This window comes from Pinus tabuliformis, chromosome 8 (assembly GCF_031772625.1).
Source record: "Pinus tabuliformis cultivar Carrire ecotype Pingquan chromosome 8, CPIR1, whole genome shotgun sequence".
Classification (NCBI taxonomy): Eukaryota; Viridiplantae; Streptophyta; class Pinopsida; order Pinales; family Pinaceae; genus Pinus; species Pinus tabuliformis.
In genome coordinates this window covers 891,454,459-891,598,637 of record NC_142294.1, presented here as the reverse complement: position 1 = coordinate 891,598,637, position 144,179 = coordinate 891,454,459, and the positions used below count along the sequence as shown (strand labels likewise).

The 144,179-nt window shown below is 38.9% G+C and overlaps 1 protein-coding gene across 3 annotated transcripts; it reads right to left on the bottom strand.

Moving 5' to 3' along the window:
• Positions 1-71,987: 71,987 nt before the first annotated feature.
• LOC149238415 (U-box domain-containing protein 44-like) lies at positions 71,988-142,695 on the bottom strand. 3 transcript variants are annotated; one of them, XM_089373030.1, is made up of 5 exons: positions 142,181-142,695; positions 99,831-100,323; positions 99,094-99,653; positions 98,642-98,951; positions 71,988-74,011 (listed from the first exon to the last, which is right to left on the bottom strand). In XM_089373030.1, exons 1-5 carry the CDS (start codon positions 142,304-142,306, stop codon positions 72,441-72,443), a joined length of 3,060 nt encoding a protein of 1,019 aa, XP_089229156.1. In that variant the 5' UTR covers positions 142,307-142,695; the 3' UTR covers positions 71,988-72,440. The 3 variants fall into 3 exon arrangements, with proteins under 3 accessions (XP_089229156.1, XP_089229157.1, XP_089229158.1); XM_089373031.1 differs by having other exon boundaries at positions 142,294-142,694; XM_089373032.1 differs by having other exon boundaries at positions 142,144-142,282.
• Positions 142,696-144,179: the final 1,484 nt, after the last annotated feature.

Sequence of the window (144,179 nt, the reverse complement as noted above, 5' to 3'; positions counted from 1 at the left end):
GCAAGCAAAGAGTGATCATTTATCTGTTTTTTGGATTGGTCGTTTCCTAACTTGCATAAAGAAAGGATGTGGGGCAAAACTCTAAAAATTTCCATTTTATATGAGACATTCTTATCACACGACTGGATTGATCGAGCAGTGTTACCGCAAGGTTCAAGCTCGTTAAAAAATAAACCCGCATTGAGCAGTTTTAGCACATAGTTCAAGCTCGTTAAAAAATAAACATAAGACATGAGCAAATGTTTCCACCCGCGTTTAAGCTCGTTAAAAAATGAACTATTCCCCGGTAAATAACCACCGTGAATGTAGTACTTTAGCCATTAAAGCCTTGGTCGTGTTTGCACCGTCACCTCCACTTTTTCATTGGCCGATCATTGACCTCCATTTGATTGTTTACCCATTTTGAGGAACAGCTGCAAAGAGTGATTTCACTAGCCATCCTTGTGACACTGCCGTGATTGGAAAATTCCAAACCTTACCTGGAATCAGCTGCTACCCGTTTTATCACTCGTTCCTCAAAAGACGAGTCTCCTTTAAGCTCTTTTCAGCTGACTCGTAAAATATGAAAAGATTGCCGAGTCCTTGGCCTTCCAACTCGTTAAAGGGACAGGAAGTGCTATCCCTCATCTAGATTTTAATCTTTTTGGACCTGAGGGATTATTGCACAAAAAGATCGAGCGCTTGTTTTGTTCGGCTCGTTAAAACTATCGAAAATTCATCCCTTCTGTATTGTTTTATACTTTTTCGGACTTAAAGGATTAGATGACGAAAAAGGAATTTTGGAGTTACCTTTACGTTCCTTTTCAGACTCTCTAAAATTGAAAAGGACCGAGTTATCTTTGTCGTTAAACTCGTTAAAAAGATTAGTAGCGACAAACTTGTTTTTAGACGAGAACGAGTTTCACTATCGCTAGGCTCGTTAAAACATAGCGATGGGTTTGCCCGAAGGGAAAATTATAGAACAAGCATATGTTATCCTCCTCAAGCTTGACAAAAATAAAGAGGTACTGGTCAGCAATGACTGGGGAAAATTGGGAAGAAAACTCAAAGAATCTTTATTGGTAGCAAGTCGCTCTTGAACATGACACTTCCACTCCGTGTCCGAGTCGGGTTGGGTTGTTTCATTCACCGGTCACATCGCCATGGTCATGCCATACCATCCACATTTGGGGTTAATGCTACCAATCCATCACATCAGTGTCGCCGATATGTTCAAGAGAAGTCATCCAGAGAAGTCACCTGTGTCCCACCCACTACCATACATTATACTCCATTCTTTCATGACCGCCACCCTGAACATTATATCATCAGATCGTTTTCACCTCCATCAAAATCATTTGCTCTGTTCCGTGTCATTGATGTGGGATTCATTAAGGCCCTCCTGTGACGGATCACTTCTTGTCGACATCAGCTCATTATCCAAGAAGTTGATCTAGGAACACCCCATTCAGTACTTTGAAGCTTGCATGCCTCAATGGCAAGTTTCTCACTTCCGGCGACAGGTTTACATCAATGACCTTCGACCGAAAGAATTTGCGTGGTGTTCGATGCCAAGTCCTTTATTCACACCACGTGGATTGTACTGCAGTACCTTGAGGATCATTATCATTATCGGTGATTCCTCTCGCGCTTGTTAACAGTTTACATCATTGACTGGTAATCAAGCGATGTCTTTCCATGTTCGACTTCAAAACATTTCTCACATGGATCGACTTGTACTTCGAGTAAAGATCGGACGAGATTGAAGAGCCCGGATCTAGTTTCATCCATCCGAGTTGCGATATATATTCAGGGAAATAAAGACATCAAATGTACAGCATTGCGGCACAGTTAATCATCCTACCAAAAGGATGATGGCTCTATCAGAATCATCAGTCTACCTTCAGACGATTGTCTGTCCTATGTACATGAAAATGAATTTATAAAGCTGAGCATGGGAATGCCCGCCTCAGCTAGATCATGAAAACAGTATGAAGATAATGTATTGTATTGTATCTTATTACAGGTCTCCTCCCAGCATTGAAAGAACTTCGGATCCTCATAATAAAGCATTTCACCCGACACCAAAAGGTTAACGGCCTCATACTTTAGGGGGAAACTGTTATAGACATTTTTGTGCCCTACAACTCCAAGCATGAAATGTCCATAAACCAAGGGCTCCTAAGTCCCTAAAAGTGTTGTTCTAACCCCTAAAGAAACAAGGTCAACATATTACAGCTTCTCCCAGGAGTTCTCCACCAGAAACTGCTCAGAATAAGTCAAAACAGGATCATTTCAGCTGCTCCACTGGCTAGGTGCGTTGCATTGCACCTAAATACACTGTGAGGGTGCATTGCATTTCAAAAGTCCCTTCTGTGGGGTGCGATGGGCGAGAAATGACAAGTGGCAGTGTCATTCCGCGAGGTGGAGAGACAATGGAAGCTTCCAGAATCTTCTCCTGTGACACTTGCCTCACTGAATTTGACCAAGGATGAGTAAGAGGCCTTCAGTCTCCAAGTGGAAGCAAGAACTGACAGAGAGAAGACACTAATCAAATCACAAGCTGACTCATCCTCCTTACACATATCTATATATGGATCCCTCATCTCAGAGATCCGCAGGCTGGAATTTTGCATATTGTAAGGAATTGTTGTTGGTTTTTGAGACAAACATCAGAGTATTGGGTGATCTATGCTTTGTTTGAGGTGAAGAGGGGCTTCTTTGCTGGGAGGTTGATGCTGGGTCAGGAACCACCTGTTGTAACTCCTCCTGGATCTTTTCTTGTTTATCAATAAAAACTATTTGAGTTTTTCCTCCATGCTTTTGTATCATTGATGCTTGTTACATTTGTATGGTTAACTTAAATCTGATCCTAAGTTGTTTATGAATATAGATCCATGTCTTTGTATAGTGTTCTTCTTCTGTGATCTTACAGGTACTTTGTGAAGCTGGGCAAGTAAGGGAGCAGGTAGCTGGAGACTGTCAAAGAAGAGAGGGATTGGATCAAAGGATTAGCGCAAGACACAGGTTGGTTCTTTCTATTCCTCTCTATCTATAGTTCATAAAGGAAATACAAAAGTAGTTTTTCTCTGTTTGTTTCTAAGGCAGCTGTCACACCTTAGTGGGATAGAGCAGTTCTAAATAGACACTTTTCCCTGTAACAGGTGTCTTATGATCACTCATGCTTAGTATTAGGCTGTAAAAATCAACAGTAAAGTAAAATATGCAAATTTAATCTAAATGCATCTAATCTATCGTGAGAAGTGTCATACGATGTTAGTTCTAATGAGAAAATCAACATGAAATGCATCCTACCATAACATTCATATACTAAAATGTTAATACTAAGTGAAATCATAAATCCAGTGCAACCAACATATCATCATATCAATATACATATGTCTGCCAATATAATTACTCATGTAGCAAATCCCAAAGCAAATGTTGACACAATCACAGAGAGGATGAAATGGGTGGGAGGTGGGAAAATATGATCTCCATTCGAGGTAATGGGAAGCCCTAGGAAAATAAGTCGATCTCGAAGTGTGAGGCTTTCCCTCTATGTGCACAATAGTGGAATGAATGATCACTCTCAAGAAATACCTATCACAAGCATTACTCATGATGGTATGCTTTGTGGATGCCACAAGGTTATGATGGGAGGGGAACATATGGTGAGGGAAGGAAGGAGTGCAACAAATAGGTTGCTCAACGTGATGGTCACATTAGAGAGGGGAGGTCATGGAGTGATCATAATCCTAAGGGTGTGTCCAAGGAGATAAAGTATATTCAATGAGGGGCTCTTCCTTGACTCTATACTAAGAAAGGGGTAAGGGTTCATGGTCACTTGAGATCATATGACAAGGGGTGAGGGAATAACTTATGTATGAATCAAAATTATGAACAATAAGGAAAGGTGATGGGGAAATTGAGTTATCAGTGGGGCTCCTTTCCTGAAAATAATATTCTAAAGGCTCAAGTTATTTGGATATACTCCCAAAATAAAAAGGAAGGCATGCAGGAGCAAGGGCCTCCTCATTACTATCAAAGGAAGGGTTTTCCCAAGAAGGAGAATCATTTCTTAACTACCCTCTTTCATGCAAGGGAAAATAATGATCCTCCTTCCCAAGGGCATCGAAGAATATGCCATCATAAATAAAGGGAAGACAAATCCCAACCTCATCCTCCCTGTCAGTATCATAAATGGGAGAAAAATCAAATTGAGGACCAACAATTTCCCATTTCTCCTTTTCAATATGAAAGTAATCTCCAATACCAACTTCCAAGGGTATAATGGTGTTACCTTCCCAAAGGTTCTCAAAAGAAGAGTCATCAAGATTAATGTCCTTGAGACGGGTAAGGTTAGCCTCTACTTGACTTTCCATAGACTCATCATCCCCAACACATGTGTTCTCAAAATCATCCTTTTCATCATGTGAACCCAAGGAGGACTTGTCTTCCTACTCATCACTTAGATTCTCAAGGTTTTTATGATGCTTAATGAAGGCTTCCTCTTGAATGCTTAGTGTGGGGCATACTTGAAAATTTCTAAGAAAGCCATCAAGAACTCCTCAATAGATGAGATGCTCCTAGGTTTGTGATTATGAAACCATGAGTTATGACCATGGAGAAAGCTCATGAACAATAGAATAAGGATATCCTGGTGGACCACTTACTCCATTTATGCATACGCAATAAATATTTACACCTGATCAATTGCGAAGAGTGGATCACCATCAAATATGGGCACCCCACATACCATCCTTCCTATGACATGATTAGGGTTCCCAGGGATTCTAGTGATGTACAAAGTAGGAAAATCATAAAATAAAGACATCCTATTGAGATATACATGTAAATTATGTAGGAATCACTAGGGTGAATTTAAATATGCCTAGAAAAATGCTTGTTTCACCCTACAAGAATCGACCTTAATGTACAATGAAGAACTAAGGCTTCATTCTTCCGATGGAGTCGCCAAAAATTATATATCAATAATGTCATAAAGGAAACAAGACACATGTATGGCATCTCGGACAATGACACCAAAAATCTTACCACTCACACTAACAAGGGTCCTAGGAAGGGATCCTAAAGAACAACTATTAGGTCAAGGGAAACAATGGAGTGATAGCCCACTTTCACCTCAGCTCAAGCTCCCTTTTCTTTACAAACTTTCACTGATGGGGGGAGACCCAATTTAAAGGGGAATCACTAGATGAATGGAACAATAAGAGGGCAAGGAGTGATTCCTAAGGCCTAATCACAAGAGAGACTCAATTATATGGATTTCTTGCTTGAGAAGAAAGATGATATGCTCTCTAGGCAAGTCTAATAGGATTCTCGAGGCTAGGGTTTGGGAATATATATTTCAAAGATGATTCCTAGGCCTAGAAATCCTTATCGAGAATTAATCTTTGTGTGATCTTTGTGGAATTGGTGTCAATAGGTTGTGGGACCACATGGGACCAACCGGACCCAAAATTAGGTCAAGGGTATGGAGTTGATCACCTAATGAGGGGCTTGACCTAATTAGGGAAGAGAAGAGGATCAAAGGATAAATTTTATTTAAGATTTGAATTCAACGATCCTAATGATGACACTAGCCAACGGAAAACTATAGAAATAAATGGTCCTTGAACTAGGGCTTGCCATATCTTGAGATCCCATCGTAAGATTTGCTTAAAATTTTTAGGGCCTCTAGAGAAAACCTTAGTTCATTTGTGGACCAAAAATTGAAGGTTTGGATGGCTAGACTGTGAGATAATTAACGCACTAGTTGACTTGTGTAGGCTAGGCCTAAAAAAGAGGGAGGTTAAAAATATTAAGCATTGAAAATGATCACTAATGAAGTATTAGTGCCTTGTCCTTTGGGAGAGATGGAGTTAAGGACAATTTATGGTTTAGGAAGAATTCACCCAATAAAGGAGGCCTTCAACAACTTTGCATGGCATTTAGATCATAAGAACAGTTGTTGCAAGGAATTTATATTTTGGTTTGCAATAAATGATGACTTATCGAGATGTATTTAACATAAATTATCTCTAGGAAAATTCACCCATTCATACATGGACCATAACATGATGCAATGCTATAAAGTACAAAAATTCCCACAATTTCATATAGAGCAGTAATAAATTTCAGACTTGTATAGTGAAAATCACCGCAACATTCATGTGACAAAAGTAAATTAAAAGAATAAGCATTAAAAGAGTACTTACATGTATAAAATATTATATCCAATCATCAAATTATACCAATAATGAAGCTCCAAGACAAGAGAGAGATATACAAACATCAAAATTCATCCTTCACATCCAAACTCGCCCTCCAAAAGGGATAGCGAAAATTTCACAAGAGAAAATAACCAAATCCAAGTGATGATGATCAAAATGAATTATCTCACTTCTATTTATACACTCTATAATGAATTCGATTTAGCTAAATTGGCCTAATTGAGCCGCTAAAATAAAATAATGTGCATAATAACAATATTTTTTGTGAGAAGCCCACCAATTAGCTCTATAACAAGAATAATTATCCTCTTAAGAGGGCAGAATGATTAATATAGTGAGTCTTTGGGCCTTTGAGAATCCCTAATGAAGTCCAAGGGTTTCCATGATGTGAAAATGGACTCCAAAAATAGTGGACAAGGGGTTGGCCCCTTTTTTTCCAAGCAAAAATCTGTAGTGCTCCCAAGTAGGTGTGGGGGAATAAAGGACATCCTCATGGGTCTCCAAATGGATTGAAGATACCTGTAAACCATTTGCAAGGGCTATAATGATGACATAAGCCCTCCCTCTATAGTGGGAGAGATTCTCTGGGTCCTGGAACATCAGCCAAGTGTATGGTGCAAGTGTGGATTCAACTGGGAATGGTGAACCAAGTGCATCATCCTCATCCAAAATGTGGAATACGAGCAATCCATGAGCGCTATTAGGGATCCATGAATTAATCTCTGCTATCTTGGAGGCCTAGGGCTCTCAACACTCACCCTACAATTTCCAATGTGGCCCTCTGGAGGACTAGGACCTCGTATAGGGAAACCAAGCTCCAAATGGAGATCCACCTACAATCCTACATAAGATCCAATGCAGCCCCTTTGCCCTCCAATACAAAACTTCATTAGAATAATCAAGTAATAAGTCTTACAAGTCATGGGATCAATGAGGCACTTCATGGTGGCATGAACTTCTATAGTGGGATTTGGCATGTATAAGTGTCTCCAAGTTCAATATGGGGTTTAACCAAGGACCCTATTATGTGGTTTCAACCTCTAAAGGGGTGACATGTCCATGGTACATCCCTCAAATGGTAGGTGGTAATGATATAATAATGGAGCGGAGTGGGGATCAGGAGAAATCATATGGACCACATGTCATGGTTCATGGATAGCTACAAGAAGGGGAAGCCCACGAATGGGTATATAAGTGTAGGAGGGATAAAATCATGATACTTGAGTTATCCCGACCTTTTTTTTTTCCACCCTTATTTATATGCCTTTTTCCTTTGATTGATTTGTATTCATAGCTGCTTGGGACTCCAGGGGATAGCGAACATGATGTGTAATATGTAGCAGTGGATACCCGCTTGAGGTGTTGCAGTTCATCGCCCATCAGGGGTTGGTATAAGCACGGGTTCCTTAATGATGGAGAGGGATCATATATGGCCCATAGGAACCAGGGTGATGACCATGGATAAGGGGTAGCGATCATGTTTGGATTTTTCCCACATGCTAAATTTGTGTGTCCTAACCATATTTTTCATTTTGTGGTACAGTTCATATTGAGAGTGGCAAGATTATACTTTTTATTTTCTTTTAGCTGCATCAACCTCTGAGGCATCGTTCCATACCTGACCCAAGCTATGGACAAGGGGAGGGGGAGGCTAACCCTATGTGGACCCAATGGACACATGTGGACCTGGATGGGAAAATATATGAGTGGGGCTAAAATTAATGGAAGGAGAGTGATGTAGGTGGTATCGAGAAGCAGGACCATGCAAGAAAAATCGGGATTTCTCATGTAGTATCAACCCTAAAGCTAATGGCCAGTAAAGGGGATCCCACAAGAATAGATACAAGGGTAACCACATAATCAGGTAGTGGAGATAGGAATACAAACCTAACCCACTCTTTCCCTTGAATCCCCCCACAAATCCATGCCCAAAAGTGTCCATGACAAGCAAGGAAAATCACTCAATTATACCAATGAAAAGCCATATCTTTGGGGTCAGGAGACCCACCTTCAAACATACATTCATGACAAGTGGTCGAGGGACCACATGGTTGACTCAAGTGGCAGAGACGATGGTACATTGAGCTATATGGTGGATGCAAGGGGTTGTTGGCCACTGGATGACAACCATCTAGGAGAAAAAAATTCTCCTATATAAACTACCCATAGGTGGTGGGTAACAAATCTATTTCTTAGTTCCTAATTTTTATTTCCCGCAACATATTTTTTGTGAAGATTGCAATTGTAAATAATTGGATAATCATCGTAAACAATTAAACTATTAACAATTAGGAGAATAATATCCTATAATTGCAATCAAGGAATTTTCACACAGTATCAAAGAATTGAAGATGATATTGGAGATTTAGAAGCAAGAGAAGCAGAATTATGCAGTTTCAAAGGGATATTTGAGCACAATTTCTCCAAATTTTTGTAGGTTGTCCAAGTAGTTCAAATTGTTGGGAAAAAACGATTTCCAGTGGAAAAGTGGAGGAAAAGTTAGATTTTCCTAGAGAAGAATTCCAACAGGTAGTGGATTTCCATATAAAGGGTTTCAATGAGTGGACCAATGATTCATTAAGAAGATCTGGGTGCAAAAGTTTTGCAGCAATGGTTTCAGCTACAGATTTGTGCAAGGATAGGAAGAGAATCACACTAAAGAAAATTTTTAGTTTTCTTAGAGGGTTTCCAGTTTCCTATTTTTAGGAGGAGATCCATAATTTCCAGTTGCAGTAGGTCATAGTAGTTTTGTCAGTCAACCAGTGGGAGCTTTAAGAGTAACAGTACGTGTGCTAGTTTCCAAAGGACTTCTGAAAAATAGAGTGAGTTGCCCAGTTGAGGTAATAGAAAATGTGAGTACCAAATAAGGACATCTGGAGGAAAGCAGTAGCATATTTTCGAATTTCCTGAAGAAGTACGAGTAGCAGAAGTAGGACCATAAGAAAGAGAGGAGATTCTAGTTTATTTCCCAGTTTTTGAGTTTTAATGGAGATGGTCGTGATAGGTCTCAGAGATTAGGATAAACTTGACGGAGCCTCAAATGCTTGCATCTGGAAGGGTAGGATGCAATTTCTATTAGATGAGCATGGCTTGAAGGATTTTGTGACAAGTGTAATGGCAAAACCAGCAAATCCACAATAGTTTTCTACCTTCAAGAAAGAGATGGCCAAGACGAAGAGGATGGTCTTGGATAGATTTTGAGATCATATCGTCCCACATATTGTAGAAAAGGCAATAGTAAAGGACTTATGTGATGTTTTTGTGAAGCTATATCAAGATCCATTAGAAAATCGTAAAATGATTCTCAAGGAAAAGTTGAGGACCACAGATGTAGAAGGGTGAAGGCGTGACTCTGTATTTCACAAGAATTTAGAATGTCTGTGATGAGCTAGCAACTGTGGATGAGTATCCCGATGACAAAGAACTTGTACGGGTCATTATAAATGGATTTTCCAAAGAATGTAGGACCCTTGTTCAAGGGATCACTAGACGATATCAACTACCAGATTGGGAACATCTATAGAGTTACGTCACGCAAGGGGAGTTAAGGCTCAGTCTAGTCGAAGTTAAGGTACAATAAACAACAACAACAAAGGACTGAAGGCTGAGAAAGAGGAAGAGGAGAATGTAGCCATTGTGAGTAATGGGAAGGTGAAGAAAGGTCCCAGCGAGGGAAAAATCTCAAAGGGAGGTAAGAAGGAAAAGGAGGATCTGTCGAACGCTAAATGCTTCTGATGTGGTGAAGTTGGTCACTACGACACCTAGTGTGCCAAGAGAAAGAAGAGCAAGGAGGGGCAGCAACAGACAATAGCTTCAGTAGAGATAGATGAGTTGACGTCCATGTTGGAGGAGTTTATGTTTGATAGCAGTTATACCACCAGATGGAGGAGGAGCATGATGCTTCATAGTTGCAGGATCATGCAGGGTCCAAGGAGGCACAACATCATCAGGTGTTTCCTCATGGATCATTACCTTTACTACAGGGGCCCATAGTATTTAGTAGAAGGAGGATTAAAATGTCATCAAGGCGCAGTCAGATATTAAGAGATAGTGTAGAGCTAGTTGCAGTTAGATACTAGAGGGGCATAGATAGATACTCAGTAGACAGAGTAGAGCTATTTGCAATCAGAGACTCAAGGGACAATTACAAAAGCCAATTGCAGGGACAATAGATCAATTATCAGCTGCAGTAGTTGCAACATCAACAACAACATGAGATCAGATGCAGCATAGGTAGTGTTGGCAACAGTGGAGGGTGGCACAGTGCAATGTCAATAGTAGTGAAAATGCAGAGTGGTTCAGCTACAGGGTTGAAAAATGAATTAGAGTATGTGTAGTAGCTTGGTGGACAGTGACAGGTTGTTGCAGATGTCAGACACTAGCATTGTGGTCCATCTACAGAGGAACGATGTTTATGAGAGAATGTGTTCCTCGCTAAGAGGGAGTTTAGATTTTGGTAGCATAAAACATGTGTTCTAGTCTCGATTTGTGTCTAAGTGGCTAAGGAACACGAGATCTCAAAAACCCAGAAAAAGTTTCACAGGATAAGTTGGAAAAACGCCTTAATTAAATTAATTGATCAATAATTAAAAAATGCCTAGGTATAACTTAGGAAAATTGATTAATTAATGGGAATTAATTAAGGATGATCGAGAATTCCCTGGAGACTCACACATATTGAGTCTAAGATGATCTTGGTTTTTTATGAGGATTTAATCATGGTCGTTTGTGCTCCAATGAGAGGTTATAAGAACAAGTTGATGGGATGGAGATAGACATAGTTGCAAGAGAAAGAGGAACATGTATCGAGCTACCCAGTGCTTAGAAATTTAGCGAGGGAAGAGTTTGAGCCAGAGGGAGAGAATTAATGATTAAGGGAGAAGTAAAGGAGAATTTTGAAGGAATTTCCCAGCATTTTTATAATGTCGAAGGGGCGGGAAAGAGGGAGGCCAAATTATTCTACAGAAAAATCATCTAGCAGTGCGAGTGAGCCAAAAACCCAGTGTGAGTATCAGGAAGAGATTGATTCAGTTGATGAAAGTTGTGAGACCACCCGAAAGGCATAGTGAGTCATTTCTAGAGGTAGAGGGAGGCTAGAGGGCCTAGTTTGATGATGATTTAGGGGTCGTACGACTTGCCTAGGCCAGCAGTGTCAGCGATTAGTAGGAAGTGCGAGCAGGCCAAAGGGAGACCAGTCTATTTGCCAAGGGAGAAAACTCTCTCCCAAATATTTTGGCAAGATTATTTGCCATAGGATTTCCAGTTGGGCATCCATATATTGTACTCTCCATTTTTGCTGCATAATAAAATAAACCCTCATATGTTCCACTGGTTTTCCCATCATGGTTTTTCCGGGGACTATTAGTCCAAAAATCATTGTATCGATTTTTATGTATATGAATCTATTTCTGAATTCCTGATTTTTATTTTCTGCAACATATTTTTGGTGAAGATTTGATCATTTTCGTAAACAATAAATTGCTAACCATTAAGAGAATTTTATCCAATAATTATAATCAATGAATTTGCACAGAAGAATCAACTAAACTATTTGGATAGTTGTTTAGTGTGGAATTTGTCTAAATTGAAAATCGATAAATTAAAATAAATATAAAAACTTGGACACATGACGTAAATCAAGTAACACGATAAGTGAACCACAAGCCTCCATGGGATTACACTAGCTAGCATAGCTTTCGATTGTTCTAAAGCCATGTCTATATAATTTAGTCTTTTCAAAATATTAGTAAGTAATGTTCGAGTAGAGTAAAATCAATGTGGAAAGAATCTAATTGCCTTTTGTCGTTACGAAATTTTTCTTTCCGGATAGAATGATTCCTTTATGCATAGGCACCAAATTACTTTTATGTTATTAAGTACATGATTATGAAATAAATGTGTATATCATAAATTTGTAAGCTTTTTGTAAATAAGCCCGTCTTATAATTACACATTGTTATATTGCCTTAGAATTTAAATAGAGTAAAAACATTATTGATATCATCCAAAACTTGATGACAAAAATAAATAAATAGTACAGGGAAAACATTAAGACAATTTCTAAGTGTGAGAAGCGAGTTTATGTTTAGATTTCAAGGTTCAAGTTGTGGATTGTGGAAGATGATGGCATTGTGATGAATTAAGTTCTTTAGAATCCAAAATATGAAAATATGATAATGGTGGATTCAATTGCATTGGAGACTGAACAAGCAAAATGAGATGAAGCATCCAGGACATGATGCAAAACAAGTGATAAGTATGTATTAATGTGCTCTATGAGGTTTTGCTTGACATAGTTTTTAGGTTATAAGGTTTTATATTTGAAATCCTTTTGAGATCTACAATGAATTAAAGTCAAGTGAAATAATGCTAGTCAACCTGAAATAAGGAGATTTTGGAATCAAGCCTTTATAATGTGCCAAGTATCAAAGAGACTATATGGAATTATTTTATAAATATCAATTTCTTGAATTTAAATATTTACATTTATGAATATAGGTAGTGAATTATTAGTTTTTTAAATTAAACATATGTTCATTAAATGATTGTAATAAAATTTGTAACCTCTAAGTGTGTTTCCACACAATCTAGCAATCCTTGGAGAGGGTTAGCCTACAAGGCTATTACTAGACCAAGGGACAGCGATGGGGTGGTGGCCCACTGTCACCACAACCAAAACCCCTTGCTCTTTATGGAATTTTACCAATGGGAGGAGTCTCGGTGTGTGTATGGTCAACTAATAGGTATTCTAGGTTTGAGGTATGAGATGACACAAAGAGGTCTCCAAGGGAAAGACTCAATTTTAGGTTCAAGGCTCCCTTTATTAAGAGGATGCAATTCACTTTCCTTGTAAAGACATAGAATGGGGCACAAGACCTAGGGATTGATTAGTATTTTGAGTGTTGGGATGGCCAAAGGTCAAGGTAAGGAGAAAGGGTTTCCAACAATGAATGAAAGTCAAGTGCAATAATTTGAGTCAGCCTGAAAATAAGGATATTTTGGAACAAGCCTCTATAATGTGTCGAGCATCAAAGACACTATATGGAGTTATTCTATAATTTAGAGAAAGCATGCATGCCAAACAATGAAATGATATTCTAGTGTTCATGAATATCAATTCCTTGAATTGAAATACTTACATTTATGAATATAGGTGGTGAATTACTATTGATTTAAAATCAAACGTATGTTCAATAAAGGATTGTAAATAAAATCGTTAGGGGAATTTTGAGGTCTAAAATTGGCCTCCTAAGGAAATTATAAAATAATAGTGGAAATAATAAAATAATATTAGATTACATCATCAAATTTTAGAGGGAAAAATAAATAAATAAAATATTTTTTCAGCTCATATTTTCAACTTATCTCCCTATGGGCTTACTCAAATTTTGAGGCACAACCTGTTAGTGAATAATATATCTCTCTCTCACTGAGAAGCTCTGACCCAAACTTAGTCAATTTCTGCCTCTGCATGAGCCCCTATTTCCTTGCGCAATTCCTGAGGAAATTAGGCCCCTATTATTTAGGAATTTCCTCCAAAATGATTACGCAATTCCCAGCGTTGATCGTCTGAATGCATGCAACACTTATACACTCAATATTAATCTAAAACTGATGTTACACTACCTTGGAATCTCCACCACGACTAGGGAACTCTAATTCTCTGCATGCACTAGATATTTTGGGTTCATTGATTAATTAATTGGATGATTACTAGGTTATATTGAAGTATCACTGCACCATTGACCTTCCACTAGTTCCTCCAATAGTTAGAGCTAGTTTAACTAAAACAAATTGAAATGACTGAGCTTGATTCCTACAAATTAGAAATCACACACGCTTAACTGAAATTCAACACCTGTAACTCGAATTTACTCAGCTAACTAAGTGACAAGAGCCATGTCACACAAGTTAACTACATCCAAGTTGTCTGCTAATGTGGAAATTTGAATTTCCTCAATTTGACCAAGGAAAAATCAAATTGATACTTTCTTGTTGTGTTTTTAAACACTCCCTCTCAACAAGAAAGGGATTATCAACCACTCTTCACCTATGGAACTTGAACTTCCCTCTTGAAAAATCCTTTTTCAAAATGTCAGCATCTTGTACCTCTGTCGGAATGTGTTGTAGCAAGATTATCCACGTCTGCACACAGTCCCGTAAATGGTGATACCGGATACCTATATGCTTGGATAAATCGTGAAATACAAGATTCTCAGAGATCTTGATGTAGCTTTGATTACCCCAATAGATCACAGTTGGATCCATCATCTGAAAAAATAGTCCCACCAGTATCTTTCTCATCCAAATCGCCTCACATTTTGCTTGACTTGTAGCCATGTATTATGCTTCTGCTGAGCTGAGTGCCATAAATCTTTGCTTCATGTTGTACCAAGAAACAGTTGTGGACCCAACAGTAAAAATTCCACTTGACATACCCTTTCAGTGTGTTGGACTCCCTGCCCAATCTGCATATGTGAAGCCACACATCTTCACTCCCTCTTTCTGTCTGTACCATAGTCCAAACTAATTAATACCTCTGACATACCGTAAAACATACTTAGTTGTCTTCCAATACAATTTGGTTGGCCTAAACATAGCTTGACTCAATTTTTTGACTGCATAGCACATATTTGGTCATGTGTTCACAAGATAGATCAATGAACCCACTAACTGCCGATAAATGGTAGCATCCACTTCCTCACCTAAAGTGACATCTTCCTTCCTCCAGTTGGTCACTAGAGGTGTCTCCATGGGTTTACAACTCTCCATGTAGAATCTTTGTAGTATATCGTTTGCATACTTTCCTTAAGATGCAAACAGTTCCCCATCACCTTGCCACACTTCCAACCAGAGGAAGTAGTGCATGAGACCCATGTCCTTCTTTTCAAATTCCCTTGCAAGGTCCTCCTTGAAAGATATGATCAATTGCTCATAACCACTTAAAATGAAATCATTAACGTATAAGAAAATAAGAAACAATTTACCTTCTACCAATATGTGATAGAGGTCTGCATCTGCTTCAATTTTGGTGAATCCCAAACCAGTGAGATAACTTTGGATCTTGGTGTACCAAGCACAGGGTGCTTATTTCAAACCTACAACACTCGCTTGAGTCTACACACATGAGACTCCTGATCAAATGTCTCAAAACATTTTGGTTTCTCAATGTACACCTCCTCCTCAATAGCACCACCGAGAAATGTTGTTTTTACATCCATCTGGTGGATCTTCCACCCCATCTACGCATCCAAAGCAAGAATTTCTTTAATGGATGAATACCTTTGCTACAGGAGCAACAGTCTCTTCATAGTCAATTCCCTCAACTTGAGAGAATCCTTTTGCCACAAATCTGGCCTTATATCTCTCTATGCTTTGTTTTTTGCATGTTTGACCTTGAAGATCCATCTCGAACCCACAACTGATTTATGTGTTGGTCTTGGGACCACGTACCAAACATTATTATTTACAATGGATTTGTACTCTTCCACCATTGCATCAACCCATATAGGTTTCTCTACTACTTCCTCGAAAGAGGATGGTCCAGTCTCTGCCAGCTCAGTTATTAGAGCCATTTAGCGAGTGTAGCTCTCAGTGACCTCCTTTGCCTGCGCAAATTTGAAGGAGCTGCCACATTCTCTCTCGCATCCCGCACAATTCTATCAACTTCGATGGTTCTTTTTCTTCCTTCTATGGATGGTTCTACTTTAGTGGATGCCTCCACTCTCTACTCCTCAATTTTTGGTTTCTCCACAACTTCTTGAGGCTCCTCCTTTGGAGCTAAAATATCCTCTTCTAGTGGAATCTGAAGCTCCCTCTCAAGAGAGCACCACATCACTTTCTCCTCATCAAACTTTACATCCCTTTGCACAACTATCATTCTGTGGGAAGGTAAGTACACACAGTAGTTGTGAGGATTTTTTGTGTAATCCACAAATAACCCCAATTTTTTTGTCAACTCAAGCTTCTTCCTTGATTCTTTGGATACATGGCAGTAAATAGAGGCTCCAAAAATCCTAAAGTGCTACAAATTTGGCTTCCTCCCCGAGAAACCCTCCTCTAGTGTAATCATACCTGGAAAGAATATGATGAGGAATCCAATTTTGCAAATAGATTGTTGTGTTGCATGCCTCAGCCCACAAATGTAGAGGTAGGCCTTGGTCATGTAACATAGCTCTTACTACTCCAATAATGCTCCAGTTCTTTCTCTCAACTACCCCATTCTATTGTGGGTTGTGGGGTGTTGTCGTCTCTTTTCTAATACCTTCTTTCACACATAAATTTTTGAATTCATTCGAAACATTCATTTGTGACAATGTGATCTTGCACTCCCTCCAATATTATTCTCCTCGCCTTGGCTACATCTTTGTTCCATTGGGCTAGGTTCTTGGAATCAGACTTTGTTGGCTTTGCAATATGTCTCTTGATGTATTCTAGCAATTCGTTTTCATCCAACATCGCCCCCATGTGATCCTTCCATGCAATGAAATTAGAGTTGCCTTCCAAGGCATACTATAGTCTCCACCCGTTGAAGGTCATCTTCTCAACTTTGAAGAGATGTTTCTACACTGAACTACAAATTTCATCCTCTTGAGCAACAAATTCGAAATTATTGTTCTAATGTGAATCTTGCTCTGATAGCATGTAGAAATTAGGGCGTAGAATTGCAACTGCTCATGAAATTTTAATCTAAATCACAAGACACAATCCTACTTTGCGGAATTCAATTCACAATTTAGAATATCAATCACAAACATGCAATGAGAAATAACACACATGCACACAATATTTTTTCCAGGGGAAAGCAATAGCTAAAAAACCCTTTGTCTACTTGCATTAATTTGGTGAATAGAGATGTATTACAATTGCTAACTCAACATGAGCTCAACCTGCAAGTGAATAACCTATTTCTCTACTCACTGAGAAGCTTTGACCCATACTTAGTAAAAATATTCCTCCACATGAGCCCCTATTTCCTTGCACAATTCCTGAGGAAATTAGGCCCCTATTATTTAGGAATTTCCTCCAAAATAATCACGCAATTCCCAAGGTTTATCATTTGATTGCATGAAAGACCTATATGCTCAAGACTAGTCTGCAACTAACATTACACTGCCTTGGAATATCCACCACAGTTGGGGAACTCGAATTCTTTACATGCACTATCTATTTTGGGCTCATTGCTCAATTAAATGGATGATCACTAATTTAGACTAAAGTATCACTACACAACTGACCTTCCACGAGTTCCTTCAAAATTTAGAACTAGTTTAAATGAAAACAACTTGAAGTAACTGACCTTGATTGCTACAAATTAACAATCACACATGCTTAACTGAACTCCAATTCCTCTAACTTGAATTTACTGAGCTAACTGAGTGACAAGAGCCATATCACACAATTTAATTACATCCAAGTTGTCTGTTGATGTACAAATTTGAATTTTCTCAATTTGACCGAGGAAAAATCAAATTGAGACTTTCTTGTTGCATTTTTCAACAAACTAATAGATATTCTAGGTTTGAGGTATGAAGTGACACCAAGAGATCTCCAAGGGAAAGACTCAATTTTAGGTTCAAGGCTCTCTTTATTAAGAGGATGCAATTCACTTTCCTTGTAGAGACCTAGAATGGGGAACAAGACCTAGGGCTTGCTTAGTAGTTTGAGTGTTGGGATGGACAAAGGTCAAGGCAAGGTGAAAGGGTTTCCAACAATGATTTTCAACATGACAAAGGCACATGAGACCCTAAAATAATCCCCCAAGTTAAAGCTAGAAACAAACTAGGGTTACCTTACAGCTAGTAACTATGGAAAATAAATTTATGTGCGAACTGAAGTGAATTCCAACCAAAAGAAGGGATTTCGTGGCAGCCACTATCCTCTTGGAATTTAGACTCTTCAACTCCAAAAACTCTTCCCTAGGAATTTGCACCAAGCGCTAGATTGGTCTCTTGGCCTTAAAGGGGCTAAATTAGGTAAGAGAGAAAGAAAAGAAAAATGTATGGATGAATAATGATTTGATCACCACCAAAGGATGTCTAGCGCCCTTGTTCCTTTGGAAGATGGAATCTATGAGTTGATTGAATAGATAAAAGTTGCTGAGGAAGGATGATTGATGCCCTAGAATCAAAAACCATAGAAATTAACTATGTAATGGATCAAGAAGCTTCATGGGAGAGATAATAAAATTTCACCACTAGGATTATCATTCACATGTTATTCATGAGTAATGAATCCAATAATGATATCTAGAATATACCAAATAGATTTTCAACAAGCTAGGCTACAATAGAAAACAATAGATTCAATATATTCCATACATTAGACATAAAGGAAATATTTATCCAACAAAATTCTCACTCACAAGATAACATGCATCAAATTCCATCCATTGATCCAAGACAATAGCTCCAAAGACAAATGACTAGATCCAAATATCAAAATGCATTCATAGATCCAATTTACTCCACATGAGAAGAAGGCTAAAATCTCAAGAGGTCAAAATTAAATGTGTGTGATGATTTAAAAGTGAATTATCTCTCCTCTATTTATATGAGGAGAACTCAAGTTCATTTTAGCCCAAGCCCCCTAAAATAATAAAATAATGTCACAAGAAGTTAGGTCACAAGCCGACATATTAGCCAAGACAAAACATATAAAATTCCCCACACGTGAGTTGTAGGGCAGAATATGATGATGTCATGGCCCTCTCTAGGGCATGAATTCAGATCTCTTGGTTCCAATCTAAGTGTAGAAGCCTCTAAAAATAACCTCCTCAGGGTTGGCCCTTTGGTTTCTATCAATATCCCTCTATGGACACCAAATTTGATCTTGGGACACAAAAGTGGTATCAGGGGTCTTTGAATGGCGAAAGTGTTTGTCTAATCTCCAATATTGAGGGATTCCAAGGTAGTGTTAGCCCTACGATGTATCAAGAGGTACGACCATTCTCATATGGGCCCTGAATTAGTTGCCATATCTCACAAAGTTCTAAGGCCAATTGGGGGCATGTTGGGTCCAGGTACATCATCCCAAAAAGTCATCAAATGTAGGAAAAAGTGCTAAAACATTGTGGCTGTTGGAGGTGCCCAAGGATGCGTATGATACTTTGTTATTTCTTAGAGTCCCATGGCTCTCAATGCCTCACCTGTGGGTGTCAATATGATTTTTTTCAATCCTTGTACCAATTAAGGTGGTCAGGTACATGTTTTCAAACCACCTAAATATCACATCACAAAGTCTAGTGAAAGAAACAAATCATCAGGTACAATAATTATTTTTACATATGAGTGGACCAAGCTTGAAATTAATGGGCTATTTGACACTTCAAACAAGGTTTTCCTTCCAAATTTTGGGCATTGAACTCGCAATGGTGTTACCTCCCCAGGGAGGAGTGGCTAAAGGATGGCCCTGTTAGGTGTTTCCAACCCCCAAAAGAGAAGTGACATTTTCCTCAAACCACCCTTCAATCAATAGGTGTCATGTGAGTAATGATGTTAATGGCAAGAGAAGACATCATAGCCAAGTGGCATTGTTAAAGGGGGCATCATAATGGGGATCCACATCCCAAGTGCATAAATGTGAGGACGGAGTGATCATGGATGCATGCGTTACCAACCCAACCTTTGTTTTTCCACCCCTCTTGTGCGACTTTTTTACTTTTTCTTGTTTCTTTCTTTGTATTATTTCTTGTAGCTCAAAGGGTTAGAGCTTTCTTTGTATGATATGTAGCACTTATTACCCCCTTAATGATGGGGCAGCTCATTTATTATCAAGAGTTGGGACATGCAAGGGTTCCTTTTTCATGATGTGAAGGTGAAACATGTGCTCAGGAACTAGGTGATGGCCATGAGGGGTGAAGTACAACTCATGCTAGGATTTTGCCGATGTGCTAATGTGTATGTCCCAACCATATATTCTTTTTTTTATTTTTCTTGTGGCCAATATATGTTTTTTTTGTTTTTCCTTTAGTTGCATCAACCTCCCAAGGTCAAGTTCCAAGCCCTCCCCGGGTATGAGGATGTATGGGTACCAAATCCTAGAAAACCAATGGTTAGGTGAACCCAAACAATGGAGGTGGAACATAGGGTTTGTAATGTAAGATGGAAAGCAGTAAGTATGGAATAGGGATATATGGAACATGTTATCTCAATCAGGGTTTCCAAAGTAGTTCCCCTCCATTACCCATTGGGCCATTAGGGGAGGTCCCATTGGTCTAGTATTGAACATTAACCACCCATTTAAGGTGAGGGAAACGTTGAGAAATTAGTCTTAGTAGAAATTAGGGTTTTGATTCCTCTTTTCTTACTTGTGATTTTTTGTTGACCTTTAATTATTTATTATTTATTATTTCATCAAGGAATTACCAAATCATAAAAGTATGAAGATCACAAGAACAAAAGACACAAGATGTAGGCTCTCGGCTAGGGAAAAACCCATCTCCTAGGGGAAAACCCAGTCAAACTCTTCTTCTTCTTATAGAACCAAGTCAAATGAGACATCCAAGACCTCTAGACCAAGAATAGAATTGTCTCCAATCACCAAGCTGGCCCTCCAAAAGATCCTCCTTCAAATGATTCATAGTCTCCCAAAGTCAAAAAAAGCCAACTCTATCAAAATATGATCCAGACAACATTTTGGCCCTCTTGAACAAGTCTACAATTCTTGGCTCTACAAATTGCACAGTAACCCTAGAAAATTCGCACGTGTGAGAGAGAGGAGGCTCAAAAACTTAGATTTCTTCTTCTCCTATACTTTTTCTCTTTTCTTCACCTACGCTCTTGTCTTTCTCTTCTTCTTGTTGTAGATCAAACTTTTGATGGATGGATGGATGCCAAATAGGTTAAAGTCATCATCACTATATAGTATTTTCATCGAGTCAAATAGCCCTCCACAGGGACAACTTCACGCATGCAAGGTTGACTTAGTGATGGAGTTATTTTTTACTTTCTTGACTGAAAATCATTTCTTCTTTTTGATACAAATGCCCAAGAAGGGTCTTATACATATGATAAGGACTATTTTGACTCAAGTAAACCCTTGAAGCATGAAGAACATGCCTGACCTAGTTGATAAATAAAAAGAGAATGAAACCCATTCTTCAAAATTAATTTTATTTTTCTTCTTTTTCAATTTTATAATAAATATATAATGATATAAGTACAATAAAAATTATGAAGACCGAGCATACTTACAATTTCAACACTCCCTATTAAGTAGGGAGGTATTCATAATTGTACAAATGGTACAAGGATGACCTCAAGTTGAAATGTTCTAAGAAGAGTATCATAGTCAGTATATACAATGCTAGGGACCTAGGTACCATGTAGGCTAATTGTCAAGGTATCAACCCATCAAGGGATCTAGGCACCATCTAGGCTACTACCAAGGTATCAACCCAAGAAGGATCTAGATACCATCTAGGCTACCTACCAAGGTACCAACCCTAACATGGATCTAGGCATCATCTAGGCTACTACCAAGGAAAAATCCAATAGGCATCTAAGTACCATCTAGGCTACCTGCCAAGATACCAACCCCAACATGGATCTAGGTACCATCTAGGCTGCCTGCCAAGATACCAATCCTAACAAAGATCTACGTATCATCTAGGCTACCTACCAAGATACCACCCCTAAATACCATCATACGAGTTATTTAGTCTAAGGTACAACAAATCATCATCTCTCACTCTTAATTAAATAGGATATACCAACTAATCCAAAATTGCTTCTCAAATACTCGAGCTCCTAACTAGGAAGAGATTTAGTCAAAATATCAACTACTTGTTCATCTATCAAGATATATTGTAGCTTTACGGCCCCATCTTGTACCAAAATTCTAATATAATGGTGCCTAATATTAATATGCTTTGTTCTAACATGAAACACAATGTCCTCATTCAAACTTATGTTACTCTGGTTGTGACAAAATATCATGTTGGGATCCATTGGTCCTCCAAATAGGTCTATAAGAAGCTTCCTGAGCCAAACAGCTTATTTTCCAACCTCACAAGCTACAACATATTCAGATTCAACACTACTCAAAGAAACAGCCTTTTTTTTACTCATCCATGAGATCATAGTTAGATACCAAACCAAAGAAACCAATGGTAGTGTTTCTGCCATTTCTCTGGCAATAGTATCTAATTGCCATCATATTTTAGGCGGTGATAAATCATCCCACATAGATATCTCAATATATGTTTAGCAGCTACATAATGTTCATGACATAGCTCCAACTGAAACTGACTAAGGACATTTACTACATAACATATGTTAGGTATAGTATTCACCAAGTACATTAGGGAGTCAACCAACTAATGGTAGCTTGTGGGATCAACTCAAGTAAGAAGTTGGCAGTTGAGTTTGAAATGAACGACCTTGGGATTATGCATTATTATTTGGGCTTGGAAGTTTGGTAGAAACCAGCTGAAATATATATTTTTCAAGGAAAATATGTGATCCCACAAGCCTTGTTGATCCCACTCACATAATAACCCCATAAAATTCACACGTGTGAGAAAGAGGAGGCTCAGAACTTGGATTTATTCTTCTTGTTGACTTTTTTGCTCTTTTCTTCACCTTCGCACTTGTCTTTCTCTTATTCTTGTTGGATATTGAACTTGTGATGGATGGATGGATGCTAAAGAGGTCAAATTCATCATTAATATATAGCCTTTTCATGGGGTCGAATATCCCTCCACGGGGCTGACTTCACATAGGCAAGGTTGACTTGGTGATGGAGGTCTTCTTGAATTTATTGACTCAATATAAATTTTTATTTCATGATACAAATGCCCAACAAGGGTCTTATACATATGATAAGGAATTTTTTGACTCAAGTAAACCCTAGAAGTGTGACGAGCCTAGTTGGCAAATAAAAAGAGCATGAAACCCATGCTTCACAAATAATTTTGTTTTTCTTCTTTTTCACTTTTACAATAAATATATAATGATATAAGTACAATAAAAATTATGAATACCAAGCGTAGTTACATTTTAAAAAAGAACAAGATCACGACCAAGACCTATCCTTCCAAATTACCCCATAATCCATGCCAAAATCCCAAATACAAACAAGAATAAGCACCCAATTTCAAATGAATAAAGTACCTTTATATTGGAATCCCACCTCCATTCATGTGCTCCAATGAGATGGGTGAGAAATCATATGATTTATGCAATTGGCATAGATATGCATGACACATTGTGGCTGGTATGAAGAGATTATGGGAGAAATTTTTTCTTCTATAGGGTCACCCACTTTTGGTGGGTAACATTTGACTCCAATTGGGACATGAGCTCACCATCAAGCGCATGATCCATGTACTTGAATGGAGAGTTCATGAGAACTGCAGTAATCCATAGGATGATAGACCTCTATCATACAAATTGCAACAAACTTGTTTGGGAGCATGTGTATTGGGCATGGGGCATCGCCCATGTTTTATACAAGAGATATAAATTCATATAGAAAATAAAATTTACGCTAAATTCAATCTAATATACATGAAACATGATATGAATGTTATTAGCATGCTCACACAATATGCGATGCACCTATACTACCATACACAATATGTGAATGAACTAAGTGTAGTCATATCGCTAGTGTAGCCAACATATGATTAGATCAATAGAACCTCTGATTCCTATGAGTCATTATGAGGGGACAAGAAAATGTCACATTCTCCTTTGCAAGTTTGGGGTGAAGAATCACAAGGATTGGACATGGGCAAACAAGATTACCATGTATCACGAAAAAGGGTCATATATGATGAAGGTGAAAGGGAATCCAACTTGCGCCACTGGATTCTCTCTCCCTACCTAAGTATAGAATATTGAATGATCAAGCTCACAAAATTTCATTCAAGGGCTATCTCAGGCATGTCATTCTTATTAATGTCCTTAGGGACATGATGGGAGTGATATGACACGGAAGATGGAGGTAAGACAAGATTTTCATCAGTATCATATATCATATCAATCTCAAAATGATGGCCAATATCCCACTTCAATTCTTTTATATGTAAGAACTCATGCAAACACGAAGGAGCCATTTCCTTAAGTTTTGCATAGCAACCAAATGATGAGTCACTAGGGTGAATTCAAAATGCCTTGAGAGATACTTACCTCACTCTACAATTGTTGAATGTGGAAGTTCAATGAAGAACAAGGGATTTGTTCTTCCAATGGAGTTGTCAGAAAAAGATATATTTTTTCATTTTAGGGATGAAGCTAAATATTCCAATTTAGGGAGGAAAACTTGCTTCATCTTCAGTAATGATGCCATAAATGTTTTCACAAAATATAGCATACCTTGGAGAGGGGTACCCTACAAGGTTATTACTAGACAAAGATACAAAAATGGGGTAGTGGCATGTTACCACAAAATCTAGCAAGCCTTGGAGAGGGAAACCCTATAAGACAAAGAGATAGATTAAGTGATAACAATGGGACAATGACCCACTATCACCACAGTAAAGGTCCCCTACTCTTAACGAAATTTCACTGATGAGAGGATTCCCATTAGGAATCATATCACTTAAAATACATATGCTAGGTATATGGCATGAAGTGATTAAGCTAGAGCTCATTCGAAAGAGAGGCTCAATAAAGGTACAAGGCTTCAAAGAAGAAAATCGCATCCTAAGAAAATCCCTAGAAAAGAAGGCACAAGACCTAGGGTTTTGAGGTTTTTCAATAGTAATAGGTATTCACAAGTTCAAGGGCCAAGAGAAAAGGCTTATTGAGATATACCTCAAGGGCACATTGAGACTTCATATGGGGCTTTGCTTCCATATTTGGGGCTTTAATCTCATAATAGTGTTACCTCCCTAGGTAGGAGTGGTTAATAAACAACCCTATCAGGGGTTATCAACCTATAAGGAGAAAGATAGTTCCCAGGTACATCCTTCAATTAATAGGTGGCATGTGAATGATGATGAAATGGATGGTGAAATAAGGGTCTGAGTGCCACATGCCATGGGTACAAGGGCAGAAATTATGAGATATTTCCACATATTGGGTATATAGGTGTAGGAGGGAGAAATCGTGGACACATGAGTTACCCCAACGTTTGTTTTTCCACCCCTCTATATTTGTCTTTTGCCTTTTCTAGATTTTTCTTTTGTATTATTACTTAGGGCTCCAAGAAATGAGAGCATGTTGTGAATGTTGTAAAGAAGTTTATTACCCTTTAAGGTGGGGTCTTTCATCACCCACCAGGGATTGGGACGTGCATGGGTTCCTTAATGATGTGAGGGGACTCATGGAACCTAGGAATCAAGGTGATGGCTATGATAAGGGGTAGAGAACACGTTTGGATTTTCCCACGTACTATTTAATGTCCCGATGATATTTTGCATTTTATAATATTCCTTTTCTTTTATTTATTTCTTATGGCCATGATATACTTTTAACTTTCCTTTTGTTGCATCAACCTCTGGGGAAACATTTCCAAGCCAGGCTCAGATACGAGGACAAGGGGATGGGGTGTGTTAATTCCTTTTGGACACAGAGAAGGAATATGATGAGATAGGGCTTGTAATGTGCAAAGGGGAATAAAAAATGTGGATCGAGAAAATGGGGCCATGCTACTAAAATCAGGGTTTCCCAAGTAGTGCCCTTCGTAAAGCCACAGGCCAATATGGGAGATCTCGCAGGAATAGGATTGAAGATTAACCCCCCATTTAAGGTGAGGGAACAAAAAACTGGTCAAAGCCTTCCTTATTCCAAGTTACCCAATTATCCACGCCAAAATTGCCCAATGAAAAACCAGCATAAACCCCTTATTACACAATGAAGAACACGCATTTTCGGTTAGATTTACCACCTTTTAACATATTCTCTTGACATATGGATGAGGAAACATATAATTGATGTAGGGAGTGGAGATAAAGTGGCACATCACATCGTCTATGGGCATTTCTCAAGGGTTGTTGGCTACCGACTGAAGAAGATGACTAGGAAAGAAGTTCTCCTAAGGGTCCAAACTTTTTGGTGGGTAACATGGCCCACTATCAACACAACCAAAACCCCCTTCTCTTTACGAAATTTCACTGACAAGAGGAATCCCAGTGTTTGTATGGTCGCCTAATAGGTATTCTAAGCTTGAGGTATGAGGTGACACAAAGAGGTCTCCAAGGGAAAGACTCAATTTCAGGTTCAAGGCTCCCTTTATTAGAAGGGTGTAATTCGCTTTCCTTGTAAAGGCCTAGAATGGGGCACAATACCTAGGGATTGATTAGTAGGTTGAGTGTTGGGATAGAAAAAGGTCAAGGACATGACAAATGGTTTCCAAAAATGATTTTCAACAAGGCAAAGGCACATGAGACCCTCAAATAATCTCCCAATTTGAAGCTAGAAACAAACTAGGGTTAGTTTAGGGCAGTGTTATCAGAACAAGACCATAACCTAGCGGTCTGGCCATTTTTGGCCCAAAATTGGTCTGAAATGGACCTTTGAACTAGAATATGTTGATTTGGTATCAAACTAGCCAGTTTTGTAATGGAACTAGTTGGTTTGGTACCGAACTGGCAAATTCAGGAACAGTTTCGTGCAGTTTGTACCTATGCGGGCCAGCATATAAAAAAAAAATGTCTTTTTTTTTTTTTAGTTGGTTGGCCCACTTATAATTCTCCCCTAGCTTCTCTCTTAATATTCAAGTCTATGGCCCTCATCCTAATAATCAAGGCTATGGCCCTAGGATTGCTACACAATTCGTGGTAATGTAAAATTCTTAAAGTAAAAGTGACATTCTCCTTTATTGAAGATTGGAAACAAGAATTTTTTAGTGGGGCAGCCTCATATTGAAGCTTATAGCCCTAGTATTGATATGCAATTCATGGAATTGATATGCAAGTAAAAGTGACATTCTCCTTTATCTTTCATTTTCATCCTTTTTCTTAAATTTTTAACATTAGCATGAAATGACTCAAGATGTTTGACAGTGGTTCCAACCTCATTGGAGTTCATATGGAGAAAGTAGAATTTTAGATTTCACTCAAAATCCAGCAGACTTAACAATTTTTCAATATTTTAAGATTGGGGGGATTGCAACGTTTCCATTGGATTTTTTCATGTACAAGGGTACAGATCTAGTATTTAATAAAGAGCACCAAGTTGTCTATTTAATTTTATTTCAGTGGCATTGGTTGTCTAACTCCTCTATCATGAATCTACTAAAATGTACCCATCACTTAAACAAAATCTTGACATGACATGCTACATTTTTTCTATCTTATTTTTATGTCTAAATGGTTATATTGATGACAAAGGCTCCAATATAGGCAATTATTTTGATGATATGTAAGCATTTGTTGTAGCATGATTTTTGTTTTATGCGAAAGGCCATCTAGATCCTATTTGTTGATGTATTTTCAGTTCAAATATGGATTGCACTCGATGTTATTTTGGTTATGTGCATCCTTACATGCTATGTAAATGATAACTTTTGCATATTTGTGTAAAAATGATTTGGATTCATATGGATGCACATGAATATGTATGTTTTTATTTAAAATATGAATATTTTATGTGTTTTTGGCAAACCGTTTTTTTCTGGTTTTTTACCGATTCCAATCTAGTTTCGACTAGTTCCCGCTCCACAAGGTTTTTCAGTTCGATCACCAATTCGGTTCTGATAACAATGGTTTAGGCTAGTAACTAGGGAAAATAAATTTGTGTATGAAATTGAAGTGAATTCCAACCAGAATAAGGGATCTTGTGGCAACCACTATCCTCTTGGCATTTAGACTCTCCAATTCCATAAATTCATCTTCCCAACTAGGAATTTGCACCAAGCCCTAGCTTGGTCACTTGGCCTTAAAGGGGTTGAATTATATAAGAGAGAAATAAGAGGAAAATTTATGGATGAAGAATGATTTAATCACCACCAAAGTATGGCCAGTGCCTTCTTCCTTGGGATTGTGGGGTCTACGAGTTGATTGAATAGCTAAAAGTTGCTAAGGAGGAAGGATGCTTAATTCCCTAACATAAAAACCCTAGCGATTACCTATGTAATGGACCAATAAGTTCCATGGGAGAGATAATTAAATTTCACCACTAGGATTATCATTCACATGTAATTCATGAGTAATAAATGCAATAATGATATCTAGAATCTGCCAAATATATTTTCAACAAGTTAGGGCACAAAATAAAACCCTAGATCCAAAATATTCCATACATTATACAAAAAGGAAAGATTTATCCAACAAAATGCTCACTTACAAGATAACATGCGTGAAATTCCATCCATTGATCCAAGACAATAGCTCAAAAGACAAACGGATAGCTCCAAATATAAAAATACATTCATAGATCCATTTACTCCACAAGAGAAGAAGGTTGAAATCTCAAGAGGAAAAAATTCCAAGTGTGTGTGATGATTTACAAATGAATGATCTCTCCTCTATTTATATGAGGAGTACTAAAGTTCACTGTAGCCTAAGGCGCCTTAAAAAAATAAAATAATGACACAAGAAGTTAGGTAAAAGGTCGACCTACTAGCCAACAAAAAAATACAAAATTTCCCACACATGTGAGCCATAGGGCAGAATATGATGATGTCATCCATGTGTGACCCTCTCTAGGGAATGCATTGAGGCTTCTTGGTGCCAATTTGAGTGTAGATACCTCTAACAATCACCTCTTAAAGGTTGGACCTTAGGTTTCTGTCAATCTCCCTCTATGGACCTGAAATTTCATCTCGAGGCACAAAAGTGGTTTCATGGATCTCCGAATGGCCAAAGTGCTTGTCTTTGCTCCAAATTTGATGGATTCCAAGGTAGTGCTAGCCCTCCCATGTCTCAAGGGGTAAGACCATCCTCATTTGGGCCCTGGATCAACTGCCATCCCTCACAAATTTCTATGGCCTGATGGGAGTGTTGGTTTTTGTATCTTGAACAAGTGCTCTAGTCTCATTTGGTGTCTTTGAGACTAGAAACACATGTGGATTAATTATCTCCAATAACCAAGCAAAGTTTCTAAGTGGAAATATCTTAATTAGATTTAATTAGCTAGTTTTAATTATTTTCCTAATTCTAACTTAAGCAAATGGGTTAATTAATCATAATTAATTAATACAAATCAATTTACTCTAGAGACTTCTAGAAAATCTATTTTTAGAAGTCAAGAAGATCTTAGCCATTGGTGGGCTCTAGTATTGCAGCAATAATGTTGCAACTCCTGGGAATCCCTTCTTTACTTTTATCAACCCAGTAGTTCGTAACAAACTTGGAAGCGACAGTGCTGTATGCACAAGTACTAGCTCTTGCCGCAGCTGTCACTTGGTCAGCTGGCACAAGTCCGCTATGAGCTTAAGCCAACTTCTATGAGCTCTGAGAAGAAGCTTTTTAACTGATGGACGAAAGCTAACTCAAATAAGGTTGATCTACTTGCAGAAAGAAACTGGAAAGCTGAAAGGGAACGTAAACCCTAGCAAACCCTAATTTTACCAGCTAGCCCTACTGATGCAAGAAAGAGGATGCAAGCTACTGAAAGAGATGCCATTGAATTCTAGGAAGGTAAAATACATGTATTTAAGCTACTTCTACAGTAACATCTGAAAAAAACCTCTTTTTGTATTTTTGAATAAGTTGCCAGAATTATCATGCATGCGATTTGATTGTTTTTTACTGTGCAGAGGTGGATTGGCGAGAGGAATGCTTGGAGGAGGTCGGGAAGGTTCAGAGAGAACCTAAGCGGTCCCTAACACCCTTCCAGAGAGTTTCACAGAGTTTGGCTATTAGGAAACCTCATTCGTGAGCCTCTACAGGAAGTCTGCAGGGGTTCTTCAGGATGTTCTGGAATTTCTACAGGATTTCTGTAATTTCCTACAGGTTGTTCAGAAATGGGATTTTGGAGGATGGATGGAGAGAGAAAGGTGTAGGAGTGAGTAAGGAGGTAGGACAGGGGTGTGAGGAGGTCCAGGACTTGGTGGATGGAGTTGAGGAAAGATGAATATGGCTGGATTTGTTCAAGGAGGAATGAAGCCATGTTGCACAAAAATTAGGGTTGTGTGAGAAAGTGTGGCAAACGTGAGGCAAGAATCCGAGTTAGGGGATGGAGCAGATGGGATTGATGGAGTATGGGCAGATAGAGAAGTGGTACAGGTGCTTTGCAAGTTGTTTTTCCAACTGAACCAACGAAGACTTGTAAAATCTGAGACCTAGTTACGTTGACCTAATCTGATCTAGCTGACAGTAAAGAGAATGAACAGAAGTTTTAATCGCAAGGAAACCATGTATATTAACTATGCAACGAAGCAATCAAGAATCTGAACATGTAACCAACTTCTGCAAATAAAAATCAAACACTAATGATTGCATGGCAAAGCAAAGTCAGTGTTTTTGTTGGCAGCAAGGTCACCTTGATCCCAGCTCCTGATCCCACTGAGGGAGAGGTGAAATCAGAGGTGCTTGATGGCCCTTTTCTGAAGCTTTTCCCTGTTAATAACCTATCAACTCAATCTGAACATCAAAAGTCTTTCTAATCATCAACAGTGACTTAGTTAATCAGCAAGATTTTAATCTACTTAACAGAACTGATTTTGCAAAGACATAAAGAACAAATAACAATACATAAAGGAGGCCTTGGCACTTGGGTTGGGCCCAACCCCAAGAGCTGCAGGCTCCTCTAAAGAAATCAGATCTGATGCCAAGTAAAGCTGCTTTTCATTACTACAAAATAATCATCACCAGAAAGTTATACAGCAAGAAAACGAGCTGAGAAAATGACAGCACTATAGTGAAAATACCAACAGTTCCAAAAGTAAACTACGAAGGCTAAGGCCTTCCTATTTATACACTACGAGGGCCCTAGCAGCCCTCCTTAATTCAAGGGACTCGGCTGTTCAAACTGCCAGTAAACAGTCACTCTTCCAAAAGCTGCTCGGCTGCCTTTAGGATTCGTTTTGGTGGCCTGTTGAGCTCGGAGTTGAGGGTGGAGATTTCGAGGAAGGTGTTGGCATTATGGCATTATGGACATGTGTTGAACTTGATGGCAACTCTCTCACAGATGGACATCTCTCTTATATACATCTTGATGGGGACAAGAAGAGCCAAGAGGAGCTAAGAGGAGAGGGCCATTTACATATGTTTATATCACAAAGAAGCAGTTTTCGGAACCATTGAGCCATTGGGAGCTTATCGGAGCAATAGAAGAATAAATGTTCATTATCGGGAGGTATCGGGCTTATTAAATCCCATATATGCATGCATTAATATTATCAGGAGCGGTTTGGGTGTGTAAAACCCATATACATATGCTTTATTCAATAAGCAATAGGATGTATGCATTTTCCCCTTTCGGTGGATATATCCCAGTTACATGAGTTTTAATACATGTGTTTTGGCATATTGGCATCGGGGCTTGTCGATCCGATTGCATTGGACCCGATGGCATTTCAAATATTGTTTATAATAATATCGCATCCGTTGTATATCACAAGGTATATAGGGTTGTCCACCCCAATCCTCCGATTGCGATAAGAGGTAGCGGACCCGATGGGAACTTTAAAGGGACTTTATAATATATCGCATCCATCACCGATAGCAATGAAAAGAGCAGACCCAATATATATAAAAAGGAGGGTTAATGGGCATGTCGCATCCGATCCATCGGATCGGAAGTCGGGAATAAGCCATGACACGGGCATGCGTTGTTAGCGATGAGGAGCGGACCCGATATATATATATAGGCTGGTTAATGGGGCATGTCGCATCCGATCTATCGGATCGGCCATCGGCAAATAGACAATGTTATACAGCGATAAGGAGCGGACCTGATATATTTATAAAGCATGGTTAATGGCCATATCGCATCCGATCCATCGGATCGGCCATCGGCAAATAGACGATGTTATATAGCGATAAGGAGCGGACCCGATATATTATTGTTATGGGTGCATAATGTTTAAAGTCCGCCTTTTGTTGTTTGGACTTGTTTTTTCGTTTTCCCGCTATCATCGGTCAAAGCAAGCGAGCCTCAGGATTTCGGATCCTCTGGTTTCGACTCATGGTTTTATCAAAAGCATGACTATATAAGAAGAAAAGAGATCCTTTGGCAAGGCATCAATTATGAATTGAAGATCTTAAGGGAGAATTGATTGGCATTCTTATGATCAGTTAAGGAGCAATTACTGAACCTAAATCAAGGAGAATGCGCGCAGAACAAAGCAAAGGATCGCAGGCTTGAAGTTCAGACATTTCTTCGAGAGAAATTGCATTGCTTCGAGTGTATTGCAGTTCAGTAAGTAGCATAAGAGCAGCCAACCGCAGGGTTTCTTTTAAGCAGCAGTCATTCTTTAACTCTGATATAGCCTCCTCTGTTGTTTACTAAAGGGTTCTGGGTGCGAATATTGGGTTTGTCTTGTGTCTAGCCTCCGGGTGCACTGTTATATGTATATCCTCTGCATTGTGTTCTGATTTCGGCATAAACAACCTCTGTTTTATTGGGTGGCCAGATCGAATATTTATTTATATTTGATCTAGTGCTTGGGTTGGTGCTTGGGTGTTTTTGAAAGATCTGCTGTATAAAGAAAATATATATTGATCTGATGCTTGGGTAATTCTGAAGAATTGTTTATACTTGATGACCATTTGATCTTCTTGGATCCAGTCTGAAAATTAATGAAACGTGGTCCTTGAACGAAGTAGGGGGTTGTAGCTCCCTTCCAGGAGAGACTGGAAAACGAGAGAGGGTTGTAGCTCTCTGCAGGTTGCAGCCTGCGTACTGGTAAAGGACTGCACCAGTACAAATTCATTGTAAAAGAAATTCTATTTGAAAGAAGATAGAGACATATTGCAGCAGGTGGTTTTCACCCACATTGGGTTTCCACCTTATATCTGGTGTTCTGTTGTGTGACAATCTGTTTTTAACTGTTCTTGTTCATCATTTTATGGTTCTGACATACAAGATAATTATCAATTTCGGAAGAATAATTTAAAAGCATAAATCTGGATGGTTTATTGAAAATAAATTAATAATACTGATTCACTCCCCCCCCTCAGTATTATTTCCAACAATTGGTATCAGAGCAAGTCCTTCTGAGAAGCTTGATCGCTTGAAGGAGATCGTTCATCATGAGCAACTACGAGAGGGAAGCATCAATCAGGCCACCAATTTTTGATGGGACAAACTTCGTATATTGGAAGGTAAGAGTTACTGCCTATCTTCAATCTCTGGGTACAGAAGTCTGGGACATCATAGAAACAGGGTATACTTTTCCATCAGCTACTCCTACAGATCCAGCTGAGAAGAAGAAATATGAAACAAATGCAAAGGCAGTCAATACTCTTCTAGGATGTCTATCTCAATCAGAATTCGTGAAATTTATGCAGTTAAAATCAGCAAAAGAAATATGGGACAAGATTTTCCTAAGCTATGAAGGAGATGATCAAGTAAAACGAGCAAAACTTCAAACCCTCAGGATTCAGTATGAAAATCTCAAGATGTATAATGATGAAAGTGTGGCTAACTATTTTCTTCGTGTAGATGAGATTGTCAATTGTATGAAAAACTTGGGAGAAGAAATAAAAGAGGTTGTTGTGGTTGAAAAAGTTCTAAGATCTTTGTCACCTAGGTTTGAATCTAAAGTTTCTGCAATAGAAGAAAAGGAGAATCTACAAAGTCTTAAAATGTCACAGCTGCACGGAATTCTTACTGCTTATGAAATGAGGAAAGGAGGTCCATCAGACAGGAGAGAAGCTACCTTCAAGGCTTCAGGCAAAGGAGAATACTATGAATCAGGACATGTGTCAGAAGAAGAAGAAGAATCAAATTTTGTCAAAAATCTCCAACGGGGTGCTGGACGATTCCGAGGTAAGTTACCTTTCAAATGCTTTGCATGTGGAAGAGTGGGTCACTATGCTGCCAAATGTCCTCATAAAGAAAAGAATGACAAGGGAAAGGAACCTGTTAGATGGAACAAGAAACAGAATGCTAACAGGAAAAGCTATTACACTCATGAAGATAGTGATGGACTCTCAAATAGTGACGAAGATGAACGAGGTAATGACTATAAAATCTTAATGTCTTTTGAGGATGATTACTACATGGATGCTATAGATGAAGAAGTTTTTTATGAAGAAATCTCTAATCTCAAAACTTGCTTAGAAGAGAAAAATGTGATTATTGAATCTCTGTAATGTCAACTAGCTGAAAGAGAAAAACATCTTGAAAAATTGGAATGTGAAATTGTTGGTCTTAGAAAAGAGATTGAGAAGACAAAAGCTCTTAATCTTAAATTTGTTAAAGGATCTGAAACTCTGGATGATATCATCAATGTGCAGCGTTCTCCATTAATCAAGACAGGTCTGGGATATAATGGAGAAGCATCTCAAGCATCCAACTCCAAAAGTTATCTTGATGCAGCAAGAAGGAGCGAGCAAAGGCCTAATAGAAATTATCAAGAAAATCGGAGGCAAGCTACAAATAGAAGCTACAACCAGCCACAGGTAAAATCTTCCCAATTTGCCTCAAGAATGGATGTTGGTAGAAACTACAATCGGTTGGATGACAAATTTGATAATCGCAGAAGTTTCTTCAATGGGCAATGTTTCTCTTGCCATAACTTTGGTCACAAAGCAGGTCAATGTGTTGCCTATAAGACAATCATGACTAGAGAAGCTCAAAAACAAAGAAGTATGTCTGGAATCAAGAAAAGGACCTATAAAAAAATTTCCGCCCTTGAAAGTGAAATTGAATGTTCTATTTGTAATAACTTCGGTCACGAAGAATCTGAATGCAGGAGCAGGTTTTGGAAGACAACTTAGAAGGAACAAAGCCCGAATACCAGAACATGGAGAATGAAGGAACCACAACCAGAAAGATGTGGAATAGATTTTTATGCAGAAGGACAGGGAAATTTATGGTTTATCGACAGCGGATGTTCGAAGCATATGATAGGTGATAAAGAAAAACTTGAATCATATACTACTCTAGAGAAGGGAAAGAAGGTGTCTTTTGGAAATGATACTCCTGCGGCCATAAAAGGAAAAGGCACTGCTCAGTTGAAAGAAAAGGTCAAGGCTGGAAATGTTTTGTATGTTGATGGCTTCAAGCATAATCTACTAAGTGTTAGTCAGATGTGTGATCAAGGAACGAAGGTAATATTTCGATCAAATGGATGTAGTGTTTGTGATCTCAATAGAGGAAAAACAGTGATCAAAGGCAGAAGAACTCCAAATAATTTATACATATTTGAAGAAGGACAACAACAATGCTATTTGAGCAAGGACGATGAACATTGATTATGGCACCGGAGGTTGGGGCACCTAAGCTTTTCACAGATAAGGAAAGCATGCAAATACCAGGCAGTCCGTGGTCTTCTAGACATCAAAATTCCAGACAACACAATATGCAAATCATGTCAGTTTGGTAAGTAAACCAGAACTAACTTTCCTGAAAAGGAAGGATTAGCTAGCAGGCCTCTTGAGCTGGTACATAAAGATGTATGTGGTCCATTTAGGACAAGGTCACCTCGAGGAGAAGAATATTTTATATTATTCATTGATGACTTCTCTAGGATGGTTTGGTTAGGACTTATGAAGCACAAAGACGAAGCATTCGAAAAGTTCAAGTCTTTCAAAGCCTTGGTTGAAAATGAATCAGATTACAAAATTAAGTGCCTCAGGTCTGACAGAGGTGGGGAATTTACCTCAAATGAATTTTTCGATTTCTGTGAAGAACATGGAATAAGAAGGGAATTCTCTACAGCTAGGACTCCTCAGCAGAATGGAGTTGTGGAAAGGATGAACAGAATAATCCAACAAATGGCTTGTGCTATGCTTGATGAGTCTGGAACTCCCGCAACCTTCTGGGGAGAAGCTTCATTTGCTGCGGTTGTTATTCTCAACAAAAGAAATGTCCGAGTGAATAGCACTCAAACTCCGCATGAGCTCTGGTATGGTGAGACTCCTTTCGTAAAGCACTTCAAAATTTTTGGGAGCAAATGCTATATTAAGAATACTGATGAACAGCTTGGAAAACTTGAGCCTAGAGCAGACGAAGGCATTCTCCTTGGTTATTCTCCTCACAGAAAAGAATATAAGTGTTACAATAAGAGACATGGAAGAATTGTTGACAGCATTGATGTAGTGGTTGATGAAAAGGGATAAATTCCTAGGCAAGTAAGATATGAAAATATCGAAGAAGATGAAGACTGCCCTCCAAATCAGACCAATGATGAAGAAAAAGAACCTCAAGAGGCACCCGAAGAACAGATAATGATAGAAGAGAAGACTCCATCCAGGTATGTACAGAAGAATCATCCAGAATCTCAAATTTTGGGACAAAAAGAGGCAGGCGTACAAACAAGAAGATCAACTGCAGAAGCTTCAAGCTATTTGGCATTACTCTCCTCCACTGAACCACAAAATGTAAGAGAGGCATGCAAGGATGAATGTTGGGTCAAGGCAATGGATGAAGAACTTGAACAGATCGAAAAGAACAACACTTGGGAGTTGGTTCCTAGACCAAAGGATAAGAATGTCATAGGAACAAAATGGATTTTCAAAAATAAGTTGAACGAAAATGGGGAGGTAATTAGAAACAAGGCAAGACTGGTGTGTAAAGGGTATGCCCAACAAGAAGGAATAGATTTTGAAGAAACTTTTGCTCCTGTTGCAAGACTTGAGGCCATCTGAATGTTCCTTGCTCTCTCAAGCTTTCAAAAGTTCAAAGTATTTCAAATGGATGTGAAATCAGCTTTTTTGAATGGAGACTTAGAAGAAGAAGTATACATTGAGCAGCCAGATGGTTTCATTCTTGGGAATGATCCAAATCTTGTATGCAGATTGAAAAAGGCTCTCTATGGTCTTAAACAGGCTCCAAGGGCTTGGTACTACCGTTTGGACAAATATCTTCATCAACAAGGTTTTTCAAAAGGATCAGCAGATAGCAATCTTTATATAAAAATTGAAAATGACAAGTTGCTAATACTTGTTGTGTATGTAGATTATATTATCTTTGGCAGCAATGAAGAAGCTATGAGTCAAAACTTTGCCTTGGTAATGCAGAAAGAATTTGAAATGTCCCTGCTAGGAGAACTGACATACTTTCTTGGATTGCAAATCCAACAAAATGAAGGCGGTATCTTCTTGTCTCAAACCAAGTACCTCAAGCAGATTTTGAAGAAGTATGACATGGAAGATTCAAAACTAGTATGTACCCACATGGTTACAGGATGCAGTCTTAGTGTGAATGATGAATCAGCAGCAGTTCATCAACCAACCTATAGATCTATGATTGGAAGTCTACTTTATTTGACAGGTACCCGACCAGACATCATGCATGCAGTGGGAATAGTTGGAAGATTTCAGGCCAATCCTAAGGAAACTCATCTTCAGGCAGTTAAGAGAATCTTCAAATATCTTCAAGGTACTCAAAACTATGGCTTATGGTATCCTAGAAACACAGATCTCACACTCCATGCTTACACAGATGCAGATTGGGCCGGAAGTGTGGATGACAGGAAAAGCACAAGTGGTGGTGCTTTCTTTATGGGTTCCAGATTAGTATCATGGTTCAGCAAGAAACAGAGTTCAATTGCCTTATCTACAGCTGAAGCAGAATATGTGGCTGCTGCATCTTGTTGCACTCAACTTCTTTGGATGATGCAGACCTTGCAGGATTTTCAAATCACTTGTACTCCACCTATCTCCATCTTATGTGATAATACAAGTGCAATCAGCATTTCAAAGAACCCAGTCATGCATTCAAAAACCAAGCACATACCGATCAAGTATCATTTTCTTAGGGAACAAGTGCTTGAACAAAAGGTCAAGTTGGAATATGTTTCTTCTAAGGAACAAGTGGCTGATATATTTACCAAACCATTGCCCAGGGAGACTTTCGAATACCTCAGGAAAAATCCAGGGGTTGTCGACGCATCATCCTGTTGTTAATTCTCAGATTGGTGCTTGTACGCGAGGTTCTTATGGGGTATACGCGTACAAGGTTCAGGGGGAGCATAATTCATTGTTGGCATTATAGTATTACAGAAGGAGTAATATGTTGGTAGATGAACTGTAAATAAGGCATGCACCATATTTGATTTCAGTAGGAGCGAACAGGGCGGCCAGCGGGCCTCGGTAAGTTCTTGGTTGTCTCAATATCCATGGCAATAAAGGTGCCGAGTTCAATTAACGGCACCAGCTGAAGGGAAAAACAGGGCGGTCTCTGTATTATACGTAGCCAGAATAGCTCGACTTTCTGTCATAAAGAACATGGTGTCGCCAACTGCTGTGGAATGAAATGGTTACCAGAAAACTCTGAAGATTGATGTCACTTTCAGAATCCGGTTCATAATCAGGTAGAACAGGTTCTCAGGGGGAGAAATCAGGAGGAGCAAGCTCTCAGGGGGAGAAATAGTCAGGAGAAGAAGATATCCGCCCTTTGCCCTTGATGTCAAAGGGGGAGAGTGCTTTTTGGTCGGTGTTGATGCCATCAAGTCCAAAGGGGGAGATTGTTGGCATTATGGCATTATGGACATGTGTTGAACTTGATGGCAACTCTCTCACAGACAGACATCTCTCTTATATACATCTTGATGGGGACAAGAAGAGCCAAGAGGAGCTAAGAGGAGAGGGCCATTTACATATGTTTATATCACAAAGAAGCAGTTTTCGGAACCATTGAGCCATTGGGAGCTTATCGGAGCAATAGAGGAATAGAGGCTCATTATCGGGAGGTATCGGGCTTATTAAATCCCATATATGCATGCATTAATATTATCGGGAGTGGTTTGGGTGCGTAAAACCCATATGCATATGCTTTATTCAATAAGCAATAGGATGTATGCATTTTCCCCTTTAGGCGGATATATCCCAGTTACATGAGTTTTAATACATGTGTTTCGGCATATCGGCATCGGGGCTTATCGATTCGATTGCATTGGACCCGATGGCATTTCAAATATGGTTTATAATAATATCACATCCGCTGTATATCGCAAGGTATATAGGGTCGTCCACCCCAATCCTCTGATTGCGATAAGAGGTAGCGGACCCGATGGGAACTTTAAAGGGCCTTTATAATATATCGCATCCATTGTCGATAGCAATGAAAAGAGCGGACCCGATATATATAAAAAGGAGGGTTAATGGGCATGTCGCATCCGATCCATCGGATCGGAAGTCGGGAATAAGCCATGACACGAGCATGCGTTGTTAACGATGAGGAGTGGACCTGATATATATATATATATATATATATATAGGCTGGTTAATGGGGCATGTCGCATCCGATCTATCGGATCGGCCATCGGCAAATAGACAATGTTATACAGCGATAAGGAGCGGACCCGATATATTTATAAAGCATGGTTAATGGCCATATCGCATCTGATCCATCGGATCGGCCATCGGCAAATAGATGATGTTATACAGCGATAAGGAGCGGACCCGATATATTATTGTTATGGGTGCATAATGTTTAAAGTCCGCCTTTTGTTGTTTGGACTTGTTTTTTCGTTTTCCCGCTATCATCGGTCAAAGCAAGCGAGCCTCAGGATTTCGGATCCTCTGGTTTCGACTCATGGTTTTATCAAAAGCATGACTATATAAGAAGAAAAGAGATCCTTTGGCAAGGCATCGATTATGAATTGAAGATCTTAAGGGAGAATTGATTGGCATTCTTGTGATCAGTTAAGGAGCAATTACTGAACCTAAATCAAGGAGAATGCGCGCAGAACAAAGCAAAGGATCGCAGGCTTGAAGTTCAGACATTTCTTCGAGAGAAATTGCATTGCTTCGGGTGTATTGCAGTTCAGTAAGTAGCATAAGAGCAGCCAACCGCAAGGTTTCTTTTAAACAGCAGTTATTCTTTAACTCTGATATAGCCTCCTCTGCTGTTCACTAAAGGGTTCTGGGTGCGAATATTGGGTTTGTCTTGTGTCTAGCCTCCGGGTGCACTGTTATATGTATATCCTCTGCATTGTGTTCTGATTTCAGCATAAACAACCTCTGTTTTATTGGGTGGCCAGATCGAATATTTATTTATATTTGATCTAGTGCTTGGGTTGGCGCTTGGGTGTTTTTGAAAGATCTGTTGTATAAAGAAAATATATATTGATCTGATGCTTGGGTAATTCTGAAGAATTGTTTATACTTGATGACCATTTGATCTTCTTGGATCCAGTCTGAAAAATAATGAAACGTGGGCCTTGAACGAAGTAGGGGATTGTAGCTCCCTTCCAGGAGAGACTTGAAAACGAGAGAGGGTTGCAGCTCTCTGCAGGTTGCAGCCTGCGTACTGGTAAAGGACTCCACCAGTACAAATTCATTGTAAAAGAAATTCTATTTGAAAGAAGATAGAGACATATTGCAGCAGGTGGTTTTCACCCACATTGGTTTCCACCTTATATCTGGTGTTCTGTTGTGTGACAATCTGTTTTTAACTGTTCTTGTTCATCATTTTATGGTTCTGACATACAAGATAATTATCAATTTCGGAAGAATAATTTAAAATCATAAATCTGGATGGTTTATTGAAAATAAATTAATAATACTGATTCACCCCCCCCCCCCTCTCAGTATTATTTCCAACAGAAGGGCCATTTAATGCAAGAGACAACCTCCCTACAAATTCTCACGTCAAGCTTGGCTATTACCTGGCCCATAATTGCTTGGTTTTGCTCCAAAATTTGTCCAGAAACCCTGAAATAACCACGTATTAGCCTCCTTGGTAGAGTGACCACCCTTATTCGTTCAAATAACATAAACATACTCAAAAAACATGCATAATCTATGAAAAAATGGTGGATTGATCAAGGACAATTAGGCAAAATGAGCCCAATAAGTTACCCAATTCGGGGCTCATCAGCCATCGATTGGATTCAGATCGTGGTCGTTGATTCATCAACGAGAGATTATAATAGGAGATCAATGGGGCCTTTGGAGATTATTAGAATAAGCAAATTTGAGGTGATATCAAGGGCGCAATGATAGCGTGAGAGACACCAGTAGTAGGGACCAATAATGATTGAGATCGATTTGTTAGAGAGGATTTATTCACAGTGATTTCCAAATTCTCAATGACAGGGGGAGATTGATTTATCTGCAGAGGTTGAGTTTCACCAATTAGTGTTTATTGCTTCAGTGAGGTCGAATTGCCAGAGCAAGTGCAATTTTCTATTGTGATCGATTTTCATAGGGAAGTCAAGTTTGCCACTGAAGGTCAAAATTCTAGTGGAGGCCTAGTTATTTTCCTAGTGAGTGTGAGTTTTGAGGGAGGCTGAATTGAATTATAGGGGTTGAGTTGCTTCCAAGAGGTCGAGATAGCTTGCATAAATGAAGAAACTAACTTTCCAGAGGTTTGTTATTTTATGAAAAACTATTTATGTAAATTTTAATTACAAATATGCTAAAGAAATAATATAAACTCTCATCTACAGACTCTAGTTTTCCCTTGGGGATATTCCAAGGACTTGTTTCTCCAAAATATCGATGTCCAATTTTATGTGTGAATTATTTTCTTAGTTCTTTTGATAAATTTATTGGTGAAATTGTAGTTGTGTTTATATTCAGTATTTGTTGTACTAATTTCCAAACTAAAAATAATCTACAAAGATAGTAGAATAATTACCAGTAACTGCAATAGAATTTTCACATGGTATCAAAGAAAATTCAGTGAAGCACAAATTTGAGGGAAGAAGAGGCTCAAAACGGGGCACAGGAAGAGAAATTGAGGGTTTATAAAACCCAATTCAAACTTCTTCAAATTTATTTGGGTTTTTCTACTTTTAGAGGGATTTTAGAAATGGCTTCAGTTGGATTGAGAGATCAAGATAGATTTGATGGAGCCTCTAACTTTGTTGTCTGGAAAGCCATAATTTCTTTGTTGCTAGAAGAGAATGGTCTCAAAAAATATGCGATCAATGTTGTAGTTATACCAACAGATCCAACACAGTTCACATCATACAAGAAAAAAGATGCCAAGGCAAGGAGAATAATCCTTGATGGATTAAAAGATCATATTGTTCCACATATCGCAAATTTTCATACAGCAAAGAAGATGTGGGATGCCATTCTAAACTTTTTCCATAACACTATCATAAAGAGGAGGTTGATTCTCAAGGAGAAGTTGAGAAATACCTGAATGAATAAAGGTGAATACATTGTTAGTTACCTCTCCAAACTAAAACTTATCAAGAGTTAGCAGTTGTATGTGTTCGTTTAGGTGATTAATGAATGAGATACACTACCAAGTTGGGCTCATTTGTGGAGAAATTTCACTTAGGAGAAGCTTAGATTGAGTCTTGTTAGTGGAATCAATAATAGTAAGACCCAAAAGCGTGAGGATGACGAGAACATGTCCCTAGAAATAAAGGGAAAGGACAAAAAGGGCTCTAGCAAAGGGTATAAGGGAGAGAAGAAGAAAAAGGAATTGAGTAAAATCAATTGTTTTGGTTGTGGTAAACAAGGAAATTATGTTAATTATTGTCTGAATAAGAAAAAGGGCGACAATAAGAAAGGGAAGCAACCAACAATAGCTTTGGCGGACATTGACAATTTATCTCCTAGACTATATGATGAGTTCGCTCTCATAGTTTTCCTTTCTAGATCTACATCCACAGGTGTTTGGTATATTGATAGTGGAGTGCCATGTCACATGACGAAGGTTAGAGAATTTTTTCCAGTTACCAAGAAGAGGAGATAAGCTTCCAGATTCATATGAGAAATAAGTCCAAGTGCACTCTAGTTGGGAGAGGGACAATTAGCTTTCATAGGGAGTCAAGCAAGAGTACTAATGTTACAGGGGTGTTGCATGTGCCAGGTTTAATAATGAACCTAATTCCATTTTTAGCTCTTCAGGATAAGGGATATGATGTCTACTTTTGAGGGTTGAAGGTGTACATAAAGCAGTGGGATTGGAAGTCATTGAAACAAGGTTCGGTGAGAAGCAACAAGTTATACAGGCTGCAGTTAGACACTCCAAAGCCACTAGTGAGCAGCAGCAGTAGAGGAGACATTAGAGAATTATAGCATATGAGGATGGATCATATCCATCATGGAGCACAAAAATTTCTTAGGGAAACTATGACAGGAACTCCAAAATTTAGCATGGAACATGATGATGTGTGCAGAGGGTGTGTGCTTGGGAAGTTTGTGAAAGCGGAATTTCCAAGGAGTGATAGTAAATCCAAGGGTGTGCTATACTTGATAACTTCTGATATATGTGGTCCATTGCCTAGGAAATATCTCAGGGGTTATGAGTATTTCATGAACTTCATTAATGACTTCTCCAAGAATACATGGATATAGTTCTTGAAGGCAAGGGTCTAAGTCTTTAGTTTCTTCCAAGAGTTTAAGGCTCTTGTGGAGAACATGACAGGAAAGAAGATAAAGGTTCTTAGTACATATAATGGAGGTGAGTATGTGGATAAATAATTCAAGGAGTTTTTTTCGAATGAGAGGACCAAGAGAGAGTGGATGGATCCATACAACTGACAGTAGAATGGGATTGCAGAATAAATGAACAGGATGATAGTTGGAGCAGCGAAGGTGATGTTATATGACTAGGATATACCTAGATTTCCATGGGCAAAGGCATGTAGTACAACAATATGTATTCAGAATAAGGTTCCTCAAAAAATCATTGGGAAAATGACACCCAAGAAGGTATTTACAAGGAAGAATTTGGAAGTCGTAAACTGCAGGATTTTTGGGAGCATAGCATATTTTCGTATTCCAGATGATAAATGCACCAAGTTAGATTCCACTATAGAGAAGGGATATTTCATTGGCTAAAACAAAACGTCCAAAGCATATAGGATCTATATTCAAAGTAGTAGGAAGATTATTGTGAGACACGATGTGAAGTTCCAGGAGGAGAAAACCTTCAGGAGATCTTGTGAGTTGCCAGTAGTTGATCAGAGTGAGCCAACAGAAGCTCCAAGGGATGAACATGGATCTTAGGCTCAAGGCACTTGTAAGAGTACAGTGACTATTATGGGTACAGGTACAGGTGAAAAGGAGAGTTCATAGTATATGGAGATGTAGAGAGGAGAGTTCACAGCAGAAGGAATGGAGAGGTGCTTCAGATGTTGAGAGATGCATAGCAGTTTGTGCGAGCTCCTAGATCGAGCACTAGGGACAGGAAATTGCCAGAAAGATATTTAGGGCATAAGGCATTGATGAGTGAGATCATTAACAGTGAGAGTTCCACTTATCAGGAGGCTGCACAACATTAGGTGTGGCAAGATGTGATGGTGGAGGAGTACAAATTCATCCTCCTGAATGATGTGTGGGCGATTGTACCTAGACCATTAGATAAGGCAGTGGTTGTTTTCCATTGGATCTACAAGATCAAACACATTGCAGATGGAAGTGTGGACAAGTACAAGGCTAGGGTGATGGCCAATGGTTTTTATTAGGAGGGCATAGGCTATTAGGATACTTTCATTCCAATGGCCATATACACTCCCATCAGGTCTGTAATCTCTCTAGAAACATAAATGGGATGGACAATTCATCATATGGATGTCAAGATGACTTTTCTAAACAAAGTTCATAGAAGAAGAAGTGTAGATCGAACAACCAGAGGGATTTGAAATGCATGGGAGGGATGCCCATGTATGCAGGTTGAAGAGAGTGAAATACAAACTCAAGTAAGCTCCCATATCATGGTATGGTCAGATCAACAGTGGCTTGTAGCAGATGGGATTCATGAAGAGTGAGGCGGACTTGAACCTCTACTATTTGATGGTAGGAGGTGAGCCTCTCATTCTCGTGCTATATGTGGATGATCTATTTATGATAAGGTCACTAGGTCTCATAGAGGAATGAAAGAGGGACTTGGTAACAGAGTTCGAGATGAAAGATTTGGGACTAATGCATTATTTTCTAAGTGCGGAGGTATGGCAGACAGATGGTGAGATCTTCCTTAGTCAAGGGAGATATGTTATGGAGATCCTGAAGAAATCTAGGATGTTGGACTATAGACCCATGTCTACACCTATGATTACTAATTAGAGGAAGATAGATGCATAAGAGCAGGAAGCAGTGAACCCCACCTTGTATATATAGCTTATTGGATCTCTTATGTATCTACTTAACACTATGATGGACATTTGCTTTATGGTCAACATTCTCAATTAGTTCATGGTTGAACTAAAGAGGGTACATTAGACAATAGTGAAGCATGTGTTGTGATATCTGTGAAGTACAATCGAGTATGGTTTGATATTTACTCGAGGTGATGGTGTTAGGTTGATGGGGTATACACATGCATACTAGACAGGTAGTGTAGTGGATCAAAAAATCACTTCAAGGGGTTTCTTCAATGTTGGGTTAGGGGTTGTCTCTTGATACAACAAAAAGAATAAGTATATGGCATTGAGTTCTACAGAAGCAGAATACATAGTAACAAGCATGGTTACATGTGAGGCCATATGGCTTTGAAAGATGCTAGTGGAACTATTTGGTCACAGGTTAGAGTCGGCCAGTATCTTTTGTGATAATCAGAGTTACATAAAACTCTCTAAGAATCCAATGTGTTATGATAGGTCGAAGCAATTTTATCTGAATCAGACATGAACTGGTGGAACTGGTCAGTCCAGTCGTTTTTGGCCCAAAACCAGTGTGAATTGTGCCTCCAAACTGGAATAGACTGGTTCGGTACCAAACCATCCTATTCCACCTAACCAATCGATTTAGAATTGATTTTGTGCATTTTGTACCTTCCCAGGTCAACGTAATAAATTTGCCTTCTTTTTTTTTAATTTGGTTGGCCCACTTCTAATTCTCCCTTAAGCCAACCTAATATTCAAGCTTATGGTCCTATTATTGCTATGCATTTCATGGTAATGTTAAATTATTATAGTAAAAGTGACATTCTCCTTAATATTTCATTTCCAACCTTTTACTTAAATTTTACATTACCATGTAATGACTCGGGATTTTTTAGAGTGGTTACAACTCATTGGATTTCAGACAGAAAAAGTAGAATTTTGGATTTCACTCAAAATCCAGTAGACTTAACAATTTTTTAGGATATCAGGTTTGCGAGGATCACAACGTTTCCATTGGATTTTGTGATGTAAAAGGGTAAGGAACTAGTAATTAATAAATAGCACCAATCCATCTATGTACTTTTATGTTAGTGGCATTGGTTATCGAACTACTCTATCGTGACTCTACTAAAAATGTACCCATCAATCAAACAAAATCTTGACTTGACATGTTGCGCTTTTTATGTCTTATTTTAATGCTTAGAGGGTTATATTGATGATGAAGATCCCAATATAGGTAATGATTGCAGACTTGGATGCTACTCATTCTTCAAATGATGATGAGGAGGATGATTAGGATGATGATTTTGATGATGACATTGAAAATTCGCACTTATAGGTTGTAGTTGTAGTATTGTAGATTGTAGTATCATACTATCATGTTATTTTGGACTATAAAGGCCTCTTTTAGAGCTTGCTTCTTGATGTTTTTTGGTTCAATGACGTTTTGCACTAAGTGTTATATTGGTTATATGCACCTTGCTATATAAATGATAATTTTTTCATATTTGTGTATAAATGGTTTGGATTCATATGAATTCACATGAATATAGATTTGTTTCTTTAAAATGTGAATATTTTATGTATTTTTGGTAAACCGATTTGTTTTTCCGATTTTTTGCCGATTCCGGTCTAGTTCCGACTAGTTCCCGATCCACAAGGTTTTTTGGTTCGATCACCAGTTTGGATCTTATAACATTGGGTCGAAGAAAATTGATAGCATATACCACTTCAACAGGGACTGTGTACAGTGTGGATTAGTCTGGCTACAATATGCTTCCATAGAGCAACAGCTTGTAGATATTCTAACGAAGGCCTTGGGTAAAGCAAAGTTTGTTTTCTTCAAGGATAAGTTGGGAGTCGTGAAGAGCACATTGCTTGCTAAGAGGGAGTGTTAGTTTTATAGCTTGGATAAGTGTTCTAGTCTCACATGGTTTCTATGAGACTAGAAGCAAAGGTAGATTAATTATCTCCAATAACCAAAAAAAGTTTCTAATTGGAAATGTCTTATTTAGATTAATTAGCCAATTTTAATTATTTTCCTAACGCTAAATTAGGGAAATGGGTTAATTAATCTAGATTAATTGAATCAAATCGATTTTACTCTAAAGACTTCTAGAAAAGTTATTTTTAGAATTTAATATGATATTAGTCATCGATTAGCTTTCGATTGTGGTCGTTGAATTGTCAACGAGAGATTATAAGAGGAGATTGATGAGGCCTTTAGAGAGTATTCAAACTGGCATATTTGAAGTGATAACAAGGGAATAGTAATAGTGTGGGAGACACCAATGGTAGGGATCAACAATGATTGAGATAGGTTTTCTAGATTCTTAGTGACAAAGGGAGAGCCATTTATCTACAGAGGCTGATTTTCTCCAGTTAGTGTGAATTGTTTCAGTGAGGCCAAATTGTCAGAGAAAGTGTGAATTTTACATTGTGATCAATTTGCACAGGAGAAGTCAAGTTTTCCAGTGAAGGTTGAAATTCCAGTGGAGACAAAGTTGTTTTCCCATTTAGTTCAAATTTCCAGAGAGGCCAAGTTATTTGTCAGAAATGCACCAATTGGATCGATTCAAGGTCACTTAGAAAGGCCAAATTGATTTAGAGGGATCGAGTTGCTTCCAAGACGTTGAGTCAGCTTGTAGAAATGAAGAAATTAATTTGTCAGAGGTTTGCTATTTTACGGAAAACAATTTATGTAAATTTCAATTACATATTTTTTGAATAAATAAAATAAACCCTCATCTGCAGAATTGGTTTTCCCTTCGAGGTTTTTTTAGGGACTATTTTATCCAAAATATCGATGTTCAATTTTATGTGTGCATTATTTTCTCAGTTCCTACAATTAATGTTTTGGCAAAATTACATTTGTGTTTTTATTCAGTGTTTTTTGTAATCAATTTATAGAAGACAAACAATCTGCAAATGTAGAAGAATAATTATCAGTAACTGCAATAGAATTTTCACAAGGGGCGTGATGGGTCTAGGTGCATAATCCCAAAAAGTCATCGAATGTGGGGAAAAGTGCTAAAATTGTAGGTGTTGGAGGTACCCAAGGGTGTGTATGATGCTCTATTGCTACTTGGAGTCCCATGGCTCTCAACGCCTCACTTGTGGGTGTCAAGACTCAATATGCTTCTTTGGAATCCTGGTACCAGTTAAGGTGGCTAGGTCCCTGTTGTGGAACCACCTAACAATCACATCACAAAGTTTAGTGAAATCAAAAAATCATAAAGTACAATAATCATTTTTCATCTAAGTGTACCAAACTTGAAAGTAATGGATTATTTAACACTTCAAATAAGGATTCCCTTCCAAATTTGGGGCTTCAAACTTGTAATGGTGTTACATCCCTAGGTAGGAGTGTTTAAAGGGAAACTCTATTAGGTGTTTCTAGCCCCCAAAGGAGAAGTGACATTTTCTCAGTGCACCCTTTAGTCAATAGATGTCATGTGAGTAATTATGGTAATGGAGGGGAAGAGGACTTCATGGCCAAATGTCATTGTCAAAGGGACCAACATGATGGGGGTTCACATCCTGAGTCTGACGTGAGGAGGAAGAAATCGTGGATGTATGAGTTACCAACTCAGACTTTAAGTATCCACCGCTCTTGAGCACTTTTTTATTTTTTCTTGATTTTTTCTTTGTATTATTGCTTGTAGCTCAAAGGGTTAGAGCTTGCTTTGTATGATGTATAGCGATTATTGTTAATTTTCTAGTTTTCTATGCTAAACAAAATCACTTATATCAATTCTTCTTCAATTTGCAATCAATTTATCCAATATAGTTCAATCTTCCAGCAACAATAAGCAATTGTAAATAGAATAGTAAACCAATGCACAATACAAGACAACCAAGAACAATAGACGCATAATATTTGGTCAAAGAACAGGGAAACTCCCTACAACGGGGAAAACCCTTTCCAAATTCTTCTTCTATTAATTTGTCATCAAATTTTTAGAAAAGAGATACAATGTAAAAGTACATCAACTAAGAGTCAAAGGTCAAAGCCTTGACTAGACAAATTTAACCATCCAATATCCAATCAAAGATGAGCCCAAAAGTTAACTCTGGTAAAACATGAATTTTACAAATTCTTGTCAAAATCAACAACAATCAATTGTGCCCTAACTAGACCTAGTCAACAGTCAAATCAGCCTTCAAAAGGCTTAGTCAAACATTCAAAGAACTCGGCCTTCTTTCTTTAGTCAAACCCTGTCAAAGCAGCCTCCAAAAACTTGGTCAAAGGAGAGATAGAACCTATGGTCAAACCTAAACAATATGCAGTCAATTGTGGTCAAATTTCGTGGTCACCCTTGGTCAAATAGCCCAAAAAAATTCGTTCTCTTATCTAATCAATTTGGCCTTCCAAAACAGAGATAATTCCAAGTCAAATGAACCCAATTCAAAGATAATCAAAGGCGAGTCAATGTTCCCAATAGAAAGTCAATGCACCAATCAAAAAATTCTTTCTAACCTTCGGATATGTGAGCTTGGACCTCCTATTTTAGAATTTTATGAACCAATCAAATCAAGAGAGAAATTATGATGTGATGGATGTGATGTCTCCAAATGATGTGACATAGTATGTATTTATATGTGGTTCATGATGTGGCTTTTCCTTGTGTAGGTCGACTTGTAATTTTGTGCACATGTGGGTTTCATATTAAAAATAATGTTTTTCCTTGAGCAAATTAAATTCTTCCAAGGGCTAGTAGGGTCTTCTCCAGATGAGGAAGGCTTCCCAGTGGAAGGAATTTTTCCCTATGCTACCAAATTTCAACACTCCCTCCCAGCTAAGGAGAAATTTTCGACTACATCATAAACATCATCTCAAATGTCCTATCATCATCATCGTTGTAACATATCATGTCTCGTCCTTGCTCATATGTTGAACACTCTCAAATATAAAGAAGAATAATCATCATAGGGGAGATAAATATGTCACCCTATATCCAATGACAATAGGTAGGATACCCAACTTGTCATAAGAGACGAGAATCACACATCCTATTACATGTTGACCTTCCCACCTTGACCCTCAAGAATCAAGTGGTAGAACACCTGCATCCTTTCAATTGGGGAGGATACCCAACTTAACAAAGGTAAGAATCACATAATCCCATGTCTCTTCTCACCAATTGGCCAGATGGGTGGAAATCCCGACAAGTCTAGCTTGTGGGAGGATGCATACTGGGGTATACTCTGTCAATTCCCAAACAAAAGATAGGGGAGGATACCCAACTTGTCATAAATGACAAGGATCACGTACACCCTACAGTGACAATAGGAAGGATACCAAACTTGTCATAAATGAAAAGGATTGCATATCATGTTGTCTAGAGTTCCCTCAACCCCAGGAGCTCTCTGCCTCAATTCCTCTCCTTGGGAGCTCAAACAGGGAGGAAGAGCATAGGTCAGTGTCCTTGATCAGTCGTGACCCTTTCCCAAAAGGGTCACATCCATCAGTGAAAGTTTCTCTATCAAGACTAATAATTTCCCTTTCAAAAAATCCTTGGTGAGAATAAATGTTATTGTAGAAATTTTGAATAATATAACACTTATTCACAGAGATTATCCTGATTATACACTATTTCAGAATGCATGCATAATACATAACCTCCTCTACGTTGATCATCAATTTTGCGGAATTAAAAACAATGAAACATCAATCGCATGCGCACACTAACACAGTATGTAACCCGGGGAAAGCATACAGCTGGAAACCCCACACTATCTGTATATTATAATGATTGAGAACATGTAACAATACATAGTACAATACTCCTCACACGTACTCAGTACTATCTCCACCTGTTACACACAAACTAGCTTAGATCTGATGCCTCAAATCTCCTCCACTGTTTGTCTGCCTCCACTGCGCAATCCTGCATGAGAATAAATGAGAATAGCTTAAGCAAACTCGTATTTCCTTGGTTGAACCACGCAATCCTCATTGGCAATACTCAATCCATTGATTGTGCAAATCTGATGCACAACTATAGTCACAACTGACAGTTGTCTTGCCCTTTCACTCACCTCTAAAACTTGTCTCCACTGAACTGTCCATGCACTGAGTTAACTGATGTATTCTTTAGTTGATTTATGAGTTAATAATTAGTGAATTAATTAATAATTAATTCACATCACTCATGACTAGTGTATTTGCAGTTAAACTAAATACAACTAGTTCAACCAAGTCAAACTAAACACAACTCCATCAACTCCACCAAACTCAACCACTTGAGTTCTAACTGAATTCCATCATGAAATAGCTCCACTGACTCATAAGAAAAGCGTATTTCCTTCTGACAGTTGCATGTGCCACATCCGTAGCTCGAACTGAAGTGCTCCAAGAGGATAAGATAATGTTTATAGTCCAAATATTATTATGAGCTAATAATATTCGATTGTTCTATTTTTAGCTTGGCAGTCTAAAAATAGAAACCGCCCATATGTCTAAACATAGAATTCCATCTATTTTTACAAACATGACCAATCATCCACAAATAGCATCCTGCAACTCATAGACCATGATCCATATGTCTAAAAATAGACTTTGCGCCAAAAATAGCCTGCAGGCCCACTTAGTGGAGGCAACTTCTTTTCACTAAGCTCCATCATCTTGTTGCATTTTCAACAATTATTTGCTCATCAATTGAAATGTGATGGAGTCTTACTGCTCCTCTCTGCACCATATCTCAAATGTAGTGATATCTAATCTCAATATGCTTGGACTTGTTGTGGAACACATGATTCTCTGATAGTCGGATCCCACTATTGTTGTCGCAATATATCATTGTCGCACCCAAATCCTGCTCAAACATATCTCCAAAGAGCTTCCTCAACCATACTGCCTCACAACTAGCCATGCTAGTAGGAATTTACTCAGCCTCAATTGTGCTAAGGGCAGCAGACTTCTAATTCCTTCTCATTCAAGATATCATGGCATATCCTATGCTAAAACGACACATTGATGTGCTTTCCATGTTAATAACATTTCTAGCCCAGTCAACATCAGTGTATCCACGTAGCCTCACATCTCTAGCAATATATCACAGTCCATATTAATGGTCCCATGTAAATATTTTGGCGCATGATTAGCAGCGACCCAGTGTGCATGTAGAGGCTCAGTCATAAATTGACTCATAGTGTTAACTGTGAAACATGTCTAGTTGAATGTTCACAAGGAACATTAGTGCCCCAATCAACTGTCAGTACTCAGTGGGATTCACCAAATCAGTTCATGTATCTTCTCCCCATAACTTCTTGAAATTCATCTCCATCAGTGTGGCCATGGACTTACATTCTACCATTCCAAATATTTCTAGTAGTTTCAAAACATATTTTCCTTGTGGAAGGAAAATCTCATCAGGCCTCTACCACACCTCTAAGCCCAAGAAGTAGTGCATCAATCCAAGGTCTTTCATTTCAAATTTAGAGGCCAAATCCCTCTTACATTCGAGAATCAGAGGCTCACCCTGTCAAGAATAAGTCATCAACATATAAAACCAAAATCAAGAGCATACCTTGTACAACTTTGAAGTAAACGTTCAGGTCGGCATTGCTTCTTGTGAATCTAAGCTTTATCAAGTAAAGCAATCAATACGATCATACCAAGCCCTGGGTGATTGCTTCAATCCATAGAGTGTTGCTTCGGCCTGCACAGATGAATCTTCATGTCATGTACTTCACATCCCTAGTTGCTCAACATATACTTCTTCCTATAGTATGGCATGTAGAAATGTGGTCTTCACATCCATTTAGTGAAGAGTCCATTCCTGGCTAGCATCTAAAGCAATATTAAATCTAATGGTAGTGTAGGGGGCGACCAATGCAAAAATATCATCCTAATCTTCTCCCACTTTCTTGTAGAAACCTCTAACCATGAACCTTGCCTTATATTTCTCAATACTTCCATATGTTCGACGCTTGATCTTGTATAGTCATTTAGAAGTCACAACAGGCATCCCTTCGAGCCTCGAAACTACATCCCAAACATCGTTCTTCATTATAGATTAATATTCCTCTGCCATAACATCCTTCTAGACCTTCTCTTTCCATTAGAGGAAAATTTAGCCTAAAAGTGCCCATGAAATTTTTACGTAAGTTCCATGTCATAATATCTAAACCAATCAAAATCCTTTAAATTTAAAAAGAGGTATATGTAAATATTTTAGAGGGAAAAGAAGAAAAACTACTTTTTTAATTGTATTTTTGGCTTATCTCCTTATAAGTTTACTCAAATTTCAAGTGTAGACACTCGTTGGATGCGGAATTAAATTCCACATCCAACGAGTACCCATTATGCATACTTTTGAGAAAACCCACATTGATAAAAACTAAATATACTTTAAAAATGTGTGTTCAACACGTTATTTTAATGTATCTTCATTTTTTTATCAATGTGGGTCTTTTCAAAAGTATGCATAATGGGTACTTGTTGGATGCAAAATTTAATTTTGCATCGAACGAGTGTCTACACTTGAAATTTGACTAAACCTATAAGGAGATAAGCCAAAAATACAGTTAAAAAAATAGGTTTATGTTTTCCCTCCAAAATTTATAACTGTTATTTTATTATCTTAGCTATTATTTTATTATTTTTTCCTTAGGATACCACTTTTAGGCTGAAATTTCCTCTAATGACTGCTTCTTCAAAGGTATCTGGTTCAGCCTATATGATGTTGCTCATAGCCACAACATAACCCAAATATCGGCATGGCTTACTTTCTCTAAAGGTTCCTCTGGCAAAAACATGTCTTTCAGCATCTTGTAAGGTATCACGAATCCATAATGGTATCTCCCTGGAAAGAGGATCACATGGAGAAGGATCCAAGGGGTCCATGGGTTCTAAGGGATAATTAGCAACATTTGTCTCATATCCAAGGATAGAAGGATCTTCTATTAGGTCCATGTCATCATCCTTCTCATCAACATTGGGAGGAGGAGGAATGTCCCTTTCTTTTCCAACAACATAATCTTCATCGAATTTTACATCCCTGCTAAATTCGATATTCCTTTAAATAGGCACATATAATCTAAAATATTTAGAATTTTCACAATATCCAACAAATGTACCTTTCTTCCATGAACTTCAGCTTGTTCCTCTTTTCCTTCAACACATTAAAGTATACGGTGAAGCCAAAGATCCTTAAATGTCCAACATTGGGTTTCACACCAATGAATACTTCTTCGAGAGTCTTATCTCCCAAGGCTTGATGAGAGTTCCTATTTTGAACATAGACCGTAGTGTTGGTAGATTCTCCCTAAAGAAAATTCCGCAAATTTAAATCATGCAACATGGCTCGGGAAACTTCCATGATGGTCTTGTTCTTCCTTTTGGCCACTCCATTTTGTTGAGGATAGTAAGGTACGGTAGTCTCCTTCTTGATCCCATCTTTCTTGCAAAAATCAATGAACTCGTTCAAAGTGAATTCAGCGTCATTATCAGACATGAAGACTTTGATTCTCTTCCATGTTTGATTCTTTATTAGTGCCTTGAAGTCCTTGAACATATCAAATGCCTCGTCCTTGCGTTTCAAGAAAAATATCCATGTTTTTCATGAGAATCCATCCACAAAGATTATATAATATAGGTAGCCACCAAGAGATTTCACCAGCATGGGTCCACATAGATTAGAGTGTATGAGTTGTAGAATATCACTGTAGTTGCTCCTGCTAGAATAGAATGGTCTATTTGATTTATTTCAACTTGCACATTCGAGACAAACCCCATCATGATTTTTTTGAACCTCACGCATTCTAGAAACCATCCTCCTTACTTTAGGAATAGCTTCATAGTGAAGATGAGCAAACCTTCGGTGCCATAACTCACTTTGATGATTGCTATCATGTACCAATGCTCGGATTGGTCTTCCATTGACTCTATAGAGTCCTTCAATTCTTGATCCCAAAGTGAATGCATCCCTCATGCAAGATTCCATAGGCCAAGTAAGAACCTTCCCTCTTATGAAGGCAATGTTGGAAATATTGAGAGGGGGGTGAATCAATATTTCTTAGTCAAGTAGTAACTTATTAATCTTTTCAGAGCAGTAATTAATCTTTAGCAATAATTCACAACATAAATAAATAGTAAACAATAGACACAAGAAATTTTTAGGTGGAATACCCACTCCGGGTCAAAAAACCACTGAACACTTTTCTAATAAGTTCTTTTAATCTTCACAACCAACTGAAAATAAATCCCCAACTCCCTATAACTCTAGAAAAGTATTCACTATCCAACTCCCACTAGAAGGATGCCCAAAAACCCTGGTTTTATCAACAGTCAGCTGAAAGGATGCTCTAACAACTTGGTAAGCTCCAACTTTCCCTAACACCACCCTACCACCCTAAAGTATTTTCAGACTCCAACATGAATGTGACTTCAACCACCTCCCTAGCACCACCCTACCACCCTAAAACTGACAAAAAAATAAGACAATATTGTGGACTCTTGTACCAGGGATAATGGACCACTTACAATGATATAAAACGACTTTACTTCAACTGGCCAATTCCCTAAGACATAAACCCTTGTCCCAACAACAAACACTAAGACCAAATGAATCCTACAATTCCCTATACAATAATGCCTTTACAAAATTTTCGCAAGACTCTGAATTTAAATATCATAATTGTATAATAAAAATGTCTATGAAGGGATGATGTTGCTGATGATGAAACATTGAGTGAATTTCTACCTTTTCCATTGTAGAGAATGATGAAATTGCTCTGCCCTTACTGTTGTAGTAGATGATGAAACTGCCTTTCCCTTATTGTTGTGGATAATGGTGAAGATGCTTGACTTATACTACTGCTAGATAACATATGAAAGAGGCCACTATTGTTGCATCTTCACAAGGTGACAAAGATACCACAAGGTGAACTGACCATGAAACCATTAAACAAAAAAAATCTCTTGCTACTCATAGTCCTTAACAACTTGGAGACTCTTTCTATAGTGGACTGATTGGAAAATATGCATCCTACATTTTTCTTTGCTCAAAGACTAGCCACCAGGTAAGGAGAACAACATAGTTTCCTTCAGAACACAAGCACTAAACAACCATACCACTAATAATCTTCTTGTAATAGAGGCAGGCTTTAAACCTTTAAGTGTTGAACTCAAATCTTTTAGAACAGACCTTAAGTTATTTCAAATATTGCATTGATCTTCTAAGTCAGCAAGCTCAAGTAGACACATGTGATATGTCAAACTTGTTTTAAGACTTGAGCTTCAAAAGACTTTGCTCTCTTTTGGAACAACATTTGTGCTTTAGTTGCAAGAAGGTTCCATTAGTATTACAAGGCTAGCACAATGCAAAGATGTTGATCTCATTATTACTGTAATGGACATGGGTTGGACTGATGAAAGTCGACTTCAAACAGGCATTGAAACAACTCAAACATTCACTTCATCACAATAGGCTGCAAGGCAGTTATGTTTTCTTGGAGACCAAATTTTGAAGACTCACAGGTTTGAGGTAGGTCCAAGTAATGCACATTTAGACCGTAAATCTTTAGGGCTTCTTCAAATAGTCGTTAGGTTACAAGATGACCATGCCAAGAGAAAACCTTCAGACTTCGATGGAAGCATCAAGATATTGTCCTCAATGATCTGATAGCTTGGAGAACTAGTCTGGTACAAAATTATCATGTAGGCTTGATCCAAGTTTTGTTGGTTTTCTTCTTTCTAGCCACGGAGTTTAGTAACAAATAGTGTGATATCCTTTTCCTTGCTCTATAATACACCTACAAAAATGGTCCCAATGAATTCCAATAGAAACCAAAGCAAACCAACTCTTTTCACCATAATCAAACCCTTGTTCTAACACTATTACATAGGCTCGAAGCTTTTGTTGAATGAAGATCATAGGTTTGAAGTTATGTCATAGAGATGTGCAACATGACTCTCGTTGTTCCTCAAAGATAACACAAATGATTTCCAAAACCCTCGTTGTCTCTGAAACAATAGACCTATAATTGTTGCCCAACGAATCCCCAAATCAAAGTAAAAACAAAGATTAACCCTATCTTATGATCTATCTCTTCCTACACAAGGGTCAAATAAATTTTAGAGATTGTTCTCTAAGAATTTCACATTTGACATGCATATTTTTGGATGGATATCAAGGTCTCTTTTTATAGTTTTAGGAGGGCCTTTTAGAAGACCACCAAATGCACATTTGGAGGAGGATTTTCAAATTAAAATTTAAAATTTTCACTTCCTTGAAGCCCAAACAATGATTCCATATGCCCTTGGGGTAGGATTTGAGTATATTTTGAGACAAAAGCCCTTTGTAACTACCAAAATAATGCTTAAGAATCCTCAAGAGACATTTTATCCATAACTTAGATGAAATAACCCTTCTTCCTTGAATTGCATTAATTAGATGACCAATAATAGAGTGCCACATTAACACCTTTTTGGGTGTTTTACCTATGTCGAGTTGGCGTCTTCAACTTCAAACTGGAATATCTCTCAAATCGTGAAGAACTATGTGGCATGGGACATACCACCAGAAACATATCAACGAGGAGAATCCATCAAGGATGATCCTGACACGATAATCCATGAATTTCCATGTCATATTAGCTACAAAAGGCAGGTAATCTCCTAATGTTGTTTGGGTTGACATCAATGACAACCACCTATCAACAATCTCCCCCTTTGGCATTGATGGCAACACATGTACTCCCCCTGTGATCACTGCTCCCCCTGACTCCATGCCTCTAATCTTCTTGACCTACTTTCTCTCCCCCTTTGACATCAATGGAAAAGGGTGACTCCCCCTGACAATCTTCCTCCTCCTATGGACCTGTAACCTTCCTTTGCTCGCCCTATTTGGTTGGTTGGATGAAGGAACATTCTAATGTGAACTTGGGAGAATCCCAAGTTTTTGGCGAAGATACTCAAATGTCTCACGCGGTAATGGTTTGGTGAATATGTCAGCTATTTGCTCTTTTGTCCCAATATATTCCACCTTTATGTTCTTCTCTACAACATGTTCTCTAACAAAATGGTACTTGATCGAAACGTGTTTTGTCTTTGAATGCATGACAGAATTCTTGGATATTCTTATGGCGTTGGTGTTGTATCAGAAAAAATTTGGATGGGCTCATCAAGCTTCACTTGAAGATCCTACAATGTTTGTTACATACAAAGAACCTGAGTACAACATGTTGTTGATGCTATGTATTCTGCTTCCATTATGGATAAGGAGATTGAAGATTGTTTCTTGCTCAACCATGAAACTAGACAACCACCTATATAGAAAGTTGCTCCACTGGTGCTTTTACAATCATTAACACTTCCTGCCCAATTTTAATTTGTATAGGATGTGATGGTTAAGTTATTTTCGTTTGGATACTTCAAGCCAAAATTTGTTGTTCCCTTGAAATATCAAAATATTCTCTTCACTGCAACATGGGATTCCTTTGGTTTTGCTTGGAAACGTGCTACTTGTCCAACCATCTGCATCACATCTGGCCTACAAATTGTCACATATAGAATATTGACAATCATTGATTAATACATTCTATGGTCTACATCCTTAGATAAGGCATCCATGCTCAGCTTGCAAACTATCACCATAGGGGTGTTGACGGGTTTACAATCTTCCATCAGAAATCTCTTCAACATTTCTTTGACATACTTGGTTTGACAGAGGAATATGCCCTTATCTTCTTCACATATTTGAAGTCCCATGAAGAAATTCATCTCTCCAAGTAATGACATCTCAAACTCACTCTGCATATCTACTGCAAACTTCTTGCTTTAATATATCATCATCGTTGCCAAAAATGATGTCATCCACATACACTTCAATGATGGTCAAACTATCATGGTCAACCTTTACATAAAGGTTTCTATCGGCATTACCTCTCTTGAACCCCTGTTTTTGCAAGTACATGTCAAGATGAGCATACCAAGCTCTAAGAGCCTATTCGAGACCATATAATGTCTTCTTTAACCTACAAACATAATTTTTCTTGTTAGTAAGAAAAAATCCTTCAGGTTGTTCTATAGATAACTCTTCTTCCAGTTCTCCTTTCAGAAAGGTTGATTTTACATCCATCTAATACACTTTGATCTTCCTTAAACATGTATAGGCCAAGAACATTTTGATGGCTTCCATTCTGGCAATGGGAGCAAATGTTTCTTTGAAATATATTCCTTCAACCTGTGCATATCCTTTGCAGACCAACTTTTCTTTGTCCTTGGTCACCTTTCCATCCTCATTTAGCTTGTTCCTGAAAACCCATTTTGTTCCAATGAAATTTTTTTCCTTTGGTCGTGGAACCAACTCCCATGTGTCATTATTTTCAATCTGATCCAATTCTTCATTCATAATTGCTACCCAATGTTCATCGTGACTAGCCTCTTCAAAGCTGCTAGGTTCAAATGTGGCCAAGAGTGCTAGATGTGCTTGTTCTAGCTTGCATATCTATCAATTTCTTTTGGTTCCTATACCTTCATTTATATCCCCAATGATCCGATCTAAATGATGATTCTTTTGATACCATTCTTTAGAAGTCTTTGAAGATACTTGTTGATCATTTCTTGCTTCTTCCTAGTTGGCATTAATTTCTTCATTCGATTGTACTTGTTTTGTGGCTTCCTCTTTGACCTTTTTTCGTTCTGCTTTTTGTGTCTCTGGTGTGCTTGTATATGAGCTTTCTTGTTTAGCCTTTGATCCAAGTCCTTCATCAAATGTTACATTGATTCTCTCAACTATCCAATTGAGTCTCTGATTATAACATTTGTATGCTTTCCTTTTGTGTGAATAACCAACAAAGATGCCTTCATCTACTCGAGAGTCAAATTTCCCTGTTTTCTGGTCTTCCCAAAGACTCAAAAATGTTTGACATTTGTTGGTCTTCCCCTCCATAGTTCATATGGAGTCTTATCACATTTGCTTCTAAGCATTCCTCTATTTAAAATGTACAAAGTTGTATCAGTTGCCCGAACCCAAAATTGTAGTCCAATTTTGAAGCATTGGGCATTATTCTCGCCATCTATTCCACAGTTTTATTTTTCCTTTCGACAACTCCATTTTGTTGGGGTGTTCTAGTTGTTGAGAATTGTCTCTTTATTCCATGTTCCTCATAATAGTGTTGAAACTCTTTCGATGTGAATTCTCCACCATTATCCGACCTCAAACATTTGATCTTCAAATTAGTTTCATTTCAACCATTTCCCTGTAGATTCTGAAACATTCAAATGCTTCAGACTTTTTCTTCAAAAAGCTAACTATTGTCATCCCGGTATAATCATCAATCATTAACATGAAGTACAACTCACCATATAGTCCCTTCGTCTTCATCAATCCACATAGATCAGTGTATATCAATCCCAATGGTTTTTATGTGGAATGTTCTTTCGTCTTGAATTCTACTCGTCTCTTTTCCATGCCTGCAATGTTTACATGTGGTGCTAGTTGGTTTTGAGATCTGTGGTATTTCATTTACATCCTCCTTACTGATTCTAACAAGGTTTTCAAAGTTTATATGTCCCATTCGTCTATGCCAGAGCCAACTTTCGTCTTACTTTCCTAAGAAACAACCTTTAGCAGTCTCATCCAAAGTGTATATATCGTTCAGAGTTCTAGTTGCAGTAGCCACCAGTTGGTTAGTTTTCTCTCTTCTTATTTCACACTTTTGAGTCAAAGAGTAGCATGTGTCATTGATCACACATTCGACTTACGCTCAACAAACTATGACTCATATTTTCAATGAGAACACATCTTCTACTGTAGCATCCTTGTTTCCAAGCTTGATTGTACCTATTCCTATAACATTTGTAGATCTGTCATTTCCAAAAGACATTGTTCCATCCTTTCCTTCTTTTAAAGATATGAATTTATTCATGTATCTGATCATATGCGTTGAATAGCCACTATCAACATACCACACATTCTTCTTGCTTTGAGCTTTTAGAGCAAGAGTGCATCTTTCAGTTTTCCTTCTCCATACCTAAGCATTTTGATTTTGTTGTGATTCCCTTGGGGGAACGATTAACCTGCAATCTTTAGCCAAATGTCCAAAGTTGTTGCATTTATAACATTCTACTTCATTTCTTAATAACCAAACTTGTAATTTTGTTTGTAATCCTCCTGCAAGTTTCTAGGATAATCATTCCTGAAAGAGCTTTCAAGATTGCTTTTGTCCTACCATAGACCTAAAAATTTGCAACTTTATGTCCAAAATTTCCACATGAATAAAAAACACCAAGAAAGATATTTTGATACCTGAGATGAGGAAACCTTCTTCGTGACACTATGCTCCATGATCCTTATTGTTGATCTGGAACCTTATGCTCTTTTGGGAATCCTCTTTCCTTCTCAGTAGATCCTTTAGTAATTGTTGCATAAGTCTTTTTCCATCTCACTTTTATGTCATGGAAGAGGTTGAGCCTTTAAGAAATGTTTCTTTGTAGCCCAATCTTGTCTCGTCATTGTGCGGCCTTTGGCTTATGATGAGTTCATCTAAAGCTCTGGAGTTGTTTGCAAAATTCTGCTAAACATTTCTTCTTTTCTTTTCTTCCTTTCGTAGATAGACTATTGCTACTTCTAAATCTTCCCTTGCCTTGTTGCTTTCTTCAAGTTCTCTTCTAAGAAAATCTTCAATTTTTTTTGGATTCTTCCAATTGTACTTTAAGGCTAATAATAGCTTCCTTTGATTCTTCATTTTTATTATTGAGGTTTCTCACATGTTATTTTGTTATCTTTAATTTGGCTTCGATAGATTTGACATTTTATTTTTCAACCTTAAGATCCTTTATAACTCTAACTGCCTCTTTTTGAAATTGAATCTCATCCATCTCTTCTTCTTCTTCTTCAGGTGCTTCCTTCCTATTGTCCATAGCCATGAATAGTACTATTCATGTAATGTTTTCTTCATCACTGCCACTCTCTTCCTCAGATGAGGAGTTGTCTTATTTAGAGAAAAAAAAATTCTTAATGCCTTTGTTTTTACTTTGCTTGTTGAATCTTCTTTGACCCTTTTCTCTTTCCTAGATGTTTCATCTTCATTCTTATGAGGACATTTAGCTACGAAGTGACCAATATCACCACAGTTGAAACATATTAATGGAAGTTTACCTTTGATTTACTTGTAGCTCTTTTCAACTTTCTCACAAAGTTAGCAATTTCTTCATCTGAGTATTTTTTTTCTTCAGAATAACTGGAGCTTGGTTTTGATTCTTATTTGTCTTTCTCGGTTTTCTTGGATATTGTGAATGTTGCTTCTCGGTTAGATGGAGCATCTTGTTCTTTCCTCATTTCATATGTCATAACTATTCCATGTAGTCGGTCCATGGTGAGATTTTCCAAATCATCTCTTTCTTCTGGCACAGATACTTTAGCATCGAATCTCTCTGGAAGAGATCTTAGAACCTTTCGAACAACTACTTAATTGTTTTCCATTAGTTCTCCCAACACTTCTATAGCATTCACTATTTCATCAACACGGAAGAAAAATGATAAAATGTTCTCCTCTTCATTCATTCTCAACTACTCAAATTGTCCTCAATGTGTTATGAAACCAGCTCACAAAAAGATAGAAAAGATAGATCAACGCCTTAGAATTCAGCCTCTTCGAGGGGGCAACCTCCTTTACATTACACAAATGAATGATTCTTTGATGCTACAAATTACAAGACCTCCTTTCTATATATAGGAGTCTAAGGAGTCATAATATAATCAGAGCTGACACAACAATAATAATGTAAGGGCACAATAATAACAATAGTGGGCTTCTATGGGGCAGAATAGTAACAATATGGGGACTACATGGGTACAACAATATAATAAGGGGGCTATACTAATAACAATAAGGGGTTACACTAGTAGTATAGGGGCCTAACATGCCCCTCCTTCAAAAAGTGTTGTCCTCAACACTTGAGTAGTTCCTGATGCTTCTATAGAATAATCTTGTCCTCCCATGTGGAATCTTCAACGAGTAAGTTCTTCCACTTGACGAAATACTCTGAAATTGATTGATTTCGTAGCTTTCAGGTTCTTGTTTCTATGACTGCTCTAGGTTCCAATATGATTTTTCCTTTCTCTTCAAGTTCTGGCAATATTGTTTGAATTGGGATCTTCTGCAACTTTTGAATGAGTGGCCACACTTCTTCGTCCTTCTTCCATTCATCCCTTGCTTCATTTATCCAATTTGGTTGGATAATAGAAATAGCACAAAACAATGCTTCCACATCCTCATCCTTTCTTGAGAGTGCATCTACAACAACATCTTGCTTCCCTTTTCTATAGATGATGTCAAACTCATAACCCATTTTTTATGTTCTTCTATAGATAATATTTGTTCTAAAAAGTATTTAGGACTATCATGATCCATTTTTACCTTGAAGTGTCTTCCCATTCGGTAAGGTCGCCATTTCTTAAGTGCATGTAGTATTTTCAACATTTCCTTCTCATAAATAGCTTGCTTGAGATGTAGCAGTAAAAATACCCAATTACCTATATCAAAACATTTTTCAGTACAATGTTGATTTCCCTGTTGTTTCATTCGATTTTGCACCAACGTGGCATTATCCTTTAAAAGTTGGAGAACTTGTTGTTGATGCTTGATGTGATCTTTCACTGCTTGAACATTTTTCTTCTTGATATGTCTTTCTATCTTGAGAGTTTGAGGAGTGGTAATTTCTTCCAATGCTTTACAAGATATGATCGGATTCATTTCTTGATGCTCGATGTGATCTTTCACTTCTTGAACATTTTTCTTCTTGATATGTCCTTCTATCTTGATAATTTGAGGAGTGGTAATTCCGGCCAATGCATTACAAGATATGGTTGGATTCATTTCTTCTTTCTCGATGTGATCTTTCACTTCTTGAACCTTTTCTTTTTGATATGTCCTTCTATCTTGAGAGTTTGAGGAGTGGTAATTCTTGCCAATGTTTTACAAGATATGGTCAGATTCATTTCTTCTTTCTTTGGGGTTGGTTCCCGATGTATATACTCTTCTTTTGATGTTTCTTGATCATTTTCTTCCTCCTCTTCATAATCTATGTAAAATAATTTCTTCTCAGCACACTTATGACCTTTAATGCATTTACTATCACAATTGTAACAAAGCCCTTTTTCTCTTTTCTCTTCCAATTGTTGTGGTGTAACCCTTGGAGGTTGTGGAAGGCTAGGAGAAACAACACTTCCATTATTATAGTTGTGAGGGGTAGACTTCCTTGTTGCCATAATTTTACTTTCCACTATGTAACAAAACTCTTTTACTCTTTCCAATTGTTGTGGTGTCGCTGTAAAGAAGGTGTTGCTCTTTGTATCCTCATAATGTGTTATCATTTCCTCCGTGAAAATTGACCACGTAACAAGTTGTTTACGAGAACAAAGCCCTTTATACCATAAAAATTGATTCGGTTCTAAATATGAAGATGCAATACATACCTTTTGTAACAATGGTACACCATGTAGATCAAAATATTTCTCCATCTGAAGTATCCAATTTACCAGATCCTTGCCATCAAACTTCCTCATATCGCATTTTCTTGATTTTAGGAGCTCAATCTTGATACGACTATAACTCTGTAATTACGGTTCTTCCAGTTCTGAAATTGCGACCTGCAGTAGCCCTCTGTGTCCTCTTTCCAATGCCACCACTCTGATCCAAATTGGATTCTCCAAGGAAGAGTTATGCCAAATCTCCCAAGATGACCTGATTATATACCTTTTCATAAGAGCAAACTTGTATAAGGTGCCACGTGTCACTGTTTCAACCTTTGACTCTAAAAAATATATACAAGAAACTACAATCTGTTCTCTTTCTGTAACTTCTTACGAAATTTCAATCTGATGCTTAGAGAGAAAGTTATGACAATTTTCCCCAGGTCACTTGTTTGGAATGTAATTCAGGAGTCTGCAAAAAGACCAAATTTCTCAGATCATATCTCCGCACATGTAGCACGAAAAACTCTGAAATTCAGATCCAAGGTTCAATGCGATTTCATCTCAAATGGGTTTATTTTTCGCTTCTGAAACGTAGCACAAAAAAAAAAAAAATTAAATAAATAAATAAAATAAAATAAAAAATAAAAAATTATAGCGAAAATGCCACGATGACCTGTTTGGAGCAGCAAAACCCTAGAATCCAAAGCTCTGATACCAAATGTTATGAAACCAGCGCACAAAAAGATAGAAAAGATAGATCAACGCCTTAGAATTCAGCCTCTTCGAGGGGACAACCTCCTTTACATTACACAAATAAATGATTCTTTGATGCTACAAATGCCAACACCTCATTTCTATATATAGGAGTCTAAAGAGTCATAATATAATCAGAGCCGACATAACAATAATAATGTAAGGGCACAATAATAACAATAGTGGGATTCTATGGGACACAATAGTAACAATATGGAGACTACATGGGTACAACAATATAATAAGGGGGTTGTACTAATAACAATAAAGGGTTACACTAGTAGTATAGGGGCCTAACACGATGGGTCTGAAGCTTGGCCTCCTTTATCTTCTTGTCTCCTTCATATGTATTTTGAAGCTTGTCCCAAATTCCTTTCGTTGATTTGCAGTGCATTATTTTGACATATATGGAATCTGTCACACTAGACATAAGAGGATTCATAGCTTTAGCATTGCCTTCATATATCCTTCATATGTCATCATCAGAAGGGTAAGTTGCAAGTTGTTTGTATTCAATCAATACAGCATTCCAAACATTAAACCCTTGTGCTTGAAGATATGTCTTCATCTTTTTAGTCCAAAAAGCAGAGTTGTTTCCATTAAGTACATGATTTCTTGGCTTATTCCACTCCATGATCTCCTTCCAGTTATTAAACTACTATTGAAGGAACCAACTCTGATACCAATTGTTGGAAATAATGAGGGAGTTTAATCAATATTTCTTAGAAATTATTAACTTATTAATATTTTCAAAGCATTAGTGAATCTTCAATAGTAATTCACAACATAAATAAAAAGTAGATAGTAGACACAAGAAATTTTTAGGTGGAAAACCCCCTTGGGGTCGAAAACCACCGAATGTTTTTCAAATAAGTCATTTTAATCTTTAGCTCCAACTGGAACTATAAATAATAATAATAAAAAAAAACAAAACAAAACAAAACAAAAAAAAACCAGCTCCCTAGAACTCTAGAGAAACATTCATTCTCCTGCTCCCATTGGAAGAACGCCAAAATGCCTTGGTTTTATCAGCAGTCAACTAAAAGGATGATCCACCACCTTATCAAGCTTCAACTTTCCCTAACACCACCCTACCACCCAGAAGTGTTTTCAGGCTCCAACCTGAAGGTGACTTCAACCACCTCCCTAAAACCACCCTACCACCCTGAAAATGACAAAAATATAATACAATATCGTGGACTCTTGTACCAGGGATAATGGTACAACCTAAACCTTGTCCCAACCATAGACACTAAGACCAAATGACTCCTCAAATTCCTTGTACAATACTGCCTTTACAAAAATTTTACAAATTCTTTGACTTATACTGCTGTTAGATAACATTTGGAAGAGGCCATTATTGTTGCATCTTCACAAGGTGACAGAGATACTACAAGGTGAAGTGACAGTGACACCCTTAGACAAAACACAAACTCTTGTTGCTTATAGTCCTTAACAACTTGGAGACTCTTTCTATAGTAGACTGACTGGCAAATATGTATCTTGCATGTTTCTTTGCTAAAAGGCTAGCCACTAGGTAAGGAGAACAACATTGTTGCCTTCAGAACATAAGCATTAAACAACCATACCACTGATAATATTCTTATAATAGAGGCAGACTTTAAACCTTGTTGAACTCAAATCTTTCAGAACATACCTTAAGTTATTTCAAATATTGTAGTGATCTACCAACTCAGTGAGCTCAAGTAGACTATAATGTCGATCAGCGTAAAGTTATCAATCAAGTCGGCTTCTTGAGGCAGTGATATACATATATATAGCTTGTTTGAAGACTTGAGCCTCAAAAGACTTTGCTCTCTTTTGGAACAACATTGTTGCTTTAGTTGCAAGAAGGTTCCATTGGTATTACAAGGCTGGTACAACACAAAGTTCTTGATCTTGTTATTATTGTATCTAATGGACCCAAGTTGGACTGATAAAAGTCGACTTCAAACAGGCATTGAGACAACTCAAACATTCACTTCATCACAATAAGTCACAAGGCAATTTTGTTTGCTTGGAGACCGAATCTTGAAGACTCATACATCTGAAGTAGGTCCGAGCAATGCACATTTAGACCGCAAATATTTAGGGCTTATTCAGATAGTTGTTAGGTTACAAGATGACAATGCCAAGGGACAACCTTCAAACTTCGGTGGAAGCACCAAGATATTGTTCTCAATGATCCAAGAGCTTGGAGAACAAGTTTGGTACAAAAATTTTGTGTAGGCTCGATCCAAGTCTCATTGGTTTTCTTGCTAGCCACAGAGTTTTGTAACAAATAATATGATATCATTTTCGTTGCTCTAGAATACACTTGCAAAAACAGTGCCAACGAATCCCAGTAGAAACCAAAACAAACCAACCCTTGTCGCCACAACCAAACCCTTGTTCTGACACTATTGCACACGGCTAAAGATTTTGTTGAATGAAGATCACAGGTTTGAAGGTATGGCTTAGAAGATATGCAACATGACTCTCATTGTTCCTTAGAGATAACACAAATTATTTCCAAAACCCTCGTTGTCTCTTAAACAATAGACCTATAATTAATGCCCAATGAATCCCCAAATCAAAGTAAAACACAAAGATTAACCCTATCTTCTTATCTATCTCTTCCTGCATAAGGGTCGAATAAATTTCAGAGCTTGTTCTCCAAGGATTTCACATTTGACATGCATACGTTTGGTGGGATATCAAGGTCTCTTTTTATGGTTTTTGGAGGGATATTAGCGACAAAAGGCAGGTTATCTCCTGGTGTTGCTTGGATTGACATCAATGACAACTAGCCATCAATAGGAAACACTCATCCCTTTGTCTTCCAAGGCAAATATAGATACAAGGTGTTTCTTCAATCGCAGTTCGTACATAACATCATGTACATGTACAATTTCACCATAATCCAAACGAAATGAAACAGAACCAAAGCCCTTCACACGATAAGTAGAATATTCCTTGAAGAATGATCTTCAAATTAGTCTTTCTCTTAACCAGAGGTTTGAGAGAACTTCACGATACCCAGTGAAATGTTTAGAGGCCCCACTATCTACCAATCAGCGATAAAACAAATCCGAAGGAGAGGAACTAGAAAGAGCAGAAATAAGAAAATATTCAGATTGAGTAGTAGTTGCATTATTTCCATACCTTGAAGTCCTAGATCTCTTTTGAGGGTGGTGGCCAACTTCACAATCATCAGGAACAACTCTTCTTCTTCTATTATTGACCCTGTTGTTTTTGAAGCCACGATTTTTGTTGTACAACCTAGGAGCATTTTCATTTTCCGAACAGTGTTTAGCAAAGTGACCATACTTATGGCATTTAAAACATTCAACTTTGTCCTTTCTAAATCTTCTTTGAGAATCCCATGATGTTGATGTTGACCTTCTTGAATTAGATAGTCTTCCTCATCCTTTCCTCTTTTTGTCTTGTGTAGCAAATGCAAAGGGTTCTCCTTCTTCATGCTTTTGAATCCTCCCTCTAGAAATCATCCTGGTTTCTTCTTGAGTGCACCTGTTAACGAGCTCATAAAATATCGAGAACTTGTCATTGTTGCTCTTTTGAGGGTGTTGGCCAACTTCACAATCATCAAGAACATCTCTTCTTCTTCTATTATTGAACCTGTTGTTTTTGAAGCCACGATTTTTGTTGTACAACCTAGGAGCATTTTCATTTTCCATACAGTGTTTAGCAAAGTGACCATACTTATGGCATTTAAAACATTCAACTTTGTCCTTTCTAAATCTTCTTTGAGAATCCCCTGATGTTGGTGTTGACTTTCTTGAATTAGATAGTCTTCCTCATCCGTTCCTCTTTTTGTCGTGTGCAACAAATGCAAAGGGTTCTCCTTCTTCATGCTTTTGAATCCTCCCTCTAGAAACCATCCTGGTTTCTTCTTGAGTGCACTTGTCAATGAGCTCATAAAATATCGAGAACTTGTCATTGTTGATTATAATAATACTAAATGTTTCCCAAATTGGCGGAAGGTATCCAAGTGCAACGAGCACCAGCTCTCTATCAAACATAGGTTCTCCGACAATCAGCGATTGATTCTTGAGTTGAGATATTCTCATGAAGTATGATTGCACAGTTTCCCCCTTGTTCATTTTGATGTCCTTGAATTGATTTTCAAGGAGAGAATATGATCCAAATTGTTGACCTCGTAAATTCCAACCAGCTTATCATGGATTTCCTTGGACTTCTTCAACTTAGAAATATAAGTAAGCAAATGATCTCTTAAAGAATCAATAATGATTTTCTTTACTTTGATCTCACATTTCTTGTACTTGGCCTTGATAGCAGCAAAAGCGTTTTCCGGACACTCATCTACCTCCTATATATTCCAAGACATCATCCTCATCCAAGGTCACCTCCAACCTGATTTTTGAAACAACAAAAATTGATGAGTCATTCAGCATCTCTCCCTCCTTGAAGTATGAGGTAGACATCTTGACCAAGTTATAAGCTTTCTTCAATTCTTTCCAAAAGGGATTGCTTGCCTCTCGTCTCCTTGGATTTGTCTTCACCTCGGCTCTAACACCATGTTAATTTTCTAGTGTTCTATGCTAAACACAATCACCTATATCAATTCTTCTTCAATTTGCAATCAATTTATCCGATATAATTCAATCTTCCATCAACAATAAGCAATTGTAGATAGAACAGTAAACCAATGCAAAATAGAAGACAACCAAGAACAATAGAGACACAGTGTTTGGTAAAAGCCCAGGGGAAAACCCTATCCAAATTCTTCTTTTATTAAGTTGTCATCAAATGTTGAGCAAAGAGATACAATGTCCAAATACATCAACAAAGAGTCAAAGGTCAAAGCCTTGACTAAACAAATTTAACCAACCAATATCCAATCAAAGATGAGCCCAAAATTCAAATTTGGTCAAACTTGAATTCTGCAAAATTTGGTCAAAGTCAACAGCAGTCAATTGTGACATAACTAAACTTGGTCAACAGTCAAAGCAGCCTTCAAAAGGTTCAGCCAAACAGTCAAAGAACTTGGCATTCTTTCCTTAGTCAAACCTTATCAAAGCAGTCTCCAAAAACTCAGTCAAAGGAGAGATAAAACCTGTTGTCAAGCCTCAACAAATATGGGGTCAAATGTAGTCAAAGTCTTCAGTCACCCTTGGTCAAATAGCCCAGAAAAGTTCAATCTCTTCTTCAATCATTTCAGCGCTCCAAAACAGAGATAATTCCAAGTCAAACAAGCCCAAGTCAAAGATAGTCAAAGGCTGGTCAACATTGTCCCAACAGAAAGTCAATGCACCAATCAGGAAAATCTCCCTTCCCTTCGCACGTGTGAGCTCAGACCTCTTATTTGAGGCCTGTACAAACCAATCAAATAAAGAGAAGATGATGTGATGGAGGTGATGTCTCCAAATAATGTGACATGATGTGTATTTATATGCGGCTTATGAGGTGGTTTTTCCTTGCCCACTCCGACTTGTACTTTTGTGCACGTGGGTTTTATATTAAAAATAATATTTTTTCTTGACCAAATTATATTCTTCCAAGGGCTACTAGGGTCTTCTCCAGATGAGTAAGGCTTACCAATGGAGCGAATTTCCTACTGAGCTGCCAAATTTCAGCGATTATTACCCCCCTTAATGATGAGGCAACTCATTTCCCATCAAGGGTTGGGACACGCAAGAGTTATTTTTTCATAATGTGAAAGAGCAACATGTGCTCAAGAACCGAGTGATGGCCATAAGGGGTGAGGTAGAGCTCATGCTAGGCTTTTGTCCATGTTTTAACGTGTATGTCTTGGCCATCTTTTGCATTTTTATATTATTTCTTTTATTTTTCTTGTAACAGATTGGATTATAAAAACTTCAAAGGAATGCTTTGATAAGCTCATTGCCTACCAATAAACTAAACATTGATATTTTCTCCTCCAATATAGACCTTAAATTTACACACCAAAAACTGCAAGTGAATTCCTTGATAGAATCCATATATAGATACCAATGATTACCATTCCACCAAGTCACACTAACGTATCCTTGCTCAGACTAGAAAAACTAGGAAAAGATAAACGAGCTCAAAACCATCATTGCCATTACCAACTAAACCAAGGGAAAAGATATGTTGACTGAAGAATTCTTTATGCGATTGCATACCAAACATCAACCCAAAATGTAAATACATATATTCAAATCAGTGTAGGTTTAGCTATCCATATAGCTCCATCTAAGCTACTCAGCCCATTTTCTCCAATCACTTCTCCCCAAGAAATTGCAATGTAAATAAAAGGAACACCACAAGCGTTTTCCAAAGAATGAGGCCATCAGTTCAAATGAGTTTAAAGCTCTGTATGCAGAATATGGAACAAACCAAAACCTTTGACTGTTCAGGAAAGACATTAAGTTTCTTAGCAATTAGCAACAAAACATTTTATGCTCATTCAGGTCAACAAAGCATACGATTTTTCGAAAGCATGTTTTTCCTAAAAAAATTAATACAAAGCCTACAGACAAGAAAATGCAGTAATTAGATGTAATAATAGACAGGGCCACCGTGATGAAATATCAGGCCAAGGTTCAACAAATGTCCTGATCCAAGATAAGAAAAGTGTAACTTGATCCTTGCAAATTAAATCATAAAAATTTTGCATGGAAATATCAATAATACTTGAATGTCTCATTTTACAAGAAAATAAACAATCCTTGAGAACAACTGAAAAATGGAATACAATCAGAACGTCTGACAATGCACAACGTATAACAGGAATACACAGCAGATTTATAACTAATCAGATTACAAACCAACAAAAAAAAAATAGCTGTTTTTCTCAAAATTTACTATCGCCAGCAAGATTTTTTTGTGGCAGACAATCCCCGTTATACAGTTATAAAATTTCTGGATACCATAAATGAACATGCACTATAGATGTCCTTGAACTGTTCCTTGACAAAGAACGCAGATAGATATTCTCCCGATTGCCACCCTTTCTTGCTTTGCACTATTCTACAACTCATTACACTTTATCGCACATTCATTCACTGAAATAATAAGCTTAACTAATTTTGTTGAAGACCCCAGAGAAATTTGGAATTTTATTCAGATGTTTCAAAGCCTGTTCTGCAACTTGCCGAGTATTATAGTTACCATGACGAAAGGCATCAACTAATGCTGTATTTGTTTTAGGATCGGCAGAAATAGCACGGGCAAGATCATCAATTCGTAATATTCTTTCCACCATCCATACTGCCCGCTGACGGAGCACTTCTGTTTTGTTTTCTTGTAGAATATCTAGGATATGCTGTATAGCATCCGCTTTATCCAAAATAAAAACCCCACGTTCCACATCAACCGAATCATTGACAAGAGTACATATTGCTGCAAGAGATGATTCAACCACCAGTACATTTTCGTGATCTAGACATGCAACCAACTTAGTAACTGTTTTTGCTTCCAAAAGGCAAAAGGTATTTTTGGACGAGCAAATCCCATGATGAACTGGACAAAGACCAGTTGGCTTAGAAGGTGAGAATAGGCACCCAAACAAATTTGCACAAAGACCACCTTTGGAAACCTCCGGAATTATTGAAAGTGTTTTCGAGTATGCAGATAGATTTTCCAGTGCAACTGCTGACAATCTTTGTACTTCATCAAAACCATTTGTTTGAAGTAAATCTGTAAATAAAGACGCCAGATTATACTGCTTAGCAAGAGCAAGAACTGCTACATCATCAAGCAAAAATGTAAATCTTGCTAAGATGCCTACTAATCCCTCCAAGTAAGGTGTGCGAAAGCGGCTGCCTCTTGTTTCACCATGCTGTATCTCATCAATTTTACCCACTACTACTGGAAACGCACCTTGATCAAGAAGTGAACGAGTCAGAATAGCATCCCTTTCTGGGAGATTTGCCACCAGGCATGCAGCAGCTGCATGTTCCTCTGTTAAACCATTTGCTCCCATTATCGTTATTAAAGTACCAAGCTGGCCAGTACTTACTCGCAACCCATCTGCAAGTTCCTGGCCCATATGAGGACAGAGCCGTTGAAGCAGCTTCACAGATGCAATACGAACATCCCTTTGCGGTGCATCAATGAACTGAAGGAGGCTAACAGTAGCTCCAGCACTTTTAATGGCAGTTACAACATTGAGAACAGCTTGTGAAGAGCTTGCTAGGCCCACGAGCACTTGAAGTAGCTTTGCTTCTATCGCAGGCCCTGTATTGCTAATCAAATGCAATAAATTATGAATGATACTTTCTGAAAGTAGAGTATTGCCATCAGCATCAATTCGAGCTGATTCAAATTCAGATCCAGAGTTTACAACATTCGCTAGAGTCGTAGCTAAGACCTCCTTCAGCTTAATCGGTAAATGATTTACACCCACAGTAAAGAGATCCTTGATAAGAGGAGGAAGAATACCAGCCTCAATCAGTATTTTCCCATTCGCATCATATGAAGAAATCTGATTTAAAGCCCTCAAGCTAGCTTCCCTTGCTGGCAAACTGCCACTTCCCAGTATATTCACCAGTGTTGGAGCAGCCTTTTCTGCTACAAGCGCCTTTCCATCATTACTAAGGACCACCTCAGCAAGGTAATTTGTCATCTCCAGCTGTGTCTCTTCTGAGCCTATTCCATTTTAAAACCAAATAAGATACCATCACTATCCAGAGGCATGCTGCAAGGCATTTTTAAATGCTTACATGTAATTGGGAAAAGGGCAAAAGAACGGTGAGAAAAAAAAGGAAAGCCATCTACAGGATATAGACCATGAGAACTATATATTATAGAAAACATCAGCATGAACATGGCTAGAGAGGCCACTAACATCAAGTTTAGATCTTAATTGTGAATGTACGGCTTGTACTGAAACCTGAAATATATCTCACAATATACCTCATAATGTTGCAAAAATGCTTATAATAAAGTAAATAGAGGCTCTAAATTTTGACCCAGTGCATGTGCCGGTCTTCTTTGCTTGGTTGACACACTAACGGCAATATGTTATCAGGAGAACATAAAACAGAAGACAGCCTATTTTAGAAGTTAAATTCATCAGCCAGGACCAAGTAATCAGGAGTAAATGTTTATGTACGTACGGTGGACACTTGAAAGTTGACACTAATCAAGAGCCCTACTTATCAAGGTACTTTGTTGGACAAGAAATCAGAAGCAGCTCAAGTTTTGAATACATAGCAGAACTACTGCATCATGCATCCAATCTAAGCCTTCTAACAGTAAGGTCTGCAGTCCATCACCAACGCCATTGAAAGTTTAAGGCTTTAGAAGATTGCCTGAGGGCCTCGTTGTCAATCATAAAATCAAAGATACCACGTTCCTATTCACAACATATTTTGTTAAAGAGATATTTTGTTTGTAAGCTCATTAACAACCCTTCACTAAGATGAAAATAGTCATCTCAACAAGTTATCACTAAGTGGATGACTGTTGGTTATAAATTAATATGCATTAACCACTCACCACTATGTTAGTGTTATCATGAGAGTTGTACTAAAAGGGGTCTCCCCCACTCACTTGTAATCAAATTGTGTTCACTCATTTGAGTACCTAGTACATGGAAACGTCTTCCTCTATCTTTTAGGAATTTCAGGTACATTCCATCAACACTTGGATTTGCAACTTTGTAGGTGACCCCAACCCTTTTTTATTTCTTTTATTGTTATTTCTCTCATCATCAGTACTTGGTATAGTGTAGTGTCCACTTCCGTTACATGGACATTGCAGCAAAACAGTTACAAAGCATAAGTGATAATAAGTGATAGATTAGCTTCAATGAAACTAAAACTTCCACCTGAACATAATCAGAACATGTTAGTGCATTATATTTGACTCCATCTAATGCAAAAGTCAAAAATGCTTTGCCACAGAGTGAAACATACTTGACCACAAAAGAAGAAATTGTTTGGAATCTTTGGACCAGAAAAGAGTGATAGACTAACTTCAATGAAACTAAAACTTTCAACCTAAACAGAATCAGAATTTGTTAGTGCAATATGCTTGAATCCATTTTAATGCAACAGCCAAAAATGTTTTCCTACAAAGAGTGGAACAAAGAGCTGACGCAGTGGGTGACACAGAGTCTCGCTCCGAGCGGGAGTGGCTCCGGAGCACCAGCGTGGGTGACACAGAGTCTCTAAGTGCTGACGCAGTGCCTCCAAAGGCTGATGCAGGGCAAGCTAGGGTGACGCTGGGCCAGAAAGGGCTGACACAGTCCCTAGAGGCTGATGTTGGGGTTTTCGTGGGGCAGATTGGAGCTGGGAGCTGTCGGAGTGTTTATCTAGGGTTTCAACCGGAACATCTGTCTCCCACTGAGGGGCACTAATGCCGAGATTATTCTCTGTTGGGTGCGCCGGTTTTGGCACCCAGATTGTATTCTGAAACTGCTTAATAATTAAAACCCTCAGATAGTTGCATCGGTTTTCCCGCATTGGGTTTTTCCGGGGAGATTGTTCCAAAAACAATGGTGTCACTTGTCTACTTGTTTTGTTTCCTTCAGTTGATGATTTGTAATGTGTTGAGCATGTACTTGTATTTATTTTTAGTATTTACATGGTAAATAACTTGTTATTTAATCAGAACAAGTAGGCAGAAATAAATCAGAAAAGTACATGAAGGGTTTCTAACGGATAGACTTAGAAATTCCAACATGGTATCAAAGCGTGGTTGCAGATCACAGGAGAACAGAGGACATCAACGGAGCAGAGCAGCAGCAGCAGAAAACAGCTGTCACGAGTGACAGAAGTTGTTCCTAGCAGAGAAGCAACAAGGAAGGGGTGACGCAGTGCCTATGTCATCAAGTTTGAGCCGGGAAGAGGATCAACGCAATGGCAGAGGGGAGCAAACTCGACCTATGCAGTTCCCAGTCATCTTTCTCAGTCAGGAAGGATTGACGACCATGGCTAGGAGGTGCGAATTTTGTTGGTGCCGGGATTGCACAGGGCCTAGAAGCTCTAACCTTTAGTTTGTTGGAGCTTAGGAGGCTGTGGGTAAGTTGCAGAGTGAAGCTAGTGGGGTACTGTAGTCAAAACAGTACCTAATAGGGCAAGACCAAGGAGGAGGGAGTTGTTGCCGAGGATTTCTAGCCAAGAAATCCGAATCAGTGGTACAGCTGCACTAAGATCAGAGTGGGGCCATCTCGACATTGGCAAAAGGGTTTCCAGGAGGGAAATCGAGGCTCAGAGGGAGTCACACCAAGAACTTCTAGGAGGGGAGTAGAGGAGCAGCGACATGGCAATGAACGAGGTAAGAGACTAGGACAAACTGGACGGAGCCTCAAACTTCATAGTCTGGAAGGCCAGAATCTTATCTGTTCTAGACAAGAACCGTCTCAAGCAATTCACCTTGAGGACAATAGCAGTCCCAGTTGACCCAGCTGATAACCACAAGTAAGAGGATGCAATGGTGAGGGCCAAGAGCATCATCCTTAATGGGGTCAACGACCATGTAGTACCACACATTGTTGAGAATAATACGACAAATGAGATGTGGGAGGCCCTAAAGAAGTTGTATCAGCATACTTCCGTGCAGAGGAAGATGCTACTAGAAAATCAGTTGAGGACATACTAGATGCAGAAGGGAGAATAGATCGACACCTTCCTCGGTCGATTGAAGGAGAATCGAGATCAGCTAACTTCCATAAGGGCCACGCCGGATCAAAAATTGATGGTGAGAACAACCCTAAACGCAGTCTCAGAAGACTGGGAGGTGTTTGTCCAGAGTATACTGGGCAGGGCGACCCTTCCAGATTGGGAGGAAATGTGGGCGGCTCTTCGCCAAGAAGAGATCATAAGGCTAAGCAAGGCAAGAAGCAGTGGCAAGGGGATCAGAGTCAAGAAGGAGGAAGAGGAGGATGTTGCCCTAGCATCTGAGGGAAAGCAGGAGAAACGGAAGAAGAAGGACCTCTCCAAGGTCAAATGCTTCAACTATGGGGAACTGGGTCACTATGCGAGCCAGTGTCCAAGGAAGAAGAGCAAAGGAGAGGCTTCTGAGACCAAGGCTGCGCCAGCAAGGGCGGAGAAAGAATTGGAGACAGATGATGACTGTGCCATGAGTGCTCACACGCCACTTGAGCAGAAGTGGGGAGACATCGAGCTGTAGTCAGATGGACTATAGGCAATGAGGGGTAGGATCCTCGAGGTACCCAGCCTCTTGGATTATACCTTACTATGGGAGCCTCGAAGAGGAGTAGCAGGATTGGCGGATGTCGGTAGAGACGGATGCGGTTGGAGCGAAAGAGGGAGCTACAGTGCAGGAGTCCCAGGACAGTGTGAGGCAACAATGTGAGATGCACAGAGTTGTTGCAGCAACGCAGAGGTCAGAGAGGGAGCACTTGTCAGTGACAGAGGGAGCTTCAACATCAGGAGTGTTTTTAGCCTGACAGAGAAGTCATAGTTGGGAGATCAGTTACTTACTTCTCAATAACTGAGTTGCAGTGTAGCAGTTAGGAGTGGCAATGCTATGGGCAGCACGATGCAGCATGATGAGAGGGGTTGCAATGCAGATGCAGCAGTGGCAGTGGCAAGGCCATGGGTAGCAATACATGATGCAGCAGTGCAGAGGATGTCGCATAGCAGGCCGAACATCAACATAGGGACAGATGTCGGATGATCAGGGTGATGCTCAGTGAGGAGTATTACTAGAGCACAGTTATCGCTAAGAGGGAGTGTTGATTTGGGGTAGCATCGGATGTGCTCTAGCCACGAAAATTGGTGGAAAGGCTAAAGCACATGAGATCTCCAATACCCAGAAATGGTTTGGGCAGATTCTAAACAAATTGAGAGATATTAAAATAATTAACATTTTTAATGGAGTCCCTAAGTCTAAACTTAGGGAAAATAAAATATTAATGTGAATTAATATAAAACTGTGTTAGAAGGGTCCAAAAGTCATGGATCAAGCCCGAGTTAATCTTAGTTGTTGATTAGGGACTTAATCTCGGTCGTTGAATTGTCAACGAGAAAAGTATAAAAGGAGGCTCGAGGGTCACTTGGAGAACACGTCGAATTGATCAAGATTTTGATTTTCTGGGGCAGGGTTTGCTGAGGAAATCGAAAGAGTGATCAAAGATTGCAATTGTGGGGCAGTGAATACAGAAGCAGAGAGGTAGAGATAGTACCAGGAGGATCAGCGCAGAAGTTGGGAGAGAGGGACGTAGAGCTAGCCAGGGCTCACACAGAGGCAGCTAGGAGTTGCGTAGTGCCTCAGAGAGCCAGCGTGGGTGACACAGAGGCTTTAAGGGTTGACGCAGTGCCTCCAGAGGCTGACGCAGGGCGAGCTAGGGTGACGCTGGGCCAGAAAGGGTTGACGCAGTACCTAGAGGCTAATGTTGGGAATTTCGTGGGGCAGATTGGAGCTGGGATTTGTCGAAGTGTTTATCCAGGGTTTCAGCCGAAACATCTGTCTCTGACTGAGAGGTACTACTGCCGAGATTATTCTCTATTAGGTGAGTCGGTTTTGGCACCCAGATTGTATTCTGAAACTGCTTAATAATTAAAACCCTCAGATAGTTGCATCGGTTTTCCCGCATTGGATTTTTCCGGGGACATTGGTCCAAAAACAATGGTGTCACTTGTGTGCTTGTTTTGTTTCCTTCAATTGATGAGCTGTAATGTGTTGAGCATGTACTTGTATTTATTTTCAGTATTTACATGGTAAATAACTTGTTCATTAATCAGAACAAGTATGCAGAAATAAATCAAAAAAGTACATGAAGGGTTTCTAAAGGGTAGACTTAGAACTTCCAACAGAAGTATCGATCTTCTTCTAGTTAGTCACAGTGGCGTGGCCATGGGTCTACAATCCTCCATCCTAAATCACTTCAGGATTTCAATTGTGTACTTCCCTTGTCCACATAAGATCTCTCCCTCTTTCTACCACACCTCGAACCCTAGAAAGTAGTGCATCAAACCCAAATCCTTTATCTCGAACTTTGTTGCAAGGTCCCTCTTGCAGTGTGCAATAAACTCCTCAGACCCTGTGAGATATAGGCCATGAACATATAGCACTAGTATGAGAGGCTCACCCTACACCTAAATGTATTACAGGTTCGACTCTATCTCACTCTTGATGAATCCCACGCTTTGCAAATAGTTTTCAATCTGTGCATACCACACCTCGGGAACCTGTTTGAGTCCAACAATGCTCTCCTCAATCTCTACACATGGGAATCCCTCCCTTTCACCTCAAAACCCTTAAGCTTCTCTATGTAGATCTCTTCCTCAATAACATCGTTGAGGAAGGTCATCTTCAAGTCCATCCGCTAACTCCTCCAACCTGTTTGCACTGTTATAGAATTATAGCCCTAATGGATGAGTATTTAGCTACAAGGGCGAAGGTCTCATCATAATCAATCCCTTCCTTCTGTGAGAACCCCTTAGCCATAAAACAAGCTTTGAACTTCTCCACACTGCCATCCATAGCATGCTTGATCTTATAAACCCATCTAGAGGCAACCACTGACTTGTCCTTTGGTCGTGACACTACCTCCCAAACATTGGTCTTCATGATGGAAGAATACTCCTCCACCATGGCATCTATCGACACCTGATGCTCGGATGCCTCTTGAAATCCGATTGGTTCAACCTCAATCAGTTCACTGATCAACGCCATGTATCTGGAATAGCGTTGAGGATCCTTACTCTGTCTAAGAATATTGGAGCTCCAACATACTCTTGGGCCTCTCTCCCCACTTGGCCCTCTTCCTCCCTATGCCAGATGTTTGAGGTTGGGTGTGAGTAATCCTTTGTTCCTCATCCTAATCTACCTATTAAGCCTGCTTGCTCTGCTTTCCAATCTACGTGACTGTGCTCTAAGGAATCTGCACTAGCTCAACCTTTGGTGCTTGCTCCTCCTGAACCTCAACTGTACAAGAAACCATGTTGCCAGACTTCTGAAGAGCCCTCTCTTCTTCAAGTTTCACATCCCTGCATATTACTATCATCCTAAGAGTTGTGGGTTTTGTAGCCAAAGTGAGTAGGCTTTGTACCCAAGGAAAGCAATTATTATTCTAATATAATGTTGAGTTTACTAATGGGGGTTTCTTGAAGGACAAAGGGGCTTCCAAGGCAACTGAAGGACAAGTATAAATACGAAGCCAATGGAGAGGTTTGATGACAAGGAACAAGAAGGATTATTCTTCTTGTGAAGTGGAAGAGGCTAGAAGTGACCTAGCCGCAGGTTGAAGGAAGAAAGTCGTGCCCTATGGAAGGGCCAGCAATCTTGAAAAAGGAGGCCGAGTCCAAGTTTGAGGGCTGGCTAGTCTAGCCGCAACTGAGAAAGGTGAACCAGTGTAGCGTAGTAAGAACAATCGAGTAAGGAGGCTGCAAGTTGAAGGAAGAGGAGGCCGTAACCAGGAGGGACTGGTCGCAGGCCTATGAAACATAACTTTGATCAGTTCTTTGGATTCCCTCTTTGATTCATATCTGCAAGATAGTGTCTAATCGAGAGCTCGCATAGAGTGCATGTATTTGTTGGGCTTCATTACTTTCAGCATTGTAATTGCATCCATCACATTAGAGGTTGGAGAGGAGTTGAAGAGTCTCATAGACTCTTGCTTTAATTGCATAATCTGTAGGAAACTAAGCAGTCGGAATTAAATATTTTTGTTTACCCTGCTCACTTTTTTTCATTCATATTCAACCCTGTATAAGGCACTGATTAATTTCTTAGGCTATTTAGTCATTCAAAATACAAATTTATTGAATTTTCTCAATTTCTGTGCATCTTAGCTCATACAAAGCATATAGATTAGTCAATTTATGTCTTCAGCTTTTCTGTCCAAAAACAGCAAGCTAAGCTTGCTGATTTTTTAGCAGAAAGGGAAAGGAAATATACATCCTCCTCAATCTGTGTGCATAGAAAATATAAAAATTACAAAAATTAGCATCAAATTAGAGTTTTCCATCATTAAAATAGCCCATCCAGCTTGCTGTAAATTCTATTTTTGCAAAGTAATTAGTGTTTTGAGTTTTCCAACATAGGTTTGCATTGGTTTAGTTCCCATGGTGATAATTATCTGCACTATTGCCCGTACATTTTTGCAGCATTCTAATTAATTTCTTCTTGCTGTCCCTTTTATGCAAGTGCAGATTTGTATGCAGAACAACATTTTTTTATTCAATTTAGTGTATTCCTAATTGTTGATTGATTCACAGTTGACCTTCTTTACATCACTTAGGGATAACCCTCTGAAGTTAGCACACTCTAACTTTAAGCAAAGCAACATTAAATCATTTTCTATAGTTATATGGACTCCAGCTACCTTAGCAAGATGGGAATTCTGGGTAATAACACATGTAACACACCAGTGGAGGCTCTAGTATTCAATCACCCATTCCAAGATGAAGTACTCTACAACACAATGTTGTTGGGCATACTTTACATACTCTTACAACACTTGTTCCTCTAGGAGCGACATGGCATCTATCAGTTTGGGCCATAAGATGCTACAGTTGCCATCAAGGATTGTCACTATATAGTTCCAAAAGTTGCTTCCACGCTAATTTTGCCACAAGCCAAAAAAGCATCATCCACAAAATAAAAGACATATTTGATTCACGAGCGACAGTGAAAAATTTAAATCTGTGCGCGCATATCCCTGGTGCGAAATATCTGCCATCACCACGATGGCCCCGGGAGGGGGTCCCGAGGCCCCTCCTCCTTCGCCTCCTCCGCCAGAGATCCTTGCTTTCAGAAAGTTGATCGGCAACAGTAGTAAACACCCAGCAAGGGAAACTCAGCGCAGATTCATAAAGAAACTTGACAGCATCCCCACAGTTGCCCTGCCCATTGAAAATTCTTGCAAATCTGCTTTGAACTTAGCTGAAAGAGGGCTCATCGGACAATTTAAAGGGCTATGGCCTTCCCCCAAGGCTATCGAGGCTTGGGCACAGAGAAACTGGCGACCATTGGCAAAGGAAGGCATCAGTAGTTTTCTGGTTGGTAAGGGCTATTTTGTCTTTGTTTTTGATTCGGTAGAAGACAAAAATCTCATTTTTAGGAATGGACCATATTTCATGGGACCTCAAGGTCTGTATTTAAACTCATGGTCACCAGATTTTGATCTGACACAAGATATGCCAATAGCAGTTCCAATGTGGGTGTGCCTCCCTCATCTACCATTGCACTGTTCGAACCCGAAGTCACTAGAAACGATTGGTAACACCCTGGGAAAATACATAGATCGAACAGAGAGAAGGGATCAGTACTCATGTGCAAGAATATGCGTCAAACTTGATTTGGAAATAGGGTTACCTGAAGCTGTAAAGTTAACAATAGCAGATTGGTCTTATATCCAAGAGTTAGACTACGAGCAGCTACCATTCAAATGCAGACATTGCCATGAATACGGGCATTTCGCAAGATACTGCAAAAAAAAAGGAGGAAGATCTAGAGAAGTCGAAAGGAGAAAAATGGACCCAGGTGCAGAAAGCAGTCCAGGCCAAGGTGAATAACAGGAACAAAGGGAAAGAGGCACCGACAGAATCTGGAGCTCCCTTAATAGAAATGGTACAAGCGGAAGGAAGAGGAGAACAGCCAAGGACAACAGCCTCAATAAACCCATTCGAAACCCTCAGCACACCAAACGAAATTCCAGAATCAGAGATAGAGGAGATTGAACACCAAGTTCCTTCACTCGAAGCAGAAAAGAAGAACATAGAAGTAACCCAACTTGACTCCCCAGCAAGAACCTCCTCCTCACCTACCTATGCAGAAATGACAAGGAAAAAACCTCCGGAAACCTCTGGGTCATCGGAAGATGAGACATTCGAGAGACCCTCCAAAAGAGTTGGGAGGAAATCTCACAAGGAAGCCAGGGAAGAAGAGGTGGAGAGGCAAAAGATGCAAGGCAGCCAATCCACCATTGAAATGTCTATCGGGAGAAACACCAAAGCAAGGCCCCCTAAGGGGGGATCAACTCACTCCACTCCCGTTAAGTAATGAGACTAGTCTCTTGGAATTGCAGAGGCTTGGGGAATCCTGCGAAAGCTAAAGCAGTTAAAGACCTTCTGAAAATAGAAACTCCCGATATCCTCATGCTCCAAGAGACTAAGATTGAAGGGGAAACCCTTCTTGAGATCAGCAAATTAAAATGGGAAAAAATGCAGGAAAGGCCATTAGTTCAAGAGGTTCCTCTGGTGGCCTAGCAACATTGTGGTCGAAGGACAAGTTTCAATTAGAAAGTTCCTTTGAGACCCAACATTGGATATACACCGAACTTCGGCATCTATCTAGTAAGCTCTCCATCTCTCTTTTCAACCTTTATGTCCCAGTCCTCCTTACAGAGAAGAAAGAATGCTGGCAGACCTTGTCTGATTTCTTAGACATTTACTCCCCTCAGAATATAATAGTGGTTGGAGATCTCAACCTCGTCTTTGATCCAAAAGAAAAGAGAGGTGGTAATAGTGGCAGGGACCAAATGCTTCCATTAGTAGAGGAGCTAATACTTCATTGGGATCTTCTTGACTTCAAATCGAAGAAAGGCCTTTATACCTGGACAAACAATAGAATTGGGGCAGAACACATCTCTGCCCGTCTAGATCGTTTCCTAGCACAGAGCTCTTTGTTGCTAGGAAAAAGACTGATCTCCTTGAAAATTCTCCCAAAGTTGGCCTCAAACCACAAACCTATCCTCTTACAACTGGAAGAGGAAGAAAATTTGGGCCCTATCCCTTTTAGATTCAACCCGCTTTGGTCAGGAAAAGAAGGGTTCATGGAAATTGTTCTAGAGGCATGGTCCACACCTGTGACAGGATCTCCCAGCTTCGTGTGGGAGCAGAAAATAAAAATAACCAAGAGAGCTCTAAAAAAATGGATTAAAGAACCCTCAAATTCTCCCACCAGCAACAGAAAGGAGACAATTCAGTTTTTAACAGATCTGCAAATGGATATGGAAAATAAGGAGATCTCTGCTTCAGATTTAGAAAAAGAACAAGCTGCCCAAATCAAATCTTTCCATGCTTTCCGCCAAGAAGAAGAGACTTGGAGGCTTAAGTCTCGTAGCATGTGGCTTAAAGCTGGAGACCGAAACACCTCGTTCTTCCATAGGCAATATAGAGCTCGGCTATCCCGAAATCATATCTCTGAAATCACTTGCTCAGATGGGACTGTGCTCAAAGGTCAAGAACAGCTAAAAAAGGCAGCAGAAGATCATTTCCAGAATCTTTATAAAGAGGATGGGAATGGTAGTGAAGAAGTCATCTCTAAATTTCTCTCTCACATTCCTTCTTTGGTAAGCAAGGAGGACAACACTAGTCTTACAAAAACTTTCTCAGAGGAAGAAATTTGTAAAGTAATTTCGTCCGTGGAGCCAGACAAGGCACCAAGACCTGACGGCCTCTCAATTCGTTTTTATAGAATCTGCTAGGAAATAATAAAAATTGATTTACTGAGGATGATTAAAGCTTTTCATCAAAAATCTAAAGTGCGAGGTAGTACTAATTCTACCTTTCTTGCATTAATACCAAAAGAAGTGAATCCAGGCACTTTTGACAGGTTTAGGCCAATTTCGCTCTGCAATGCATCATACAAAATCCTGACAAAGACGCTAGCAAACAGAATCAAGCCACTGCTTGGGAAACTGGAATTTCTCCCACCCAAGGCGGCTTTGTCAAAGGGAGACATATTGGACAATGTAATATAGGTGCAAGAAGTCATACATTCTAGTTATCTTTGGCAGGAGCAAGGTATGCTCATAAAGCTAGACATGGCAAATGCATTCGACCGGGTAAATCTTTCTTTCCTATACAAAGTCCTCTTTTCCTTTGGTTTCAGCTCTAACTTTGTCAATTTGATTAAAGCTTGTACTGAGAAGCCATGGATAGCTCCTTTAGTTAACGGCAGACCAGCAAACTATTTTCAAGCCTCGAGGGGAATAAGGCAACGCTGCCCCCTCTCCCCTTTCTTGTTCATTCTGATGGCAGACTCATTAAATAGAAAACTGACAGCTGAAAAGAAAGTTGGGATAGCTCCAGGAGTCAGGTTGACGAAAGGGCTAGAGCCTCTCAATCACGCACTATTTGCAGATGATACTCTTCTTTTGGGCGGAGCCTCCATCAAGATAGCCAAAGTTTACAGTGGAATTCTTCAAAAATTCTGCAGCATATCAGGAGCTCTTATAAATAAAAGGAAAAGTGCAATATACGGGTGGAATGTGGATCAACAAGCAATTCAAAGAATAGCCCTCTCCTTAGGCTTTTTGGGATTCGCTTCTTGGGATAAAATCAAATATTTCGGGTTACCAATAACCTTGGGCCCTAACAGGTTATCGTTGTGGAAAGAGGTAATAAGCAAAATTAAGTCCAAGATTACAGCTTGGGGAAGTCAATGACTCACCAATGCTGGCAAACTCATCCTTATAAAATCTGTTTTGTCCTCCCTGCCTATTTATCAGGCTTCCTTTCTTCTAGCTCCAAAGAAAATCACGGAACAGATCTCTAGACTTATCAGGGATTTTTTGTGGAGAGAAGGAAGAGGAAACCAAAGAAAATTCCACCTAGTGAATTGGGATATAGTTAAACGCCCCATCTCTGAAGGAGGCCTGCAAATAAGAGACCCAGGCCTTGCCAATCTGGCTCTTGGAGGTAAAATACTTTGGACCCTCTTCTCAAACAGCGAACACCCTGTCAGTCAGGTCATAAAGAAAAAATATCTAGAAGGCTCAACGCTAAAGAACATTCATATAGATAACATCATCAAAGGGACGTCAATATGGCATCTCTGCCGCCGTAGGATAGAGTTATCCAAAAGCACTTGTATCGCATTCCTAGCAATGGAAAAAACACGATGTTGTCGCAAGACAGCATAATGGGACAGTCGCCTTTGAGAAAAAATGAAGCAATCAAAGAAATCAGGAACTGGCTCATGCAGCAAGGATTCCTCACCCTAGCAGATATCTCGACATGGGATGACTCTGGAAAATGGCGAAATTGGGAAATCCCACGAGTTCTGGATCAAATGCGCAGTCAAAAGACCCTCCTGGAAGAAGGGTTAACGGGACTGGCACTAGTTCACATGCGTTTGCCGGACAAATGGGGATGGGAAAGACTGGAATCTACAACGCAAGGCATGGATTTGCCTCTCTTCAACCACAGCAAGCTTCGAGCCATACTGCATCTGTGTGGAAACAAGTCTAGGATCCTCTCAGTCTCCCCAAAATAAATTTCTTCACCTGGGTTTTAATGCATGGGAAAGTGCTAACTGGCGACAATCTGAGTAAAAGAGGTATTCACGGGCCACATTGGTGTTCTCTCTGCTGCAAAGCCCAGGAAACCATGGAGCATGTGTTTGTGGATTGCTCTTTTGCTCAAGAAGTCTGGGACTGCATCCTTCAAGGCCTCAATGTCTCTGCCCCATCACAAGTCAAAGTAGCTATCCTTTTCAGCACCTGGAGAATGCGTTATCCTCACGTGACCCAAAGAAAGACAGCATGGAACAGAATCTGGAAAGAAATACCTAAATACGTCTGTTGGAAAATATGGCTTGCCAGAAACGACCAAATCTTCAACAGCATTCCGAACTCCCCTTTGAAGGTGGCAGCAAAAGCAAAAGCATTACTCCTCGAGACTGTGGCCAATCATCCCCTTAAAAACGATAACATGCTTCTCCTGGAAGAAAACAAATGGATGGGAACTTATATATTTCGAGACAGGATAAAGAAAACCACTTGCCCCAGTAAAACTCTTGTATGGAGACTACGAGAAGCGGACTCAGATTTTCAAGCTTGGTGGAGGAAACAGGGTAAAACAACAATCTTTTTTTATGGTGCCTCCAAAGGCAATCCAGGGACAACAAGAGTAGGCGGAGTGATCTACTCCTCGGAGGGTATTCGTGAAGATAGCTTCCACTGGGGACTTGGACAGAGAACCAACAACCAGGTCGCAATCCTTGGGCTGTAGGCGGAGTGATCTACTCCTCGGAGGGTATTCGTGAAGATAGCTTCCGCTGGGGACTTGGACAGAGAACCAACAACCAGGCCGCAATCCTTGGGCTGCTAAAAGGCTGTCAGATAGCATGTGAAAAAGGCATTAAGGAAATACAAGTCTTCGGGGACTCAGAAATTTTGATAAAGATATTAAATTCAGAGGACCACTTCAGTAATCCGGCACTCAACAAGACACTTCAAAGGCTGAGATACGTGTTCCAAGACTTCTCTTCCTATCTCCTTTTCCATATTCTACGTGGCTCAAATAAGGAAGCAGATTCAAAAGCAAACCTAGCATGCCTCCTGCCACAAGGATCCTTAAGCAAGAATGATGAAGAACCTACATGGAACCCGATTCCGTAATCTAGAGTAAATCTACACCTATGTAAGTAAAAGGAGAGCTGCAACTAAAAGGAATTCCGAATATTGTAATGATGGTTGTTTTGGTTTCGACCCAACCGGTTTTAAATAATTAATATAATCGTTATAGTTTAAAAAAAAAAAAGCATCATCCACACAAAAATTCAAATCATTGACAATTCAAGCACCAACACAACTATAAACAACAACATCATCATTCCACACCAAGTGCCATACACTTGGATACTACACTCAAAGTGTACTCATGTAATGTCCCAAACGAAGAAAATTTGGAACAACCCCTTCACATAAAATTTCTACTCATAAACAGAGGATTGCCATGTAAAATATAACATATAAAATGCATGCAATTTGATAATACGATAAGCAGAAACAATCTCAGCTTTATTATAATATAAGAACTGAGGTTTTACATGTTGGAAAAATCACTAAGATAGCTAGCCTCAATAGATCTGCAATAATGCCACAATGGGCCTCCCAAAACAAACTGAAAAACAATACACTGCAACTTGTGAACCCTAAATGGATCCACCAAGAGAAGAGATAGGTGCTCGCCCACTCTCACTGAATCACCTGAGAGTTTTCGTCCTGGGGCTACTGCTGAAGTAGAGAACCACGTTCTCAAACCTCTCCACAAGAAGAAATCTCAAATCCAAGATGTCTCCAAATGAAATTCTCCTCCTCTTTTATAGATCTCATGGATAGATCTCCAAGCCTCTAGAAGCATCTTATTTTATTACTTTAATATTATTCTAGAAGCTCCTTCATTGACTTTATCAAGTGACCTTTTAATTTTATTTTATTTCTCTTAAGTCACTTTTGGCCCTTTTTTTCCAATTAATTATTTTTCCTTAATTAAATGACTAATTAAAATCATTTTTTAACCAAGGAAAATGGCAAATCATCCACCATACTCTCTTTGGCCACTGGAAGTCTCTTCTCAGCATCCCATCCTGTAGATCTTCTCGTTCCAGTTCTAACAATCTATTACACTGAGGTGTTCCATCAATTAATCTCCCCAGAATGCCACCTCGAGCATAATTAATTAAGTTATGCCCAATAATAACGTTGAATTTTGAAAGTTGTCGGAATGCGACAGAATTAAAGGCAAACTGTACGGATGATGGAATATGCCAAGCGGATGCCATCAAATCCCATAAAGACTCCGCAAGACTCCATCGAGACCCCTGATAACATAAACCTGCTCCACTGACCTGGCCATCCCCTGCCCTTGAAATCCACCCTGGTTGTACTATAAAGAAGAATAAAAATGGGGACATGACAGTCCTCCCGCCCCAAGATTACTTGTCCTCAAGCAACCCAAATCTATGGACCAATCTAGTGGCCCGATGCAACTGAGACCCAATGCCCGGATCCCATACAAACCACTAGGTGATGCTCTGCTCCGTTGTCAACCCATCATGAACGGACCCTTCAATGCCCGGATCCCAGACCAATCTCTTGACTGAACTCGTCATCAACGAATCCTCCTAGATCCCAATGCCACCAAGAACAAATATCAAGGCTCCATGGCTCTTGTTGTGCTATAACTCCAACCATGAACGTTGCTCCATCCACCGCGTACCAACTCATCACCTCTCTCCAATCCAACCCTTGGCATAGACCAAGGTCAGTCTCATCATGTTGATGCCGCATTGAAATACTAATGAGTGGCCAACCTACATCCTGCTGCCAACTGAGGCATGTGATATCCCTCACCTCTGAGGGCTCCTGCAATACAATGCTCCTGACAAAAAATTATACTCTATCAAAAGGATACCAGCTCATGATCTCCCGCCAATCCAATGCATGGATAATTGTGCAAGGAACAAGTCTACTGGACTGATATGGGTACCTGCTCAATAGGTGATTAACCAGATCTGTCTAAGGAAATTTGCCCCTCACTATAATAGGCAAAAGTGGGCAAGATTGGCTACACGCTTTGTCTATGTACCCCTAGAGAGGGATGCGACCTGGAAATACTGCAGCGCTACCAACTACCTGTGCATCTACCTGCACCTCATCATTAGGTCGGCCCAAAGATGGATGCATCACCATCTCCAACAGCTCCTGCCGCCTACTAGCCCATTGCAAAACTACCTTGTCAATCTCCAGCTCCTCCTAAAGACGAGTGTCTGCAACTACTGCCTCCCTGGAGGCTACCTACACATCTATCTACTCCACTCTAATGGCTAGCCCCAAGGGTGTCTGCTCATCCTCTATTATGGGCTCAACATGAGCCACTAGCTAACTCTGCAACACTGGCCCGTCCCGCACACTAGGTGTGTCATCTGTCTCCTGCTCCCTATGTTGAATCACCAGTCGCTCATTTGCTCCCGGGTCTCCTTCCCTCCTAGGAACAATCAGTTGCTCGTCATACTCCTCTACCACACATGGATGCACATCTAGGCTACTGACATCAACTCCACATGACTGCTCGTGCTCCTCAAAGGTATCATCGGATGAGCCCATGGACTCATCCAAGGAAGAGTCCTCGCCCTGAAAGTCAGAAGGAATCTCCTCCTGCTCTACCTCTATCAGCTCCCCAGCATCACTCAAGCATGAGTGGTTAGGTCCCCAAGGTCCCTTGCAGACAAAGCAAAGTCCCTTCCTCCTCATCTCATTCTTGTTGCATGATCCCCCAATATTGAGTTGCTCCTCCCTGGTCAACTCCCTCCTGAACAGCCCAATGTTCTGCTCAACCAACCTCTCTGCTAGCTCATAACTAGCAAGTGAGACCAACTGCTCTCTCCTCCAAACAGACAATAATCGAGACTGCAACTCCCGACAAATGGCATCACGACCTCTCATACATGAGGACAAGATGGACTACATGTGCGTTATGATTCTGTCAGGATGACGTTTCCTAATGCTGAAGAAGCATTGGAACATCTATAGGACCAAATTGTCATACTCCAGATCAAACAGGGTCTCATATGTCCTAGTCATGGCCATGCCTCCTACAATATCAAGCTTCTTCCCAAGGGTAGAGCCTGCATTGTTGTCCAAGTCCTGGAAAGTCTCTACTATCAATCTGAAAACTCTCCTCATAACATCATCATTGTAAGGAGCTATAGGAGCGGTTAGTCTCATGATGTTAATGAGACAAGATGCAACTGGAAGTCTAATCCCTTCACAAGGCTCCTCCAAGAACTTGTGTTGTATGAGAGCAAGCATAGTTGGTTTTAGAGCCCAAATTTGTGTTGTATGAAAGAAAGCATAGTTGGTTTTAGTTCCCTTCGAACTGTTTCACTTTGGAAAGGAGGGCATCTAGTTCATCAAGTTTGAAGAGAACTTTCCATGTGACCCTCATGTGCTTCAAATCTGTCCCAAGAGCAAAAATCTTGTGTCCTCTTTCCTGCCACTCCTGCACATCTCTTGGTTGTTCTTTGTGAAGGATAGCATCGAGCCCCTTTGAGAAGGGCCTGCTGATTTCTGCTGCTAGTTTATTAAGGGAATGTATAAAGGTTTGATCCATGTTTTTGCAAGATAATGACAGGTACATCAAGTTGTTTTATGTATAACTTTGATAGCACAACAAAAATACACAATAGTGACTAGCTGACTCAACACTAGCATAACAAATACCTACTCAGGCCTATCAGCATGACACTTCAATCACCTAACATGGTTTTATACTCTAACACCACCCTTGCAATATATCTTTTACATAGCATGAGAAGTTACAGGGCTTCTGGCATAACAATTGTAATACTGGGATATACTAGTTGTACCAAACATCTGAGGGACTAAGGAAATAAACCCTATTATTTGTGGAATTTTGCAAACAGTAGGTATATAGTCAGTTGTAGGTGTGCTTTTGCCAATTTCAGAGTGTTGGAAAATGTCTTCCATTAACAAAGTATGCTACTGTTAATGATCAACAAGGAAGATAGGATTGCACAGTAGTGAGTAACAACAAAGATACTTTAGTAACATCTCAAGGGAAATAGAAATAAGAACATGTTTCATGTAACAGCCTCAAGTTAATGGAACAGATTGGTCACTGGTAGTGAATTCGGCCTGTAGGTTTTGGAGACAATTTATGTTCCTGAATTCTGAGTTAAGATGTTTCAGCTTTTGCTCCAACAATCTAAATCATCAGCTTCAAACTTCCACAATTGTGATTCTGCCTGTGGGTGATGGCTCTGTGATCACGTCAAACAGATTTCTGCGTCCCATTTACTTCAATGACGTGAGTTTGAGACCCGTGCCAAATATCTCCGCGTGTACAACATCAAGTCATGAGCAATTTTCGCCAACAGTTGACTCAAGCCAGGACACCCCACCAATAATGAATACGACCTGTAGACAGGAGAATGTGTTTACCAGCTGAGAGAAAAATAACATGCTCAGGCATATATAAGAGAGAAATTACGCCCAGTAGATCTTGCTTGGCCTTTTCAATAAAATTTGGACAACTCCTTTTAAGAATTTGACCACTCCAATTTGTCTTTGTGTCAGAAATGGACGCCACTCACAAATGTGCCCTTGAACTCATGTAATCACAAAATTGACATTTCGTTGTTTGCATAGGTACTCAGCCCTTTGAAGATACACTCGGTTATGGCAGACGATCCTGTCCCAAAATAATACTGATACCAACTACAATATGTTAGGCCCAGTCCTCAAGAGGAGTGCAGTCAACCACTTCTGCTATGCGAAATAATTATGATGACCCTGCAAGTATCTTGCATCATAAATGTGGCACGTACTCGGCTTCATTATTCACTGAACTTGGCTTCAATTTGCATACATCTCCTTGCGGCTCAAGCCCCAGAAGAATCACCTTGTCCTCGCGGATACGTACAGAGATGTAGCCTCTGGTTCACTGTGAATCCTATCCGTCAGGTGCAGCTCCTCGAGCAATGCAATTATGAACCCATGGAACTACAGTCAATCAACGTAACGGTCAAGATTCGACACACCTCCCATGCACAGATGGATTGACGGTGGGCCACGATTTGACACCCCTCCTGTGTGCAAACGGATCCACGAGTACCGAGATATTACATAGATCGATGCGTGACTCTGAATCTCAGCATTTTTGTTAATGCATCACATCAACTGCTATTCATTGATCTGCTACAACGAGCTTTCCGGCCTCCTTGTTCAGCGCAGTCGCCTCTGTATATTATGATTCTAGCCAAGATATTTTATGTGGAGTTGCAGTTGTGGTCCCCTCACGACGTTCTAGCTGCTACCATCACTCTAATTAGTCAACTGATTCTAGCTCCACGACTTTGACCTTTGTGCCAGCAAATCGGCCACCATACTCTCTTCGACCACTGGAAGTCTCTTCTTAGCATCACATCATGTAGATCTTCTCGTTCCGGTTCCAACAAGCTATTACACTGAGGTGTTCCATCAATTAATCTCCCCAGAATGCCACCTCGAGCATAATTAATTAAGTTATGCCCAATAATAACGTTGATTTTTGAAAGTTGTCGGAATGCGACGGAACGAAAGGCAAACTATGCGGATGATGGAATATGCCAAGCAAATGCCATCAAATCCCATAAAAACTCCTCAAGAGTCCATCGAGACCCCTGATCACATAAACCTACTCCACTGCCTGGCCATCCCCTGCCCTAGAAATCCACCCTGGTTGTACTATAAAGAAGAATAAAAATGGGGACATGACAACTCACTCACCCTTTAATACAATGGGGACCACAGCTCACAAGGTGGGGACATCTGATCTGCATGTAACCCTTTAACACTACAACACCAAGAGTGCCACTCTTAACACTACACCAAGCACCAATGCTAGCTCATGCTAAGGCCTCACCAAGGTTACACTAATTCTTTAGTAGCATTTCATACACCCAACAAAATTTGCATCAAGAGAACTAGTATTTACATTGTGCCAAGTGTAAACACCAATTTGGTGCCAGAATCATCGCCCAAAGATTCAACCCTGTCAATGACCTCCAACTCCAACTCACAGTGAAAAGAGACCATGTAGAAAACACATTAGGGAATGAAAGTGGACCCTATCATCAACAGGGCTATTGTACGAATCAATTGTCAAAACTAACCAAATAAGCCATCCCTTAACCAAATTGATTTCACACCTTGAAGTAGTGATCAACCTGAACACAATGCCCAAGGTTGACCATCTCAGGCCGCCTTGTATAAAATTATAATGATCTTGCTAATGTATAAATATCATATCAAAGATCATTTGTAGCTCATCATCTTAGCATTATAGAATGTCTTCTCTTATGTTTTCTTCTCACTTCTCCTTCATGCATTAGATCAACTAGCACCCACAACATTATTTCACAAGGCTAGGAGCAAAGGTAATAGCTTCACAACTTCATAGAGGTGATGCTCAATTTTGTAGAATACTCCGCAATGGTGATAGCAAGTGTACAAATTTAAGCCTTAAATATTTTGTCTTGTATAGAGTTGCTTTAGACATTTTTGAATGCTCTCTCCTATTTTGCATAACAAGACAAATAAGAAATCTTTTGTTCTTTCTAAACACAATGCTTAAATATCTAGGTATGTTTTATTATTGGGCATCTTTACTTTTTTCCAAGGAAATCCTTGCAAGGAAACCTAGGGGATGCTTCCCCACATTTGTGGATGGTATCCCTAGTAAACCTATCAATGTAGGGTAATGCACCTCATCCAAGGGGATTTGAACCATACAACTGCGGAATGGAACTAGCCAAATGCCCAACCACATTGAAAACAACCAGTTGAGCTAACCCCTTGGGCTATTTCTTTATAGGGCATCTTTATTGTTATTGCTCTATTTCTGTTAAATTGTGTGCTTTGAAATATTAAGTTGAATTACATTACTACACATTTTTCAACAACCAGTTGAGCTAACCCCTTGGGCTATTTCTTTATTGGGCATCTTTATTGTTATTGCTCTATTTCTGTTAAATTGTGTGCTTTGAAATATTAAGTTGAATTACATTACTACACATTTATTCTTGCTAAATTGCACAAAGCATTCTTCAACACTAGTGAGCTTTGCAATTGTGAAACTTCTTGACTTCGCAGTCTTTCCTGCCCAAGGTGCCCAATCCAACTGTCCATGGGTCATTTTATTTCTTTAAAGGACAAACTTCTTGTCTTTCAGAACGATCCCTAGCTAGGGAAACCCTACTCTTTGCCTAACACCTTAGTATCTTAACATCGACCGTGCTGCTAGATATTTTGAGACTATGCCAACATGGGTAAGACTCCCGAACCTCCTTTACATTCTCAAGATGATGATGTTCTCAAAAGTATCCAAAACCACTTGGAAATGTTCTTAAATTGAACTCCCTAGAGAAGCATCCTTTTGTGCAAGGAGCATCCTTCTGTGCACAGATATCCATGAAAATGAACAATGGGCCTTCAAGAAGACATGAATCTTGAAATAGATGGATTCATTTGGAATCAGATCCTAGAGTACAAGAATTTGCTCTCTAGCAGAGAATTTCTTATTGTCACAAGCATTTTGCCCCTTCTTGCCCCTCAAAAATTTATTTCCTTCCTTCAGAGAACAAGAATAGATAAGAAATTAAATTAATATCAACATACATCCAATCTAGGTCAATAGGATTTTAAAGTACAGGAAGCTACAATGGCAATGTGGGAGTGCATAAGAAATTTCCAAAATAGCTAGAATCTAGATAAGGATCAAAAAGGACTAACGAATACAATGAGATAAACCCTAGAATCTAGATAATGAATTAAAGACTGAACCTGTGTGAGAGGACGGGAAAGGAAGAAAAATAAAATCCTGTCGTAGAGAAGGTTCACTGAATCAGGAATAGAAGGCAAAGCAAGGAATTATATCCTAAACTGCATCAAAATCAAAGCCTGGCATTCAATCAACCACCATGAAAGCATGAGAAAGGCCCTCAGGAGCCAACCAGAAGAGGACAAGAAAAGTAAGTTGGGGTTCAAAATACTGGAGAAAATAAAAAACCAAGCTCTGAAAAAAGATATTGGAGATTTGAAGTTTGAACAACCCAAAAACCAATCTGTAAGCTAAGAGAAACACCACTAGAAAAATCAATTGTTTAACACTACATTCCAGCAGAAAAGAAGCAGAGCTAAAAAGATCCCAAGGGTAAAGAAACTGCTAGTAAATCGCACTTGGCCTATCCCGAATAAAATCAATAGCAAACTTTCTAAGCAGTATCTAAAGATGATGAAACATCATTGTTACTGGTTATCCTTCAAAGGTCAAAAAGAAAGAAAAGATCTGGAAAGTGAAAAGGCTAGACAGAAAGCAAGCATTGCCTGTAATAAAAAATTGTCAGCCATCACTGTCACAGGCTACAGCAGCTCCAATGCACCATTTACTTCTTTTTCAACAATTTTCTTTTTGAAGTATCATCCCATCTCCTAGTGATATCAACAGCGAAATTTTAAGAACTATGTAATGTTCCCAATTTTTGTGAGTGCAAAATTCACTGAGTTTTGCCATTTTTTGGTGATATTAAATAAAAAAGAGAAATTATTATTTTGTGGGAGAAAAGCGGAAATTATTATTTTAATGAAGAATGGCGGCAAAGAAATAGTTTATTAGCGAAGGGAAACAAAGTATTATTTTAATGGAGAATGGTGGCAAATTAATATTTTATTGGAGGATGGAGGAAAATTATTATTTTATTAGAGAATGGCGGCAAAATAATATTTTATTCAGAAAAGAGGCAAATGATTATTTTATTTAAAATGGTGGCAAAGAAATATTTTATTAGCGAAGGGAAACAAAGTATTATTTTAATGGAGAATGGTGGCAAATTAATATTTTATTGGAGGATGGAGGAAAATTATTAGTTTATTAGAGAATGGCGGCAAAATAATATTTTATTGAGAAAAGAGGCAAATGATTATTTTATTTAAAATGGTGGCAAAAGAATCCTACTGGGAAATGGGCCCCACCAATAAAATAATGGGGAAAAGGAGAATCTAGAAGCTACAAGGAGACTCAATTGAGAAATATAAATACAGGAGGGACTCAATTGCAAATCATTCTATTCTATCTATCTCATTGACAATTGAAAAGAGCTCAAGCAAGCCTCAAGAGTTTCAAGCGAAACTCAAGCTAATTTCGGTGGACTTCGAGTGCCACCCTAGTTAGCTCTTGGGGAAGATCACTCAGGTCTTCCATTTGTGTTTACTGCAGGTGGTGAGGCGAGTTTGCTGAAGGAGAAACCTCTTAATCTCATGCCAGTCATTTACTGAATTACATCAACAATTGAGGTGGCCAAATTGTTTGTTTATCAGGGGTTCAAGAGGGCCGAATTCATCCCTCCTCCTTGCTGGTAGAATTCATCTTAAGGAGGACCAAGTTTAGCGTGTATTGCTGACTGATATACATTTCCAGATTTGGGAGCGGAGCTGAAGAGCATTTTTTAGTGGCTGATCTTCTTAGTCTGAGGCCATGTTTCTACTCTCAAGGAGGGCCAAGAGCTTCATGCTTATTTCCACTCCAAAGGAAGGACTGAACATCAAGTTTCTCCACAAATTTCCAGGGGTAATTGAGGCCAGTGAATTCTGTCCTTAGGAGGGTTGAATCATTCATTAAAAAGGAGGCCGATTTCTCGCATGGTACCAGCACATAAAGAAAATCCAAGAGGGCCTAGTGGTTGATTGCTGAGGAACTGTGGTATACACTTCAGATAAGGAGGGCCGAATGCTCTTGAGTTGACTATCATTCAGTTCCAGAATTGAAGATCCTCATTTGGGCTTAATTTACAGACCTGTAGCAGCTTGTTCCAGTGTACTTAAGAGGAATATCAGTCCTGTAGCAGCTGGTAATTAAGGGGCTGAATTGTCAAATCTGATTTCTTCATCAATGTGGAGCGCTTCCCAGGTGTTATCTTGTTGTGGCCTTGTAATTTTCTGAATATTGTTATTAATGAAAGAATCAGATTTTGCCTCTAATTTTGGTGGTAGTTCTTTATGAGTTTGTTATCAAATTGTTGATGAAAAACACCATACTGTCTATTGAAAATAATTCCCAAATGTGCACTTGATGATCACACCACTTCCAGTTGGTTAATGATATACTTCATCATGGAAATCAAGTCATTTTCTGAGTTTGCATGACATATCAATTGCTGGTCTAAAGTTGGTTATTCTCTATATATGCCCTTGTGTGTTTACACTACATGAGGAAAAATTAAACTACACCTACAGCAGTATGCTTGTGATGTATTTGACAAAATTCTCACACTGAAAGGGAACCTTAAAACTCAGATATTTTATTGGTCATTTAAGATATTTCCTATTGGGAATATTACAAACTAGGGATGTTGATTGAAATGAAAGAGTAAAACTCAAAAGAACATCCAGGGAGCAGTATACTCGAGATGGGTACAAACAATGGAAATATCCCCAAGCTAATTCAAGATATGACTGGAGTATAACCCATTAAAAGGTGCAGCCCAATTTTAAGATTACCACCAGATAATATGGTAAGAGTGAGTTTTTTTGTGCCATTGCAACTATCAGCTGGGAATATGAAGACAGGAAAAATGATCACTTCTAACAGAGAATGAGTAAAGCCAGATAAATTTATTCTTGAATGATTACAATCACAACCAAGCTGCAAAATAAATCCAGTCTTGAGTAGCAAGCAAATAAGCATGTAAAGAACAATCATGAACTCAAGCATCCATACAAAGTCAAGAGAGTTGCTGAATCCAAAGCAAACAGTAACTAACCTTGATACCTAACAATTTCAAAAACTTATATCTAAATGTTTTCTCATATATCATCTTGAATCTTGGCACTAGGCAGAGCACAAAAATATAGAATCCAAAGAAATTGTCTCAAAATACAAGAAGCCTCCCATGCAACAGGTCACTTGCAATGCTTAAAAAGGGTAATTTTATTCTCTTTAGTAGCATGAAGGGGAATAAAAAAGAGACTTAGGAAATGGTAGCCACCTAGAGAAACAAGAGCATAGGAGTTACCTTCAACAAGGCGTTTAATAAGGGGTTGCAAACGACCATTTTCAGCCATTTGACGAACATTCTTGTCACACAATTCCAAATTCTCAAGGGTTTTTTCAGCATTCTTAACAGCCACATTATTTTCAGATTTGCTGCTAGTCATTCCAACTAATATAAGAATAGCACCATTTGCAGAACCTATCTTTTCGGATAACGACTGGGATTTGGAAAGCTCCAATAACAAAGATACTGCTTCCTCCCTTTCCTGAGAAAGCTCCCGTGATAAACATTTAACATAGGTACGGATGTAATCTGCTTCAGCAATAGCTTCCTACAAATAAACAGGCCAAGATATAACACACGTTAATAATCAAAAGCTTATGTACTCTAAAAAGCCTCTTTCAAATGAGAAACAGAAAGATTTAGATTTTTATTAATTTGATGGAAGGCATGAAAGTAAGAGAAAATAAGACCTTATTGTCTTCATCATCTTCTACTAGTACACAAAGAGTTTCAAGAGCTCGACAGCGCACTTGCTCAACACCAGTTTTCAACCGCTCAACAATCATAGGTATCAACCCAGCATTACGTACCCGATATTTGTTGATTCTACTTTTGCGACAGAGATGTTGTATATCTTTCAAGGCACATAATATATCTTCCTCTAAGCTCATTAAAGTCAAGGAAGAACGAGCAAGATCAATTTGAGCAATTTCATTTCTGCCCGTCCACTCTTCAATGGTGTTACGGAGAGCTATGCTAGGGTTCAATTCTGTACTCCTCAATTCTTGCCCTGTCATTGGACAAACAGGTTTCCTTCCATTGTCTTGACACTCCTTGAACCACCTTTCAATAGAACTTCTCTCATATGTTTGACCATTTTCTAATGTAACTGGATCTTGCATAATTTGTTTAGTTAAAGGGCACACAAAGGCTTCATACAGAGGCTCAATATGTCTCTGTTCATAATGACGGCTGTCATCTGATTGGCTACCATGGTCACAGCCTGAGTCCCACTTATTCAACATGTTCCCTGTCAAACCCATCAAAAAAAGAGCATAAGTCTTAAACAATCACACACGTAGCTTTATGAATTTCTAGTTTATTTCAAAATTTGAAATTTTTGTGGAAAACCACCACACAAGTGAGTATTCAACACCAATTAATCCCCTTTCTTGAAGGTTCACAGCTTGTAAAATTTCAAATCTACCTTCTTGTGAATGTAAAGATACCCTCTGCACTTCTGTGGTATGAAAATAAGCTTTTTGCATCTGCTGAGAAGCAGAATCGATAAGAGCTTTTATGTTTTCATCATTCTGAACACTGGACAAAGGAACAAGGCTCAAGCTTCTACCCAAATCATGCACCACATTTTCCAGCTGTTTCACTAAGTTACTTCTTTGAATAGCCAATTGTAATCGACTCTTGTTGATACCTATTTGTACTAGTTGGCTGGCAATTTCGACATCTCTTGATAATGCCTCCAAAATCCCACTTATTAAAGGTGAACTTTCTCTTCCTTTTTGCAGCTCTATGACAATAATAGAGATGGTTTCCAAGAAGCATGCCAACTGAGAAAAAATGTCTTGTTCAACTGGTACATTGCGTGCAAAGCCCGAAACCTCTGACAATCTACTCAACAGGGACTGCCCAAGAACAACTACTGTTGGCAATTCTACTTCTAGCATCTGAGAAACAGTTTTCTACAGCCAAATACAGATAAACAAAGGTAAGTGAATTGCTCCCATCAAGTCATCTGTATCATTCAAACTACTGTACTTCTTCCAGACATATAGTCACCCTTGAAATAAAATGATCTGAGCTCCACAACTTTAACTTTACATAAAAAAGCCAAGTATCAAATTTATGATGAATTGCCAAATAACAACTGCAGCAGTAAGTGAATTGCTCCCATCGAATTAGCTTTATCATTCAAAATGCTGTACTTCTTCAAGAAATAGAAGCACCCTTGAAATAAAATGATCTCAGCTCCACAGCTTTAACTTTACATATAGATGCCAAAGTAACAAATTTCAGATAAAATGCCAAATAACAAACTGAAGCAGTATTTCTAAATGCACAATTTCCATAAGGCAAACTTTGGTTCAGACTTCAGAGCCTCCATCCATGTCCAGTCTCATGATAGAGGATGAAGCAGCCAATAGATAGACCAATATCCAGTAAGAACAAAAAGAACCTCGGATTTGTATGGATGTCCATTCCTTCAGATAGAAAATATGATGGCATTTTATTCTACCATCTGATTTGCTTATTTGTTCAATTTCGTTTTCAGTATTACAGTGATAGTATCCAAGTGATGTTCATAACAATTGCTGGGGGCAAGGTCATAACAAGTACAGCCACTAAAACAACTTCCTCAAAAGATATGCGAAGAATATTGTTGGATCAACAATTTTTTATGTAATGCAGCATATTCTTTTGGAAGTGATGCTTAACTGGGTCAAGATTTTAGAGAATTTTCTCCTAAAAGATGTTTGGTTATTTCTCTTTACTGTTTCACTAAACAATTCCCAGTCATATTTGTACCATTTAGTAAAAGCATTACAGCCAACATCAACACTGATAAAAATATTATACCATGACGACGCAAAGAGGGCATTGCATGACAAAAAAATAGGCATACCCTGCGGTATATTGTGCATGGCATTCATTTTTCCAGACTTGTTCACCAAATGGATTACTCATCTTAAATGCCACTAAAAACTTTACCCACCAACAATGCAATAAGGAAAAAGTTATTAACAATGCTTTATTTCTGTTGTGGACCCAAGTTAAATGCGCATTAACTTTTAAGTTTAACATAATAAAGTACATACATATTCATTATAGTTTTAGACAGCCCTGTGATTAGATCCATCTTTACTATTACAACCAATACCATTAGGATGAGGCTTGCAAATTTCCCCTTCACTTCTGGAAGGAAGACGTTGTGAGAGAAATCAGCAACCCTCTGTGCAGATATCTAGGCTCATATAGCAGAAACAGAGGAGGTTTATTCACGTGTGCTAGATTGTGTTGAACAAAGCTCAAGCAAAAATTTGTTGGACAGAATCATTTCTATCTCGAGGGCTTCCCATGGACTCAAAAGCTGGACTATTAAAACATCCCTTTCAAGTGCAAGATCTGCCATGGCTTAGGCCATTTTATGGCAACTTGCCTCAAAAGAAACCCCAAACTTGAAGAAAATTATCAAGAAGGATATCAGATAATTAAAATAAGATAGAAAAAGACAAACTGACTCGCAAGCCAGAACAAGGAAAAAGAAGCTGACACAAAAAGAGAACTGCCCAGGATAAAGTCCACAAATCTGGCTGAAAGGATCTAAATACAGATTCCCAAAAATGAGAAATAAACTTATAACATCAAAGCCAGCATAATTCTGCATGATATTCAATACATTATAAGGTGACTGTTAATTCATCAATTACATAAATGACAAATAAAAAGATGAAAAACAAATCTGGACCTGCGCTGCAAGGGAGCACCCCCAACCCCTCTCTTTGCTTCTGAAACATGCTCCCAGAGGGAGCATTTTAGGAAGCACCCTTGGAAACGCTCCCTTCTGGAAGCAATTTTTGGGAGTGTGCTCCCTTCTTAAAAATACACTACCTGCCAAAATAGGGAGCATTCAGGGAGCGCTCAAGGAGCTTCATTCCCTGAGCTCTCCCTGAATGCTCCCTAGGCACTTGCCAAAATGCCCCCGGAAGACTCCCAAGAGCTTAAAAATGTTCGCTGAGCGATCCCATGCATGAACGCGATTTTTAGCTTTTCTCTTGCTTGTTCCAAGAGGTTCCAAAATGTTGGTTTAGGCATGGCTAGGGTTCCACTCACTATATTTGCTCTCATTCTATTTCTCATTTCACTCGCCTCTGCTTGGGTTTTGAGTGAGTCATTTTCTAATTGTTGAGAAGAATATTTGTGAATGAATCATTTTCTAATTGTTGAGAAGAATATTTGTGAATGAATCATTTTCTAATTGTTGAGAAGAATATTTGTGAGTGCTTGGAAGGGATTTTGAAGGCTGCTATAGTTCCATTCAACCATCACTGCGGAGATGAAAAGGGGGGCACTTTGTTTTTAAAGTTTAAACATTTTTTCATGTGTTGCAGACTAATATGTTTACTATGTCTGATGCTTGAATGCTCTCTTCTCCTCTTTCCTATTTCTCCTTCTCCATCATTCTATTGCAGGCAGCAAGTTATTCTCAAGACTCAAGAAGCATGATGGGTATGTGATTTATCTTTTTGGTTCCATTTTTTATTGTGATAGTGGTGTTGAGAGGTCAAAATACGACTGATGAGGAAGAACTAGAAGCATCCAAGCACAAACGCAGAGAAGAGGAAGAAATCGATGGAGATGATGACCACAAAACTAACAATGATGATGAAAAGATAATAAAGTAAAAAGGAATTGGACCTACCAAACACAAGAGGGGGAAATGTAGCTATCAAAGAACACTTTAGAAAACCCTAATCCAACATATACCTGGAACACAAATATCACATAAAGAGAAGTGAACCCATGAACAAGAGAACAAGAAATATGGTGCCCTTGGGGGAAGGAATCGATCACTAATAAATCCACAATGATGTTACAAAGGACTCAGGATTGTGTATTTATACACAACTCATGAGGTGGGGTGCCTTCCCCCGTCAAAGGGTTATGGACCCGCATAAATGCCTAGCTCAACCTTAGACACCTCGAATAATATAATATAATGTTGACTAGGTCAACTATTAAAGAAAAACCTAGTAATACAATAATGAGAGTGTTCGGCCATAATGTCAAGTAATCACAAGTGAAAATTACCACCACTTCAATACCCACCCAGCCCCTTTAATCTGATCATGGGGTAAAAAGATGATAAAGTACAAAAGGATTGGACCTACCAAACACAAGAGAGGGGCAACCGTAGCTATCATAAGAGAGAGTGGGTTTGTGAAGACATAACTCAATACAAAAGTGGAAGGATTTGTAATGACCTGACTCCATATAGAAGTGGAAGGATTTGTGATGACCTGACTCCATATAAAAGTGGAAGGGTTTGTGAATACCCAACCATCTTCATCATAGAACTACTCAACTCTTGAAGAAATGCCAATATTGAACTGCTCAGCATCTAGGGGAATATAATCCTAATCTATACATCGATAAAGTAATGTTGCGAAGAGGCATAAATACAATAGAAGGTACAAAAGTGAGCAAGCATACCCAACTCAATGTAGTGTCAATCATAGTTGGAAAAAGAGAGAGTGGGTTTGTGATGACCCAACTCAATACAAAGGTGGAACCCAATGACCTATTTGAGGAAAGCTGCCACCAAACTGCTCATCAATCGAAAGACTAGGACAGTAAACTACTCATCCAATAAAGAAGTGCTAGAAGAAACATCTTGTATAGGGATCAACTATGAGTCGCTCATCCTTGGGAGGTTTCTGATCACTAAACTACTCATCTATTGAAATAATGCTACCATCAGACCGCTCACTTGCTAGAAAACATTGTTACTAACCTACTCATCCAATGGAGGAGAGTGAGAAGACATATCCAAGCCATACTACACTTCTACTAGAAGAATAATCCCACTAATTTTCCCATCTAAAGATATGTTAGAAGGAACATTTTGTAAGAGAGAAGAAATGAGAGTACCCAACTCTAATAAGATCAATCATAGCAGACCCACAAGGCATAGAACAGTTGATGACAGGGGTGTACTATTAAGGCACTCCTTGTGTGAAGATCATTGGTTTGAAACCTCGTGGGTGGGTGTGCCTCCCAAACTAGCCAACCTACAAAAAGAAGATCAATTGTAGCAGAAATGAGAGTAGAAAGACCCAACTCCATATATCTAAAAGAGTTTGAGCACAGCTAAGAATGATAAAAAAACAAGAAGAGAGTGGGTGTTTATGTACTCAACATAGATGCCCTTGTGAGAAAATAAGCTAGGAAGAAAGATCAAAGATGACTTGAGAGCTAGAACACAACTAAGAGAGCTCAAAATACAACAGGGGAGTGGGTGTGTAAATACCCAACACAATTGCCCCTAAAAGAGTACAACTCAAAAGGAAGCCTAGATACAAGATGAGAGAGGGTTCATAAATGCGTAGCTCCCCACAACGGGTGGTGCTGGCCAAAATATAGAATATGGGTGGCTAAAATACAAGTGAAAGTTGAAGTTTGGATAACAAACTCAAAAGCATGGTCAAGGATAAGCGAAAATAAAATACCCATCTCAATACAGGGTCAGCCCTATGAATAACATCCTCCCTAAAGATGGATAAGAGGCCAAGAACAGCACAATGTTGAACACATGCTAATGGAAAAAAATGAAACTCCCCAAAACAACATAAATGATAATACCATTACCAACACAATTCCACAACTTGGTAAAGGAGGCTTATAGTTAAAGTCTAAAAGAAAGAACCACTAAAGTACGAAAGTCAATTTAAAGATCACCAAAAAGCACAATCTATCAATGAGACTGAAACTCTAAGTTGCACGAAACACCAAAACGTTTCAGAGTTTCCGAAATGGGTACGTTTAGAAACGTCACCTCCCAAAAATGGAAACGTCGGCCGAAACGTCAGCGGAAACGTCATATATGTATATCTAAAAATATATATATAAAGAAATAAGTGAATAACACATTATCTTGCCAAAAAAAAGGGAATAAGGCCCATATATGACAATTTAAAAGGAAAAAGAAGTCTATATTAACTCTAATATATGATTACATGATGGTCGAGTTTTTGCCGAGTTTCGGCCAAGTTTCGGAGTTTCGGGTACGGGTACGTCCCAAAACGCCGGGTTCTTTGATGTTTCATGCAACATAGCTGAAACTGTTGGAAAAAAAAACTAGGTTCGGTCTTCATAATTATCACTGTACTTGTATCAATTTGTATTTCATGTAAAAACAAAAAAAAAAAAAGAGAAAAAGATTATTATTATTATTCATAGTCAAAGTATGTTCTTCATGCTTCTAGGGTCATTTAAGTCAAAATCAGAAATTACGTGAGTCAAAAGAAAGTTATTTGAGTCAAGTCCCATTTGGACTTTTGTAGAAAAAGGAAAAAAGAATTTTATTTGTGTCAAAAAGTCTAATTTGTCATCCACAATACCAAGTCGGCCCTCCTGGACAAGTCGACCTAGAGAGGCACCTATTCGACCTCCTGGATATATATAGAGGAGCAACTCAAGCAATCATTCACTCACTCATCATCATCGATCTCTATGCTAAAAAGGAGAAGAAGACCAGCGAAGAAGGGAAAGAATGTGAAGTCAATAGAGAGAGAAGGAGAAGTCAAAAGAAAGAGAAAGCTCTGTTTTCTAGTCTGCTTCTACTCACACTTACGAGGAATCTGGCAGCACTACAAGTCCGAAATTGCAGGACGAAGTTACAAGTCTGAATTCTGTGATTTTACCAGTTTTGATGAAGTTTGAACAGCATTGACTCAGTTGAATTTGACTTGTTGAAAAGGACTTGGTGGAGGGCTGACTTGGGATCTATGTGGCAGTCTTAGTTTTGGTCTTGGGTCTTGGATATCTCACTTTGATCTGATTCTATAAGAAGAGGAGTTGTTTGGGTTTTCCCCCTTGTGGGGTTTTCCCCTGTGGGGTTTTGCGCTGGCTTGGAGCCTACATCTTTGTGTTCTTTGTCTTTTGTGATCTTCATGTTTTATGTTTTGGTAATTGTTTGATGAAAAAACCATAATAAACGAAATAAGAAGCCAACAAATATTCATAAGCAATTATCAAGAAAGAAAAATCAAACCTAATTTGCTAACCCATTGGTTTCTCAACATGGTATCAAAGCTAAGGTTAAGGGGAGGCAGCTGGAAGATCACAAGTTGTTGGCTTATCATTGCAACAGTTACATCAAGGCTAAAGAAGAAAAACTTAAAGCAGTAATCTAAGAAGTTTGATACAAAGATCTGTAACATATGTGCTAGAGAAGATCAAAGTTAAAGGCTACTTCAAAAAGAATGAGACAGTGATACTGTACCTCTACAGTCTGGGACCTCTTCTATAACTTCTTATGGACAAAGTCTGAACAAGATTTCATGTGAATAATTGACAATGAAGAATCGATTTGAAAAAAATATGTACCTGTGCAAATTAGATCAAGACCTTCTAACCACCTATGGCAATACACATCATGGTATACAAGATCAAACACTTGAAGGATTATAAAAATTAAAGAACTGCAACACGAAGTCTGTACCATACCATTTCTACAATCAAATTTGTGTCTCTGTGTCAGATCAGTAAAAGGCATCCGAATTTCCTAAAGAAAGAGCAAGATAAGTCCAAGAGATTATCACAAAAGTTAAGAAGACCATGTATAGCATACGAACTAGGCATGGAAGGTATCTCCTTGAAGACATCAATGATGACATCAAAATAACAATAACATCTATCCATGATCCAAACCTATGGTAACATTTGTAAGCCATGTAATCTGAATTATTTGTGGAGGAAGATGAAGAAGTCCCTTCTAAGCTTACTCAAGGTTGAAGGCCGAGCTCATAAGGGTCATCTTTATAAAAGGATCGAAGTATGTCTAGCAATTCAATGTATGTGAAGTTTTGAAACTCCAAAATCTTTGTGGAAGATATCCGAACATCTGAACTACATGAGGCAAGTAACAACTCAATCTACATTGTTACAGTACGAAGAATTTCAGAAGCATACTATCTCTAATGCAAGCTTCGCATACGAATCTTCTGTGAATGCAAGGACCCTAGTGTAATACGTTATAAGAACATACCTATGGCATCCGAACCAATCAATTTTAAAAGGTCCAAAGCATCCAAACTTCCTTAAGTACTATACCAAGAACAACGAAGTATCAACAAAACAAAGACAAATGGCTTGAACCTATCCAAACCTTACTGTGATATTATATTATTATGGCATTTAAAATCTTTTGTGGCACTGCAATACGAGTTTCAAAGCCATATATCTGAAAATCGAAGCACAAAATATGCAAAAATAGAACTGTGCATTGTGATCTGAAGTTGGAGGAACTACATCTATAAAAGGAACCGAAATTATCATTAGAAGTCGAGACTCAGTGAAAAGAGACGAATTATCTGCCAAGCTTGATAAGGCCTATACTTGTGAACTTTAATCATCAGACCTCCTTGTAGATAGATCCATGTCAAGATATCTGAAGGTTGATGAAGCATAAGCAGTTACCAAGACTCCTTTCCTATACTTAATAGAAGATTGAATGACACCAAAAGGCCAACCTATCTAGCTCAAAAATATCTCTGCAGATCATATACTTGCTTGAAGGACGAAGGATTAAGCTACATTACCTCCCTTCCAATTCATAATAGAAGGACCTACTACATCAATAAAGCCGACCTGTTTGAAAGAAATCAATACAAAGCAAGCAGCTCAACAAAATTTCTATGAAGGAATTGAAACACCTTTGTTGAAGAAAGTTGGCACTTGACAATTGAAGATAAATCAAGGACCGGATCTTTGCAAAGAAGAGGTAAGGTATGGTTGTAGAGGTATGTATTATTTTTGTGTACATTTCGTTCACTAGGTCATTGCGATGATCATTCAAAAGATAGAGTTTGCACAAATATATTAGAGGTCGTGACATATAAGAGATTGTTGATATGTTAGCACACTAAGTATTTCATTGCATAAGAAGACTAGGTCTTGTGATCAAGAAATGAAATGGATAAAAGGCATGTCAATAGTATCATTAAGATTTTTGCAGCTAACCCATTAGCATGTTTGTAGAGTTTTGCAATTCTTGAATGGCAAGTCTTGATGACTATGAGAATCTAGGCTTTGAAAACCCTAGCAAAGTTCGAGTTAGAAAACCATAGGAATAGAAACCCTAACTAATTGTTTTCACTATAAAAAGAAAAACCTAGTTCTTGAGAATGACAGGAGTGACATCATGTTGATGTGAGGATAAGGAGTGATGAAAAAGTCCAAGATTAAGAGGGAGTTGACTCTCCTCAAAAGAATAAGTATTCTATACCTACTTTCCTTCATTACTATTGTTTTATTTTGTCTATACACTTTGTCTTTTTGTTCTTTCATAGCCTTCTAATAAAGGTTGCATGTCAAAACAAGATCAATCTAAGTTTGACTAACAAATGGAAGATTTGGAAGAATGTAGCAAAGCATAAAGACAAGAAGAGAGTATGCATCAAAAGAAGTCAATTAGATGGCAGCATGAAAGCAAGATTTAAAAGGGAAGAAGTTTACTTGTCTCAGCTAGAAAGAGGAAGTTGTTAGATCCTGAATAGATACAATACTACTTGAAGTTTGGTAAAAAAATCCAAAGAAGTTTATGATCAAAAGAAAAGATGACAGATCAATGGCAAGGCCCTTTGGCAAGAAATTGAAGAATCTTGATCTCATTGTACCAATAGTTGATTGGTTCAATCTAGGAACACATCAATTGACAATACTAATGTTGATAGAGATACTACTGATGATTGGAAATTGATATAATTTCTTGGAAAGCGTGAAAGCAGAACTTTGTTACAAAGGAAGAAGATATGAAGGCTTGTGCAATCAGTTGTGAAGAAGTTTGGCTCCATAAGATGTTTAATGAACTACTTGATGACATGTTGAAGCTACGTGAAGGTTAACAAAGATCCAGGAAGGTCGAAGCTCATTATGATGTGATGCAGATAGGAGCCAAGCAGCTACAACAGATCTCCATAGAAGAACATGTAGTTGATGCTTTGATGAGTATTTTTTAGACAAGCTTAAGCTTGTGGTTATTCCTCCCTGGTTGAGAGGGAGTGAGGATGGACACTGTATTCTCCATGTGTCATGCACTATGACCAGGACTAACAGTTGTAAGCCTAGTGAAGGCACTGGTAGGGAGAATGGAGGATTGGATAAGCATCTAGGACCGATACTCCTTGAGGAATGGTATCCAAGATAGGAGTAGTCCCGAAGACCGATACTCTTTGAGGATAGTGTATCCAAGATAAGAGTAGTCTTGAGGATCGATATTCTTTGCGGATAGGGTATCCAAGATAAGAATAGTCCTGTGAGGACATACCTGGTGAACATCTAGATAGGGTATGTGCCTGGAGAAAGGCGGTGGTGATGTCCAAATTTATGTCTCCCGGGATTGTGCTCTGATCTAGTGGAGAGATAGAACTTGTAAGTCAAAGCCTTGCTATGTTTGACAATGTTGCTTATGATGATGATGATGTTTATCAATCTGAACCCTTCTTATGAGAATATTTCAATTTGAGAGTATCCTGGTATCATGTTGTGTCATTATGAATACCTCCCTATTTAAGAGGGAGTGTTGGATGTGTAACTAGGTTTGGTCTTCATAATTATCATTGTACTTGTATCAATTCGTATTTCATGTAAAAACAAAAAAAGAGAAAAAGAAATTATTATTATTATTATTATTATTATTCATTTCTAGTCAAAGCATGTTCTTCATGCTTCTAGGGTCATTTAAGTCAAAAGAAGAATTTATGTTGAGTCAAAAGAAAGTTATTTGACTCAAGTCCCATTTGGACTTTTGTAAGATAAAGGACAAATGAATTTTATTTGAGTCAAAAAGTCTAATTTGTCATCCACGGGACCAAGTCGGCCCTCCTGGACAAGTTGGCCTAGAAAGGCACCTATTCGACCCCTTGGATGTGTATACATAGAGAGCAACTCGACCAATCATTCACTCACTTATCATCATCAATTTCTGTGCTAAAAAGAGAAGAAGACCAGTGAAGAAGAAGGGAAAGAGTTTGAAGTCAATAGAGAGAGAAGGAGAAATCAAAAGAAAGAGAAAGCTTTGTTTTCTAGTCTGCTTCTACTGACATGTGCGAAGAATCTAGCAGCGCTACAAGTCCAAAATTACTGGACGAAGTTACGAGTCTGAATTCTATGATTTGACCAGTTTTGATGAAGTTTGAACAACATTGACTCAATTGACTTTGACTTGTTGAAAAGAAGTTGGTAGAAGGCTGACTTGGGATCTATGTGGCAAACTTGGTTTTGGTCTTGGGTCTTGGATATCTCACTGTGATCTGACTCTATAAGAAGAGGAGTTATTTAGGTTTTCCCCCTTGTGGGGTTTTGCCCTGGCTTGGAGCCTATATCTTTGTGTTCGTCTTTTGTGATCTTAATGGTTTATGTTTTGGTAATTGTTTGATGAAAAGAACATAATAAAAGAAATAAGAAGCCAACAAATATTCACAAGCAATTATCAAGAAAGAGAAATCAACCCTGGTTTGCTAGGCTATTGGTTTCTCAACAGAAACTACCACTAACAGTACATCCAATAGAAACAAAGATCCCAATAGGAAAAGACAATATCCATATGAAACACTAAATGATCATACATATAGTATGTCTAATAAGGGCAAATAGCATAGTGTGGAAACAAAGATCCACACAATCAAGTTGATCCATTGAAAGAAGCTAAGAATCATTTTAGAGTCATGCATAAAATATAGTGGAGTAAATCCTACAGCCCTGTGAGTGGAAACTACATTAGAGGAGTTGAGAGGGGTCTCCCTTTGCAATCAGGTGACCATATCTTGTTTGAGTCACTAGGAATCATCATAATGTTGAAGAGTAGACCTCACATCACAAAGCACAACATCCAATTAAACGGTACCGACCACTGGAACATAAAGGATGTTTTCAAATAGCATGGAGTCAATACCAAGAATATCATCTTTTGAATTCGACACAACCTAATCTGTAGAGTACACCAACATAGGTGTGTCAAAGAAACAACGCACCTAATCCAACAAAAGAAAGTCCTCATAAAGGCCTCAAGAAAAACCACTAAAAGAGCAAAGAAGGGTTTGAAATGTTGGAGAGATTGATTGTTATTGATGTCAAAGGGACTTCAGCTGAGGATTAAATTGTCATAGGCTCGTAGCGAACTTCAAGCCCTTTCCAACGAGCATTTACTTGCCCCCTAACTCCTCTTCGTTGGAGAGAAAATGAATTTACAAGTTAAAAACCCATCTTTTGTCAAGCCTACATAAGTCGGCCTACATGTGCTCAAGTCAACCCTCCCAAGAGACGTGTCTTTTCAAATTATGGTCAAGCAAGTATAAATAGAAGCAATACATCCTCATTTCACCCAATCCAATTGGTCAAGCAAATAAAGAAGAATTTGGATCTGAGGTAAGGAGTTCAAAACTTGTGAACCATGAGGCTAATCAACAAAGGAAGACGGAGATTGTACTTGGTGTTTCCTGTTGGGAAAGTTCTCTGTGTTTTTTTGTGATTTCTTGGATCATTTGAAAATGTATACTTGGAACCTTACATCTCTCTCTTGAAGATAGTTTCATCCTTCCTTTGGAGCGGATTACAGGCCTCCTTTGCTTGACTAGAATTTTGGCCTCTTGACAAACCGGCCCTCAACCGCTTGAACAGTCATCCTTAAGCTCTCAGACGTAGTTACACTTCATACCTATTAGAACTTGTAATTGCTCTCAAACGTAGTTACACTTCATACCTATTAGAACCTGTAATTTTCTTGTGGAAGCTCAACCCTATAACCTATGACAGCTCGGACCTGTGGCTTGAAGACAGCTCAAACCTGTGGCTTGAAGATAGTTCAAATATGTGGCTCAAATGACAGCTCGGACCTAGGCCATGTGAGACAATTCGGACCTATTTGACCCATAGTAATTCGAATATGTGGAAAGTTTGAACCAAACCTCAGTCTTTAAAGGATTAAGACCTTATCACACTTGAAGAATAGATTTGATTTGAGGGTCTTCTAGAAGCTACAAGCAAAGGTTGGATATAGTTCCTTGAAGCATTACTAAGCAATGATTTTAGAGTAGACTTGTCAAACTCGTTAAAGAACTATTGAAGATTATTTGAAGCAATCTTGAAGCTGAGTTGAGAGCATTTATAAAGCACCATTGAAGATATCATTTGAAGATACTTTTGGAGAAAACCTATGCAACAACATCTTGCAGCGTTGTTGGAGCATTAAAGAAGACATATTTGAAGTCCCTATGGAGCAGTATTGAAGCCATCATTGGAATAGTTACTGAAGAGTTGTTTTTACTAAAGCATTTTGAAGACTTGTTGAAACAACTTATGGAGGATCTGTTGTGCAGCATTGTTGGAGACATCCTTTGGAGCATGCAATCTTGAAGCATTTGTTGAAGACATTTTGGAACACTTTTTGAAGTATGTATTCCTTTTAAAAGTTGATTTGACCAAGTTAAAGCTTGGTTGAAAGGATTGGAGTCCTGATTTTTTACCAAGCTGGAGCTTGGAAGTTGTTGAGAGGATTGGAGTCCTCATTTTGACCAAGTAGGAGCTTGGAACTGTTCAAGGTTGGAGCCTTGAAAAATTCAAAGATAGAAGCGACAAAACTTATAGTTGTTTGTGCTTTAAATGTAAATACACAATGTATTGTAGTAATATTTTTATTAATAAGATAAAATTTACAAGTGTATTTGAATGTTACAATGAGGGTTTGCTTATACACTTAAGGCAGGTGCCCTTTTCATGAATAGTCATGTCCATTAAGACATGCCTCTTCATTAACTAAACATTAATTAACTATATTTATGATTATTATTTATTCACTCATTTATTTTTATTTTTATATAAATTGTATTCGTAACATTGCCTCTCTCTTCAAGAAGCTTTGTCCTCAAAGCTTAATCTGCTATTAATTTCTTCATTCATCCACGTCATTTCAATATGTGTAAATCATCGGTAGTACCACCTTGGATTTAGGGTTGTTCCATTTCTTTTTTTTAATTAAATTAATTATATATATAATTATGTGTGTGTGTGTGTGCAGTTATATAATTTTTAAAAAAAATAACTTATTACGCCTTGTGCAGCATTGACCATCGACAATTTGAGGTGACCTGGCGTTGGCCGGAGCAAGTGTCGCGGTTTTGGAGGAAGTTACGCCCACTAGCAGCATGGTTAGCCACTGTAATTCGGCGCTAGTTGTTCAGGATGGATGTCAACGTAGGAATGACCAGGAATTAGTGCGGACGAGGAGAAATACGATTGTTGCTCGGCGGAGGTGGACGGGATCCAACAACAGATGGAGTCGAATAAGGGCTTTGCACGGTAATCATCGATAATACCATATGTCTGTTGTCTTATGAGCGTCACACTGAAAGTGTCAAACTGGGATGTCATAAACACCTGCATCGTTGTCAACGACATGCTTAAAGGCCCTGTTGTGGTGGAGATGCCAACCCCTAAGTTTACAGTGGGAATACTGGGAGCCGCCAACACTTGGTGTATCTGTGTTCACTGAATGTTTCCCGCAACAACCACATCTTGAGCTTCACACATCAATAAGTCTCAGCTTACGCTCAATAACACTAACAATCTTGTTATTCCAACCATAAAATTCATACCATGACAAATAACTCCCCTTCCCATTTCCATTTCGGTGAATCCTTCCACAAGGAGGCAAACATGAAAATTAGCAGAAGCTAGTAATGGCACTTGTTGTATTCGATGGACTCTACGATGACAAATTTTGAGACGGTCCATTACAATAGGGGATGCATCAATTGCACGTTGGACTGAAGCTGTTTCTTCAAAATCAACAAAACCAAAACAGTATTGACTCCCTTTGCTACTCTTAACGCTAATCCCAGAAGGCTTAATTGCCCCAAACTTCTTAAACTCCTCCCCAAGTTGGGAAGCTGTAACATTCACAGGCAACTTGTTGATAAAAATAGAGAACCCACTTTCTTCTGCAGTGCTTTTATCTATGAAATTGACATAATTGGAACTTGGTGCAGTTGTTGGACGTTGAGCTAAATTTGGTACAACCCTACTCATCACAAGAGACGATTTCTAAATTGCAACTGTGGATGGCGTTGGATTTTGTTTAATAAATGAAGCATACGACTTTTCACGTGCTTAAACCTCAACTGGAGTTCTTTGAGGAGGATGAGGTGGCACTTCATTATGAGCATGTTCAATTTTTTATCCTTTTTGGCCAGCTGAGTCTTCAGGGACTTCCCTCTACTGCATGTGACTTTTATGTACCTCCTCAACAACATGAGCAAGCTCCTCCTTTACTATTGTGGATTGCTCAATCACACCATTCTGAGCTCCTTGTTTAGGCTTGACGACTATCTCTGAGAAAGGATATGCTTTGTCTACTTCTAAAAGATTTTGCTTTTGTTTCTTCTTGTCCCTTAATGGGGCAAGCACGTCATTACATTCATGTTTATCATCTTTGATAGTTGTTGTAAATGCAGATTCATCATTATTTTGTTCTTCATCCTCCCTTGTTTGCTCCAAATCAACGGTATTGGATATGGTCTTAACTAAATCAGAATTCACGGTTCCTTGGTTTGCAACTTTAATTTTATCATTTTCTTCAATAATTGTCCCGCCAGCAATATCATTTTTAGCTACTTCATCTTTAGTTGTCTTACACTCACTTTGATTTTCAGTCTCATTTATGTTACCCTGAGGAGTTCCTATTTCATCATGTTCAACATTATTTTCTCGATTTGGGCATTCTTTATTGTTAGTCTCTTTCATGTCAATGTCCTCTTCCATTGTAGTTGTTGAATCTAGTGTTTTAAAAACATTTAATGATTCTGCATATGATCTTTTTATTTGCTGTAATGATTCTCGAATTTCACTTAACTGCTCAATGATTTCAGGAGATAAACTTAATGGCAGATTGTGCAGCGGATAACGCCCAAAGGCTCGCATGGCTCTGATACCACTGAAGCGACAAAACTTATCATTGTTTGTGCTCTAAATGTAAATACACAATGTATTGTAGTAATATTTTATTAATAAGATAAAATGTACAAGTGTATTTGAATGTTACAAGGAGGGTTTTCTTATATACTTAGGCAAATGCCCTTTTCATGAATGGTCATGTCCATTAAGACACGCCCCTTCATTAACTAATTATTAATTAACTATAATTATGATTATTATTTATTCACTCATATTTATTTTTATTTTTATATAAATTGTATTCATAACATTATTGTACAGGTTCGAACCTACTTTTTTGTACAAGAGGATTAGAGTCCTCACTATTTTGATCAATAAAATTATTTTTGTTTTATCTCGTGTTCTAGTCTATTTTGTAATAAAAATATTAATCGGCATAAAATAACTATTGTAACAAATATTGATTAACCCCCCCCAGTATTTCCAACATGAAACCCTACAATATAAGTTGATCTAGAAACCCAATTCCCAATATAGCTCCTTTACTCAAGCCAAATAATCTTCAATCTTAACAAAAGAGACAGGATTAAGAGAATATTCTTTCTCAATCTGCATAACTTATCTTTCATCAATCTTTTCAAATAGAATCTTCATCTTCTTCCAAAGTTAATTTGGATAGTCAGCCTCACTTGCATGAAAGTAAATCTCCCAGGAAATGCAAGTCATTATAACTCCTACATGTAGAATTTCCACGAAATTCTGATCTGTTGTTATGAACAATCTAAAAATTATTTTTCTTTTCACACAAACACAGAATTTCTCTACCAAATAGCAGCGGAATAGAACAGAAAAAATTTCACAAAAACAACACAATTTTTCTAGGGAACCCGACAAGGAAAACCCTTGCTTGCTTGAGAATTTTATTGAAGAAAAATAGCCTATAGATCTCTTACAAATAAATTTGCTTCAATAGAGAATGCAATCTGATCTCAGCCTTGAACTAGGCTTGAAACAACTCTGCAAGAATATTGATTTGCTTCCCAAGGGAAATTCTCCTCCAATAATTCGCACAAGATAAATCCTCTTGCTTGTTCCTCTCACGAGCTCTCTTGCTCACAAACTCGTGCTCAAGAATTATATCAATTTTCCTTCAATCTCCTTATAAGCTTTTCAATTAGGCTATTGTTAGTGAATTTTCTAAATTAGGAGTTGAACTGAAGCTTTTCTAGTTAACAAAAGTCAACACATTTAGTTAACTGGATCCTCCTAAAATTTAGGAGGCTAACTCCACTTGTTCACTTAGTTCCCAATTTAACTCACACTAGAAGCATTAGTCAAACCAAGATTACTTGGGAGCGGGAGTGGAAGCGAGAGCGTGAGCGACATTTTCAGAAGCTCCCGGTTTGGGAGTGAATCGAGGAGCGAATTTTTATATAATATATATTTTTTTATATTTTGATGCATATATGTCAACAAAAGCATGTAAAATGATGAATTAGATATAAAAAGCATAAAAACATAGATTGAACCATATAACATCAATCATCTAGAAGTTATAATCTTCATCAACCACGTCCACAAGTTAGTAACATACGACATATCGAATCTCATGATTAATCAATCTTAAAGTTTCGAGCTTTCAAAATTCAATATATAACATTTATCATCATTGATCACCAAAGAAGTACTTGTAAGTTAAGTGTAACCACTACAACAAAGAATATCTAACATGAAATGAAACAACTTTCAACTTTCACGAAGCATCATGTTCATAATTCATTACCAATGAGTTATAATTGCCAACTTCAAACTTCAAACTTAAATTGTCATATAATGTTTACAAAAAATATCATAATAAATATGAAAGAGTCAATAGTTATTAAAACTACTAGAAACTAGAAAAGACGAGTAAATCTATTATCTACAGCTTCCTCTTGCCATGAGAAATGTCTAATTTCTGAGCAGGTCGTTGTGTTGGTGGTCTTCTAGGAGTCTCCTTTCGCATAGTCACATGACCGGAACCAAAAGGCACATGCCCTCCACATGAGGATGTAGATGGAGGTGACGGCAGCAAAGGAACAATAGTTGGAACTTGAGCACTGGCACTGCTACTGGATGGTGGGGGTGGCATGGTTGTTTTTGCTTCATCATCATCTCTCAAAATTTATGCTTCCGGTTCTTCAAGATGCATAGTGCCATCCTCCAAATTATCGTCCTCTGGGTGGTTGTCCCATATTTTATATATTGGATCCTCATAAGCCCGATCACAATAATGACTCAACAACCTCAAGTTGTGGTGCACATAAACCAAGCTTCATGCCCGATTTTCATTGAGTTTTTTTCTTCTCACATTATGTATGAAGTTGTAGGTGCTCCAACACCTCTTTGCAGAAGAAGTATTTACAACCTGTGAGAGAACTTTTTTTGCCAATTTTGGCAAAAGTCCCATGCCGCCATATGCTTCCCACCATGTGAAAGCATCAAATCTATCTCTATCTTCCATTGCATGCAAAGAACCAAACAAGCTAGTGCAACTGAAGTATCTGTCTAATTCAAGACGCAAATTAGCACACTCTTCCTTGTCAAGTACCAACTTGTCTAATGCTTCCATATACCCTTTAGATACCTTTGGATCTGTATGGGGTTTGATCCTAACCCCACCCCCAGGTGCAGGTTGGCCCAACCAAGATGGAGAGTATTATTTTGGCACAAGGATATATGCCAAGGCATGTAGTGGAACATTAAATTTATTCCATCGTGCACACACACACAATTGTGAATCATTGTATACAAGTTGGGATCATTTTCCTGAACAATATCTCTTTTATTTGCCCCAACATGCTATCCGTCTGCTCATAGACCGCCCCAATCACTGGTTTATCTGTATATGCAAAACGAATCATGCTATAAATGGGCTTCGTGAATTGCAATACTTCCCTCACACGTACCCAAAACAGACCATCAAGGACGGTCTCCTCCACCTGTTCAAAACCTTGCTTGTCAACTGCATTTGTAGCCCTGTCCTTTAATACCTGTCAGTGTTGACTTGATACCATGCTAGCCAATGACTCTCTTACCTTCAAAAGGCGCCTGAAGGTGAGGTAATAGCCAGCAAATCTAGTCTTTGCAATCTTCAACAACTCCAATCTTGAGCGACTCCGGAAAATCCCATGGGTATTGCTATGATTTGTAATAAATTTTATCATTTGTTTCTCTCTCGTACAAATCACCAATCCATTTGTATTGTTGGTTTTTGTTCTTAATAATATCATGCATCAAAAGGTTCATTGTGTGAACCAAACACCCAAACCAAAATATGTTGGGGTATGTTGGGGTATTTATCCTCAATAATTGCTCCCGCTACCTTACAATTAGCAGCGTTTTCAGTGATGACTTGTATAACATTGTATGGCCTAATACGTTCAATGGTTTCAAGTAATGATTCTGCAATGTTGATGTCAGTCTTGAACTTCTCTGGGTAATCATATGTTGGAAGGAATATGGCACCACTAACAGACACAGCAATAACACTTATCAATGGCTTGCCTTTTACATTTGTCCATCCATCAAATACAATGGACACCCCATGCTCAGTCCAAGAATTTGTAATTTTACTCAAAGGATGTGATATTGTTGCTTTTTCATGATCAAGTCCAACAATTCTAGCCTTGTCATACCCAGTGCTCTTGTATCCTTTAGGGGCATCATTTATGGTAGAAACCATTTCATGCCAATAAGGTGAGAGAAGAACATTGAATGGTATCCCACATGAATAGAGAAACCGGTCAATTTTTTAATCCACATCATTCCTACACCCTTCGTCAAGGAAATCTAATATGGTTCTACACCTTAAAGAGATGTTTGTTCATGTGCCTCCATATCCACTACCATGGGAGGATGTTGATGGAGTTCTTTGTGCATGTGATTGTGAGCTATGTTCAAAGAAACCCTTTGATTTTTTAGATTTGTATTGGGCTTCCTCCTCTTCCCTTATGTATTTGGCTCTTTCTGTTGCTGACACACTTATACAAGCTTTGATTCCTATTTGTTTATCTCCATCCCATGGCCTTTTCCCACAGAGGTGCCTTCTGGCACAGGTGTATGAACCTGTGTAAATGTTGTTGCAATGGGTGCATGTAAATTTAGTGGTTCCACCCCCTTTCCCTGCTTCAGACCTAATAACATATTTCCACAATGGGGTTTGGTCTTGTTTAGTTTTTGGGGCCTCATCATCTCCACTCTCTTCCTCCTCACCAAGGTACTCCTCTCCAGGGTTTTCATCAAATCCACTATAACCCACTTCTTCATCCTCTTCATCATGATCAATTCTCCTTCTTCTACTCTCCAACACCATAATAACAAAAAAAGGAACCAACAACAAGAAAATGCTAAGCCATATAGCCATTATGTTTGAAGTTTTGAGTCTACAAAAAAATGGAATGGGAATGGGAAATGGAGGAAAAAAAAATTATTTAGCAATGAACATATAAAAAACAAAAATGCTAGATTAGAGTGTAGATCCTACCTCTTTGGCTTTCAATCCCAAGCTCCAATCTCCCTTGCAAGCTCCTCCAAGCTCCTCTCTCTTGCTCTCTACAAGCTCCAAACTCTCTCTTACTCTCTCCAACTTGAAAAATGGTAAATAATGGGAGGGGAGAGGGCCTTTTTAACCTTTATCCCCCCTCCCTCCATTTCCTCACTGTCTGTCGCCCCTCCCTCTCCGTCCGTTGGTCGACTCTCCCTCTCCATCGTGCAGCTCTTTTCCGCACGACGGGAGCGACTTTTTAAAAGGGGGAGCGGTCAGGGGCGATCACTCCCCGACCAGCCCTCTTTTAAAAAGTCGCTCCCGGAGCAAAAGGGAGCGGTCAAGGAGCGAACGCTCCCGACCACTCCCTTAATCGCTCCCTCAAAAATAGGGAGCGAAGTTTTTTAAAGGGAGCGCACTCCCAAAATTCGCTCCCTACCCACTCTCGAGTGAAGCACGAATCGAGAGCGGGTTTGAGGGGGGGCGCTCCCCCACAACCCTGAGTCAAACTGCTTCTTGAACTCGTCCTCATCACTGGAATTCATACATGACTAAGAAGATCTCCAATCGATTCCTTGAATCAAGGCACAGATCAAGGAATCCATTCCTTCGCTACTTTTCAACACTCCCTCTAGCAAGGAAGGGATTTGTACAACTCCCAACTTATCTCTGTGATGGACAAAACTACCTCTTGCCAATGCCTTGGTTAAGATGTTTGTTGTTTGCTCCCCTGTTGGAATGTACAGTAGCTTGACTATCCCTTTCTGCACACAATCTCTAAGATGGTGATACCGGATCTTGATATGGTTTGAGCGATCATGAAACATTGGATTCTCAAAGAGCTTAATGCAACTCTGATTATCACAATGTATCATGGTAGGCTCCATCCCCTATCTAAAAAGTCCCACAAGTAACTTCCTCATCCAAATAGCCTCACAAGTTGCTTGACTAGCAACCATGTACTCGACCTCTATTGAACCAACTGCAATTGATCTTTGCTCCCTGTTGTACCAAGAAATTGTTGTTGACCCAATGCTGAAGATGCCACCTAAAGTACTCTTCCTATCTTTGGAGCTCCCTACCCAATCTACATCTGTGAAGCCCTCAAGCCTCACTCCATCCACCTGTTTGTACCACAAGCCATAGTCTGTTGTGCCTCTGAGATATCTTAACACATGCTTTGCAACAACCCAATGCACTTTGGTTAGTTCAACCATCAGCTGACTCAGTTGGTTGACTGTAAAACAAATATCAGGTTGTGCATTGACCAAATACATCAACGACCCAATGAGTTGCCTATATACTGTAGGATCCACTTGCTCTCCCCTGTCAACATCCACCTTCCTCCAATTTGTGACTAGAGGTGTGGCCACGGGCTTGCAATCCTGCATATGAAATCCTCAAATAATCTTTGTTGTGTGCTTGCCCTGTCCCACGAAGATCTCACCATCACCCTGCCAAACCTCTAAGACAAGGAAATAGTGCATAAGCCCCATATCCTTCATCTCAAACTCCCTTGCAAGGTCCTCCTTGCAATCTTGAATCAGGCTCTCATATCCAGTCAATATAAGGTCATCGACATAGAAAACAAGAATGAGCAAAGGCCCTCCAACCATGTAGTACATGTTGGGATCCACCTCACTCTTAGTGAAGCCCAATCCTCGAAGGTAGTTGTCAATCCAAGTGTACCATGCTCTCGAAGCCTGCTTGAGCCCATAAAGAGCTCTCTTCAGCCTGCACACATGTGTGTCTTTGTTGAACTGCTCGAACCCCTTTGGTTGCTCTATATAGATCTCCTCCTCAACAACCCCATTAAGAAAGGTTGTCTTCACGTCCATCTGGTGGATCTTCCACCCCATCTGTGTTGCAAGTGCCAGAATAGTCCTAATGGATGAATATCGTATGACTGAGGCAAAAGTCTCCTCATACTCTATGCCCTCAATCTGTGAGAAGCCTTTGGTCACAAACTTGGCCTTGAAATTCTCCACACTCCCATCTGCTCCATGCTTCAGCTTGTACACCCATCTGGATCCAACTATTGATTTCCCCTTAGTGTTGAATTTCCACGATATTGGGATCCAGGATAGAATCTTAAAATCTCTGATGCTACCAAACCAAGAATCTCAACAAAGCTACTTTGCACAGCGGAATATAAATAGCAATAAATCACATGACACACATACACAAGTATAGACAACTTTTTAAAGTACAAGAATACAAGATAGAATGACAATCTCACTTCTCTAGTGCACAATCACAACATCTATGTCATATCTCGTCTTGTCGGCCCTTTGCTTTCGTTCTACTCTCTAGTTGTCCCTTAGTCCATCAAAGGACAACACATAGAGTCTCCAAGAGTGTTTCCACCTATCACTGTTGCAAGTCACTTCTGCTACAATGAACAAGGGTTGATCCAATCTGCTCCTCTAGGCTGGCCAATACCTACGTTATGCAACTGCCATCTAGTAGTCACTTTTGTCCATCAAAGTGCTGCACATTAGGCTTCAACAACTTCACCCAACTTCAGCTGTCAAGGTCCCTTTATCACTGCTTGTCAAGGGCTACTCTTGGACATCTACAAACTGCCCTCCGTCAGTCCAAAGATGCCCAATCCAACCATCAATCTCCACTGTGAAATCTGCTCCTGGGAGGGGCTTCTAACCACCAAGTCAAGCCTTCCAATTGGCTCTCACAGGATGCAACAAATTTTTCCACACTAGGACAACCTTCCACCTAGAAACAATTCAACATAGATACAACATACACATACCTCTTTGACTAGTGCAACACTGCTGCAATTTAGGTTCTTGGTTAGGGCAAGATGACAGTCCACATCAGCCCACCCAAACTCTTCCAAATAGCCTCAAATTGTTGCGGCCTCTCTTCTTCTTCTACCTAGGCTTGACTTCTCCCTAAAACAGGGTCTCGACCCTCCTTAAATCTGCTCAAAACAATCTTGCGGCCTCCTGAAATATTACAACCACCTTGCGCCCTTCAAACAGAGAGAGAATCCATCCTTAACTCACACCAAACTGGCCCAGAAATCCTCTAGGAGCTACGCCCTGCCCAAACAGTCAAGGAAAAGACACAATCAACTCTCCTCCACCTTCGTTAGGGCTCCTTATCTTCGCGCCTGTTTCAGAAATTGTATCTCTATGAATTGTGGCACTTGGGATGTGTCGAATGAACCTTAATCACATTCTATTTATACACCTTAAAAGGGCTCATCAAATTACCCAATAAACATGTCTTTTCGACTTAACCATTGCAAGCCTACATGACTTGATTGTCCAAAAAGGCTCATCAAATTACCCAATAAACATGTCTTTTGTACTTAACCATTCCAAGCCTACATGACTTGATTATCCAAAAATTCATTGTCAACTTCAAAAATTCATATCTCATCAAGGACATCTCGGATTTCGATGATTCTTGAAGCGTTGGATTCTCCTCGCCATCCTCTATCATCTCCATCCATCACATGTCCAAAATGCTCCATGGTTTTGGCCCAAACATCGATGCATGCAAAACCCCAACCTTGGGTTCCAAGCCCACAAATGACTTTTGTGGCGCTCCAACCTCCAAACCCGAACCCTAGGACTTGGAGTACCTCCCAAGCTACTCAAAAATCAACACTTCGGTCATGGAACAACCTCCCAGACATCATTCTTCATGATAAAGGAATACTCCTCCACCATGACATCCTACCAAACCTGCTGAGAAGCTACCTCCTCATAAGAAGAAGGCTCAGCGTCCACCAACTCTATCATTAATGCCATATAACCTGTGTACCTCTGTGGTCATTTACTCTGCCTAAACATGGTGCTAAGAGCCTCGACCTGCTCCTAAGCCTCCTAGATCAACCTCTTAGCCCACTTGGCCTTCTTCCTCCCTGTGGTGGATGGCTCTAGTTGATATATCTGCTCTTGGCCTAGCTTCTCCTCCTCATCCTGTTGCGCTACCATGTTGCCACTGGAGTCGAACTATGGTTATGGTCGACTCTGAGGTGTTGGTTGTGCCTTCTGTTTGGGAGCAAGTAGCCCCTCAAATACTGCAATCTGCTCATGCTCTAAGGGAACTCTCAGAGCCTAGTCCTCTTGGAATATCACATCTCACCTAAGAACTATCTTCCTGAGTCCTGGAAGATACACCTTGTATGCCTGATATGTCTCACTATACCCCACAAAGATACCCTTCTCTGTTGTAGCATCTAACTTCTTCTTGTTATCTTTGGACACATGACAGTAGACCTTTGTGCCAAAGATCCGAAAGTGTGAAACTGTTAAACTCACATGGAAAACATAGAATAGATATGAAAGATAAATCAGTGAGTACATTTTTTATTAAGATGAGATATACATTTATAGTACAACATATGACTCTTGGGTTTCAGATCCCAAGGTCTCTTGGACTGCTTTTGTCCATTCAACTTCCACACTAACCATTTAGGATTAGGTGTCCAACATTCCCCCCCTTAATCCAAAGGGTTATGTATGAGTCCAAGAAGAGAGTTGTAATACAACATGTGCAAAAAATGCATGGCAGCACTAGGCTGAATGTGCTCTATGAAATGTTGGTAAAAAGGGCGGTGGTTTAAGGATGACCACCAACACTGGAACGCTTAGTGCAGTTCCCGGAACTCTTCCAAAACTGGCAAGAAACTGAAGTTTTCTGCTAGAGGAAGTGTTCTCAATCTGTGATGGTTTAAGGATGACCAACAACTCTGGAATGCTTAATGCAATTCCTGGAACTCTTCCAAAACTGGCAAGAAGCTGAAGTTTTCTGCTAGAGGAAGTGTTCTCAATCTGTGATGGTTTAAGGATGACCAACAACTCTGGAATGCTTAAGGCAATTCCTGGAACTCTTCCAAAACTGGCAAGAAGCTGGTGTCTTCTGCTAGAGGAAGTGTTCTCAATCTGTGATGGTTTAAGGATGACCAACAACTCTGTAATTCCTGGAACTCTTCCAAAACTGGCAAGAAGCTGGAGTCTTCTGCTAGAGGAAGTGTCCCAGATTGCCAACTGAAGGCATGTTCAGGCATCTTTGTCTCTGGCTACAACTCTGAAACTGGTGTGGCAGGTTGTGGCTCAGGGTCGCTTGATGTGGCTTTGAAGCTTGTAGATGACCATCATTTCCCCCCCTGTCAGATACAAGGTGAGAAGATGGAGAAAACTCAACTGCAAGACTGTTCAATATTCTGGAACAAGTTCTGACATGTGTTTGGAATATCTTCTTGGTTGTTGATGCCCATTGCCAAGAAGCGATCCATCCAAGATGAATCTTTGTTCTTGCAGGACGTTTGTTTTTGAAGCATCTGTTTGAAGAATGGCTGGTTTTATGACAGTGCTTACATGGATGAAGATCAAAACAGTGATCTTTCAGATGGCCAACTCGGTCACAGTGTTGGCATTTCACGATCTGTTGTTGTTGGTGTTGCTGTGGAAGAGGGGCAGATTCTGGAACAGCTGAAGCTGAACTGTCATGAGGAGTAGGTGCACTGTCATGAGGAGCAGGTGAACTGTCATGAATGAGTCCAGCACTCTGAAACTGAATGGGCTTGGCATAGTCTGGAATATGAAAGGACAAGTCCTTGTCATATCCAAGACCAGTTTTGTGCTTGTTGTGGACAAGCTGTTCCCAAGGTCTGATGATGGGCTTGGGAAGTGCAGACTGAGTTTCTGCATCTGCATATACAACTGCTGCTTTATTTGAATGAGCTGTACCATTATTAACATGCTGTTGATAGGTGGTTGTCTCAATGTTCTGAACAGAAACAGGTTCAGAATGGTGTAGCTCTTCTTGCTGTAGCTGTGATTCAAGCTGCAAAAAGTCGATCTTTTCTTGTGCATCATGCAGGCAGGTCTGAATGTCACAAAGAGTGTCTTTGCTAACATTTACCTTCCCACCAATAGTGGAGTGTATTAGTGTATTCAGTAACTCTAATACATCATGAAATCTAGCCATTGTCTCAACAAAGAAATGAACACTCAGCAAGTCTAGACAAACCCCAGCTATTGAAGATTTCAAAAAATTAAGAATATCAGTTTGAAAAAGGCACTCAACTAATTCCAGCTAAGAATTTAGCCAATCACTAACAGATTTGTGTCCAGCAAGAATGAGAGGCTCAAAGTCCTTCCAACACGGATACAATAGATATGTTTCACCCTTAAAATGCTCAGGTATACCAAGATACGCTTTGTATGGATGCACAACTAAATGACTTCTTCCTTCTTTGAAATTCGAACTTCAACTACAGGAATGGATTACATATACCTCTGATGTATCAACTCAAATAATGACAGAGATCTGAAGTAGAATATACCAGCAAATGTTAGGAAGAACAGTGGTTGTAGATAAGTGTTATAACATCAAAGAAGCTCCATCATTACAGAGAAAACACCACAGTGATAATATATGCAACTTATTCAGCTCCAAGACAGAAATAAATATGGAGAGTCTTCAATATATTCACAGCCAATGAGATGAGGAAGTTTGAGACCCTCTATAGCAAAGGTACATCACCAAACATCACTTCCAATAGTCTATACTTATTAAGATTTCAAGCACAGGTATAGTGATATGCTGCACACATGCCGCAACATAAATGAATTTTAAATCACTATGTTCAATCAAATCGGCATCATCACTTGCCGAAATACTCAAATCCAAACGCCATTATTGTGTAGCCCAGATCATCTGAAAATCACCTTGCAAACAACATAAAAAGCATACTGCGGAATTCTATCAATCGGGGCTCCCCACTCCTCCTGGGCAAATACAAAGCAAGGGCAACAGCCAACGGTTGCAAAAATGCCTGCACATAAAATACATGGGCTATGTAAGAGAGGGAAAACTCACGACAGCGCCAGCTCAACTGTCAGGCCAGGTCATGAGGCTTTTGGATTGATAGCTGTTATGCTGCAACGGGGTCTTCGCTCCATTTCTATTTTCATAGTTTATTTTCCCCGTTAGTAATGTGATGCTTTGAAAAGGATCAACACTCCCAAAGCAGACTACCTCAGTTGCTTTCTCAAACAACGTTTCCACCGTGAACAATATCGCTTACAGCGTAGGCACAGACGTACGAAATCCCAAACGCTTCAACGCTGACTCGGTCCTCGGCCTCCCTGTTTCGAATAACCCCTGCGTTCACAATGACAGCTCCTCTGACTCGATTAATAATACTCGGCATGGACAACAGCGTAAATAAGAATAATTACTTGATGGGAAACACGATATAGATCGACAGAACCAATGGTCAGCCTAATAACATCGATAGCATCACCGAAGCAAGCTCTTTCAGACGGTCCGACCACCATGATAAATAAATTGCCACAATAGTTGTTGATCAACCATCAGACAATAAAATTGCATAAGTTTACAATATATTACTGGAACGGCCATAGATAAATATGATCAGCAGCTTTGATATTCATCAGCTGGTCACACGGCATCAGTTAAAGTGATGGTTCCTGTAGTCAACCCCCAAATAAGAAACCCGCAACACAACATCACCAGGAAATCACGAGAAAAGTGAGAGCTGCAATCGATGAGGACTCTGTAGCTGCAATCGTTTTCAGCATGTCTGCCACTGTAATATGTGAGCACTGCTATCACTGTACTATGTATTAGAGCATATATGTGTCATAAAATATTTGAGCGCATATATGTTGACCATGTAACAGAGCGCATATATATATATCACAAATTAATGAGCGCAAATATATATATCACATGAAAACGCTGCACCGAATCATCATAGCATCAATTCATTAAAACTGCATACCAAAACCGGCTCAACTCATCCTCAGCCCAGCGCGCAATTTACAGCCGATGCGTAGTAGGAAGCGGACCAAGCAGACCTCGAGACGCGAAGTGCAGGGCAGATAATGACAATGAAGAGCATATGTCTGCCATCATCCCTTCCATGTTTCACTAGAGCTCCTCGCATTCATCGAATCAGGTCCGAACTGTCTTTTTTTTTTTTTTTAGCAGGGAATGTGAATTACCGTCGAGAATTGGAAGCTGCCGTGGATGTCGTCCACAAAGCTTGCCGTCTTTGCGTCGACGTGCAAACCTAGTTATTTCAAAAGCACGGGCGTATATTGGAGAAAAGCGATCATACTCCTGTCACTGTGGCTGATTTTGGAGTTCAGGCCCTCGTTAACATCGGAGAATATATCAGTATTACATAAAATGTGAAAAGCATTTCATTATCACAACATGAACTTCAAACATAAACTGCCCGCAACTCTGATCGTTCTTAAACTATTCATCAATTCATAAACCTCCAAACGCATAAACCAGCTGAGTTAAAGATAAAGCGGACAGAAAATCTTAAAACTGCAGAGACAAGGATGAAACGCAAATTTCCACAATACCAACTTCTTCACCCACTGCACCGGACTGCTATTCCTCAGCTGAATTAAAGATAAAACGGACAGAAAATATTAAAACGGCAGAGAAAAGGATGAAACGCAAATTTCCATAATGGCATCTTCTACTGCAGCATGATCGCAGACCACCGACTGCACCGGACTGCTATTCTTCAGAGGCACGAAGTGCTTCAGATATTAAAACTACGGAGTCAAAGAAAAGACGCACTCGATGAGTTATGAAAGTAGCTCAGTTACGGACTTAAAATGAAACGCACAGTCATTCAAACGATTCCAAGCACTGTCAGTTATTGAAGGCTTGTAACGGTCCCTTTGTATAGCAGATGCAATAACATGAATTATGATTGATTACAGGGCAGAGAATCGACAGAGTATATGGGCAGAGCGCAGTGGTGACAGAGACGTTAGGAATAGTGTCAGACCCGATTTCAGTGAGAGAGAGAAGCGATAATGTTTAGTGCAACTAGACAGGTAGTGCTGGCAGAGCGCTCAGGGAGGCATGACCGACAGTAGAGAAAAGCCACAGAATTGAACTGAGTAACATTATAAACATAGAGTAATTTTATTTCTATAGCTGACTGGCCAAATAAAGAAATGGCAAACAAATCTTGGAAAGAATGCAGCGCTGACAATATATTTGAGTTTGCAGATCTACCAGGCCAGTTTTACTATTACAGGATTATGGGTAGAGGTGCAGTACTGACATGCACATAAAAAGGCCACAGAAAAACAAGTGGCTCCGATACCATGTTAAACTCACATGGAAAACATAGAATAGATATGAAAGATAAATCAGTGAGTACATTTTTTATTAAGATGAGATATACATTTATAGTACAACATATGACTCTTGGGTTTCAGATCCCAAGGTTTCTTGGACTGCTTTTGTCCATTCAACTTCCACACTAACCATTTAGGATTAGGTGTCCAACAGAAACATCAAGCTTCTTGCTTGTGAAAGCCTCCTTTGGTGTGACTCGTCCAAGCACCCTATGTGGACTCTTGTTCTGCAAAAATATTGCAGTGTTGCATGCTTCGGCCCACAAGAATCTAGGCAAATCTTGGTCATGCAACATAGCTCTAGTTGCTCCAACAATGCTCATGTTCTTCCTCTTGGCCACCCCATTCTGCTGAGGGTTATGAGGTGCTATCAACTCTCTCCTAATACCTTCTTTTGCACAAAACTCCTTGAAGGCATTGGAGATATATTCTCCACCATTGTCACTTCTCATTGCCTTGATTTTCTTCCCAGTCTACTTCTCTACCAAGGCCTTAAACTCCATGAACCTGTCTAAGACCTCATCTTTCTTTTTCATAAAATAAATCCAAGTTTTCCAAGAAAAATCATCAATGAAAGTAACATAATACCTATGCCTCATCAGTGATGGAGAAGAGAAGGGCTCGCACACATCTGAATGCACTAGCTCCAAAATAACTTTGGCTCTACTATCCTGACCATGGAAGGAAGACTTAGCATATTTTCCAAGCGTGCACCCCTTGCACACTCCACCCTACTCAAGGCCTCCTGCTAGTAATCCTATGGTGGCAATCTGTTGAAGAATTTTCAGTGCCCCATGATGCAAGTGTCCCATGCGTGTGTGCTAAAGTTCACCTACATCTGCACATCCTGCCTTCTGGTAAAAGCTGCATCAGTGTCTACATGCAACTTGTAGATATTTTTCACCCTCACACCTATCTGCTTCTTACATCTAGAAGCCAAGTGTTGGAGGTAAGCCTTACCTCTGTTGAAGGTAACATCATATCCTTTATCCTCAAGGATAGCTACTGAAACCAAGTTCTTCTTCAACCCTGGAACATAGAGAACATCTTTGAGATGAAGAGTATTACCTGACTCCCTCTCAAAGTTGACAGTACCAACTCCCTTGGTAGCATACTTGCCATTATCTCCAAGCTCGATATTCACTTGCATATCCTTCTCATCCAGCTGGCTGAAATACTCTTGATTTCCCATCATATGGAAAGGGGCTCCTGAATCAATGTACCACATATTGAGCCCTACTGAGCTTTCCATGCAAGCTATCAATGAGAAGTCCTCAAACTGAGAGGCAAACTCATCTATCTCAGTTGATGCAGCTACATGCTCCTCATTTGACCCCTTCTTCTAGTTAGGACACTTGGAAGCATAGTGTCCAAAAGTATAGCAATGGAAGCATTTGATCTTACCCAAATTTGTCTTCTTCTTGTCACCCTTTTGATTGTTTTTGCTCTTCCCTTTGCCTTTCTTGCCTTTGACTTTACCTGCAGAAGCAAGATTCTCCTCCTCCTTCTCAAACTTGGAACCCTTGCCACTGTTGTTAGAAGTCTCAACTAGTCTGAGCCTTAGCTCCTCCTAGATGAAGTCACTCCATAAGCGTTCCCAATTTGGCAACTTATCTCCTCCAATAATGCTTTGAAAAAAAGTATGTCAATCTCTGGTAAACCCATTTAGGGCCACATGCACTAGCTTTGTGTCTATAGGCTTCACTCTAACCGCTGCTAGCTAATCACAGACTTCCTGAACTCTGGTGAGATAGGCAGTGACACTCTCACCCTTATGCATCTTGATTGTCCTGAGCGTCTCTTGGAGGACCATCTTTCGACTCTCTAAAGAGTTCTGGTAGAGATTGACTAAGGCATCCCACATATCCTTAGCTATATCTTTACTTGCAACATGAGGAACTATATGATCTCGAAGTCCATCCAGTATCATTCTCTTGGCCTTGGCCATCTGCCTTTGGAAGAGCCTCAACTTGTCTGGATATGAAGGTTCTACAACCCCTTTCAGTTTCTCAACGAATTCCTTTAGCCCAAACTCGTCCAACAAGAACAATATGTGGACCTTCCAAACACCAAAGAGGAGCCATCCAACCTATCTTGCTCTCTCAATTCCAATCCTGTGTGAGTTGTCATCTTTCAACTTTGAAGATTCTTGTGCTAATCGATTCCTGTTCAAAGCTCTAATACCATGTAGAATTTCCACGAAATTATGATATGTTGTTATGAAAAATCTAAAAATAATTTTTCTTTTCACACAGACACAGAATTTCTCTACCAAATAGCAGCGGAATAGAAAGAAATAATTTCACAAAAACAACACAAGTTTTCTAGGGAACCAAACAAGGAAAACCCTCGCTTGCTTGAGAATTTTATTGAAGAAAAATAGGCTATAGATCTCTTACAAATAACATTGCTTCAATAGAAAATGCAATCTAATCTCTCAGCCTTGAACTAGGCTTGAAACAACTCTGCAAGAATATTAATCTGCTTCCCAAGGGAAATTCTCCTCCAACAATTCACACAAGATAAATCCTCTTGCTTGTTCTTCTCACAAGCTCTCTTGCTCACAAACTCGTGCTCAAGAATTATATCAGTTGTGTGCCTTTGATCTCCTTATAAGCTTTTCGATTAAGCTATTGTTAGTGAGTTTTCTAAATTAGGGGTTGAATTGGAGCTTTTCTAGTTAACAAAAGTCAACACACTTAGTTAATTGGATCCTCCTAAAATTTAGGAGGCTAACTCCACTTGTTCACTCAATTCCCAATTCAACTCACACTAAAAGACAATTAACTTGGTCTTCCACAAACTCACACTAGTCAAACTACTTCTTGAACTCGTCCTCATCATTGGAACTCATACATAACTAAGAAGATCCCTTAGTCCCCAAATTGATTCCTTGAATCAAGGCACGGATCAAGGAATCCATTCCTTCGCTACTTTTCAACACTACAACCTCGTTTTTCTTCCCATCAATGATGAGCTTTTACTAATCATCCTTAGGATCGCCCTTCTTCCCATCAATGATGAACTTTTGCTTATCATCCTTAGGACTTGGAACTTCAATCTTTGTAAACTACCAAAGTGCTTTACTCTTTTAACAGAGTTTCCATGTCTTGTGCCCACATACCATTATTGCCGCCATTCATAACCACAAGCTCTTGCTTAGAACTCATAATCACTCTACAAATCTAAACGTTGATTTATTTTCAAGTAAAGCACTAAGTTAATCTACCAAAAGATTTAACTCACCAAAAACTTGTGCACAAACTTAAAAGGATTTATAGACAGGTTGGGTCTCAATCCAATGACTCTAACACCATGTCGGATAACTAGGGAATTGCAAAAGTGAAGAATCATGAGATCCAAGAAGAGGGGGTGTCTAGAGACATTATTACAAGTTACAACACTAAAGCACAAGTGAACATATCTCAACATACAATGGATAACACAAAAACATCATATATTACCATGAAAGACCAATCCATAGGATCATCTATATATAGTTGAAAGGAAATATAACTATCTCAAAATAAGGATGCCATAGTCAACTTTGATCACCTTAAGCGTGACAAATCTCCCCCTTTCCTACCTCGAGATATGCACTAGTCCACAAAGTCAAGACCACCTTTGATTAATCCCGTCAACCAATGCACTGCCTAGTTGACCTTCTATTGTCCACTAACTATCTCTAGAAGATGCATTGGTGAGACAAACCTGTTGTTCCAATGGTCCTGACAACAAATACCACAAGTCAGCAATCTTGCACAGCAACAAAATAACCCAACGTATTCTATTGTGAAATCCTCGGGGTCAAATATGAGGCATCAGCCACTTGGGGTAAATGCCACTAATCAATAGTCTCATAGATCAACTAAATAGCCAAGAAAATTTTACCACCAAGAAATCCTCCAAATCAAATAAGAAACATGGGCCTCCTAGAGGCCCTAGAGCAAAAATTTTGAAAACAACTCCATCTAAAGGCCCTAAAGCATAAATATTGAACATAACCCCCCCTAAAGGCCCTAAAGCAAAAATTTTGAACATGACTCACCCTAGAAGCCCTAAAGAAGAAATACCAACCCATGATTCTGCAATGATAATGCCACCAACAAAAGCCTTGAAAAGAAAACTGAAAAATACGAGAAAACCACACAATACCAACATTCTTCCAAAAAAAGCAATAAATTTTGGTGGAAACAGAAAGAAAGATAGAATGTGTTGTAAAAAGTGTTCAGAAATGTAACTAGTATCGGTCTTCATAATTGTATTTGAGTCATGATGTAATGTATTTGTCAAAAGAAAGAAAAAGAAAACTTTATTATAAAAGAAAAGTTATTTATAAGCATGGGTTTCATGTTCTACTTATTTTATTTATAGGTCAAAAGCACCCATTGTGTCGTGAGTCATTTTCCATGTCATTATGATCTAGACACTCCTTGGGCTCATTGTGTCAAAGAAATAAATTTATTTTATGTAATTGGTCATGTAAACCCTCCTCCATCAAGTTGGCCTCAAATATTTGTCAAGTCGGCCTCATAAAGGAGATACAACCACTATATATAGAGGAGCACTTCGACCTTGTGGCATCAATCACCATTGATATTCGATCTATAATTTCCTAGCAAAAAGGAAGAAGTGTGAAGGAAGAAAAAAGGAAGATTTCATCATTGTAAGAAAGAAGCAGACTAAGAAAAGAAGGGAACCGAACTCTGCTCACTTTCTACCACACATGCGAAGAGATCTGCAATAGAAGTGTGAAGGTGCAGGAACAAGAGTGCAAGCCGAAATTTCAATGTTGCAGAGAAGAGTCAAGACTCTTGAAAGAATTGTTTTGTGTTGACATTTGAAGAAGTTTGACTTAAGTTGACCTTTGAAGTTTGGCTAACTATCTTGGAGGCTGAATTGATGGATTGGAGAAGGTCTTTGTCTCGATCAAAAGGTCTTGGTTGTCTCATTTGATTTGGTTCCTGCAGAAAAGAAGAGATTCATTTGGGTTTTCTCTCTATGAGAGGTTTTGGCCCTAGCTTATAGCCTACATCTGGTGTCCATTTGTCTTTGATGATCTTCATGTTTTTGGTAGTTGTTTGATGATAAAAAACATAACAACAATAAGCAAAAGAAGAATCTAACTAAAGAAGTAAAAGAACGTCACAAGCAACAATCAAGTTAAGAGAAATCATCTTAATTAGCTACCCTAAGGATTTCTCAACAAAAAGAACCACCATGTTCTCGAAAAGACAAGAATCACCAAAAATGAGGGCATTCAAGGTGGAGAGGGTAGAAAACCCTAGAATACTAGAAAAAAAGCCTACTCTGGGGCCTACAACAATGATGTAAAGAGAAGGAAGAGTCCACACTAGCTTTGATACCATGTCGAGATGATAAAGAGATCATGATTCTACAATGAACACTTCAACGATTCCTAATCCAAGGTAAATCTTGAATAGAAACATTGCATAAAGAGAAGTGAACCAACAAGCAAGAGAACAAAAGATATAGTGCCCTTAGGCAAAAGAACAAATCGCTAGTAAATTCCATATGACCTTACAATGACTCATAAGGTTTGTATTTATACACAACTTATGAGGTGGGGCACCTTCCCGAATAAGGGGGTTGCAAACCACATGAATGCCTAAGTTGACCTTAGCACCTATAACAATATAAAATAATGTTAACCAAGTTAGCTATTAAACCATAACCTAGTAATACAATAAAGAGGGGAGCTAACCATAATGTCAAGTGACCACAAGTGAATATTAACATCATTTCCACAGGCAAAGGAAAACCAAAGAATAAACCTCACTTTGAAGGAAATTAGAATCAAATGGATCGATGGGAAGGTCAATAGTAAATACACCTAGCAAGGAAGGAATAAAATGGTATGAGAATACCACTGAGTAAGGGGAATAGGGAAAATTTGAAGGAGAAACTTCAAGTTGAAAAAAGACCCTTGGGATTCTAGGGTACACACATACATATATGTTGTTGCAACTAAATACAATAAGGCTTTGGTGAGAGTGGAAGAAATAACAATTGAGGCCAAAAAGTTAATTTTCTAGACCATGATAGTAAAATCTACAATATAAACCCTAACCATAGGAAAGACTTAACCTTCAATTGAAACTATTGTAACTTAACTACAAATTCTACATTAAGATATCAAAAGTCATTTGCAATTTTTTTCTCAAGACATCCCATGTCCTAGAATTGTAAAATCAAGCAAGGCAATGGAGATCTTCATTTGGGGCTACCTTTCCTAGGGGACGACCAAGTGTGTGAGGACTAGGAGAGCCTTTTAAGCCACTTAAAAGGAACCTTGAATCAATTCAAAGTAACAAAAATTCAAGTTGTTAAAGTAAAAGGCAAGTTATCAAGCAAAAAGGGAAAAGGCATCTTAAATCAAGCAAATAAACCAAGTCAACTTCACCACGGGAGACATTGGGCATCCAAAAGCAAGGCATTAAGGCTTCTAAGGCAAGTCAAGCAAGTTGTTGGACCTTACTAGCAGTTGGAAGGTTGCTTCAAGTCAAATCAAGCCTAGTTTACTGAAATCTACCTCAGCTCAAGTCAAATCAAGCAAGAGAGACCTCAAGTAAAGCAAGTCAAGGTTCCAAAGCTAGTTGTTTGGACTTTGTAACTAAATCGACCCCCTTTTGTGAGAAGATTCACTTGTAAGAATTATTTTCTCATTGAAGAAGGTTAGTCTCTAGGTTGTGGATGGCAAGTCTTCTCATCATCTACGGGAGGCCTTCAAACTAGCTGTTAGAAGCAAAATTATATAAGTCTAGTTCGTCACCTCGTTTGTATGTTGTGAAAAATTGAGATCATTATGCCATAATAAGAACTTCATTTGGTGCAAACAACTTATCTTGTGGATTGGCTATTGTATTATTTCTTTTCTTGGCTTTATTATATATTGTACTTCTATCGGAATTTTCACAGGTTAATACAAGTTACACAAAGTTATTGGATCAATTCATTGAGGGGCTACTTAGTGACATGGAGGAAGAAGACTAGATCACTAGGCCTCACTTCATCCTTGTTGAGGTTAGGGTTTTCAAAGTCCTGTTGTTGGAATAACCTTTATAAGGGGTTTCACAATCAAGGACACAAGCTCTCTTAATCTCATGTTGATCCATTTAGCCAAAGGTATTTCACAAAATAATTGCTCCTAGTTGGATTTGGGAAACAATGAAAATCTTAGACATGAGTGGGGGCGACTAATCCAAGACTCCAAACTCATTTCTTGTCCAAAACACATAAGGCCGATTTAGAAGGGGTCATGATCACAATTTGACCCTGGAAGAGGTAATTAGAAGGGCGAGGTAAACCTCACTTCAACTCCATTATTTTCAAAAATTCAAAATCCTTTTCCCAAAATTCTATCTATTAATATTCAAAAAACAAACAAAAAATCAGAAAATACAAAAAATAAAAAATATTTCACTACCTGGAACCTAAACTCATATTTTTCAGCTAGTTTTCTCACTTGGGTTTGCTCTTAAGGTTTATCTGATTAGCCCGAGGAAGGTATAGTTGTTTGTGTTGTGCAAGAAAGGTCGATTATATGCAATTCAAGTGGTTGTACAGGGGTTTTGCAGGTCTGTAATTTCAATTTAGAGTAGAAAATTCACATGGTAAGTGAAACGCTTTCATAGGGGATAAGCCTAATGGTATATTCCATCAACTCCTTTCATTTTCTTCATTTTTAGGCTTTATTCAAACATTTTTAGAAGTGAATAATCAACTTCCAGCTTGCTGGAAAGAAAATTATGCAATAATAAAAATCTAGGTTTTGACACTCTTTTATGAGTAGTATATTCCAGATTTGAATATCTCAGCTATTACTCATCATTTTGAAGTGCTAGGAGGCTCATTTGATTCGTACTTCATTACCCTAACACTTCCACCCCATACTTGTACTTTTCTTGATTATTTGAAGTCTTGAGGATGGCCCCAAAGTGGGTTATTGGTTGTTGGTTTTTGCATTTTTGCAGATTTATGGGTCTAAGATTACAGGACAGCAGTCAATTTCTTCATTTCCAGCCATATACCAAAGAATCTATCAAGGCATTTCATACTAAGATTGGTAAGGGCTCTTCTCACACAACCTTTGTAACATTTCAAGGTTCATTTATTCATAGTTTGAGTACTTTCCTTGTTGTTCTACATTTTTCTGCAGCAAGAAATCATTTTTAGAATAGCACTAACTTCTAGACTCCATCACCCAAGAGGAGTTACAAAGCACTAGTCCATTAACCTTTTGGTGAAGAATTTTGTAATTGTAGGGAAGCCTCCCGTGGCTTTGTAGGAGTTGGCTTAAAGAGTGGGTACCTGTGCCGAGGTGACACCGTGACAGTGAGCACTTGTCCTGTGTGATGCCACCCTAGCATCTGTCAAACGTTGACAAAACTGCTAATTTGGTCTGTAACAAGTCCTAACTCCTACAAGTATTCAAGGTTAGGTCTCATTTGTATACAGGCAAGTTGAAAGAATAATACCATTAATGATATTATCTTTAGAGGTGCTCATTGTACCTGTACACATCTCATGTACTTATCTTTCTTTATGATATGTGATTATTAAGCACTCAATATTTGATAGCCAGTGCCTGATTTCTCTAATGGGAACACAGAAATTTATTTACAGGCAACCTGGAAATGGTTCCCAAGGGTCTATATATTCTCCAACCTGTCCAAACTGTGAATCTCACTTGCAGTGTCAGATCTATTGTAAATTCACACATGCTCTGCCAAGGATGTCATGACTCATTAGTTATTACTAGTAAGTCATTACAGGTCCTGACACCTAACATATCAAAGAGCAAAGCATCATATGCGGCAACAACTGTGGTCATGACTTCCTAACAATATTTCTTGATCGGGAAAAAACACAACAAATAGCTAGCATTGATTGCTGTGACTGTTACTAATTTATAATATGTATTAAGCATAGAAATAAACAATTCAAATTTGAAATATTATTCTTTCACCAGCCATACCTTATGTCTACCCTCAAGTTGTGTTCCCCACTGAAACGCTGCAATTATGTTTTATTAAAGGGTACCACAATAGCATGGGTTTTGTAGTGAGACTATAAGCAAAGAAGAGAAAGCCATAAGATTTTTAAGTTGGAGGAAAAAGGTTGCATTGTTCAAATAAAAGTAAAAGGGGTGTCATTGCAAATCAAAATGAACACAATAAGTGCTATTGCTGGGGATAAAACATTATCTTGCCTTTGTAATGTCCTCTTCAAATTGGTTGTCCAAGGGAAGACGTAGTAGTCTAATTAACACCATAGGCTATAGTCATTTGTAAAGTGGGAAAGACCATTATTTAATGTTACTTAGGTAACATTGGATAATGATAGTTGATTTGGGGCATGGAGAGACACTTGCAATAAAAGTCAAATTTGGAGCAGGGCTGCGGGGGAGCGCACCCCCCTCAAATCCACTCCCAAAGCGCGCTCCGAGCAGGAGCGCATGGGGAGTGACCCCGGGAGCACGCTCCCTAGAATAATTTGCGCTCCCTGCCAATTTAAAAGCGATAGAGGGAGCTATTGAAGATTGGAAACAAGAATTTTTTAGTGGGGCAGCCTAATATTGAAGCTTATGGCCCTAGTATTGATATGCAATTCATGGTATTGATATGCAAGTAAAAGTGACATTCTCCTTTATCTTTCATTTTCATCATTTTACTTAAATTTTTATCATTACCGTGAAATGACTCGGGCTGTTTGATAGTGGTTCTGACCTCATTGGATTCCATATGGAGGAAGTAGAATTTTAGATCTCACTCAAAATCCAGCAGACTTATCAGTTTTTCAGGATTTCGGGATTGGGGGGATTGCAATGTTTCCATTATAGTTTGTCATGTACAAAGGTATGGAACTCGTATTTAATCAAGAGCACCAAGTCCTCTAAGTACGTTGATGTTAGTGACGTTGATTGTCAAACTCCTCTATTATAACCCTACTAAAAATGTACTCATCACTCAAACAAAATCTTGACTTGACCTGCTACGTTTTTTCTATCTTATGTTAATGCTTAAAGGGTGATATTAATAACAAAGATCCCAAGATAGGCAATGATTTTGATGATATGTAGGTATTTGTTTGAGAATGATTTTTTTTGGTGCTAGAGGCCATCTAGAGCCTATTTGTTGACGTATTTTGGTTTAGAGATGGATTGCATTAGATGCTATTTTGGTTATGTGCACCCTTACATGCTATATAAATGAAAACATGTAATTTGTGGACTTCTGGTCGATGAAAATTATAACTACTAGATGAATGATGTTATATGGTTCGATCCATGTTTTTTTTATCATTAATTCATCATTCTACACACTTTTGTTGATATATATGCAACAAAATATATAAAATATATATATATATATATATATATATATATATATATATATATATATATATAAAATTTGCTCCCAAAATCGCTCCCAACCTGGGAGCTTGTGAAAATGTCGCTCCCCGCTCCTGCTCTCAAACAGCCTTGATTTGGGGCAAATGGAGGGAAACTTGTGAGCCACTCAAAATTAAAATTTGGAGGGAAACTTGTGAGCCACTCAAAACTAAAATTAGGAGGGCAAAACCCCAAAGGAAATCCATAAAAAGGAGGGAGGAGATTCATTTTGATCATCATGGATTGTGATTCTTTCTAATTTTTGAGCTGAGGCTCCTGTAGGGTTTTAAGACCCCTTTCTTTCTGATTGGTTTTGGTGGTGAAAGATTCTGCCCTAGCCAATCCCTTTACCAATCTGATCACAGGGCAAAATTCTGAGTGAAAGAACATCTTTCTAAGCCATTTTCTGAGGCAGCATTCATCCAATTGGTGGCAATGAAGAACTCTGGCATCATCTGTGATAGCGAGCTATTTCTGAGGCAGTATCTGTGGCAGCACACTATCCAGAGGCCTTATCTGGCAGCAAGATGTTCCTGAGGGATGTTTACTGAGGACGCAAGACTAAATCCATCAAATCTGAGACAGCGAGTATCTCCTGAGTAAAGTGCAGGCAGCGAACTATCTCTGAGGCCTTAACTGAGGCAGCGGACTGCCTCTGATGCATTAACTATGACAGTGAGCTATAACTGAAGCATTATTTGTGATAGCGATATACTTTTGAGGGAGGTAAAGGCTGTTCCTGAGGACGCAAGGCTAGTCCTAGAGAGCAAGCTATCCCTTGAGTTACGTAAAGGCAGCAAGGCTGGAGCCAACCCTGGGAGGCAGTGGGTCTATGCTCTAAAGCAGTGAGGAGTTAGAATAATCTTTCTCCATACAACAGGTGGCATATTAGGGCTGCGGACCAGGTTTTCAGTGGGAGCGAAGGGCCGAGAAACCCTTCCCTGTGGGAGCGGGTGGCATACTAGGGCTGAGGGCCAGGCTTCAGTGACAGCAAAGGGTGGAAAGCTATTTGTTGAGGCAGTGCAAGACTTGTACACATCTCACTAATACGGTGAAGGCTAAAACTTGACTGATTGAGGCCACAGAAGGTGGCTTCTGTGAGCAGGCTAAGTTCAGGACAGCAAGGGCCATCAGTAGGGGTAAAGAGGTGTGGTTGGTCGCAAGACAATGGAGTTATTACAGGTAAAACAGGAGAGTAGTGTAGGGAAGGACTGTAGCAAACCTGTGGTTTGTATTAATATAAGGGCAGAACCATTGGTGGCCCAACTGTAATAACAGTGGACAGATTTAGTCTATAAACCTAGAAATTAAGTTGTGATGAATTGTGGACCTTGCTGTTGGTCAAACTGACCCTAATTTACAGTGAATGCTTGAAGAATTGATTGTTGATTGAATACTTTCTTTACTATTTTGTGCATTTAATGATGTTCATCACTGTTTATAGACTAATGACTACTGCAGTACTGTCATAAGATTCAAATTTGTATCTTAAGTCCTAACTCAGTTTTGACCGTAAGAGTAAACTCCCTAGAAGGGATGCTACAGCCTTTATATTATACGTAAGCCTTTTGCAAAGAATGCAAAAAACACTCAATTCACTAGTCACTCTTAGAACTTAGAAGCAATGAAACTTTGCCCTAATTATCGATGCATGCTGCTATGTCAATCTTAAATGCGATGAAACCCTGATGCTCAATCCTGGGGAGTTTTAGACCACAGCGCTTTCCCTCACTGTGTATGCATGTATGTGTCTGAAATTATTAATCTTAACAGTCAGTGCAAGCGTACAGGTCGTTCCCAAGAGACTTGTAACATAAAAGCAAGTAAATATAAAATCCCCCGTGATGGTACCGAAGCCTATCCGAAATGTTTGTACATGTTTCATGATCAGTAATTTGTAAGTTTGGAAAATAAACTCAAGTAAACAATATTCATGTAACGAAATTCCCATTGTAAAGGCCTGGTCCAAGAGATTAAGAGTTATTTCTTTTGTATACGAGAAAAACATCAGGAAATTTCCAGGAAAGCAAGAAGTGATGACTTGTAGTTGTTTGAAGAAACCATCACTTAAAGAATGACAGCGATGAAAAAATTCAAAAGGGATTTCGCTTTACAGCCAAATCACTTGCAGTGGAATAAGCTTGCAAGCTGCAAACCTTACAGCAGCCATTAGAGAGATTAAATTTTTCTTTCATTCCATCCACTCACGTCCCCTTTCGCAGATTCCAGACTGGAGAATGGTGAATTGGCATTAGCAAGACTCAAGGGGGGGCGAATTGAAAACTTGTATGCATATACACATTTATTCGCGGCATTGACTAATCAAACGAAGGCAAGCATTATGCACCCCGCAGCCCAGCATACGCTGGGATGTGTAATGTTAGATGCAGAGGCAGTCCACATCCGACAGTATATATGCGACGATATATGATCATTAGTGTTGACCTGGATCCTCCAACTGTTGATAAAAGCAAATCCAACACATTGAGTGACTGGGGAATGCAGAGAATATACTGGCTTGGGGTTGTTTGAAATTTGGGCTAACTTTGCAATAATTAGAACAGAGGAAATTCCCAAAATGCAAAGGCTGACATTAAAATGGAAAATGCAGTTTCTACAATGAAACAATTCTGTTAGAAAACCAGAAACTTCTCTCGCATTCATTAAGCCCTAGAAACGGCGCAGAAAGATACAATCTGGGAGTGGAGAGAAGAAAAACATAAAATCGCGCACTGTGAATCCCCTCATATACGCACCATATTCCAGAATGCCAATGACAAAACGAAAAAACTCTGTAATAAACGGCGCCGCCAAAGGTACACCTTGAGAGCCTTCAGAGCGTTAATGGCGAAAGGTGAAGAAAACTCACCGTTAAAAGCCATGGCCGGGCAGAGTTTTGAACAAGTCCACGGTCGGATCGAGGGCTCAGGGCTGCGCCTCCTAGTGTGTGGTCTATTTAAAAATCCTCTACAGGACTTTGAACTTTCAACGCCTCAGCCTGCACGCAAATTGCAAGAGAGACGATCGTTGGGCACTTGCGGTTAAAAGCAGGGCAGGGGCGTGAGGGTCCACCATGGACTGCCAACATCGATGGATGCGTGAGAATTGGTAAAAATCAATGGTCCATGGGTTAATTTGGTCCTCGGGAACAGCTGGTGGAGGAGTCATTATTATTATCATTACTCGGAAGGCCGCCATATAGTTGACCAGGTATCGTCTCCTCTTCTCGTCGCTCAACCGTTTACAGTGCTCTTCTCGTCAGCTTCACAGTTTTCATCGCGTTCCGATTTCGAATGTACTGCCTGCCGACGGATCTCCTCTCGTCACTTTCATAGTTTTCAGCGCGTTTCGATTTCGATTGTTCTGTCTACTGACGGATGCCGTGAATCCCTTTAGTGAATTGACGGCAAGAATGGATTAGTCTCATTAGACAGGTCATGTGCCGATGTTATCCCTGCCATGATTATGACGGAGCAATTGCGAACTGGAATTATTATTTTTATTATTACAATATTTTAAAATTATTAGCCATCATTTTCATAATAAAGATTACATAAAATTTGTGTTAAAGAACAAAAGGTAAACATTTTTAAAATGTGGGTAGGGTGTCCACTAAGTCTTCACATGAACACTTGCACGCATGTTATTAATTGCTCATTTTTTTTTTTTTAAATTGAGTTGAGTTGTTTTTATTTTCAAGGGATTGGAGGTTAGATTATCGGTTTGAGAAATTGTGATTCACGATATTTAAGCTGTCAAAATTATCTGTATCTAGTTTGGATCACACCAATTTTTTAACATAACTAAATATTTGCCCTCAGTCACATTTATGAATCATAGAATAACTTAATAATACACTTCATCACCGTACATTCTATCCTAAGTGAACCAAATTAAATTAATTTAATTTACAAAAATATAATACAATTATTAAATTAATTTAATTTACAAAAATATAATATAATTATTATAGGTTTCAGTTTTATATGTTTTTGAATTTATTAATGAATTTAACACTCTAATTTTATATGGAACATGTATATATATCAAAAAAATTAATTATATATATTAATAATTAATTATATATAAAAAAATTAATTAATTATGTCAAGTTAAATGGATAAAAAATCCAAAACAACTAATAATTAAATTACATTTGTACAAAATTAATAATTATTATTTTTGAAAACAATTTTATCAGTGTAATCATATATTAGTTATTTGGTGTCAACGTTTTGAACTCACCACTGGAGTTTATCATACACAAATATGGAGGAATAAATCAAATAAGGAAAATAAATAGTGTAGAGATTCCCAAATAAAAAGTCTAAATTTTGACTCTTTTGATTGGCTTTCTAACGTTTAATTTGGGAATCTCTAGGGTATCTTTGCCCTGATGATGAACTCTAGTAGTGGGTTTGAAACTCAAAATCTCTAAGGTATATTTGTCGTGATGATGAACTCTAGTAGTGGGTTTGAAACTCGGAATCTCTAGGGTATATTTGATGATGAACTCTAGTAGTAGGTTTGAAACTCGAATCTCTAGGGTATATTTGTCTTGATGATGAATTTTAGTAGTGGGTTTGAAACGTTGACACCAAATAATTGATATGTGATTATTCGAAAGAATTTGTTTTCAAAAATGATTATTAATTTTGTAAAAGTGTAATTTAATTATTAAATGTTTTTTTTTCTTTATTGTTTTTTTTTCCTTATTAGATTTATTCTTCCATATTTGTCTTGATGATGAACTCC

What these genes read in the sequence shown, in the direction of transcription:
- LOC149238415 (XM_089373030.1), bottom strand. Translation starts at nt 142,306, where the DNA reads ATGGCTTTTAACGGTGAGTTTTCTTCACCTTTCGCCATTAACGCTCTG. An exon ending in CATTGGCATTCTGGAATATG is followed by an intron (nt 100,324 to 142,180) that starts GTGCGTATATGA and finishes ATTTGGCTGTAG; the next exon opens with AAAACTGTTTCTCAGATGCT. An exon ending in TATTAAACGCCTTGTTGAAG is followed by an intron (nt 74,012 to 98,641) that starts GTAACTCCTATG and finishes AAAATGGAATAG; the next exon opens with GCTCAGAAGAGACACAGCTG.